The 119092-nt window shown below is 46.3% G+C and overlaps 4 protein-coding genes across 6 annotated transcripts; 2 read left to right on the top strand and 2 right to left on the bottom strand.

Annotated features, from left to right (window-relative positions):
* The first annotated feature begins 9424 nt into the window (after positions 1–9424).
* Positions 9425–19963, top strand: LOC311485656 (annexin A2-A-like). The gene is made up of 13 exons (XM_084541216.1): positions 9425–9463; positions 11667–11728; positions 13128–13221; positions 14427–14521; positions 14666–14779; positions 14870–14960; positions 15517–15596; positions 15779–15838; positions 15926–16019; positions 16758–16853; positions 16933–16991; positions 17311–17433; positions 19694–19963. Exons 2-13 carry the CDS (start codon positions 11678–11680, stop codon positions 19751–19753), a joined length of 1017 nt encoding a protein of 338 aa, XP_084397342.1. The 5' UTR covers positions 9425–9463; positions 11667–11677; the 3' UTR covers positions 19754–19963.
* A 36029-nt stretch (positions 19964–55992) lies between these two features.
* On the bottom strand, positions 55993–57344 carry LOC311486052 (forkhead box protein B1-like). Its single transcript, XM_084541808.1, has one exon. It carries the CDS (start codon positions 57025–57027, stop codon positions 56077–56079), a length of 951 nt encoding a protein of 316 aa, XP_084397934.1. The 5' UTR covers positions 57028–57344; the 3' UTR covers positions 55993–56076.
* A 17753-nt stretch (positions 57345–75097) lies between these two features.
* Positions 75098–90205, bottom strand: katnb1 (katanin p80 (WD repeat containing) subunit B 1). 3 transcript variants are annotated; one of them, XR_014698966.1, is made up of 21 exons: positions 89986–90205; positions 88609–88672; positions 88397–88527; positions 87748–87865; positions 87063–87163; positions 86950–86991; positions 86556–86639; positions 85612–85727; positions 82986–83057; positions 82756–82906; positions 82400–82590; positions 81787–81935; positions 80722–80772; positions 80495–80559; positions 80216–80416; positions 79929–80078; positions 79385–79461; positions 78871–78945; positions 78438–78554; positions 77724–78320; positions 75098–76961 (listed from the first exon to the last, which is right to left on the bottom strand). XR_014698966.1 is itself a non-coding variant. In XM_084540982.1 (20 exons), the coding sequence occupies exons 1-20, from the start codon at positions 90010–90012 to the stop codon at positions 78179–78181; spliced, it is 2124 nt and encodes a 707-aa protein (XP_084397108.1). In that variant the 5' UTR covers positions 90013–90205; the 3' UTR covers positions 77246–78178. The 3 variants fall into 3 exon arrangements, 2 of the variants coding, with proteins under 2 accessions (XP_084397108.1, XP_084397109.1); XM_084540982.1 differs by lacking the exon at positions 75098–76961 and having other exon boundaries at positions 77246–78320; XM_084540983.1 differs by lacking the exon at positions 75098–76961 and having other exon boundaries at positions 77247–78320; positions 88609–88751; positions 89986–90203.
* Positions 90206–93568: 3363 nt separating this feature from the next.
* On the top strand, positions 93569–100632 carry cog8 (component of oligomeric golgi complex 8). Its single transcript, XM_084574955.1, has 5 exons — positions 93569–94176; positions 94400–94607; positions 97098–97919; positions 98005–98173; positions 100104–100632. The coding sequence occupies exons 1-5, from the start codon at positions 93848–93850 to the stop codon at positions 100376–100378; spliced, it is 1803 nt and encodes a 600-aa protein (XP_084431081.1). The 5' UTR covers positions 93569–93847; the 3' UTR covers positions 100379–100632.
* Positions 100633–119092: the final 18460 nt, after the last annotated feature.

The raw sequence follows: 119092 nt of genomic DNA on the forward strand, positions 1-119092 counted from the left end.
CCTATCCCAGCTGTCATCGGGCGAGAGGCGGGGGTACATATTAAGTTAATTGTCCTTTTAAAAACACAAAATGTACCTTAAAGGTTTTTTTTTTTCATTACTCTCATCTACATAGGAGTGAGGAAGATCCTTGTATTATTGTGAGAACCAAAAACAGTGACAGATACTGTCCAGAATAGTGTTGTCCAGGCATCTCCGTGTTCATTTATCAGCTGTTTAGTAACTCAGTTTAAATCCACAGTAAATATGACTGAGTTCTAGTTGAGAACTTACAGGACTCTGAAGAAGATCAAGAAGAAGATCAAGAATGTCCTTTACTCGTTACGTTTCTTTCTTCTTCTTCTGTGATTTTTGATCAGTTTATACCCTACATATTACAGCCCTCTATAGGGACCACACTTTAGATTCTTCTTTCTTTCCACAGTGTTCCTGCTGCTTTAATCACTTCCTGGTTTATCAAATGACAGTCAGACCGAGGTCATAATAACAGAACATGTGTAGATCAATTAAAAATCAGTGGTATTAAAAAATAATTTGTGTCAAACGATTAATTTTGATTGTAATCTAACAGTCCTGCTCTGCTTCTGGTGTTCAGCATTAGTTTCTAATAACTGTGTTTTCATTGTGTAGAACTATTGAACTACCAAGTGTGCCTAATATTTTGACATAGTAGTCAGTGGGCTAGGCTAAATAACAGGAACTTTAGTGTTTAATTCAATCCACTTTATGATCATCCAGCTGAATTAGCTCCTTTGCAGGCGGACCAGCAGCTGTTTGGGTTTGAGAGACAGATGTGTGACATAGATGACCAGGTATTATACACGATTATACACGATTCCCCTATGAAATATTATCAGGAAACATCAACCTCCGTCTCTGTGCAGATGACACCCAGCTTTATTTATCTATCAGCTGGTTAAACTCCTTAAAGACATAAAGGACGACCTGTAACTGTCTCCTTCCAGGCTCAAACAGAAGTCCTTATCTCTAAACTCTCTGATCATCAGTAGGTCTAGGTTACTGGGGGACATCCCATCATGCAGTAGGTCTAGGTTACTGGGGGACGTCCCATCATGCACAGAGCATCCCTGCATTTATTTGAAATGTTTTTAACTTGATCCTGTCTCTCTGAATATCTTCTTACTGGAATAATAATAATAAATAAATAATTCTTGTGTCTGGTTCAGTTTAAACCTTGCTCTGTTTAAACCTGGCTTTGGTTCAGTTTAAACTTGGTTCTGGTTCTGGTTCAGTTAAAACCTGGCTTTGTTTAAACCTGGTTCTGGTTCTGTTTGTTTGTCTGTTCCTCTTGGTTGCAGTACACTGGGACGGATGCATGCTAAAGCTGTTAATGTGGCCCTGATGAGGATTAGCTGCTAACGAGGTTAAGTACAGCGTCAGCGAAACAGAGGATTGGAGCTCAGGATCTGAGTGAGCCAGGTCTCAGAGAAGACGGGTTTCCGTATCACCAGACAGATTCATATCCATCAAACTGCTTCTACTGTATGTTCCCTCTACATCTTGTCTTCCTGCTGCCGTTCTCCGTCCAGCTGATGCTGAAAGTTGATCTCAGTATTTTGTAATTATATAAACTTCCTTCGGTTTCATAAATATATTCACTGTGTTTTATCGTGAAGTTAAACATCTGTCACATGATGAATCCCTCATGTTCAGAACTGGACTCATCCTGCTCTCCTGTGGATGATCTGAGAACTGCAGCATCAATGTTGGAAAACTTGGACATGGAGCAGAGAGCTGGATTCACACTGTCCGTCCTCCTCCTACTGAAACCAAAGAAATCAACAAGTGAAAACTGAACCTTGGTGTGAAACTATAACTTTTCATCAGTCCTTTCTGACAGTTACCACGGAAACACAGAGAGGTCTCTCCTTCAGATCATCACTATGATGGATCGCACTGCTCTGTAAACCTGCTCACCTTTACCAGACGACTTCAGTGGATGAAGGACCAGAACCAGGTTTAATAGTAGTTTAATAGCCATCACCCTCCACTCTGCGCTGAGCCATCAGGAGAAACAGGGGAGCTACGTCAGGATGCTCTTCATCGACTACAGCTCAGCCTTCAACACAATAATACCGGACATTCTGATCCCCAAGTTACCAACCTGGGGCTCCCACCATCCACCTGCTCATGGATTAAGGACTTTCTAGTCAACCGACCACAGCAGGTGAAACTGGGTCACCACCTCTCATCCGCCCGCACTCTCAGCACCGGCTCCCCCCAGGGCTGTGTGCTAAGCCCACTTCTCTACTCGCTCTACACATCTGACTGCAGTCCTGCCCACCCAGAGAACATCATTGTCAAATTCGCTGATGACGCAATGGTGGTGGGGCTGATAACAGGGGGGAACGAGGCGGCCTACAGAGATGAGGTCCTGAAACTTAGTGAGTGGTGTGCATCTAACAACCTGGCACTGAATATCACCAAGACTAAGGAACTCATCCTGGACTTCCGGCTGAACAGAGCCGCCCCTGCCCCCCTGTACATCAACGGCGAACGTGTGGAGCGAGTGGAGTCCTTCAAATTCCTCGGGGTCCACATCTCTGCAGACCTCTCCTGGTCAGTCAACACCTCAGCTCTGGTTAAAAAGGCCCAGCAGCGACTACACTTCCTGAGGGTGCTCGGGAAGCAGCAACTACACACAAGCCTGCTTGTGACCTTCTATCGTGCCACCATCGAGAGCCTGCTGACCTACGCTGTGTCAGTGTGGCACTCCAGCTGCACAGAGGCTGACAGGAAGAGACTGCAGAGGGTGACCAACACCGCACAAAAAATCATCGGCTGCCCTTTGCCTTCCATAACCTCCATCTACAACTCCCGCTGTCTCAGCAGGGCCAGGAACATTCTAAAGGACAATTCTCACCCCGGTTTCCATCTCTTCAACCTGTTGCCTTCTGGCAGGCGTTACAGGTCCATATCTGCCAGAACAAATAGACTCAGGGACAGTTTCTTTCCCAAAGCTGTCACCATACTGAACTCAAACTTGCACTGAACAAACTGACATAATTGCATCTATATTTGCACTGATATCGCCTCTATACTACCTCTACCACACTGCATGCTGCTCACCACTTTGGAATCAAGTATGTTGTTATCTGTTTTTATTTGTCTGTCTGTACTGGAGTGGGTTTCGCATAGGTGTTTTATAGCTATAGTTTTTATTTTATAGTACATTATTTATACATTGCACTGTGTGCACTTTTAAGGAGCTGCTTTAAATCTCATTGTACTGTGTATAATGACAATAAAGGCTTTCTATTCTATTCTATTCTATTCTATTCTATTCTAGTTAGCTTCTTTCTATGAAATTAGTTTCATACTTAGCTTCTTTCTGTGACTTTAGCTTTACAGTTAGCCTCTTTCTGTTACTTTAGCTTCATACTTAGCTTCTTTCTGTGACTTTATCTGTTATGGTTTGAGGTTTTTTGTCTTGTGTTCTTCAGTTTTTCCCTTTACTTTTTCTCCAGCAGTGCAGGTGGTGGCTCGGAGGCGTGGCTGACCCACTTTCTCCTTAGGATCTGCAGAGCTCACCTGAGTTCCATCTCACAATCACCACCCCATAAAAGCCAGTTCACCCTCGACGCCACTGTCGGATGATTCCATTCTCTACTGCTTCAGTTCCCTGATGTCTGCTAGCCTCCGGTCGCCGCCTGCCTTGCTTTGTTACTTTGAGCGACTATTTTGAGTTTGTAGTTTTTTGCCTTGTGTTGAAGAACTGGAATATAAACACTTGTTAAACCTTGCCAACTGATATCTCTGCATTTTGGGTCCACCCTGCATTCCAGCCGCAACAGAATCATCCGACCAAAATGGACCCAGCGGAGAAAGATCGCCTCATGCAAGCGCTCACAACACAGAGCGTTCTGGTGAGTGAACATGACTCCACTCTACGACAAGTGGTGGACCACTTGCAACAGTTAGCCACGGGAGTTACTGAGCTAAGAGGGAGGATGGACGCCATTGCGGATCAACTCGGTGCTCTCCCTCGTGCAGCCCCTCCCCCTCCGCTCACACCGTCACCTGAACCAGGATCAGCTGTGGCACCCATGCCCATGGCCCGTGAACCTTACATCCCCACACCCAACAGGTATTCCGGTCACCCAGGGACATGCTCACAGTTCTTGCATCAGTGTTCATTAGTTTTCCATCAACAACCAGGTTCCTATGCCACTGATCAGGCTAAAATAGCTTTTATCATGAGCCTCCTGTCCGACCAAGCCTCTGCTTGGGCGCTAGCTTTATCTACTCACTCTCCAGAACTTACTCAGTCTTATCAAGCATTCACCCAGGAAATGAGAAAGCTTTTTGACCATCCTGTTAAAGGGAAAGAGGCGGTTAGCCGTATGCTTGACTTGAGGCAGGGATCCCAGTCAGCTTCTCAATTTGCACTTGAGTTTCGCATTTTAGCCGCAGAAAGTGGATGGAATGATACAGCACTACAGGGGATATTTGTTAAAGGGTTATCAGAGGAATTAAAGGATGAGTTGGCCCGCAAAGATGAGTCTGATAGTTTGGAATTGTTGATAAACTTAACCATCAGATTGGACAACAGGATAAGGGAGAGACGTAGGGAAAGATCTCAGGGACAGAGGTTTCGTTCCCACGCCCCCGCTCCAGCCAAACAAATGTTGTCATTCCCCTCCACCACTGGCCCCCCATTCTGCAACACCAGAGCAGACACCAGCTCCCCTGGTTCCCCGATGGTGGAGGAACCCATGCAGTTGGGGAGGGCTAAGTTGTCCCTAGAGGAGAGACGGCGTCGCTTCACGAACAAACTCTGCATCTACTGCGGCCGGGAGGGACATTATCGGGTACAGTGTCCTGAGGCACCAAAAGGACAGGCTCACCAGCAGCTAGGAGGACCCTGGTGAGCCAAATCTCCACAGCTTCCTCCACTAACCGCATCAGATTATCAGGTATGATACACTGGACACAGCAGACTCTTCCCGTACACGTATTAATTGACTCGGGAGCAGATGACAACTTCATAGACATTGGTTTGGTACAAGAACATGATCTCCCAATTTACCAGCTAGACCAACCCAAAAGAGTTCTGGCTATTGATGGCAGACCCATTGATAGCGTCACACACAAAACCCAGCCAATCAAACTAACCTTATCAGGTAACCACCATGAACTTGCAGAACTATATGTCATATCATCCCCCTTAACCCCTGTTGTTCTTGGTCTGCCCTGGCTTCAAACTCACAACCCACACATAGACTGGTCAACAGCTTCCATATATAGTTGGAGTGATCACTGCCACCAACACTGTCTTCTCTCAGCCATCTCCAAACACTCCACCATTGTGCCTACACCACCTGAGAACATAGATTTAACAAACATTCCCTGTGAATATCATGATCTAAAAGAGGCTTTCAGTAAAGACCGAGCTCTCACTCTTCCACCACACCGGCCATATGACTGCGCTATTGATCTGCTCCCTGGTGCATCTCTGCCCACACAAAGACTGTACAACCTATCCAAACCAGAAAAGGAGTCTATGGAAAAATACATCAATGATTCACTTACAGCGGGCCTCATTCGTCCCTCTTCTTCCCCAGTTGGTGCGGGGTTCTTTTTTGTTGATAAAAAAGACAAAACTCTGCGACCTTGTATAGACTACACCAAACTAAACGCCATCACCGTCAAAAACAAGTACCCTCTCCCGCTGATAGACTCGGCCTTCACACCACTCCACGATGCAGTCATTTTCTCTAAACTGGACTTGAGAAACGCTTACCACTTAATCAGGATTAAAGAGGGAGATGAATGGAAAACTGCTTTCAACACGCACTTGGGACACTTTGAATATTTAGTTATGCCTTTTGGTTTAACAAATGCTCCTGCTGTTTTTCAGGCTCTAGTCAATGATGTGCTTAGAGACATGCTGAACAGGTTTGTTTTTGTTTTCCTTGATGACATTTTAATTTTTTCTCGTGGCTATGCAGAACATGTTGACCATGTCAGGCAGGTGTTGAAGAGACTGCTGGAGAATAAGTTGTTTGTAAAGGCAGAAAAATGTGATTTCCATACCGCCTCCATTAGTTTTTTGGGTTATGTGGTCGAGAAGGGGCAGCTCAAACCAGACCCTGAAAAGATCAGAGCAGTGGAACAGTGGCCTGCTCCCACCACTCGGAAACAATTACAAAGATTTCTGGGATTTGCCAACTTTTATAGAAGGTTTATCCGTAACTATAGTCGCCTTGCTGCCCCTCTCACCCAGTTAACTTCATTAAAGAGACCTTTTGTATGGTCACCCGATGCTCAGGCTGCTTTTGATAAGCTAAAAACTAAGTTCACTGCAGCTCCTGTTCTTATTCATCCTGATCCAGGCCTCCAGTTTATTGTGGAGGTTGATGCCTCCGACTCAGGGGTCGGGGCCGTCCTCTCCCAGCGCTCGCCTGCTGACCACAAACTTCACCCTTGTGCCTTCTTCTCCCGACGCCTGACTCCAGCTGAGAGGAACTATGACGTGGGGAACCGAGAGTTACTTGCGGTGGTCCTGGCCCTTCAGGAATGGCGGCACTGGTTGGAGGGGGCGGTCCAGCCATTCATTGTCTGGACAGATCACAAAAACCTGGCCTACCTCCGTTCAGCTCGCCGACTCAACTCACGCCAAGCCAGGTGGGCCCTCTACTTAGGAAGGTTCAACTTCACCCTCACCTACCGCCCAGGCTCACGAAACGTCAAGCCAGATGCCCTCTCTAGGCAGTTCACATCAGGAGAAGAGGAGGCCACAGAAGAAACCATCCTACCGTCATCCTGTGTGGTCGGGGCGGCCAGGTGGGAAATTGAACAGAGGGTCCAAGAGGCCCAGCAGGAGGAAACGGCACCAGACGGGTGTCCCCCCGGACGACTGTATGTTCCCCAGTCTATGAGAACTCCTGTGCTCCAGTGGGGGCATGCATCTAAGGTGGCCTGTCACCCTGGAATACACCGGACTCTTTTCTTGTTGCAGCAGCGCTTCTGGTGGCCAACCATTACCTCAGACACGAGGGAGTTTGTTACTGCCTGTTCCGTCTGTGCCAGGAATAAGCCCTCCCACCGCCCCCCAGCAGGTCTCCTTCAACCCTTACCCATTCCACATCGCCCCTGGTCCCACATTGCTGTGGATTTTGTCACCGGCCTTCCTCCCTCTGAAGGTAACACCACTATTCTGACTATCACTGACCGTTTTTCGAAATCTGTTCACTTTGTCGCACTCTCCAAGCTCCCCTCGGCCTTGGAAACCTCTGATCTCCTGGTTCAACATGTTTTTCGCCTACATGGTATCCCCCAGGACATTGTTTCAGACAGGGGTCCACAGTTCACTTCTCAGGTGTGGAGGGGTTTCTGCCGAGCCTTAGGGGTGACGACCAGCTTAACCTCAGGATATCATCCCCAATCCAATGGCCAGACGGAACGGGCAAATCAGAGCCTGGAATCATCACTGCGGTGTGTGGCAGCACGTCTCCCAACCTCCTGGTCTACATACTTGCCCTGGGTGGAGTACTCCCACAACTCCCTGGTCAGCTCTGCTACGGGTATGTCTCCTTTCATGGTTTCTAACGGTTTTCAACCCCCCCTATTCCCCAGTCAGGAGATGGAGGTTGCTGTTCCTTCAGTCCAATTCCACTACCGCCGAGCTCGTCGGGTCTGGCAGGAGGCCCGTGCGGCTTTAGTACGGACAGCTGCCCGGAACCAGCAGGTCGCCAATCGACACCGCACTCCTGCCCCAGAATACAAAGTGGGTCAGCAGGTCTGGCTGTCCGCTCGGGACCTCCCTCTCCAGACCGAGTCCCGCAAGATGTCTCCAAGATACATCGGCCCCTATATCATTGAACGCATTATTAATCCCAGTGCAGTACGACTGAAACTCCCTGCAGCACTCAAGGTACATCCAGTTTTTCATGTGTCTCTGTTGAAACCAGTGGTTGACAGTCCCCTGAATCCCCCACCGGACCCGCCTCCTCCTCCCCGCCTCATCGATGGCCACCCAGCCTTCACAGTCAACCGCGTTCTGGATGTTCGCAGGCGAGGCCGCGGTTACCAGTTTCTAGTGGATTGGGAGGGGTACGGCCCCGAGGAACGCTCTTGGGTTTCACGTTCCATGCTTTTGGACCCTGTCTTGTTATCTGACTTTTATGCTAGGTTCCCTGACAAGCCTGGTAGGACGCCAGGTGGCGTCCCTTAGTGGGGGGGTACTGTTATGGTTTGAGGTTTTTTGTCTTGTGTTCTTCAGTTTTTCCCTTTACTTTTTCTCCAGCAGTGCAGGTGGTGGCTCGGAGGCGTGGCTGACCCACTTTCTCCTTAGGATCTGCAGAGCTCACCTGAGTTCCATCTCACAATCACCACCCCATAAAAGCCAGTTCACCCTCGACGCCACTGTCGGATGATTCCATTCTCTACTGCTTCAGTTCCCTGATGTCTGCTAGCCTCCGGTCGCCGCCTGCCTTGCTTTGTTACTTTGAGCGACTATTTTGAGTTTGTAGTTTTTTGCCTTGTGTTGAAGAACTGGAATATAAACACTTGTTAAACCTTGCCAACTGATATCTCTGCATTTTGGGTCCACCCTGCATTCCAGCCGCAACATTATCAGTGTACAACCTCCCCTCAGTGAGGTCACTTCCTGGTGATCGTCACCTGAAACGTGGTGACCTTGTTGAGATCCATAAAACGCTTCGACTGTCCCGCTCCACCCTACCACACCTTCACTATCTCCCACTGTCTGGAGAAATATTAGCAGAACTAGTTGAACAGTAATGACTGGGCCTGAGACGACTGGGCAAAGACAAAAATTAGCTGCACTGAACCTGGACATGAAACTGTTCCTGAGCTTCTAAACAGGATAAAACTAATACTGCTAGTGGAGGATCAAAACAATTACATACTACAACCTCCTCCCATGACACTGAGCAACCAACCAGAAGCACAGAGGAAGTATTCATGAGTATTATGAAAGTATTAATACCACAGGTTATGTTTATTGATGACAATAAATCACAGAGAAACTGACTCTGACGTTATGAACTTAGTCTGTCTTCAGAGACATCAGAGTTTCTGCAGATAATTTGTTCCAGTTAAACATTTTTCCTCTTTTACGTTTGAACCAACCGGTTTGTTCCTCATTTAGTTTTAATTTGCGTCCACTGGTTTATTGACCCGACTGATGTGTGTTGCAGGAAAGTGTTATTTATGTGATTAACTGTTGCAGAACTATAATGGAGTCACACCGGGCGACCAATCAGACTCCAGCGTCTCCTCTTCTGACCTTGATCTGAGCCTCCATGAGGAATTCCTGTCCATGTGTTGGGTCTGATGTGTAAAAGTCTGATCCACGGAGTCTCAGATAGCAGAGAGAGTGAGTCAGCTGGTATTTAAACACCACACCCTGTCCTGTTCTGGATCATAACGGAGACTCTGCTGCTGCTGCTGCTGCTGCCTCTCTGCTGATCTGAAGGTAAGAACACATGAATCCAGAGTGTTTAACTCAGACGAAGATATCTGAGTGTTTTTGGTTCTTTAACTACAAGATAAACTAAATGTTCTTGTTTTAAAGTGTGCTGAATGGAGCACACTTTAAAATAAGAGTGTTTCATGATTGCTTCTTACTAATGCTAAGCTACGAACCATTCGTTAAAAACGAGGATTTCTTCATTCAGCAGCTTCCTCTAAGGACCTTCAAAATAAGACTCCCATCTTATTGGAGAGACTGTAGAATAAAACCAGTTTGATCAATAACCTTCATGTCATGTCTGTGTCTGAATGTAATATATTATAAAAGCATCCAAAGGTTATTAAACTCCAAATCATGACACAACTCTCTCACCCAGAAAAAAAGATGCACTGCGATCTGCTAAGCTAGCTGACTTCATCAAGACCAGTTTAGTTGATGTCTTTCTAATTGTTAGCGATAAAACAGTGAGCAATTAAAATATCACATCATTAAACTGATTCTTTTTATCTGCAGAGAAAAGATCAAGTTTTAGCCAAGGCTAGCCACAGCTATCTCACCACCAAGATTTCTGTTCATTGACTTCCACTTTGTGATTTATCTGAGTTTAGCTTAAAAGTTAAAGCTTAGAAGCTTCTTACTATAACTTTAGCCTCACAGTGAGCTTCTTACTCTCAACTATAGATTTATAGCTTATCTTGTAATATGTATTTTGCTTTATAGTTACTTAGATACCACATACGTCGTCCTGCTAAAAGAAAACTAGCTTAGCTTAGCAGAGAAGCAGTAACTGTTATGTTATTTATGTGATTTAATCACACAACTTTAAATCCAAATTTAGGCTACTGGATAATTAAAGATGAATGAATCTCATTAATTGAAATAAATCAGAAGAATCAAGGGACGTGTTGTTTAGTTAATCCCTCGTTGATCTGCTGCTTCTGGGAGATAAATAAAAGATGAAACTGTGAGTCTGCAGCCAGGAACTTTTTAAAAGATCATCTGACAGTTATTCTATCTCTGCTTCGGGTCAGTAGTTTTAGCTCCATCCGTCTGGAGGTGAATGTATTTGGTCAGATCAGATGTTTGCAAACAGAAGAAGCTCTGAGACGCTGGGACTGTTTGTAGCAGCTGTTGCTCAGCAATGAAACCTTCACTTCCTGCTTTTGTAAGAGGGTCAAAGGTGGAGGAAAGTTTCCAGTAATGACTTAACAACACTTCAATAACTGCAGTTATACTCGTCTGTTACACAACAGGCTCCACATTCCTGGAGCTCTGATTCCTTATCTGCCAACACACCCTCAGGAACGTCCCGGTCCATAAATCAAACACACCTCCAGTACCTGATGTTTACAACGCTGGACTCTGGACACTATTGTTCATCTGTGTTTAGAAAGTTTCAGGAGGAAACCAGTCTTTCCACCTCTGTTCTCTGCTCCATCCGGTGGTTTTAAGTGCTGTTAATGGGCATTCAACACCGATCAGCCGTAACATTATGACCACTGACAGGCAAGACAGGTGGGAACATTTCATCATTAGAGTTGATGTTAGAAGCAGGTGAAGGGTCTACACTGTGATGTCTAGCTGACTGGGTTAGAACCTCTCCATGATCCTGGTCTGCAGTGGATCAGAACCAGGGTCACGGACCAAGGATCGTTGAGTCTGACCTGTGTGGTTCTGTTGGTTCTGATAGAAACAAGTCAGACCACTCAGTGGATCTGAGACCAGTGAGGGTGTCCAAGCTGACCCCTGTCCACTGATGAATATGATTCAGAACCAGATAACTGCTTGACAGTCACATAAAACCCAGAACAACGGACCCTCACTGTCAGAAAATAAAATAAATAAAACTGAACTTTACTCTAAAGACTCTGTAGAGAAACTACAGGATCTGGTTTGACAAATTCTTCTTCTTCTTAAATGTGAGTGGTTGCTAGTTTCTGGGTTTAGCTTCATCCAGTCATTAACGGGAATAAAAGTCAGTTCTTCACTGATGGAATAAAAATGGAGCAGATTTCCAACCAGTCTAAGATGAATTAAATGAAAGTCTGTCTGAGGTGATTGTGGAGCTCTGGAGCTCCGTTCACCATCCATCGTTGTTAGGGTCAGTTCAAAGATGGTGACTTGTTCTCAAACATCAGGATTAGTTTCCTATAAAACAAATCAAATAACAGAGTGAAGGTGTAACACGGACGTTTGACTGTTGCAGGTGAATCCATCATGGCGCTGGTGTCTGAGTTTCTGGGTCAACTGACGCTGTCGTATGGAGCGGTGAGTGATTCATGATTTATCTGTGGAACATTAACGAGACCTCATCAGCTGAGCTTTGTCCAGAGGTGCAAAGGAGACAAATACATTTACTCCTTCATATTAAAACAGACGTTTAAAAAGACTCATTAAAAGGTCTGGTTCAGATAAACACTGATTTACTCCACATACCTTTCTTTTTTTAAAAGTCTTTTATCCCTAATGCCATTGGCATTCTTAACAAAACCAAGTGACCAAGCCACATGTAGTGACTTCAACTGCCATCCACTGTCTTACTGTATTTATTATTATGTCAATGTAATGCTGTTTGTCTGTATTTGTCAACTTTGGTATTTTAGTACTGTCCTTTGTGTTGGTGAGCCGAAGCCAAATTTCCACCTCGGTGGACAATAAAGTTTTATTCTATTCTATTCTTTTCTATTCTATTTAAATGACATCTAGAGTCGTGACCCATCAACCATCGAACCTGATTTATTCAAATCTGACGTAGTTTTGATTCGAATTAAACTTTCTGAGAACCTGATAAAGACCTGGTCACCATGCATCTAGGAGGATTAAATAAAGAGGACAAATGACCTCAAATCACCTCCTGTGTCTCTGAATGTCATCTGGTTGTTTATCTTCTACTTATTAAATCTAAATGAATGTGGATCTTCTAAAGTAAACTATGTGAAAGGTTTTTCTAGCTTAGTTAAGTTATATTTTCATATCTGACGGGACCGTTCCTGTTTTACTGCTGTCATAAAGTAGATAAAGGTTTGTTCTCCACCCAGAGTTATATCTCAACTATCAGACAGCTGATAAACTGATGACTCTTCAAAGATTCATCACAAAAAATCTGAAACAACTGGACCTGGTGGGCTTGGCTCTGACTCATGTTATAAATGAATATTAGTTTATTGGAGGAAACACCTGATCTCACCTGACCATCTCTGTGTCTCCACCTGGTCTTAATATAAATGTGTCTCCACATGCGTCCCCAGCCAGCACTTGAGATCTGATCTCAGTTTGTGCGTCTGTAAATCAGCAGCGCCATCATGTGGTCAGTAGAATATTGTAGCAGCTGCTGTCTCTAATGGATCTCTACCTACCGCTGGATCAGAACCATCAACAGCTGCTGGTTGACTTGGAGACATGATCCAGATGTTGGAACCAGATGGAAAGACTCTCACATGTTAAGATCTGATTGATTTATGAGTTGAAGACAAAGACTCAGATTAGACCTGAACCCTGGAAGCTTCATCCTCAGAGGAACCAGGTCACTGCTGAGTCGGTCTGTTTTATGTTCCCAGATTACAGCTATTAACCTATGATTTTACTATCAGTGACTAATTATGGATACAACTAATTCATTAAGAGTCTTTTTCTGTCGTAGCTAACACTTATTCTCCATCCTCGGCAGGAGGAGGAGCCCAAATTTCCCACCGTTGTGCCGGCTCGAGACTTTGACCCGTCCAAGGACGCCGCCAGAATCGAGACAGCCATCAAAACCAAAGGTGAGAGTCCAGGAAAGCCACCGCCCCGACCATGACACCGTGACACCAGGGAGACAGATAGCAGAGATGCAGGCAGATGTTGTTATGTGTTGAGTGGTGAGGCAGGACCTTCTTTAATTGATCTTTGGTCTTTAACGAAATCTTACAGAATCAGAAACAAAAGGTGCTGCAGGGTAGACAGGTAATCCAAAACATCAGGAATCACTAGGAGACATGAGGAAACAACAACAAGCAGGAAACTAAACACAGGAGACACACGACTTGACAAAGAGCAAGAGAAAGACAGATCAGATAAACCTAGGAGCTGATTGGTTAATGAGACACAGGTGGAACTAATGAGGGGAAACCAATCAACCAATCAGAGGACAACAGGGAAGACAGGCAAGACAAGACACACCAGGGAAGAAGCTTTCAAAATAAAAACAGGAAACACAAGAAAAACACAGATGGGACTGGACCGGAAGGACAGACGTACAACGGGACTGGACCGGAAGGACAGACGTACAGCGGGACTGGACCAGAGGGACTGTGTTCTGAGATACTTGTTGAGTTTGGATCAAAGAGGAACTGGATGACCCAGACCACCCCCACATGTTCAGGATGGTTGTTAGTGCCTGAACCTCAGAGGTGTTAGACTTTAAGTTCTTCTGCAGTGGATTCATTTTTCACGTGAAGGTCCTCAGTCGTCCAGTCATTGTCAATCCAAGAAAACCTACAAAGACAAGCGAAGAGATGTCCAACTCTCCACCAGTCCAGAACATCTCATTAACCAGGCGACCTTTCCTTGGTCAGATTTCTTCATCAGCTGCTGCTGCTCAGTGACAAGTCTTCTTCAGCTCGACCTCATCATCATTCAGAAACCAGTTAGTGGATTCACTCAGACTCAGCTCTGCTCTCATCCACCCTCAGCTCAGATTACTTCCTGGATTCTGTTCACGTCCGACCGTGTTATCATTTAAATCTGACCAACGTCCACTGCAGACAGGCTGTAGAACAAGGAGTGATCTCTGCGGGGCATCGCTGCAGGATTTTCCAGCTGACTCTACTTCCTGTGTGTTAGCTGCTGTAAAAGCAGAAAGATTTTCCAGGTTGACTGTACTATGGCTGTGTGTGAGCTGGAGAAGAGTCAGACAGAGTCAGACAGAGAGAGTGTGTTTGAGTCATATGAGTGTGAAAAGAAAAGTTAAACTTGTTTGTTGATGCAGGCGTGGACGAACAGACCATCATCGACATCCTGACCAGACGCAACTACGTGCAGCGCAGAGAGATCGCCTTCGAATACGAACGAATCGGCAAGAAGGTGAAAGACGCACTAGAAATAGAAATGCATGTTAGTTAGGATTTCCCCAAGTTTCCATGACAGCAACTTTACAGTTTAATGAATGATGAAAAGGGCTTCAGTGATCATCTATGTTCTAATCCCACGTCCCTCTGTGTTTTCCAGGATCTTATCAGTGCCCTGAAGGGGGCGCTGTCCGGATCTCTGGAGGCTCTGATGTTGGGTCTGATGAAGAGCACGGCCCAGTACGACGCCTCGGAGCTCAAAGCCTCCATGAAGGTCTGTTTGTTCTCCGCCCGCCTGTAGGTGGCGTCATGGCACGTACGTTTTTGACTTTTATTAAAAATATTAAGGATGATGTTTGTTCAGGGTCTGGGAACTGACGAGGAGACTCTCATCGAGATCGTCTGCTCCAGAAACAACGAAGAACTGATGGAGATCAAGAGGGTCTACAAAGACAGTCAGTGTTTCAGGATTAATAATCAAACCTGATCCATAACGTCAGCAGAAGAAACAGGAGAAGAATAAAATACTTAAAACACCTAGTGGCAACTGGAGGGAACTACAGAAACATTTCTAGTTGCTCAAACATAAGACAAGGTTTTACTGAACTGACAGATTTTATTACAAACAAGAACAACACTAATATTAAAGTATACATCTTAAATGTTCCTGTGATTTAAAGTCCATTGTTTCAGATTTCAACAGTTAAAACGTCTGATCTAATTTTAGATTATTCTGTTATCATGTGACACCATGGCTTCATTAAAATAATAAGTGAGACGTTTTAATTCAGTTACAGCTTCTCTAAGGTTCTCTAAGATTATTATTATTTTATGAATTCAATTTGGACATAAATCAAAGTCATCAGATAAAATATTAAATGTAATTTAATGATTATTTAATTATCACTACATTTATAGTGAAAGCTACTGTTAGCATGTTAAACCTAATGAGACAGCTAGCTAACTTGTGTGGCTAGCATTAGCATTAACATTAGCTTGGTGTCTGTGCAGTGTTTAAGAAGGAGCTGGACAAAGAGGTAGCAGGAGACACGTCAGGAGACTTCGCCAAACTGCTGCTGTCCCTGGTTCAGGTACTACCAGGGCTTTTATTCTGAAAATACTCCCACACTTACTCTTTTAGCCACACCTTGCTTCAAGATGCTAACTTTAACAATTAGTCAGTTATTATTATTATTATTATTATTATTATATCGTCTCTGTTTGTTGTTAAGTTTCATCAACGATTGTTTGTCTGTTGCTGTTTGATGTCCAGACAAAGAGAGACGAGCCGTCCAACGTCATCGACTATGAGAAGATAGACGAGGACGCCAGAGTGAGTGGACCAGTCTATCTATCAATCAATCAATCAATCAACTGTTACCTGAACTCTTCTTACCTGCCTCTGTCTTCAACCTCTCAGTCTTTGTATGAAGCTGGAGTCAAGAGGAAGGGGACTGACGTAGCCACCTGGATCTCCATCATGTCCCAGAGGAGCGTCCCCCACCTTCAGAAAGGTCAGTAATTAGTGATTAATGTCAAATTAAAGTCAAATGTGTTTACATCAAAACATCTTTATTGATGAAGAGGAGCAACACATCTACTGGAAATAGAAAAGTAGAAGAAGAAGAGAGAAGAGAGAAGGAGAAACAGCAGAAAAAGTAAATGGGTAGAGGAAGGAGTAGAAATCACACTAGAACAGGAACACTAGTGGCAGTAGTATGTCCTCCATGTCCTCCTCCGTGTCCTCCTCCTCCATGTCCTCCTCCTCCTCCTCCGTGTCCTCCACCTCCATGTCCTCCTCCGTGTCCTCCACCTCCATGTCCTCCTCCGTGTCCTCCTCCGTGTCCTCCACCTCCATGTCCTCCTCCTTGGCTCAGGCGGCTGTGGCTCAGTAGGTAGAGCGAGTTAACCACGAACCAGAGGGTTAGCGGTTCAATCCCTGGATCCCATGCTGATGTGTGTGTGCAAATGGGCAACGCCATGTCCTCGTCCTCCTCCATGGTCTCTGTCCACATTGATTCCATCTTGGTTCATCTTGTTTTTTCTGTCCCTCCTGGAAACTCCTCACCTGATGATGATTAGTAAAGGTTACCATGGTTACCACCCCCAGAGTCTCACCTGATGATGATTTATTAGATGATTAGTGAAGGTTCTTTGCTCTCCACTCCATGATCTGATGATTATTTTATGCTGTATCTGATGTGACCACACATGACGTCAGCGTTCATTAAAATGTGAAATGTTTGTGTCAGTGTTTGAGAGATATAAGAGCTACAGCCCCTACGACATGAAGGAGAGCATCAAGAAGGAGGTGAAAGGAGATCTGGAGAAGTCCTTCCTGACGCTGGGTACGTCCATCAGCCATGAACCTGTCAATCAAACCACTCAGTGGGGGGGGTCCTTTAAAACCTCTTCTTCTCTTCACAGTGGAGTGTTTTGAGAACAGACAGCTCTACTTCGCCAACAGACTCAACGACGCCATGAAGGTGGGTCCAGTCAAAACCAGTCTGTGGTCTGTCTGTCCTCTGACTGGCTGTCTGTCCTCTGATTATCTGTCTGTCCTCTGATTATCTGTCTGTGGTCTGTCTGTCCTCTGACTGGCTGTCTGTCCTCTGACTGGCTGTCTGTCCTCTGATTATCTGTCTGTGGTCTGTCTGTCCTCTGACTGGCTGTCTGTCCTCTGATTATCTGTCTGTGGTCTGTCTGTCCTCTGACTGGCTGTCTGTGGTCTGTCTGTCCTCTGACTGGCTGTCTGTGGTCTGTCTGTCCTCTGACTGGCTGTCTGTGGTCTTGTGTCCGTCTCAGACTAAAGGGGCGAAGGAGAAGGTCTTGACCAGAGTCATAGTTTCTCGCTGTGAAATCGACCTGATGAAGATCAGGACGGAGTTTAAGCAGCAGCACAAGAGGTCGTTGTACCAGACCATCGCTGTGAGTAAAGTCCCACACTGAGCAGGAACAGTGAACACAGCATGACATTTAACCTAGTTTGTCTTATGAACGGTAGATATTTATGTCATTTATTTAATCATTTTAACAAATCCATGCCACCTCACTGTTCAGAGGAGGAAGAAGACCTTCCAGACAGTAAATAACTCTTGGTGTTGATGGTTCTGATCCAGCGGTAGGTAGAGATCCATTAGAGACAGCAGCTGGTACAATATTCTACTGACCACATGATGGCGCTGCTGATTTACAGACACACAAACTGAGATCAGATCTCAACATTTTAATTAAGACTAATAATTACTGACACTAATTATAACCTACTAATTCATGAATCAGATACAGAAAGCTTTATTAATCCCCGAAGGGCAATTCAGTTTCTACAATCCACCATCTAGACATACAACCATTCACACAGCAATAGTATATAGCAGGAGTAACGCGATGAGGTCTGGGTCCAAATACAATTTATAAATAAAAAGACATCAGAAGCAGAATAGATAATGATAAAAAGAATACAAATAACTGCTTGTCCTGATAGAGAAAAATAAAAATAAGATAAAAATAAAAATAAAAATAAAAATAAAAATAGCAGCCCAGAATAAAAGATAATGTGTGCTTAATAAAAACACAGTAATAAATACAAAATTAAAAATTACCAAAAAAAGTAAAAACGCAATAAATAAATAAATAAATAAATGGAAGATGAATTGCACATATCCGTAGCTCCTAAAGTGCATTGTGCCAAGAACAGATCAGTCAATAATTATTTCCTCAGCTCAGTATTTAGTAGTGTAATTGCTGAAGGAATAAATGATCTTGCGTAACGGTTTGTCTTTCTGGGGGGCTGCAAGTAACGCCGACCTGATGGCATAAGAACAAATTCATCTTCCAGAATATGATGTTGGTTCATCAGACTTTTTGCTTTTTGGAGGACACGTTTCTCCCAAAGAGAATTCAGGTCGCACATTTGAATTCCAATAATTTTGGAGCAGACTTTCACAATATTATTTAAACAGTTTCGGTCCTTCACTGTAATGTTACCAAACCAACAAATGAAAGAAAAGGTAAGAAGGCTCTCAATATATGACAAATACACAGTGCACAGTATAGAACTGGAGACCCCGAAGGAATTAATCCTGCGCAATAAATGGACTCTCTGCTGGGCACGTTTGACCACTGAATCAGAGTTATTTTCAAACTTCAGTTGACAATCAAAAACCGTACCCAGATATTTATAAGAATTTACGATCTCCACATCCTCACCATGGATCCTGCATACTGAGGTATTTGTCCCTTTTTTTCTAAAATCGATGATGAGTTCCTTAGTTTTAAGAACATTAAGGTCGAGAAGGCTGTTGTCACACCACTTTACAAAATCAGGAAGCGCACGTCCGTGGTCTGACTCTGCACCATGGAGGAGTGACATCAGAGCAGTATCATCAGAGAATTTAACGAAAAAGCTGTCCTCTTTAAGAGACCTGCAGCTATCCGTGTATAAAATGAACAGGAGCGGGGAAAGTACACAGCCTTGTGGGGAACCTGTGTTGGAGACTTGGGTTTTTGATGTAACCCCATTTACTAAAACCCTCTGTGTCCTATCAGTCAGAAAGTTTAAGAACAAGGCTAAAAGCTGGTCGGGCAGATTAAAATGAGAAGCAAGCCTCTCAATCAAAATATAAGGCTGCATTTTGTTAAAAGCTGATGAGAAGTCAGCAAATAAAAGCCTGGCATGAGATTTGGGTTTCTCCAGATGCTTATAAATTTTGTCCAAGATAAAAAGCTTAGCGTCATCCACTCCTTTATTCCTCTGATAGGCAAATTGAAGTGGATCAAGTTTGTCCTCGACCAAGCTGAGAACCTCTTCTTTTAGGATTTTCTCAAGGTTTTTTACTACAAGAGAAGTAAGCGCCACCGGTCTGAAATCTTGTAATTCCCTAGGTCTATTTATTTTGGGAATAGGAATAACAGTGGAAGATTTCCAAATTGTTGGGAGCTTGCAGGTATCAACACACAATTGAAAAAGATGGGAAAAAACACCACTGAGTTGTTCAGCACAGTGGTGTAGTGTGTGACCACAGATAAGGTCCGGGCCTGAGGCTTTCAATAACTCAATGAGGATTAAACTGAGTCACATCAACACTTTAGAGCTTTTACTTTACCTACGCCTGTTTCATTGTGTTTTTGTTGTTGTATTGGTGTTAATGTAAATATGAATGTTAATATTAATAATGTGGTTTTATAGGAGCACACTAAAGGAGACTACCAGAAGGCTCTGCTCAGCCTTGTTGGAGGAGACGACTGAAACCAGCTCAACTCCATTTCCCAGAAGGCTGCTGTGTTACACCTGTCAGCTGTTTCCATGTTTCCATAGCAACGTGTCTTTACTGTGATCAGCTTCTAGTTGTGGAATAAAAACTAAGTTTTGACTGTGTGTGTGTTTGAGTGATGACCAGCAGGGGGCAGCAGAGGCTTGATGTAAACAGGAAGTCATTCACAAGAGATATATAGAATATAGTATATACATATTTATATACAATACATGTTAGACAGCTGTAATGACATTAATAATAAAAGTCTAATATAAACCAAAATGAAGCAGATCAACTTTAAATAGAGTTTAAAACTTTAAATTAAATTCAGAGGGTTTTATGACATCACATCAGTGAAACATGATCATTCAAACGTATTTAATAAAATTATAAAATGAAAAAAACATTATTATAGGGGTGTTAATTGGTCATTTGTTGTCATGGTAACAGTTTGAAATCTGGAAATCTTTTTATTTTTCTTCTATTAAAACATATTTTATTTAAAACTAACTGACCTAAAATTCATTAAATAAATAGTCTGATGTTTATACAGTGGCACTAATATATATATAATATCATTATTATATTTTAACATGTCAGAAATAATTCTAACAAGTAGAGATTCTATCTGATCTTTACTCTGATTAAATATAATAAATCCTCAGTTCCAGTCTCACTCTGACCTGTTCAGAGTCAAACAGGAAGTCATCAAGCATCAGTCGTTTCCACAATAAAACAATAAAAACATGGATTTAATTCCGTCTTCTGTGGGACATTAAGGTGTTACAGCGACAAAACACAAAACAAAAAAAAGACAGAATAAGGTAGACGAGTGAAACTATATAAAAGTAAATACGTTAATATATTTACATGTTGCATCAGGTTCAAGGAGCTAACCAAAAGTTGAAAAAAAAAACAGCTAGTGTAAACAGAGGGTTGAGATGATAAGAAGGATGACTATAGATAAAGACATTCATCTATATATATATAGATGAATATATATATATGGAAAAAATTAAGGGACCACTCCCACAAATGTTTCTTCAGTCAGCGTCTCTACATCTATGGCAGCCAGTCCGTTCCAGTGTTTGTTCGATTCCAACACAAGTCTCCTCATTCTACTGACTGAGACACTGATCAGCTGATCACCTCAACCAAATCTTATTTTATGAGGAAGATTATAAAAAACCACTGCTGTGATTAAAGATTGAGATTATCCCACCAATAATGATTTCTAAACTCTTCCTAAGTTAAAATATTAGTGTTGTGTTGTTTAAGAAATGTTTCCTTTGCATTATTCGAGGTTTGAAAACACTGCATCTGTTTTGTTATTGTGACCAGTCGTCATTTTCTGCCAATAAATGATCTAAATGGCAATATTTTAATTTCAGATTTGAGAGAAATGTTGTCAGCACTTTATAGAATGAAACAAAAACGTTCATTTAAATAAATACATAGCAAAACCAGCAAAACTGATCATTTTGCAGTGGTCTCTTATTTTTTTCCAGAGCTGTATATAAATATATATATATATATATACACTAGATATACTGTATATATACTATATATGTAGTGTATATAGTTGTAGTTAATGTCTGGATAATGTGAATCATTAGATATTCAAAGTCTCTGAGATCTGACATTAACGACCAGAAGAGGAAGACGAGGAAGAAAGAGTAGAAGAAGAATGTGAAGAAGAGGAGGGAGGATGAAAAAATAGAAAAAGAGAAAAGATATATTATATTATATTATATTATATTATATTATATTATATTATATTATATTACTGAGGATTGATTCGAGGAGGAGGAGTCTCTGAGGTCCTGGTCCTGGTTGATGAAGGGTCCTGGTCCTGGTCCTGGTTAATGAAGGGTCCTGGTCCTGGTCCTGGTCCTGGTTGATGAAGGGTCCTGGTCCTGGTCCTGGTCCTGGTCCTGGTTGATGAAGGGTCCTGGTCCTGGTCCTGGTTGATGAAGGGTCCTGGTCCTGGTCCTGGTCCTGGTCCTGGTCCTGGTTGATGAAGGGTCTCTCCAGACTGAGAGCGTCTCTCATTGGTTTAAAACTCAGTCTTTTCTCTGGTCACGCTCAGATAATCCCCCCCCCCCCCCCCCCCCCATCCCATCAGCCCCTCTGCTCTCATCCAGATAAATCACCACGACGACCACTCCAGCATGAACCAGACGCTCTGATCGTGCCTCCTCCTCCTCCTCCTCCTCCTCCTCCTCCTCTGCTTTTTGTCTTTGATTGACTCCACCAGTCACTAACAGAGGCTCTGTGTCAGGGGCCCCTGATCCCCGGGGCCCCAGGAGCTCCATTGGTTCATGTTTGAGGATGATGTCTTTGTTAGATCTGAGAGTCTAAGTTAACATTTAGTCTGATCCTGGAGTTACTTGCTGGTATTTATACAAATACTGAACCAGTCAATGTCCCGTGGTCCTTTAATCCATGAAACAGAAACCATCCGGGGGTTTTAGAGTCATGTAAACCACAAGTTTCAGTGATTTCAAATCGTTTCTGTCTAAACGGAGCACGGACATGACTCCGGACAATATTCAGATGGAAGTGTAGACTTTCTGACTCAAGGTATCTGGTCATCTGGAGAAGAACCAGGTTTACTTAGAGCTGAACACAACGACCCATTGAACAGAGAGACCTGGACCACAGAGACCTGGACCGCAGAGACCTGGACCAGTGGTCACCATGGAGACTACTTCCTCACCTCAGGAGAAAGAACATGAAGACTGAGATTAACTTTAGATGACACAAGAAAAGAAAGGGTTAAATATAAAATCTTCTCCTGGTTTTCTATTTATCTCATAACCACTGGTTTCTACTTTACTTCCTGTCCTGGTCCCCGTTTCATAGATTAAAGGACCAACAGTAAATTTACTGTTTTGTTTTAATAGTAATGAAGGTGAATGTTCTCAGAGATGAGCAGCTTTTGGTCTTTTCTGTTTGACTTCATCCTGATTCTTTCACTGGATGAAAAGTGGAGACGGTCTCTGAGAGCGGCTGGAGGAGGAGGTGGGGGTCGTGGTGGGGGCTGAGGTGGGGGCCGTGGTGGGGGCTGAGGTGGGGGCTGAGGTGGGGGCTGTGGTGGGGGCTGAGACGGGGGCCGAGGCGGGGGCCGATGGAGGGTCCCACGGTGGTCCTGCCTCAGGTTTAGTTTTAATGGAGAGTGAGTGGTGATGAGACTGAAGAGACTGAGGACGGTATGTGATCGTATGTGGATGTTAACACGGATCATTTACAGGAAGAAGCAATTACTGAGAAGGTTTGAGATAAAAACGCTTCATGAATAATGCAGAGCAGAAACCGTTTACAGCTGCAGGTCATGAATGTGATCAGAGCGATCTGTAAAGTGAACAATTAAAAGGCTCGTGGCTAATTAAGCGCAGAGATCAAGCGTCTTTCTGTCGTGGCCCTCCAGCTTTTTCTTCACGGGGCCTCGGATCAAAGCGGCGCCCGGAGCCAGGCCCCGCCTCCTCCGGCTAAATCAACGCTCGCTCCAGAGAAACTTAAAAACTGACAGAGGCAGAAACACAACAAATATTTCCTGCTGAACAGGATTCATGAAAGCAGGCGCTTGTTGAATCATCATTACTCTGCTCTCTGGATCGCTCCCAAACCAAATGCTAATGAGCCGCTTTCAAACTTTTATTTATGCCCGCCGCCGCCACCGCCACCACCACCGCCGCCGCTGAGCGAGAGGCACGCGCCCTACGCCGCCGCTTCGTTCTACTGTTCTGGGGGAATATGCAAAGTTTATCAGGCCCGCATCTGGGCTTTCATGTCGGCCTCGGCTGACGGAGACGGAGGAGTCGGGCGGAGGTTGGCCTGCAGGGCTGAGTGACGGCCGTCTGCTCTAATCGGGCCTGACGGGCTCCTGATGCCTCCTTCATTAGAACCAAGGGCCCGACCTCGGCACCGTGCTCCAGCCTTTGATTCGCGCTCCTCTGTGGTTTGTGCTCGTCACGGCAGCGACACCGCTGACAGCTCCTCATCACGCTCCTCATCGCGCTCCTCATCACGCTCCTCATCGCGCTCCTCTTGTCGTCTTTTGTGGGAAGTTTTGCAACAATTAGCATAAATGTTTGATCTGGTGCTGGAGCGACATCCGGCTGAGACGCTGCTGGGAAACACAAACCTTTGTAAAGAGTTCTTTGGTCGGCGTGAACACACAGACATGAAGCACGGCAGCAAACAACACAACATATGTTCCTCTGAGGAACTTGTTTACATTCTACAGCCAATCACGAACTTTCAGGGAACTAGTGCAGCAACTTTCCTTCTCTCACACAACAAAGACAACAACGTGATCACAACCACATCCAGCCCACTAGGAACAGAGCCAGAACAAGAACAAGAACAAGAACCAGCCCACTAGGAACAGAGCCAGAACAAGAACAAGAAAAAGAACAAGAACAAGAACCAGCCCACGAGGAACAGAGCCAAAACCCAGAACAAGAACAAGAACAAGAACAAGAACAAGAACAAGAACAAGAACCAGCCCACTAGGAACAGAGCCAGAACAAGACAAGAACAAGAACAAGAACGAGAACCAGCCCACTAGGAACAGAGCCAGAACCCAGAACCCAGAACCCAGAACAAGAACAAGAACAAGAACAAGAACAAGAACAAGAACAAGAACCAGCCCACTAGGAACAGAGCCAGAACAAGAACAAGAACAAGAAACAGAGCCCAGAAACAGAACCCAGAACCAGAACCAGCCCACTAGGAACAGAGCCAGAACCCAGAGCCCAATATAATCAGAACCCAGAACCCAGAACCAGAACCCAGAACCAGAACCAGCCCACTAGGAACAGAGCCAGAACCCAGAGCCCAATATAATCAGAACCCAGAACCCAGAACCAGAACCAGCCCACTAAGAACAGAGCCAGAACCCAAATCCGTTAGAATCAGAACCCAGAACCAGAACCACACAGAACAAGAACCCAGAACCAGTCTACTAAGAACAGAGCCAGAACCCAGAGTCAGAACAAGAACAAGAACAAGAACAAGAACAAGAACCAGCCCACTAGGAACAGAACCAGAACAAGAACAAGAACAAGAACAAGAACAAGAACAAGAACCAGCCCACTAGGAACAGAACCAGAACAAGAACAAGAACAAGAACAAGAACAAGAACAAGAAACAGAGCCCAGAAACAGAACCCAGAGCCAGAACCCAGAACCAGAACCCAGAACCCAGAACCAGCCCACTTAGAACAGAGCCAGAACCCAGAACCAGAACCCAGAACCAGCCCACTAAGAACAGAGCCAGAACCCAGAACCAGAACCCAGAACCCAGAACCCAGAACCAGCCCACTAAGAACAGAGCCAGAACCAGAGCCCGTTAGGATCAGAGTCTGTCAGCAGCAGATAGAGCTTCATTAACCTCCTCCACTAACGAGCTCCGACACTCTGCACCACTATGAGGGGATTCTGACGGACCACAGGCCATCAACCAGAACCAGAACCAGAACCAGAACCAGAACCATCAGTGATGACAAAGTCTCTCAGTCTTTGTATCTCTCCTCTCCTCTTCTCTCTCTCTCCTCTCCTCTCCTCTCCTCTCCTCTCCTCTCCTCTCCTCTCTCCTCCTCTCCTCCTCTCCCCTCCTCTCCTCTCCTCTCTCCTCCTCTCCTCCTCTCTCCTCCTCTCCTCTCCTCTCCTCTCCTCTCCTCCTGTCTCCTCCTGTCTCCTCCTCTCTCCTCTCCTCTCTCCTCTCCCCTCCTCTCCTCTCTCCTCCTCTCCTCTCCTCCTCCTCTCTCCTCTCTCTCTCCTCTCCCCTCCTCTCCTCTCCTCTCCTCTCATCTCCTCTCCTCTCCTCTCCTCTCTCCTCTCCTCTCCTGCTCCTGTCTCCTCCTGTCTCCTCCTCTCCTCTCCTCTCCTCTCTCCTCTCCTCTCCTGCTCCTGTCTCCTCCTGTCTCCTCCTCCTCTCTGTGACTTACTATCACCTCCTATAATCTGCAGGAGGAGGTGTGTGTGGATGGTGTTTGATGGAAGAAAACAAATCAGGGCAGACATGACACTTTTTTAATTTTCCAGATGAATGTAATGTTTCCCAGAGAGAACGATTGATGACGACCCTGATGAGTCCTCCAGGACAAACTGTCCCAGGCTCTTCATCACCACGGAGACGCTGGTCCACGGAGACGCTGGTCCACGGGATGCTGGTCCATGGGACGCTGGTCCACGGGACACTGGTCCATGAGATGCTGGTCCACGGGATGCTGGTCCATGGGACGCTGGTCCACGGGACACTGGTCCATGAGACGCTGGTCCACGGGATGCTGGTCCATGAGATGCTGGTCCACGGGACGCTGGTCCATGAGATGCTGGTCCATGAGATGCTGGTCCATGGGATGCTGGTCCACGGGACGCTGGTCTACAGAGACAATGGTCCACAGGATGCTGGTCCACGAGATGCGAGTCCACGGGATGCTGGTCCACAGAGACACTGGTCCATGAGACGCTGACACTGGTCCATGAGACGCTGGTCCACAGAGACAATGGTCCACAGGATGCTGGTCCATCAAATGCTGGTCCATGGGATGCTGGTTCACGGGATGTTGGTCCACGAGACGCTGGTCCACAGAGACACTGGTCCATGAGACGCTGGTCCGCGGGACGCTGGTCCATGAGACACTGACACTGGTCCATGAGAAGCTGGTCCACAGAGACAATGGTCCACAGGATGCTGGTCCATGAAATGCTGGTCCACAGGATGCTGGTCTACGAAATGCTGGTTCACGGGATGTTGGTCCACGGGACGCTGGTCCGCGAGATGTTGGTCCATGAGACACTGGTCCAGGAGATGTTGGTCCATAAGACACTGGTCCACGAGATGCTGGTCTACGAGATGCTGAGACAGTAATCTGATTACTTCCAGGTAGGAAGTGATTGTGTGTTTCATTTTAAGTCTTCAGTCGTCTTCATCTTTATCTTTGTCCAACCTGAGGAGAATCACCAGATATTTAACACAATTAGATGTCTCTGGTCATCCAGACTCTGGTTGCTGTGGTAACCCTCATATGAACATGTCCAGGGGGTGGAGCTATCATCATGGTGATGGAGGTGAAGGAGGTCATGGAGGTGAAGGAGGTCATGGAGGTGACGGAGGTGACGGAGGTGATGGAGGTGAATGAGGTGAAGGAGGTGATGGAGGTGACGGAGGTGAAGGAGGTGAATGAGGTGAAGGAGGTGAAGGAGGTCATGGAGGTGAAGGAAGTCATGGAAGTGATGGAAGTGAAGGAGGTGAAGGAGGTGAATGAGGTGAAGGAGGTGATGGAGGTGACGGAGGTGACGGAGGTGAATGAATTGAAGGAGGTGATGGAGGTGATGGAGGTGAAGGAGGTCATGGAGGTGAAGGAACTGATGGAAGTGATGGAAGTGAACGAGGTGAAGGAGGTGATGGAGGTGATGGAGGTGAATGAATTGAAGGAGGTGATGGAGGTGACGGAGGTGACGGAGGTGAAGGAGGTGATGGAAGTGATGGAAGTGATGGAGGTGAAGGAGGTGAATGAGGTGAAGGAGGTGATGGAGGTGACGGAGGTGAAGGAGGTGAAGGAGGTGATGGAGGTGATGGAAGTGATGGAGGTGACGGAGGTGAAGGAGGTGAATGAGGTGAAGGAGGTGATGGAGGTGACGGAGGTGAAGGAGGTGATGGAGGTGATGGAGGTGATGGAAGTGATGGAGGTGAAGGAGGTGATGGAAGTGATGGAGGTGATGGAAGTGATGGAGGTGACGGAGGTGAAGGAGGTGATGGAAGTGATGGAGGTGAAGGAGGTGATGGAGGTGATGGAGGTGATGGAAGTGATGGAGGTGACGGAGGTGATGGAGGTGATGGAAGTGATGGAGGTGACGGAGGTGAAGGAGGTGATGGAAGTGAAGGAGGTGATGGAGGTGACGGAGGTGAAGGAGGTGATGGAGGTGATGGAGGTGATGGAAGTGATGGAGGTGACGGAGGTGAAGGAGGTGATGGAAGTGAAGGAGGTGATGGAGGTGATGGAGGTGAAGGAGGTGAAGGAGGAAGGACCAGGACGCCAAGAGTTCACCCTCCACTTTACGTGTTACATTAAACATTATTATCTAGACTCCTCCCCTAACTCCTCCCCTGGCCCCTCCCTTAACCTTCCATTGGCCCCTCCCCTAACTCCTCCCATGACTCCTCCCCCAGAGGAGGCGTCTTCCAGTAGCTCCACCATTAGCTCCATGATTGGTTCAAACGCTGGTGAACTAAGAACTACGTCCTTTTCGTCTCATGTCATACTCTGTTGGCTCATCATGTCCTGTGTTTGTCTCTTCAGCCTCGTCCATCCTGTCCCCTGGTTTCATTTCTTTTTGTCTTGTCCTTCTTGTCTTCTGGTTTTCATCTAATATTTCATAATGTTGTCCTCATTATGTCCTTTTGTCCATCTTGTCCTGTAGTAATCTTTCTCTTCATGTCTTCCTCTTTTGTCCTCTCTCAGTCTTTTTCACCGCTGTCACATGACATCCTCATCATGTCTTCTAGTTTAGTCTTCATCTCTGCTGTCTCATCAATCCTGTCTTTTCTTGTCTTCTCGTCCATCTTTTCTGTTTTCTTATCCTTCCTTTCTTCTGTCATCCACCTTGTTATCTCAGCTCTGTGTCCTCTCTGTCTTCCTCTGATCGACCTGGACATTGTCCTGCTCTTGTTGGATGTAGTCCAGCTGATGGAAGTTGGTGGGTAGTTTGATGTAGTTGGACGTAGTCCAGCTGTTGGACGTAGTCCTGTAGTTGGATGTAGTCCAGCTGTTGGACGTACTCCTGTAGTTGGACGTAGTCCTGTAGTTGGACGTAGTCCAGCTGTTGGACGTAGTCCTGCAGTTGGACGTAGTCCTGTAGATGGACGTAGTCCAGCTGTTTGACGTAGTCCTGTAGTTGGACGTAGTCCTGTAGATGGACGCAGTCCAGCTACTTGATGTAAACCTGTAGTTGGGCGTAGTCCAACTGTTTGATGTAGTCCAGCTGTTTGACATAGTCCAGCTGTTGGACATAATCCAGCTACTTGACGTAGTCCAGCTGTTTGACGTAGTCCAGCTGTTGGACGTAATCCAGATGTTTAACGTAGTCCAGCTGTTGGACGTAGTCCTGTAGTTGGACGTAGTCCAGCTGTTTGACGTAGTCCAGCTGTTGGACGTAGTCCAGCTACTTGACGTAGACCTGTAGTTGGGCGTAGTCCGGCCGTGCCTTGTCCACAATAAAACACATATTAGCATTAGCGCTGAAGCGAGGGCGTTAGCGCTGAGCGGGGGTGGAGGGACAGGTCCATCCGTCTTCCTGCGGGGGACAAACACAATTACAGCGATGCGATGAGAAGGAGACAGAAACTGGTGACCTCTGTGTCTCAGCTCCATTTAAACGCTGGATGTCTCATTGAATTAGTATCACAGTGTGAAAGACAAAGCTAATGGAAAGGAGCCGGGGACGGCGCTGCTGCTGATTGGGCCTCGTATAATTAGAATAATAACAGAGAGAGGAAATAAATAACAGGATCAGTTAATAGCTGCCTCCGCCTCCGCCTCCTCCGCCGCCGCCGCCTCCTCCGCCACCGGCTTTAAATGTGCCGAGGCCAGCGCTTCTTCCTGTTTGCTCATGGGCCGCTGATCGTCTGGTGTTGACGCTCGCTGCTGATTATTCATCTTGATAAATACATAAGGACGGACTAAATCATGGCGCCGGCTTCCTGCTGATGGATGAGGAGCGCCGCCTCCACGCTAATCTCAGCTTCCACAAATATTCATTTAGTCCTGACAGCACAGAAGATGCTTTTTGTTTTTCACTGCTTTAATTGTTTTTTCCTCTGGAGAAAATTATTATTTGTCACTTTTAGGAAATGATCAGGAAATAAACTGAATGAGCTGTTGGAGCGTTTACTCCTGTGAACAGTTAAAACATCAAAACTAATCTGATGTTTCTCTGGAGGAATAAATGAATAAAGACAAATCTTTAATTTAATCTTATAGTCAGAAACTTTCACCGCCTTAACTCTGAATGAACGTGATTAGAAATGATTCATTATTAAATTACTGACGTATTAATATTTATTTAAAAGTGTCAGCTTTAAACTCACTGACTGACTCTTTGAATCTTTATTATTAGATTGTTAGATGACGTGACCCCGAGTTAAATTATTAGAATATTTCTCTAATATATAAATCTGTGCATGAACTAAAGAAGCAAACTGAGAGAAAAGAGACAGAAACGATTTATAATCTGACCACGTTTTATTTTGAAGGAGTATCTCAAGCATCTTGTTTCAGAATAAAGCGTGCTCTCATCCAGAAGAAGAGGAAACGTCATCTGCCGCCACGTCTCCATGACTCCATCTGATCTGAACCCATCTGAACCAATCAGCCGTATATTCATGATGCTGAAGAGCAGAGGATTCTGGGTAATAACTCCTCTCAGGTTCTGGCCCGTGGGATTAATCGGGACCTCGGCGCCGCTCCTCCACTTCCTCTTAATGATGTTGTTCCCGTTCGCTGAGGAAGCGTCGATCTTGAATTGTTCCGCTCAGTGTCGGCGCCTCCTGAATTAACCCCGTCCCACGGCAGGGACGACCCGACGGATTAAAGAAGCGCTCGTCTCAGGGAAAACAGAGAAGCAGGAGATAAAACCTGACGGAAAAAATGTTTTCTCTGCTGGAAGACATCGATGAACCTCATCACAGACGACACTGAAACTTAAATCACAAATAAAAAGAGGTAAAGTTTCTCCATCGAAGGATCGAGCAGCTCCACCAACAGAAAGGATTTTATGTTGGAGACATTTTGACCTTTGACCTCTGGTCTCTCCTGTCCATCCACCTGGTCTTAATCTAAATGTGTCTCCACATGCGTCCCCAGCCAGCACTTGAGATCTGATCTCAGTTTGTGTGTCTGTAAATCAGCAGCGCCATCATGTGGTCAGTAGAATATTGTAGCAGCTGCTGTCTCTAATGGATCTCTACCTACCGCTGGATCAGAACCATCAACAGCTGCTGGTTGACTTGGAGACATGATCCAGATGTTGGAACCAGATGGAAAGACTCTAGTGTGCAGCCGCCATCTTAACGTTAGCGGTACACTGATCATAGATATGACTCTAGATAGATGCTAGCTGCTAACTATGAAGCTACTCTCCCTACATAGACTAGTTGTGGTTTTGGTTTACTAGCTGTAGCATTAGCATTAACTTGCTAATGAAGCTCAAAACACAAAGTCAACTAGTTTAAAATACTGCAGCGGTTGCTCTCTGAGAACTTAATATCCAGTCGTTGCTAATTCAACTAGTTTAACTAAACATGAACGAATCAACGATAAAAGAATAGAAATAGAAATAGAAAAGACTTTATTGTCTCTTTATGCAGGACACAAAGAAACTGGTGAATCTTCATCATAGTTCAGACTGAGATGATTTGAGGTCAATAAAAAAACGGCCGAGGAGGAGAAGAGAAGAAAGAATGAAAAGCTTTTTATGTCGCAGACACTTTACTAATTAGCTCAGAGTGAATGAACGGGCCCCGGGGACGAACAAAATAACAACATTCTTTATTTTCACCTTTTAATTATCTGGAGACTTTTTAGAGGTGACTGAAAATAAAGCCTCCCCACTTGTCAATCAAAGAGGCCACACCCCTTCTTTCATGAACCAGAACCATAGACTGTATATAAACATGGACAACACGTCTCCACCGGGGATACGGGCGGCGCCTTCTTGTGAGTTTGGATCCAGAGTCTGATCAGTACGGTCTGAGGGCGGAGCCACGTGGAGCCGTGATATTGATGCCCCGCCCACACTTCCTCCAGACTCAGTTAATACTATGCTCTGCTCTACCTGATTATACTGTCACGCCCCTACAGGATCGCTTTACCTGGAGGTCTGTGGTGGAGCCTCTAGAGGACGTTAGGGGAACTGCAGGTTAGCATTAGCATTAGCTTCATGTTTCAGACCTGGAGGTTTATTCCTGTTAAATCCTTTTACTTTTCACTACTTTAATAATCATATTTGTTTTTAAAATGAAGGACTTTGTTTCTTCTTTGTCATATTTGTAGTTTAATGAAGAAGAAGCAGAAGAAGAAGAAGAAGCAGTAGCTCATGTTTAGTTCCCGGTCCTTCTCGTTCCTCCAGTTAATTGCAGCGTCATGTTTATTTCTGTTTTGTACTTTTCTTTAAAACCAGTTGTTGTTGACTCTTGAACAAACTATCACCTGATAAATGTTTGAGGAGCTGGAACCTTCTGCAAATGTTGGTTCCACCATGAAACCTCCTCTTCCTCCTCCCCCTCCTCCTCCTCCTCTCCTCTTCCTGAATGTCTCAGATTAATTTTTGATCTGTCGTCTGACTCTCAGTAGAAACATTCTCCGTAATTCAAAGTGATGGCTTCGAGAGAAAGAATAAAAAAGAATAATGTAGCTCTTCTTCTTCTTCTTCTTCTTTGGTGGGTAGAAACTGTCAAGTGCTGCTCTTCCTCTTTCTTTTTTCCCTCTCTGGCCTTTTGTTCTTGACCCAGGAATCCTAAAGAAGCTCCTTCTTCTTCTTCTGTGGTGCCTGAGTTGGAATAATAATGTTCTGCTGAGGAAGATGAATCGGTACAAGCGCCGGCCCCGGGGCCGTTTCCACCTCTCTCTTTGGGTCAATGCCGTTGTTCCTCAGATCGCGACGCCGCCACTCAACTGGAGCTGCCAGCTGATTAATCCCAATTAGACCAACTGTCACTTTCCTGCAGAGAGGACGGAGGACGGAGACGTTTCCTCCGTCTGAGTCTCTGCAGACGGACCGACGGACGAATAATGAGCCTCAGACATCAGACGTCAACTCTCTGAACATCTCCTGGTGTTTCACTGACGAGGACAGGAAGTCAGAGACGGCCTTTGACAAAGACTCAATTAACAAAGACACAATTAACAAAGACACAATTAATAAAGACACAATTAATAAAGACACAATAAAGACACAATAAAGACACAATTAATAAAGACACAATTAATAAAGACACAATTAATAAAGACACAATAAAGACACAATAAAGACACAATAAAGACACAATTAATAAAGACACAATAAAGACACACAATAAAGACACAATAAAGATACAATTAACAAAGACACAATTAATGAAGACACAATTAATAAAGACACAATTAATAAAGACACAATTAATAAAGACACAATAAAGACACAATTAATAAAGACACAATTAATAAAGACACAATAAAGACACAATAAAGACACAATAAAGACACAATAAAGACACAATTAATAAAGACACAATAAAGACACACAATAAAGACACAATAAAGATACAATTAACAAAGACACAATTAATGAAGACACAATTAATAAAGACACAATTAATAAAGACACAATAAAGATACAATTAACAAAGACACAATTAATGAAGACACAATTAATAAAGACACAATTAATAAAGACACAATAAAGATACAATTAACAAAGACACAATTAATGACGACACAATAAAGATACAATTAACAAAGACACAATTAATGAAGACACAATTAATAAAGACACAATAAAGATACAATTAACAAAGACTCAATTAATGAAGACACAATTAATAAAGACACAATTAATGAAGACACAATAAAGACACAATAAAGACACAATTAATAAAAGACACAATAAAGACACAATAAAGACACAATTAATAAAGACACAATAAAGACACAATTAATAAAGACACAATTAATAAAGACTCAATTAATGAAGACACAAAAAAGACACAATTAATAAAGACACAATAAAGATACAATTAATGAAGACACAATTAATAAAGACACAATTAATAAAGACACAATAAAGACTCAATTAATGAAGACACAATCAATGAAGACACAATTAATACACAATTAATAAAGACACAATAAAGACTCAATTAATGAAGACACAATTAATGAAGACACAATTAATACACAATTAACAAAGACACAATTAATGAAGACACAATAAAGACACACTAAATAAAAGACTCAATAAAGACACAATTAATAAAGACACAATAAAGACACAATAAATAAAAGACACAATTAATAAAAGACACAATTAATAAAAGACACAATTAATAAAGACACAATTAATGAAGACACAATTAATAAAAGACACAATTAATAAAGACACAATTAATAAAAGACACAATTAATAAAGACACAATTAATAAAAGACACAATTAATAAAAGACACAATTAACAAAGACACAATTAATAAAGACACAATTAATAAAAGACACAATTAACAAAGACTCAATTAATGAAGACACAATTACTAAAGACACAATAAAGACACAATTAACAAAGACTCAATTAACAAAGACTCAATTAACAAAGACACAATTAACAAAGACACAATTAACAAAGACTCAATTAATGAAGACACAATTAATAAAGACACAATTAATAAAAGACACAATTACTAAAGACACAATAAAGACACAATTAACAAAGACTCAATTAACAAAGACACAATTAATAAAGACACAATTAATAAAGACACAATTAATAAAGATACAATTAACAAAGACACAATAAAGACACAATTAATGAAGACACAATAAATAAAAGACACAATTAATAAAGATACAATTAACAAAGACACAATAAAGACACAATTAATAAAGACACTATTAATAAAGACACTATTAATAAAGACACTATTAATAAAGACACTATTAATAAAGACGGTCAGAATCCAGAGCGCGGTGCATTCAGGGTCCTCTGAAAAAAACCTGAGTTTCATTAAGCAGTTAATACATTTAGTTAATGAATGAATGAATTAATAACAAACTGCAGTAGAAAGAGGAGCTGCACTTTATTGGGAACACCTGTTTATTCAATCAGCCAATCAGAAGGCAGCAGAGCAGAATAATGGCTGAGAGATTTTCATCTCAACAGTCTGAAGAGATTCCTCCTGGTTGATGAAAGGTCAGAGGTCAAAGGTCATAGACAGTTAACCTCAGATAACCCTTACAACCTGAAGTTAGATGAGCCTGGTCTGAATCAACCTGCTGCTAGAACCAACGTTTTCTTGGAGACCTAGGGTGCATCCGAATAGTCAGTCCATACTAACGTCGGTTAGAACGTACTACTCAACCGTCAATTTACTACGTTATTTATGTATGCGAGCGAGTAGTAGGCTACAATTGGGACGTACTGGGCAGCCATCTTGCCTCTCCTTTGACCCCGGATGTTTACATGTGACGCCGACACATATGACGCACACCGACGGATGCCGCGAAATTTTAAAGCCACCTCGGAGAAGTATTTTTTTCGAAACAACCAACATTTTAAACTCAACATTTATCCTAATATACTGACATTTATAAACTTGGGTTGTCGTAGCTGTAGCTGTCACAACGGTCTCAGCCATTTTGTCTGATTTGATTTTCCCGGCGGCTCGTCTACTTCTACGCTTAGCGGGCTCCCGCTGAATTGTGGGATAGCGTAGTGAGCTACCGTTGTATACTGTGGAGGTAGTAGGCCATCCGGGTATTTTTCGCCAACTAGTCGATGTCTACTAAGAATTCGGACGTACTACTACTGTGACGTACTGCGTCTCGCCTACTGAACAGTACGTTAGTATGGGTATTCGGATGCACCCTAACTCTTCCAAGCTTGATAGCCTGCCAGCTAACAGTAGCTCTTCCTAGCCTCCTAGCCTCCCAGCTAACAGTAGCTCTTCCTAGCTTGATAGCCTGCCAGCTAACAGTAACTCTTCCTAGCTTGATAGCCTCCCAGCTAACAGTAGCTCTTCCTAGCTTGATAGCCTCCCAGCTAACAGAAGCTTTTCCTAGCTTGATAGCCTCCCAGCTAACAGTAGCTCTTCATAGCCTCCCAGCTAACAGTAGCTGATGTAGCCTCCTAGCCTTCCAGCTAACAGTAGCTCTTCCACATCTTCATAACACCATTATTGTGTCCATGTTCCATGTCTCCTGTGTGAACAGTGTGATGTTGAACCCATGTAGGAACATACAGTCAGCTGTTGTTCTGTCTCTCTCTTTGTCTTATGCTAATGAACTGACTGACGGCCCAGAGGTTAGCTCTAATGTTCACCTCAGGCTGTAAACAGACGACACAACCAGTCTTTATATCACAGCTCATTAAATATTCATGCAGCTTCTGCAGCGAGTAAAGTGTCATCAGGCTGTTATAATATTAACCAACGACAGGACGGATACTGAACACTGCCGACTCATGGAGACGAGGAAACATGTTCACGTTCAGAAGGATTAGAGACCATGATTAGATGGAAGCTTCATCCACTCGTTAGGACTTTATCGACTCGATAAGATGTTTAATGCAGAGTCTGAGACGAACACAACATGAGTGAAGTTCTGAAACTGTAGTCTACACAGCAGAAAGAAACCAACACAAAACTATCAAACCGCTTCAGGTCCCATTGTTTAACTGTTATCAGGATTTATTGTTAAAAATGTAAGACAAACACAGCGATAAAAGAGTCTGACAGACGTCATGATCTAACTTCAGTCTGGTGGAACCTCTCTAAACTATGTCTGGAGGTTCTCAGTGGTCAGGTCATGGTATAAATCAAAGAACCAGATGAAACAAACTCATATGTTTTGTTTGTAGAACACGTTTCCTCCAAGTGTTCAGCTCTAAATGTCTGGTGGGGAGTTTAAGTTTTCTTGATTCTTGATTCTTGATTATTAAAGTCCTCCAAACCAACGCTAACACGTTTCTGACAGTGTGACAGGAAATGTGCATAATATGACAATAAAGCAAACAATTAAAAGAAAACTCACAACAGTAACTGAACTGTTAACAACGAGTAAACCTCCAGAAACTGCCTCAGAAAGTAGCTTTAATTACTGCAGCCTCCATAAATACATCCCCTAGAAACCTGAGGTAGCGCCACAGCTGATTCATGAAGAGTCCGTCTGGATCTAATGAACAAATTAGAGACATTTAATGTGTAGAGGAACATGTTGAGGTTCACTCAGGGGCCACGTGAGGAAGAGAAAGAGCTCCGATCAGAAGACGGGAGCATTAGAGAGGAAACAGTGGAGGTGAGTCGGACTCAGTTTGTGCCAGCATGGCGCCAATTAGCACGGAGCGCGCTAACAGGCAGCGTCTGATTAAAGTGCATACTGATGGTATAAATTATCTCCTGCTACAACAGATAGCCAGGCATCTATATGTAAATGTTTAATTAACCCGTGGCTGAATCGCCGCACCGGTCCAGAGCGGGGGTTATTAATCTGACGATGGCGACCATAACGCCGGGACAACGGCCCCAAAACAAGCCGCCTGGACCTGGCGCAGATTCATCAGAGACGGCGGCTCATCTCCTAAAGAGCTGTTTGTTCTCCGTGATGAAGTCAGCGCCGCATCCTCCTCTAAACCCGACTCACCAACATTCATCCTGAGGAGTTCACAAACTTCTAAAGATACTCAGAGAGACGTCACTGGTCACAGTCCACCAGACAGGAACGTCCTTCACTCTTGCTAGACGCTAATTCAGTCAAACTGATTCACTTCAGAGACTCACCAGAACTTTGTTGACAAAATGGCCACGACGACACCAAACCAACGGCCTACCCTGAACATCAGTGGGTCCAGCTCTGGGTTAGGGTTAGGGTCTGTACGACAGTTTGTAGCTCCTCCTAGCTCCTCCAAGCTAACAGTAGCTCTTCCTAGCTTCCATCGTTTGGTTTGTCCAGGCCTTTAAAGCTGGACACGCATACAGATGAATGTGATATTTGTGGAAACAAGAAGTTACAGTTTTAATGAATGTGGTCGTAAATATTTACTTTGGGGCAAAGTGGAGGAATTATAAATGTTTATTCTCAGGAGTCCAAACTAAAATAATCATAAATAAAATGTTCTTTTTTAAAGGTTTCGTTTTGTTTATTCTACTTCCTGCCACCAGAGAGAAAACACAACCATCAGGTTTAATGGGAACTGGAGACGCTGGAGGAATCAAACTCCTTCAGATGGTTTCACGAGTCAACAAAATAAAGACGTCGTCTAATGATGAAGATGAATCCGTCTTCCTCCTCCTCCACTTCATCCCATCCAACGTGATTCTCGATCCTCTTCCTCTGAGAGTGTAGATGAGCAGTTTCTTCTTAATGAGCAACATTTAACCAGATTTATGTAAATTAATTTATAATAAAATCATTTTGGTGTCTTTTTGTGCTCTAGTTCCATCTGAGCTCAATCTTTATCTGAGCTGCAGGAAAAGAGTTTGCTCCTCCAGTAAACAACTTCAATGAGACAAAGTGCTTAAGAAGCTGCTTGGTGTTAATTTATGGAGCTCAGTAGATATTTAATGTAGCATGTTATGGTACTTGGCTTTTATCACTGGTCTTAATTGTTTTTTTGTCCTTTGTTTTCCTTCCAGATCAGTCAGCAGACAGTCAGCAGAGCAGCACTGGAGGGATTCATGTCCTCAGGATCATCACATCACAGTTTCTTTTCTTGTGGCTTTTATTTTGAAAAGTTTGCCGGTTTTATTCAGATTATTGTGTCAGATCAGTGACGATAAACACTACCTGACCAAAAAACAAAGGCTCCACCTGGATTTAACTAATAAACAGGTGTTCACCTCCTGTTGGATAATTACTGCATGGGTGATCATCTTTCAGCTGACAACAAGTTATTTAAACCCAACTGATGCAATGAGTAGCTTCTCATTCCTTCAACAACCATGTCTAAAGACACATCCTGTGGTCGTCTGTTTGAGAAGGGTCAAATCATTGGCATGCATCAAGCAGAGAAAACATCTAAGGAGATTGTAGAAACTACTAAAACTGGGTTAAGAACTGTCCAAGGCATTATTAAAAACTGGAAGGATAGTGGAGAAGCATCAGGGTAAGAAGAGAGGCAGATGAAGTGATGCACCCATCATGCCTAGTGTCTACTGTACAACCTGTGGGGGCAGTGCTATGATCTGGGGTTGCTGCAGTTGCTCAGGTCTAGGTTCAGCAACATTATGAGGTCAGCTGACTACCTGAATATACTGAATGACCAGGTTATTCCATCAATGGATCATATTCCAAGATGACAATGCCAGGATTCATGGGGCTCAGATTGTGAAAGAGTGGTTCAGGGAGCATGAGACATCATGTCCACACATGGATTGGCCACCACAGAGTCCAGACCTGAACCCCATTGAGAATCTCTGGGATGTGCTGGAGAAGGCTTTGTGCAGTGGTCAGACTCTCCCTTCATCAATACAAGATCTTGGTGGAAAATGAATGAAACACTGGATGGAGATAAATCTGGAGACATTGGAGAAGATTATAGAAACAATGATACAGAGAATGAGCTGGAATCAAAGATAAAGGAGGTCCAACAACCGTTTTTTTGGTGGCGACTTGTTTTTTGGCCAGGCACTGCTGCGCTGCCAAAAACAACAGAAGAAGAAGAAGAAGAAGTTGCTGTAACTTCACAGGTACTTTAATATCTGTCCACAGTAGCATGCTAGCTAGCATTAGCCTACAGGGCTAGGATGATGTAGAGTCGTCTCTCTCTTTGGTTGTTGTCAAAGTTCTGATGTTGAGTCTGCAGATCCTGGAACAGCTCACACTAGAAGATAATCTGATGTGAAGACGACTGAATGACTGAAAAGAGAAAACGTGTTGAGACGGGATTCGAACACAACACGACAAGAAGAAAGTCTGGGACTCGTCAGAGAATGTTTCATGGTTCCTTATCAGCCTGGTACCTTTGATTATCTCATCAGTTTAAATAACCATTCCAACATTAACAGCATTAATTACATTTAATCATTTATTCTGAGCCTTTTCATGGCGGTTCCTGGCTCGTGTGTTTCTTACTTCGTGTGTTGTCTTCATGTGTTTTCTGGAGCAGCAACGATCTGAATGTGGAGGTGATCAGGTCGGTGATCAGATGAATGTCAGAGCATTAATTCATTCACATCTCTCCTCATGTAGTCATGCAGCTCCAGTCTGGTCCAGGTCACTGTTGAACAGATTCTCAGTGTTTTTATTTCTCTCTGAAAGCAGAACCACGTCCTCCTGCTGAGCTGTTTGTCAGCCGCTGCTTTAATTAAGATTAATTGTGAGTAAGAGTTTAGTGGCGACGCTGGCAGCTCAAACTGCTGGAGGCTTTTTGTTTCCCCGGCCGTAACCGGAGTCTTTTATTGATGTGTTATTTAATGATGCAGCTTCAGCACGTTTCAATATGTTTGTTCAATAAAAGTAAAATAACATCTCACTGAGGACTGATGCAACTTTTAACCTCAGGAATTAACAGACGCTCATTAAAACTTAAATATCACCTTTTAAAGTTTCCTTCAGTCTCACACCAACAAACTGAGACGTCCACAGAGTCCACGACACAGCCGCAAAGCATTGTGGGAAAATGTGGATGTTCGTAAGAAACCTGTCATCTGTGTATTTATACACTAAGTTTTAAATTCCATAAAAACATGTCTGCATTAAGCAGAGCAGCTCAAACAGTGGCGCTGATAAAATAAAATAAAATACAATAAAACCAGAGTTTAATATAAATGTATTTTTCCTCCCGAAGAAAACTTAACAGCCTCCGTCGTCTCATTTCCCGTTGAGAATAAAGAGGCCGGCGATGGAACATTTCCCATGAGTCCATCTGTCTGTCATGGATGGAGGGGGGCTCTAAGCAGCCCCGTCCCATCTTAATCTGTTCTGCATGCTAAGCAGAGCCCCCCCCCCCCCCTTCAGATTGTTATAAATGCTGTTTATGGTCGTGCTATGACAACTGTGAAGGGCACGGTGGAGGATTTATCGCAGGATTATCTCCTCAACCAATGAATAGACGGGACAGGGTTGTAAATGACCCTGCAGGGTAATAAAAGGAGGCGCTGCTCCACCGGGACAATGAGAGGAGGAGGTGATATTATTATTAATAATAAGAAGACCTCGGACAGATAGACTGCCGCTAATTCAGCCGTGTTGGTTTTTCTTTGTTGTTGGCGTTTTACTTTTTATTGGTTTTAGAAAAAGAGTCGCTTCATCTCGGGCTCCACGCCGTCGTCTCAGGGCTCTGCAGCTGTTCAGGAAGCAAAACGATGGTCATACGTTTCATTAAGGTGATATGATCATTGATATTAATTAATAACTGATTAAATATCAGGAGCAGATATTTAATCAGTTACTTTAAAACACATGAGGAACAGAAAACCCAACATGTTCTGACCAAACATTAACATCAGAGATTTGATCACAAGGGTCCAGGTGTGAACACTGATCTGGTCTCAGTCCTTCGGTGTGAACACACAATGAGTCCTGGGTCACGTTCAGTTATTTCCTCAACACCTCCTGGTGTCTTCATGTCCTTCATCATCAGATGTTTGTTTCTCAGCAGTGACCTGGTTCCTCTGAGGACGAAGCTTCCAGGGTTCAGGTCTAATCTGAGTCTTTGTCTCTAAAATAAATCAGATCTTAACATGTGAGAGTCTTTCCATCTGGTTCCAACATCTGGATCATGTCTCCAAGTCAACCAGCAGCTGTTGATGGTTCTGATCCAGTGGTAGGTAGAGATCCATTAGAGACAGCAGCTGCTGCAATATTCTACTGACCACATGATGGCGCTGCTGATTTACAGACACACAAACTGAGATCAGATCTCAAGTGCTGGCTGGGGACGCATGTGGAGACACATTTAGATTAAGACCAGGTAGATGGACAGGTGAGACCATGGGGGGACCAGGTGAGACCATATGCTGATGTGAGGTGTGAAAGGGGACATGTCTCAGTCGGTGCTATAGATGACTCTATGCAGTTAGCTGGTGATAGGATGAACCCAGTAAACTGAATGAATCAAAGACCGACGAGTAGAAAACAACAGACGTCAGTAGACGACTGATAAATGGGTCACAGAGACTCTGAGACGTCTTCTGCCAAATGTTGAACATTTTAATGAGCCAAGAAAAGATCCCGTGTTTGACTTGGTGTCTTGAGCATATGGTGGCTGGAAGGCGTGGCCCCACAGTCCCCTAATACCACCGTCCCCAGGCCCCCCAGGCTCCCCCAGGCTCCCCCAGGCCCCCCAGGCCCCCGGGGTGTCAGTTTTTAGAGCTCTGCCACTACAAAGACAGCAGGACGGCCTCTCAGTTAAACTGGGTTCAAGTCCACACGTGTAAACACAGAGACGCCTTGAGACAAACTGGATCCTCCACGTCTGAGTCTCCGTTTCTAGACTCATTCATTCTGGTTCTAATCTATTTGTGTATTTATTTATTATCTATTTTAATGTATTTATTAATGTAATGTCCCAGACTGAGTCCACTTGTCTCTGTCTCCATCATGTCCGGTTCACAGTCGTATCAGTGAAGTCTCTCTGTTTAAATACAGGAGGAGGACTGAACCACAGAGGTGACCTCTGACCTCTGACCTCTGACGTCCTGGTCCTGAGCCCTCCATCCACCCTGACCTCCTCCTGGAAGCAGCTTCGTGGACTCAGACTATAATCTCCTCCTCCCACCAATAAATTAATAGAAGAATAAGACGTATTCGGTTTGTCCTCTCTTTCTGGTCGTCTCATCTCTCGTGGACGTCCCAGTCACTGGTTGCCGAGGTAACCCTCAGGACATAAACACATGTCTAGTGTACAGTGTCAGTGTCCCCGTTTCTATGTTGTCCTCTCGTTCATCTTTTTCTGTTGAGACCTTTGTCCTCTCATTCCGTCCTCTCTCCGTCCTTTCTTTCAGACGTCTCTGTCTTCAGTCTTCTTCTCTGCTGCCTCGTCCTCTCATCTTACATGTCCTATTGTCCTGTTGTCCTCATCATGTCCTGTCGTCCATCTTGTCATCCTCTCATGCTGTCTCCTGTCCCTTAGCGCTATCATCATGGAGGATCTGGGGGTAGGAACCAAAGTGGTGGACGGTGTTTCCTTCAGGTCAACGTTTGGGGAACTCTGTGTTTGAGTCACATGTCAATCAACTGGATCAGTGGCTCCCATTGGTCCAGATCAGTCCAGCTTGGCACCGCCCACTTCACGTCTCCAGAGGTTTTATTCATTCATGGTCTCTGGTTGATAAACCACTGATGGTCTCTGACGGTGAAGAACTTCCTTCGATACTGAGATATTTCAGAAGCTGAACATCTCGTGAATCCAGAGATGATCCTGAACCTTGACAGGATCAACTCTGTGATCAACTCTGAGATGATCCTGAACCTTGACGGGATCAACTCTGTGATCAACTCTGAGATGATCCTGAACCTTGACGGGGATCAACTCTGTGATCATCTCTGAGATGATCCTGAACCTTGACGGGATCAACTCTGTGGTGATGGAGAAGCATCTGTTCTAGGAGACGTTGATTCAAGAGAATCAGAGAAACAGATCTCAACCGCTCCTGTAACGTTTCTTTATGTCAGCTTCTCATTCACTGACAGATTAAACAGACAGAGGACCGGGGGGGGGGGGGCCCTCCCCCCACGCCCCAAGAGACTGGAGCCTAATCCCAACAAATGCTTTAACTGCCCATTAAATATTTAATGAGATCAAAGAGAAACAGAACAAGTCAAGAGAATAAAACTGAGACAGTTAAAGAAGAAGATGCTGGGGGACGCTTCAATGAATGTCCTTCCTTAGCCACAATGCTAACTTCAGCCACAATGCTAACCAATGCTAACAGACCTGACTCAGGTAAACACACCTGGAACATCACATGACTCTAATTATTCTCATGGTGATGAATCATTCAGAGAACTGGAGCTGGACATTTGAATTCTTTATTCTTTTGTCAGCGTTTTTATGACACTGATCTGATTCTATTTCTGTCTATTTTTATTTTGTTATTTTCTTTGGTTCCAGTAGAAATCATTTTTTTTATCATATTTGACGTGTTTTTGTGTACTAGCCGTCTGGCAGCAGTTAGATCTTGTTTTTATTCTCTCCTGACTGACGGAGGAGAGAATAAATGGTCCTTCTTAAAAGTTAAACAGCCATAAAAGGCTGCAGGAACTCTGACCTTCACCATCTAACCGAGCAGGAAAAGCCAATGATGTGTACAAGGCTCTGCTCGGCCCCGGCAGATTATGATAAAATATGTCTCAGCGTCAACAAGCGATAACTGTACGTCTCCCCGTGACAGATACGGACGCCATTTTAATAACCGCCCTAAAATGTTTTATTGGGGAAATAAAAGCACACAGGAAGCACTGGTGTCCCCTTCAAAGTAAGACGGACAGATTTAGAGACAATGTCCACGTGTTGTCCTGTTGACGCTGTTGGTTCTCAGCTCCTCTAACTGTCCTGCTGCAGATCGTTGTCATTCTGCTTTACTGATCCATCTCTAGCGTCTCTAACACATCCAGAAAATGATTTATTTATTTATTTATTTATTTATATAGCGTCAATAACAATACAAATCGTCTCAAGACGCTTTACAAAAACCCGGCCTGAAACCCCCAGAGCAGCCTGAAGGCAACGGTGGCAAGGAAAAACTCCCTTTTAACAGGAAGAAACCTCGAGCAGAACCCAGCTCATATGGGGGGACCCATCTGCCTAAGGCCAGCCGGGTACAGACAGAAGAAAGAGAGAAGAGAACAGCAAGATAAACATCCATCTGTCATAGATACACATATCTGACTAAAGCGTACATGTGGAATATGTGGACACACACAGCAGTAAACATTCTATATAGTAATTGCACAGAATTGCATGACTAGTAGTAGATAGGAAATTAGAGGACAAGAGCTCTGTGCCAGAGAAAAGAAAGTGGAGGATGCGCGAGAGGAGAGAGAAGAAAGAAGGAGGACATGTGTTTGGTGCATCGTCCCCCAGCAGCCTAGGCCTATAGCAGCATAACTAAGGGATGGTTTAGTCCAGCCCTAACTATAAGCCTGATCAAAAAGAAAAGTCTTAAGCCTGACCTTAAAAATAGAGAGAGTGTCTGCCTCCTGAACCCAAAGATTTGGTTTTAATCTGAGTCAGGACACACTCTGTCCACTTCATTAGGTACACTAGTACTAAACCGTAGCTTCCTGAGGGTTCTGGTGTCAAATACAAACGATTTAGTGAAGGACTGTTTTAATAGAATGTGTTCACTAGTGTACCTAATTTACTGGCCGCAGAGTGGATGTCATTACATTTAAGAGCTTTCTCTACATTTAAGGTAGATGTATTTTTAAAACAGAGCATTTACATACACTGAAACTGTCCACTTCATTAGGTACACTGGTGAATGCGTTCTAATCTAAATACATTCAGGAAGGTGGTAACTCAGCCAGAATCTCATTTATCTGGACTGAATATTATTAGTTTATCAGTTTTTAAAAACATTCCTACAAATAATTGTTGAGTTAAGTTGAGTGTATCCTCAGTGAGCCTGAATTGTCTAATAACCCTCGACAGCTTTTACACTCATGCTTGAAATTAGTTTGGAAGTCCTCGAGGGTGAAAAGCTGCCTGAGAGAAAAGACCTGTGGCTGCAAACGGCCTCGTCCTCCAGAAAAGCCAAGAAGAAGAATTAGTGGGACACAGAGGACTTTGAGTGTGTGTGGTCCCAGAGGACGACGACATGGAGGGGAAGCTGTCAGCCGGCTGGACGGCAAGGAGGAGGAGGAGGAGGAGGAGGAGGAGGAGGCCGAGGCTTTCTTCAGCGCTGACGCTCTCTTTGAGACTCGGGGCAGCCGTGAAATAAAAGCCGAGGACGCTGAAAGAAAGAAAGAGACGGCTCCGGTAGTTTATTTTGTCCAAACAAAACTGGAGTCCTACTTGTGGAAGAAAGTGATTGAACCGAGCTTTGTGTTGGGATGAATGGCTGAGAGCAAATACGGCTGGAAGTGTACTGTTAGTTTTACACATTTTAACTGTGGAACTGTGAAAATAAAAGGTTTACTGCAGACAAAGAGACCAGTGAGATCATTTCCCTACAATTAATATTTACTCTGTGACACCCTGAACAGACCAGCGTCTCTTTAAAGAACATGGAACCGTTAAAAAGCTCCATTAAATTATCTCTGTACTAAGCTTAACACTAACCCACCAAAATCAAACATGAACAGTTTTATCTGCTAAATTAAACTTAGGTTGTAGCTACATTTAAGCTGTTTTATTGACTAAATCTAAATTAAACTGCTAGCTAAAATCAAGCTACGCTAACTGTTAACTAGGTCTAACCCAAACCAGACTGATCAGTCTGCTGAAGTTTAGCTCATTAGCTAAAACCAAGTATTTTAGCAGCAGAAATTCACTTCTACCTGTCTCTAACAAAAACATTTAGCTGCTGAACTGAGTCATTGACTGAACTGAACTGAGCAGCTTTAGCTTTAAATAAGATGCACTAGCTAACCTAAACTTTATTTATAAAATCACTTGCTAACAAGTAGCCTATGCCAGTTAACCAGCTGAGTGTGTTAGCTAACCTGAACCAAGCTGTTCAGATTTCAGCAGAGAAACTTGACTTTTACAAGCTGTTGAGTTCTTAAACAAATAAACAAATTATCAGTGAAATACTGCCTCACAAACCATATGCTAGTTAGCAATAGCATTGTGCTCCAACAGACCTAGCCATGTTGCACATTATCCTGGTCACTGCGATGGGACCCTCATGTTGTCATGTCCACTTTATTCTGTAATTGAGAAGATGAGCGGTAGTTTGACAGGTCTGAGCTATTTTAGCCTAGCTTAGCACAAACACTGGTAACACGTGGTAACTGAGCATCTGAGCCTTCAAAGTACTCAATTACATATTGTTAGCTAACCAGCTAACCAGCTAGCCTGTAGTCAGGTGGGTTATGTTCTGACTTTAGAGATGCTGTGTGCAGATTATTTATTTAATAACTCAACTTTTATACAGTTTGGTTGAGTTGGATTTAAGAATAGATTCTTTAGCAGCTTGGTGTTAGCCTCTTTCTTTCATCCTGCCGCTGCTTCACGTACCTTCCTTCCCAGAGTCGACACTTTGTCATGCAAATGTTCTCTCATAACAACTCATTCAGGAACCTAGTTTAGGGTTTACACGGCGCAGCAGGTTCTCCTGCAGGAAACCAACATGTTAACAGGTTTACACTTAAACTGAATTACACTGAATGTTTGACAGGGACTAAAAATAATGATAGTCCTGAAAGTTATCAGGAAAGATTCTACTTTTGAAAGAGATGTTTAGCACCAATCAGAGCTGAAAAGGAGAAATATGCTCAATATCTTTACTGTATAATATAATAAAAATATTAAATATACCATGTGTAGATGAATGGTCATTTAGCCAATGTTTTAATTATTTTAAATTGAGTTTCAGTGACAAAGAAACATGAAGCATATTTACTAAAAGACATTTGTTAGTGAAGCCAAAAATAACCTAAAAATAATAACAACAACAACAGCTTCAGTCAGTCCGTCATTATAGATATATTATAATTATATTAATATTATTGTCTGATTCCAGTGAATGTTATAGTAAGTATATTTAAATGAGACGACATTGTTGAATAATTTATTGGTCTGTTATTTTCTAACATGTACCATGATGATGCTGCCTCCATCCTGCTTCACCTTTCTAGTGAGAAGATAATTATAGTGTCAACATGTCAACAGGGAACCTCGGCTGCGCTCCATCACTCTGCACAATCTGAGCAACAAACACAGCAATAAAGCACAAAATGACTCCAGTGATTCATCCAGAACTATTGAAACAGGTTTGCTTCAATTACACGGTAAAAAAGACTCATTAAAAATCTACAAATACACAATCTGAATGCAAACTCAGACAAATGAAAGAGTCTCCTGAGTGCGTTAAGAGGAATCAGTTCTCAATTAGCACTTGAGAGAAGCACAATGGGCCGGCTCCTCTCTCCTTTCTCTCGTCGCTCTGCCTTTCAGCCTCCAGAGGAGTCCTCACAGCTGCCCCCACTCCTCCCCTCAAGTCTTTCAAGCCCACCAGGAGAAAAGAAGCTGAATTGGGTCTAATCTTCTCCCTGTGCATGTGAATACCAATGTGTGCGGCCTCCGATCGTCCTGTCCGCCTGGTAAAAAGGCTTCAGGTGCAGAACGGCGGCTCATAAAAAGCAGAGAAAAGGGAAAGACAAAGAAAGGAAAGAGGTCGCCAGGCTCAACGAACCCTAAGGTCTGAAACCACACCAAGAAATATATGAAGTTAATGATCATTTTCCACAATAGGAGGATATATGGTTCCAGCTGATACGAATAAATTCTGATTTAAACTGAACCTTTAGCTACTCTGGACTAAACCTTAACAGTTTTAAACAGTTAATGATTTTACAGCTACCTGGCATCAAGCTGGTGTAGCTCCTAAATGAAGACTAAGGAAGTGGAAGCGTTCAGCAGCTACACCAGCTAAACTCATCTGTAGTTAATGTGAACCAGCTCACCTGATGCAGACTAGCGTTCTGGACATCACGGAGGTGAAATGTCCTCTACTGTGGGACACTGAGGTCGTCCAGCCGCTGACTTTTATCAACAGACAGACCTACTCAGAAGTTGTGTCTGTTTCTTGAACACATAATGAAACAGAAGTGTAAAACCAAGGAGTTAGCATTCCCCTAGCTCCCAGTCTCAGCGATGCTAACCCCGTCTGTGATGGCTTCCCCGTGGCGCTGTCAGGCAGATCACCAAGAACACAATCTGTCGCCGTGCCGAGGAGCTGCCAGCGTCTGAATAAATCATCCGTCTCAGCTAGAGGTGAATCAGTTTGATTCATGTGTGACCCAGATAACAAGGCTTCCCCCTGAGTGACGCTGTAAATGATGCAGAGACAGAAACAAACCTGGACCGGCTCTGACGCTTTTTATTTATTTACCCCCTAAAATAAGAAAACAAGAATCTGAGCAAGACGTTTAATGGAAAATAGAAGCAAACACTCCCTGGCCACTTCATTAGGTACACTAGTGAATAAATAATGTTGAGCTGATGTAGAACCAGAAAGGAGCTTGGTTCTGTTAAATAAACATTAAAGTGTTTCTGTTATTTAGCCTAGCCCACTGACTACTGTGTCAGAATATTAGGAACACAGTCAGTTCAATACATTACACATTATACACAATCAAGACACAATTCTACCGGTCCAATCAGATCGTGTGGGCGGGGCTTAATGTGGCGGTGGACAGAAGAGTAAAAGTAAACGTCAGGTGATTAGTTTAAATGTCTCTGATTGGTTGGAGGACTATCTAGATGATAGAGAGGTATTTTCTTCTCTGGATCAGAATAAAATCCAGAGAGTTTTGTAACGTTAACCCCTGACCCCTGACCCCTGACCTCTAGACCCTGACCCCTAACCCTGGCTAAAACATATCATTAGTTAACTAGTCTGTGTCAGGTGAACTGGTTCAGTTTAGCAATGCAGATGCTAATAAAAGTCAGCTTTCAATTTATTAGCCTTCAGAGCTAACAGCTCTATTTAGCACTTAGCTTAGCTTTTGCTCAGGCTTGCTCACAGTTGCCTTCAGCAGTTAGTTAGTTAGTTAGCTAGTTAGCTAGTAGGATAGCAGGTTTAGCGACAGTTTGTTTTTATTTAGCTGGATTCAGAGCTAACAGTTAAATTTAACATCTAAGATACAGGTTAGCAGCTGAGTGTAGCAGCAGAGGCTAATGTGGTCAGAGAGGTTCTGATCCAAACTATCTTGGGTCGAAGTGTGTCTCTGTTAATGGATGAGTCCTCTGGACCCGGTCGCTGTTTATTGGTTGTTTATTATGATGCTGATTAACTGTGTTGGCCCAGCGGCAGGTCCCTCCCCCACATGTCTGACAATTAGTAATGTGAGGAGGAGGAGGAGGAGGAGGAGGAGGAGGGAGGTTAAGCAGCGCCGGCTGGGAACAGGAGTATGGAGGAGGGGGTGGGGGTGGGGGGGGCTTTTATTGCTGATGAATTAGTGTCGTTTTCTTTTCACACGCCCACTAACTAACCTCCTCCTGCTTCCTCCGCCCTGGCCTCTCTGCCCTCTAAATGGTTTGTGGCAGCCAACTCCACCTCCACCCCCACCCACCCCCCACCTCCCATAACCCACCTGTGTGTGTCAGTGATGGGGGGAGTGGCAGAGGCGTGGGGTGTCGCTCCCTGCAGCCATCAGGTAGTTGGATGCGCCATAAACCGTCAGTGAACTGTTGAACTCCTGAACGCATCCTGGACCAGAAACAGAGACCAGATCAGTGTTCACACCTGGACCTGTTTAACCTGGACTCTAGAGACCAGATCAGTGTTCACACCTGGACCTGTTTAACCTGGACTCTAGAGACCAGATCAGTGTTCACACCTGGACCTGTTTAACCTGGACTCTAGAGACCAGATCAGTGTTCACACCTGGACCTGTTTAACCTGGACTCTAGAGACCAGACCAGTGTTCACACCTGGACCTGTTCAACCTGGACACTAGAGACCAGATCAGTGTTCACTCCTGGACCTGTTTAACATGGACACTAGAGACCAGATCAGTGTTCACACCTGGACCTGTTCAACCTGGACACTAGAGACCAGATCAGTGTTCACACCTGGACCTGTTTAACCTGGACTCTAGAGACCAGACCAGTGTTCACACCTGGACCTGTTTAACATGGACACTAGAGACCAGATCAGTGTTCACACCTGGACCTGTTCAACCTGGACACTAGAGACCAGATCAGTGTTCACACCTGGACCTGTTTAACCTGGACTCTAGAGACCAGATCAGTGTTCACTCCTGGACCTGTTTAACATGGACACTAGAGACCAGATCAGTGTTCACACCTGGACCTGTTCAACCTGGACACTAGAGACCAGATCAGTGTTCACACCTGGACCTGTTTAACCTGGACTCTAGAGACCAGACCAGTGTTCACACCTGGACCTGTTTAACCTGGACTCTAGAGACCAGACCAGTGTTCACACCTGGACCTGTTCAACCTGGACACTAGAGACCAGATCAGTGTTCACACCTGGACCTGTTTAACCTGGACTCTAGAGACCAGACCAGTGTTCACACCTGGACCTGTTTAACCTGGACTCTAGAGACCAGATCAGTGTTCAGACCTGGACCTGTTTAACCTGGACTCTAGAGACCTGATCAGTGTTCACACCTGGACCTGTTTGACCTGGACTCTAGAGACCAGATCAGTTTTCACACCTGGACCTGTTTGACCTGGACACTAGAGACCAGATCAGTGTTCACACCTGGACCTGTTTAACCTGGACTCTAGAGACCAGATCAGTGTTCACACCTGTACCTGTTTGACCTGGACTCTAGAGGCCAGATCAGTTTTCACACCTGGACCTGTTTGACCTGGACACTAGAGACCAGATCAGTGTTCACACCTGGACCTGTTTAACCTGGACTCTAGAGACCAGATCAGTGTTCACACCTGTACCTGTTCAACCTGGACTCTAAAGACCAGATCAGTGTTCACACCTGGACCTGTTCAACCTGGACTCCCAGTGAGGATCTTATTGTTTGCCCTCAGTCACATGGTACACATCCACAAGCATCTTTTTTAAGATCCTGAAACATCAGATATTTGTGAGATGAACTGGTTACTGGTTATTGATGAATCCCACAGTCAGTGAACGTCTCACTCTTCATGTCCACACCTGACCTCAGGTAACAGTCGTCTGTGGAGAACAGATGACCTCCGGCTGCTCTGATGGCTTTAATTTACGGCCCATCCAGGAATCTTATCTGCAGCGTGGAGCGTAAACCAACACCTCACTTCAAAGGTCCCGACAGGCCGAGGTGCCAGAAACCAGCCCGGCCGCGTAAAGAGGTGAGATGAGCAGATGGATGAAAGAGGAAAGAAACATTTAGACCTGATAGAAATGCTCCTGAGGAGGTCTGGAGGAGTCTGAACAGGAAAACGTCGACGGCCCCTGAGGAGACAGGTCTTAATTAATCAAGTCTTAATTAATCAAGTCAATTAAGGATGAACTGTGTGGGTTTCAGACAGGTCAACTGACCGGGGCTGCAGGTATGAGACAGAATGAAAACACTCTAGTCTGTCTAGTTATAGACAGGGACTGTTCATACAGAACTAGGACACACTTGGTGGGTCTTTTTCTGGGGGTCCTGGGACCTTTTTGTTGGTCCTGTCCCAGGACCCAGAGGCCCAGTACGCCACCAAGAAGATCACGTACCTGGAGATGGAGCTGAACTATGTAGGTCTCAATGATCAGACTGATGGAGTAAAGGGTTTGAGTTTGATGTAAAACAACAGCTGTTAATTGTTGTTCCCTGTCTCTGAGGAGGAGGAGGAGGTGGAGAAGGAGGAGGAGGAAGAGGAGGAGGAGGAGGAGGTGGAGGAGGTGTTGTCTAAATCTAAATGTTGTTTCTCTGAGTTTCATCATGTGATGAATTCATTCATGGCTCTAAATATAAATAAGAGGAGATGTTTGGCTGGAGGAGGAGGAGGAGGAGGAGGGGGGAGGAGGAGGAGGAGGAGGAGGAAGAGGAGGAGGAAGAGGAAGAGGAGGAAGAGGAGGAGGAGGAGGAGGAGGAGGAGGAGGAGGAGGGGGGAGGAGGAGGAGGAAGAGGAGGAGGAGGAGGAGGAGGATGGGGGTGCTGTGCACCACCACCACCACCATCATCATCATCATCCTCATCATGCTCTTCTTCTATGTCCTGATGTCTCCACAGGACAGTCTTCGTTAATTAGCGTCTCCTCTCTGTGATTAATTACGTCTCCACGGCGACGGGGCAGCGACCCAACATCATCCTGACATCATCCAGGAGAAGCTCCAGACTCACTGGACTGAAACCAAAACAGCTGCTTATTAAAAGGTTTCAGACAACCATGTGACCAAGTCTCTACTGGCCACGCCCCTTTTGTCACTAGGAGTGGTACAGACAGGTATCCCAGAATGCATTTCAGCTCCAGGATGACCAACATGTCCAGAGTGAAGTTAGCTACTTGGGGTCTAAACAGGTCACATGATCACTGGTTTCACTTTGTTTATTTTATAATCGAGTCTGTCACCATGACAATGGAATCACCAACCAATCAGAGAACAGAGAAATCAATCAGCTGATTCCCTTATTTAACCTCTGACCTCCACCAGGAAGAAGGTGGTGTTAGCATTAGCATCTAGAATTAGCTGAAGTTGACATGAATGAAATAAATGATCAAGTTTAGTTTGACAGAATAAACGAGGATCAGCTGATTGTGTTTATACTCATCATGATCACATTCACTTTAAACCTGAGTCACATCTAAAGTTCATCAAGACAATTAAAACACCTGAACGTGATCTGGATCCAGTTTATAAAACACTGGATGAACATGGACATTAAAAAGAGGCACACACACACACACACACGAACACACACACACACACACACACGCACACACACACACACACACACACACCTACACACACACACACACACACACACACACCTCGAGGACAAATAAAGTTTTCTGAATCTGACTCTAAATGAATATGTATAATTATATATATATATATATAATTATATATATATATAATTAATTATATATATAATTATATATATATATAATTATATATATATATAAATATATATATAATTATATATATAATTATATATATATAATTATATATATATATATAATTATATGGATACATATATAATTATATATATATATATATAATTATATATGTATACATATATAATTATATATATATAATTATATATGTATACATATATAATTATATATATATAATTATATGTGTATATATATAATTATATATGTCAACAGTGTCCTGAGTCTAATCCATCAGTGTTTCCATCTTTATTCTGTCGTGTTCGTGTGACGTCTGTTTTATTTCATTTATTTAATCTTGTGTTGCTGTGGATAAATAAAAGATTCATTTCTCTCTTTCTGTTAATTTGTTGAATCTGAATGAAGCTGATTAAAGACTCAACGTTTATTTATTATATCTACCAGAATAAATCTATCACATGATGAGAAATAAAGACTAAACGAGCAGACGTTGGATCAGTTTGAGCATTAAAACCACAAATCAGCTTCTATTAAACCTGTTGTCCTCAGATCCTCTGGTCCAGTGATGTGTCCCTGCTGGACGAGCTTTAACTAATGAGAGACTGATGAGGACGAGGAAAGAGACCTGAGGACATCCTGAGGACATCCTGAGGACAACCTGAGGACAACCTGGGGACAACCTGAGTACAACCTGAGGACAACCTGAGGACATCCTGGGGATAACCTGAGGACACCTGAGGACATCCTGAGGACAACCTGAGGACATCCTTTGGATAACCTGAGGACACCTGAGGACACCTGAGGACATCCTGAGGACATGTTGACTGAAATAAACATTAATCAACATTTTATTTGTGTCGTCTTGTTGTAACAGAAATACTTTGTCTTCAGATTTAAAACCTGAACCTAAAGTTTTAGTCTGATTCAAGAGCAAACAGTCAGCGTCTGGTAACTTCACCTCCTCCTCCTCCTCCTCCTCCTCCTCGTCCTCCTCCTCCTCCTCCTGTTTCACGCTGAGAGCTCAGTAAATATCCGACTGAAGGACGTTTAGTTCTCTTGTGTTTGAGTCTTTCTGCAGCAGGAATCTGTTTAACTGTCATTTGTTTAACTCGTGTGTGGTCACAAAGATCAGGAGGAGGAGGAGGAGGAGGAGGAGCAGGAGGAGGAGGTGGGGGACATTTTTACAGCAACAGTCTCCGTCTCACAGCAACACTCAAAGACGTCCACATCCACGGAGCTCATTGTGTTTGACACCAGAGAAATGTTGAGAAGACGAGAAGATAATCCTCACGGCCGCTGACTCACTCATCCATTCACTCATTCACTCATCCATTCACTCACTCACTCATTCACTCACTCATTCACTCACTCATTCACTCACTCATTCATCCATTCACTCATTCACTCATTCACTCATTCACTCACTCATTCATTCATCCATTCATTCATTCATTCATCCATTCATTCACTCATTCACTGCTCTCTACAGACCAGACGTCTGAAAACAACTTCCACTGAGAATAAAATAAAAACACTGAAACAGACTTTTATTGTGAAATCACAGGAAACTAGTGAGAGACAAATAAATGGATTTAAATAAAAGATAAAGTGTAAACAGAGACAAGACTGAACCAGATTAAATGAACCAGATTAAATGAACCAGATTAAATTACAGGAGCTGTTTCCTGCTCTAAACTATAAACTGTATAAACCAGATTCTTTTTTTTCCTCCGATGCTTCGATGTAGAAACCGTCGCAGCGTCGACTTCATCTTCAGTTCAGAGACGTTTGATCGGACGCTGCTGAGAGGAAGAAGATGAGTCTGGAAAATAATGAATCCATGAATCTGGACGTGAAAATAAAACTAAAGTCAGATTAATGAGATGAGCTGGAAACAGACGTAGATCAGAATAATACCAGAACATGTCAGCTGGTTAAATGTTTAAATGTTTAAATGAAACGAGTCGACCAATGAAATCAGTCTAATAAAGATTTGTTTTGTAGAAATGATCCTGGACGTCCCGTGTCTCTGCTGCAGGCCTCACATCAGATCAGCTGGTTCCTTTATTTCCATTATTTTCATTCAGATGATAAAAACCTGGAGCCGACTTTAAATCTTTTCCACCACGAGAAGATTTCTGTGTCGATGTTTATTCACTTCTAGATTTATAAATATATTCATGTGCAGAGAGAGTCCAGCTTCACACATTTAACTACAATAATTAGAATATTACAATATTTGTGTTGAGTCTAAAACTTATTCCAGGAAACAAAGACTTTAGATTTAATCCAAATAAACATTCATTTATTAGTTTCAGTTGTTTCTGTGCGACGACGTTCATTAAATTAATGATGAATATAAAATAACACAGATTAAAGCTGAACATGTTAAATATGACAACAGATAAATAAGAACAAACTGATTTAATTAAAGAGACAAACTAAATTCATTTATCACGTTTAAAGAAATAAATCCTGATTTAGTTTAAATGATTTTAAATCAACAATTGTTTCTGATTTTAAAGGAAAACTGTGGAAATATTTTAGAGTAAAAAAGAAAATGTTTGAGGAAGTGAACGGGTTCAGAGACGAGTCAGATACAAAGCGGATTTATTTCACATGTAGGTTAGAGAGGAGCAGACGAGGAGGAGCAGACGAGGAGGAGCAGACGAGGAGCAGGGAATAACAAACCCACTGTTCATGCTGTCAAATAAAAAACTGTAAAAACATTCAAACACTGATGGAGGAGCATGCAGCGGCGGCAGCGGCAGCAGCAACAAACACTGACAAAGAACCAACGTCCCAAAGTGCATCAGAGCAACAAGAGAAGATCCACGTTATTACAAAATAAAGAAATATTTGGTTCAAGGTTCCTCTGAAATCCTCAGAGTCACAGAGGTCAGAGGTCAGAGGTCAGTCCCGTCAGTGCACAGCCACCGCGGACTGCAGAGCTGCGGAGGCTGTGGAGGGCAGCGCCTCCCCGGGCGCGGCGGGGCTGCTCTGGCCGGTGGCGGTCTGCGGGGAGGTCGGGCTCAGAGACTGGGGAGAGTTCGCGAGGAAAGCCGGGATGTGCGCGGGCAGCCCCGGGAGTCCCGGCACCGAGGCGGGCGTGGGTTTGATGGGCACCGGGATGGCGGGCAGAGTCTGTCCCCCGTGACACAGAGACTTGAGAGGCATGCCGTAGGCCGAGTAGTCACCTGGGGCCATGGAGATGGGGGCCGCGGTGTCCATCATCCCGGAGCCGTACATGTGCGGCCAGGCCTGGGTCAGCTGGCTGTGCAGGGGGTACCCGGGGGCGGAGAAGGCCGCCAGCCCCCCCGGCATCTTGTACTCTCGGGCGATGATGTTCTCGATGGCGAACGGGTGCTTGAAGCCGGACGGCTGCGACACGGGGCTCAGGTTGTATCCGGCCGGGATCTGCGGGAGGTGCGCGGCGGCGTGCAGCGCGCTGAGCCGCAGCTTGGCCTGCTGCTGCTGCAGGTAGTGCGCGGCGTCCTGCGGCTTGCTGGCGGCCAGCGGGTCCGAGGCCGCCATGCTGCCCACCTTGAAGCGCTTCCTGCGCCGCAGAAAACTCCCGTTCTCGAACATGTCCCCGCAGCTGGGGTGCAGAGCCCAGAAGCTGCCCTTCCCGGGCTGGTCCGGTCTGCGCGGGATCTTGATGAAGCAGTCGTTGAAGGAGAGGTTGTGCCGCAGGGAGTTCTGCCAGCGCTGCGTGTTCTCCCGGTAGTACGGGAACCGGTCCATGATGAACTTGTAGATCTCGCTGAGCGGGAGCATCTTCTCCGGGCAGCTCTGGATGGCCATGGCCGTCAGGGAGATGTACGAGTAAGGAGGCTTCTGGTCGCTGTAGGTGTTCCTGCCCGGACGAGGCATTCTAAGGCTCCTCTGGACCAGGCCGGACCGGACCGAACCGGACCGGACCAGACCGAGATCAGTTCAGTAGAAAAGACTCTGCTCACTTGTTCCCAACTTTCTCCAGACAGCTCCAAGTCCTCACTGCGCCTTTACGCACAGACAGCGCTGGTCCTGGAGCCTGGCGCACATGGTGCCGCGTCTTTACGCGCAAACTCTCAAGTTGAGGGAAAGTTGGAGCAGCAGCAGCGGCTCCTTCCTCCTCTCCTTCCTCCTCTCCTTCCTCCTCTCCTCCCGCCTCTCTGCTGCGGCTCCCCGGCAGGTGAAGCGCTGCTGAGCGGCGCTAAGCGGCGGTTGCTGCGCCCATGTCCCTCCTCAGAGGAGTCCCGTGTGAGGACTGGACGCGGTGACAGGAGCAGAAAAGAGTCCCGGAGAGGAGGCTCATTAATGGAGCACTTCTCCTCCATCACATGATCCCAGCCAGGAGGAGGAGGAGGAGGAGGAGGAGGAGGAGGAGGAGTTGACTGAGGTTTTCTTGACTCTTCTTTCCATGGACGCAGTGAGACAACAGGACTCAGACTCATCTGAAGCTGAGGCGGAAAAAAGAGAAGAGAAGCGGAGGAGGTAAGAAGGAGAGAAGACCAGACTTTAATTCATTATTAGTTTGATTCTCTGACATAATGAAATAAAATAATACAAACACCTTCAAACCAAATCATTCTCTTCTCATTTAGGTTGAAACGTTAACAAACGGAGCTGAACATCCAGCTTTTAACTGAATTGAATTTAACTGAATTGAATTTAATTTAATTTAATTTAATTTAATTTGTTCAGCTCCTGTTTTTGATTTTGGAGATATTTTTATTTTTGATATAAATTAACAGATTTATTCAGATTTAAAGAACAAAGATGAAAATGAATCAGGATCAGATGAGACGAGCCGACGGTCATTAGAACAATATGAGAACGATCCATGGCGACGTTAAGAACTAGAAGAACTATTAGAATAATTAGAATAATAACAATAATAATAATAATAATAATAATTTAAACAGCAGTCAGCTGTTCCTCTTTCTATAATCAGGTTTTATTTATTTGTTACAGACCAAATAAATTAAATGAATTCAATTAAACTAATTTAATTGAATTATTCGTTTATTTCAAATAAAATAAAATAATTAATGATCAATAAACAAAATGTTTTAACAATGTTTGTCTCATTTCATTTCACTGATCTACAGCTTTAATCCCAGAGAGTGTGTTAATGTGTGTGTGTGTGTGTGTGTGTGTGTGTGTGTGTGTGTGTGTGTCAGACACTTTCACATGTCTGACCTTTGACCTTTGAGCTGGTGATTGACAGACACACTCACTTTTTACAGCCGTTTATTTAATTATTTATTTAATTAATTAATTAATTAATTAAATAAATTGATTCTTTTATTGTTTCGTTGTTTTTAATTTAATGTTTCTGTAACTTATTCATTGATGTATTAAATTTATTCTTTTATTGTTTATTAAAATAAAGATCTTTGCTGTTTGCTCAGTTTCTTTAGATTTAACAGAAACATGTTGGAGTTCTTATTTTATTTGTTGACACTTTATTAGAAATTAAAATCTGTCGATTTGATGTTTGATCGTTTTAACTGGACGACTTCATTAATGAGAATAAATGAGTTAATGAAAGGATGTATTGATGGTTTGTGTTAATAAAGTTAGACTGAAGTGAGTCAGAGCTTTTATCACATGTTCTTCATCTTCCTCTTCATCTTCCTCTTGATCAAACTAATAAATGTGTTTCTTCAATAAAAGCTTCATTTTAATCAATAATCTGTTTCACTTCATCAACATCTTCAGGAATAAAATTTAAAGTTCATTCTTCAGCTGAGACCAGTTATTTTAGTTTCATGAACTTTTATCTGCTCCACCTGGATTTAACTAATCAACAGGTATTCACCTCCTGTTGGATAATTACTGCATGGGTGATTATCTTTCAGCTGACAATAAGTTATTTAAGCCCAACTGATGCAATGAGTAGCTTGTCATTCCTTCAACAACCATGTCTAAAGACACATCCTGTGGTCGTCTGTTTGAGAAGGGTCAAATCATTGGCATGCATCAAGCAGAGAAAACATCTAAGGAGATTGTAGAAACTACTAAAACTGGGTTAAGAACTGTCCAACGCATTATTAAAAACTGGAAGGATAGTGGAGAAGCATCAGGGTAAGAAGAGAGGCAGATGAAGTGATGCACCCATCATGCCTAGTGTCTACTGTACAAGCCTGTGGTAGCAGTGCTATGATCTGGGGTTGCTGCAGTTGCTCAGGTCTAGGTTCAGCAACATTATGAGGTCAGCTGACGACCTGAATATACTGAATGACCAGGTTATTCCATCAATGGATCATATTCCAAGATGACAATGCCAGGATTCATGGGGCTCAGATTGTGAAAGAGTGGTTCAGGGAGCATGAGACATCATGTTCACACATGGATTGGCCACCACAGAGTCCAGACCTGAACCCCATTGAGAATCTCTGGGATGTGCTGGAGAAGGCTTTGTGCAGTGGTCAGACTCTCCATCATCAATACAAGATCTTGGTGGAACATGAATGAAACACTGGATGGAAATAAATCTGGAGACATTGGAGAAGATTATAGAAACAATGATACAGAGAATGAGCTGGAATCAGAGATAAAGGAGGTCCATCCAGATACACTACCTGGCCAAAAAAAAAATCATCAGTCACTTCCTGGTTGATCACATGACCCTTCATCAGAGTTGTTCCTTCGACATCAGAGGTTTTCAAATAAATAACTAGAACCAGGAGGAGGATGGTTTTAACTAAATAAATATCTCTGGTGTGTAGCTTAGCATGTAGCTATAAATATCTGTGTTAGACGTCTTTATGTTTGTTCTCCTACATCACATTGGTTCTCCAGATGTAGCCAGATTCATGGCTCAGAACCGAGGTGAAAATACCTCTAGTTCTGGGTTAGCTTAGCTTCTGTAGCTTAGCTTCTGTAGCTTAGCTTGATGTTGCTAACCAGCCCCCCCCCCCCACTTAAATTGTTATTTTAATGATTTAACCTTAGTTTATCTGTTTATTAGTTAAATCGGTTTTAATTTTGATCTGTTTCTCATTTCTTCATTAAATCTTTGTTCCAGATTAAACGAGAAGATTTTCAGAAGCTGTTTTATTTCAAACTCAGAGTTCTTCCTTCAGTCGTCTTCATGTTCTTCGTGTTCTTCATGTTCTTCATGTTCTCCTGCACCAACTGAATCATCACAACAGATCTGAGGGTCAAAGGTCACCTGAGACGTCCAGGATGTGGTTGAGACTGTGAGGTCGCGGGTTTGATTCCCGGCTGTGTCTCTGGGCTGGTCTCTTACGCTCCAGCGTCTCTCTGTGATCTCTTCAATTAAATCGCTGATTAAGCAAAGTGGAGCTGATTAGTGAAGGAGGAGCAGGCGTCAGGAGAGATGCTAATTAGAGCAGCTATTAGTGTCTGAAGAGCAGCCAATGAGGCGTCGGCGCTCGTTAACAGGAAGGCTGACGGATTATTACTCCACCAGGACCGACACCTCCTCAGTTCAGTTACAACACCGCCCCCGCCCCCCCCACCGGGGGGGGCGGGGGCGGTGATGGTTCCTCCACCAGGTGGGGGGGGGGGCGGGGGCGGTGATGGTTCCTCCACCGGGGGGGGCGGTGATGGGGGCGCTGCACAGACTCTGTGGTTTCGTCTGGACGTGACTCTGACGTTTTATTCTCTGAAGAACATGGAGAACATGGAGAACATGGAGAACATTGTTGTCTTCTCTGTTAGTTCAGACTTCAAGTTTTAATCCATCGGTTCAACTTCGTTAAACAGTGAAACTAAAACCTGTGGAGTCTCGTCCACCTGATAAAGGTCATGTGATGTTTACAGGATAAAGCTGTGACGGCGCAGAGGTCACATCAAACCGACCTGGTTCTTCTTGAAACCTGAACCAGAGAACGTCTAATAAGGGGAGAAGTTCCACTCTCAGTGAACTTCCGGCTTCTGAACTGTTCGTTACACTGGGACTTCATAGAGAGTGGCGAGGTTCTCCGTAGACGGAACGCAGCAGCTTCATCATCGCTTCCTGTTTCTCTGATCAGAAACTATTTATTTTAATAATTATTTTATTTCTTGTTTGTGATCATCTCATTTATTATTAATCTGAAGAACGTTTAGGATTTAATTCAGAACAAAAGAAAAATAAAAAGCAACTGAAATGTTCCAACAATGAAACAAAACAATAAGATGTTAAATATGAAATAAAACTAAACTAACGGGAGAAAATAAAAGTTATTAAAGTATTTATTATAAACTGTTAATTCATTAATTAATAAACTGTTAATTAATTAATTAATAAACTGTTCATTAATTAATTAATAAACTGTTCATTAACATTAAATCATCTCCAGGATTTTCTTTCTGTTAAAGCTTCAGAGTCTTCATCCTCTAGACCTCAATGATCTGATGACTTCATCAACTCCTCACCTCTCCTCCTCCTCCACCCGTCTCCTCCTCCTCCTCTCCTCCTCCTCTCCTCCTCTTCCTCCTCCCCCACCCGTCTCCTCCTCCTCCTCCTCCTCCTCTCCTCCTCTCCTCCTCCTCTCCTCCTCCTTCCTTCTACCCCTCCCCCTCCTCTCCTCTCCTCTCCTCCACCTCTCCTCCTCCTCCACCTCTCCTCTCCTCCACCTCTCCTCCTCCTCTCCTCTCCTCCTCCTCTCCTCCTCTCCTCTCCTCCTCCTCTCCTCTCCTCCTCCTCTCCTCCTCTCCTCCTCCTCCCCCACCCGTCTCCTCCTCTCCTCCACCTCTCCTCTCCTCCTCCTCTCCTCCTCCTTCCTTCTACCCCTCCCCCTCCTCTCCTCTCCTCTCCTCCACCTCTCCTCCTCCTCCACCTCTCCTCCTCCTCTCCTCTCCTCCTCCTCTCCTCCTCTCCTCTCCTCCTCCTCTCCTCCTCCTCTCCTCTCCTCCTCCTCTCCTCCTCTCCTCCTCCTCCCCCACCCGTCTCCTCCTCTCCTCCACCTCTCCTCTCCTCCTCCTCTCCTCCTCTCCTCCTCCACCCGTCTCTTCCTCTCCTCCTCCTCTCCTCTCCTCCTCCACCCGTCTCCTCCTCCTCACCGTCCCAGCGTTCATCCGGGGCCTCATTACTCCGTCACCGTGGCGCCCAGGCGTCCGTTTGGACGTGGTCTAATTCAGCGTGGTGTAACTTAATTAAATGTGTCCTGACTGGGATTTATGGGACATCAGCAGCTCCTCGGTGGGACCAATGGGAGCGCTGCTTATTTATCCCCCGTCCTCCTGATGCTGCACTTCTGCAGCTCAATTAGATGCAGGAGCGATGAGGAGGTTTTCCTCCCACTGTAATGACGGCGGCGCTGAATTAGCAGCGTCTCAGAACCCATTAGCTCCAAAATGAACTTTTAAAAATGAGTCCGACCGTCCTCAGAGATCAGGACATCTGGCTGCTTCATCACGAGAACACGAGAACACGAGAACACGAGAACACGAGAACACGAGAACGAGACGGAGCTCAGGTGGGTTCACCTGAGGAAACCTGGTCATCAGGTCAGAGGTCACATGATCACAGACGACAACGTCAGGAACTGATGAAGAGGAGCATCACGTCTGCTGGAAATACAACACAAGGAGTATGTCCTCCTCCATGACCTCCTCCTCCATGACCTCCTCCTCCATGACCTCCTCCATGTCCTCCTCCTCCATGACCTCCTCCATGTCCTCCTCCTCCATGACCTCCTCCTCCATGACCTCCTCCATGACCTCCTCCTCCATGACCTCCTCCTCCATGTCCTCCTCCTCCATGACCTCCTCCTCCATGACCTCCTCCATGTCCTCCTCCTCCATGTCCTCCTCCATGACCTCCTCCTCCATGACCTCCTCCTCCATGACCTCCTCCATGTCCTCCTCCTCCATGTCCTCCTCCATGTCCTCCTCCTCCATGACCTCCTCCTCCATGACCTCCTCCATGTCCTCCTCCTCCATGTCCTCCTCCATGTCCTCCTCTTCCATGTCCTCCTCCTCCATGTCCTCCTCCTCCATGTCCTCTTCCATGTCCTCCTCCATGTCCTCTTCCATGTCCTCTTCCATGTCCTCCTCCATGTCCTCTTCCATGTCCTCTTCCATGTCCTCCTCCATGTCCTCCTCCTCCATGTCCTCCTCCTCCATGTCCTCCTCCTCCTCCATGTCCTTGTCCTCCTCCATGGTCTCTGTCCACATTGATTCCATCTTGGTTCATCTCGTTTTTTCTGTCCCTCCTGGAAACTCCTCACCTGATGATGATTAGTAAAGGTTACCATGGTTACCACCACCAGAACATGGTGGTTATGTTCAATACTAGACTCTGGTTCTGATTCTAGTTGTGGTCCAGAGTTTCTAGGACAAGTTACAGGTCCTGATCCCAGTCCTGGTCCTGGTCCAGGTCCAGGTCCTATTCCAGGTCCTGGTCCAGGTCCAGGTCCAGGTCCAGGTCTTTAATGCTGGTGTTTGTGCTGAGCGTTGGTCTGGTCCATGAATATTTAATTAATAATTAGTGGTGCAGCCTTTTTGTTTCTCCTCATTACTGTCAGGACTGATGCAACATAAACTTCATTAAAAATGAACGTGAGCTTCTTTAATTACGCCGTCGCCCAGAATGAGCCAAGTCAGTGATGTGCAAATGAGAACATTATTTCAGGAACATGCTGGAAGTAGTTATGTTAATTCTCTGGGTTCACAGTGGCAGACCTCTCCACTCACAGCTGCATATTCATTAACTGCTCCAGAGCATCAGCTCCTTCATTTATTCAGATTTATAGAGCAACACTTTAAAAAGAACCAATTTAATTATCAGCTCCTTGGAGGAGCCGCCGCAAAAATCAGCTTTAACATTAGTTAGAGGAGACGCTCCTCCTCCTCCACTTCCTCCTCTCCTTTCTTGCTCCTCTTCCCCCTTTCCTCCTCTTCCTCCTCCTCCTCCAGTCCAAACCTACAGATTTCTCTTTTTGAAGTAATTTCTTCTCCTCCTCCTCCTCCTCCTCCTCCTTCCTCCTGGTATCCGGTGCCAGGGCTACAGGTCTGAATGAGTGATGGAGGATCTGTGCATCGGACAGAGCTCCACTCTGATTTAAATAGAGGAGACTAAAGCTGCTGGTTTAAAAGTGTTTCTGACTTTAAACGACTAATAAAACTTTAACAAACTTTAAACTACGTTCTTGTGGATGTTTGTTCCTCAGACTGAATCCTGCTGTTGATCCAGCGTCCTCGTCTCCAGAGCTTTTCCTCTGAGAAACACATCATATATCAACAGGAGGAAACAGATTGAGAATCAGTGAATTAAACCCACACATCACCTGCAGCAAATCCCGGCCGGCCGCCGCTCTTCCAGGGAGTTAGCGAGTCGTCTGGAAGAGAAATGAAATAACAGTTTTGTTTAAGGTCAAGCTCTGCCGTGGCGGTTTGGGCTCAGACCTAAACGCTGGCGGCTGATTGCTTCACTCTCCAGACGATGTCAATTTTTGTCCGAGGAGCGTTTGGCATTAAGGCGGCGGCGTGTCGAGGGCCCTCGTTGGCGCCGGCAGACGAGTCCTGAAGCCCCGCTCTATTATCGGCCGAGCCCACAGGAAGGAGCAGCTCACACAGTAACAGCACATTACACTCTGAGTGTTGCTCCTCCAATCCCTCCTCCATGTCTGCTCCTCCATGTCTGCTCCTCCATGGCTGCTCCTCCACCATGTCTGCTCCTCCATCGCTGCTCCTCCACCATGTCTGCTCCTCCATGTCTGCTCCTCCATCGCTGCTCCTCCATGTCTGCTCCTCCTCCATGTCTGCTCCTCCTCCATGTCTGCTCCTCCATCGCTGCTCCTCCATGGCTGCTCCTCCATCGCTGCTCCTCCATGTCTGCTCCTCCACCATGTCTGCTCCTCCACCATGGCTGCTCCTCCATCGCTGCTCCTCCATGTCTGCTCCTCCTCCATGTCTGCTCCTCCATGTCTGCTCCTCCATCGCTGCTCCTCCATGTCTGCTCCTCCTCCATGTCTGCTCCTCCTCCATGTCTGCTCCTCCATCGCTGCTCCTCCATGTCTGCTCCTCCTCCATGTCTGCTCCTCCACCATGTCTGCTCCTCCATGTCTGCTCCTCCATCGCTGCTCCTCCATGTCTGCTCCTCCTCCATGTCTGCTCCTCCTCCATGTCTGCTCCTCCATCGCTGCTCCTCCATGTCTGCTCCTCCTCCATGTCTGCTCCTCCATGTCTGCTCCTCCTCCATGTCTGCTCCTCCATGTCTGCTCCTCCTCCATGTCTGCTCCTCCTCCATGTCTGCTCCTCCACCATGGCTGCTCCTCCATGTCTGCTCCTCCTCCATGTCTGCTCCTCCATGTCTGCTCCTCCACCATGTCTGCTCCTCCATGTCTGCTCCTCCTCCATGTCTGCTCCTCCATCGCTGCTCCTCCATGTCTGCTCCTCCATGTCTGCTCCTCCATCGCTGCTCCTCCATCGCTGCTCCTCCATGTCTGCTCCTCCTCCATGTCTGCTCCTCCATGTCTGCTCCTCCACCATGTCTGCTCCTCCATGTCTGCTCCTCCATGTCTGCTCCTCCATCGCTGCTCCTCCATGTCTGCTCCTCCATGTCTGCTCCTCCACCATGGCTGCTCCTCCATGTCTGCTCCTCCTCCATGTCTGCTCCTCCATGTCTGCTCCTCCTCCATCGCTGCTCCTCCATGTCTGCTCCTCCATCGCTGCTCCTCCATGTCTGCTCCTCCATGTCTGCTCCTCCATGTCTGCTCCTCCACCATGTCTGCTCTTCCATGTCTGCTCCTCCTCCATGTCTGCTCCTCCATCGCTGCTCCTCCATGTCTGCTCCTCCATGTCTGCTCCTCCACCATGGCTGCTCCTCCATGTCTGCTCCTCCACCATGTCTGCTCCTCCATGTCTGCTCCTCCTCCATGTCTGCTCCTCCATCGCTGCTCCACCATGGCTGCTCCTCCATGTCTGCTCCTCCACCATGTCTGCTCCTCCTCCATGTCTGCTCCTCCATGTCTGCTCCTCCATCGCTGCTCCTCCATCGCTGCTCCTCCATGTCTGCTCCTCCATGTCTGCTCCTCCATGTCTGCTCCTCCATCGCTGCTCCTCCATGTCTGCTCCTCCACCATGTCTGCTCCTCCATCGCTGCTCCTCCATCGCTGCTCCTCCATGTCTGCTCCTCCACCATGTCTGCTCCTCCATGTCTGCTCCTCCACCATGTCTGCTCCTCCATGTCTGCTCCTCCTCCATGTCTGCTCCTCCATGTCTGCTCCTCCACCATGTCTGCTCCTCCATGTCTGCTCCTCCTCCATGTCTGCTCCTCCATCGCTGCTCCTCCATGTCTGCTCCTCCATGTCTGCTCCTCCATCGCTGCTCCTCCATCGCTGCTCCTCCATGTCTGCTCCTCCTCCATGTCTGCTCCTCCATGTCTGCTCCTCCACCATGTCTGCTCCTCCATGTCTGCTCCTCCATGTCTGCTCCTCCATCGCTGCTCCTCCATGTCTGCTCCTCCATGTCTGCTCCTCCATGTCTGCTCCTCCACCATGGCTGCTCCTCCATGTCTGCTCCTCCTCCATGTCTGCTCCTCCATGTCTGCTCCTCCTCCATCGCTGCTCCTCCATCGCTGCTCCTCCATGTCTGCTCCACCATGGCTGCTCCTCCATGTCTGCTCCTCCATGTCTGCTCCTCCATGTCTGCTCCTCCATCGCTGCTCCTCCATCGCTGCTCCTCCATGTCTGCTCCTCCTCCATGTCTGCTCCTCCATGTCTGCTCCTCCACCATGTCTGCTCCTCCATGTCTGCTCCTCCATGTCTGCTCCTCCATCGCTGCTCCTCCATGTCTGCTCCACCATGGCTGCTCCTCCATGTCTGCTCCTCCATGTCTGCTCCTCCATGTCTGCTCCTCCTCCATGTCTGCTCCTCCATGTCTGCTCCTCCTCCATCGCTGCTCCTCCATCGCTGCTCCTCCATGTCTGCTCCACCATGGCTGCTCCTCCATGTCTGCTCCTCCATGTCTGCTCCTCCATCGCTGCTCCTCCATCGCTGCTCCTCCATCGCTGCTCCTCCATCGCTGCTCCTCCATCGCTGCTCCTCCATCGCTGCTCCTCCATGTCCAGCTGTTTACTCCACCTCTCTGTTTATAACGTTAGAGACCACGGTTGGACCTCAACACCTGATGTCATTTGATTCTGTCTCCATGGAAACGGTTCATCTCTGATCACAGTTATTGATGAGGATGGACATGGAGGACACGTCTTCAGCATCGTCCTGCAGCAGGATAGCCCTATCACGAGGGACGTCCCCCAGCCTAGCCCATTAGCATGAAGGGACGTCCACCAGCAGCCTAGCCCTATAGCATTAAGGGACGTCCACCAGCCTAGCCCTATAGCATTAAGGGACGTCCATCAGCAGCCCAGCCCTATAGCATTAAGGGACGTCCACCAGCAGCCTAGCCCTATAGCATTAAGGGACGTCCACCAGCAGCCTAGCCCTATAGCATTAAGGGACGTCCCCCAGCCTAGCCCTATAGCATTAAGGGACGTCCACCAGCAGCCTAGCCCTATAGCATTAAGGGACGTCCACCAGCAGCCTAGCCCTATAGCATTAAGGGACGTCCCCCAGCCTAGCCCTATAGCATTAAGGGACGTCCCCCAGCCTAGCCCTATAGCATTAAGGGACGTCCACCAGCAGCCTAGCCCTATAGCATTAAGGGACGTCCCCCAGCCTAGCCCTATAGCATTAAGGGACGTCCCCCAGCCTAGCCCTATAGCATTAAGGGACGTCCACCAGCAGCCCAGCCCTATAGCATTAAGGGACGTCCACCAGCAGCCTAGCCCTATAGCATTAAGGGACGTCCACCAGCAGCCTAGCCCTATAGCATTAAGGGACATCCCCCAGCAGCCTAGCCCTATAGCATTAAGGGACATCCACCAGCCTTGCCCTATAGCATGATGGGACGTCCCCCAGCCTAGCCCTATAGCATTAAGGGATGTCCACCAGCAGCCTAGCCCTATAGCATTAAGGGACGTCCACCAGCAGCCTAGCCCTATAGCATTAAGGGACATCCCCCAGCAGCCTAGCCCTATAGCATTAAGGGACATCCACCAGCCTTGCCCTATAGCATGATGGGACGTCCCCCAGCCTAGCCCTATAGCATTAAGGGACGTCCACCAGCAGCCTAGCCCTATAGCATTAAGGGACGTCCACCAGCAGCCTAGCCCTATAGCATTAAGGGACATCCCCCAGCAGCCTAGCCCTATAGCATTAAGGGACATCCACCAGCCTTGCCCTATAGCATGATGGGACGTCCCCCAGCCTAGCCCTATAGCATTAAGGGATGTCCCCCAGCAGCCTAGACCTATAGCATTAAGGGACGTCCACCAGCAGCCCAGCCCTATCGTGACGGGACGTCCCCCCAGTCTAGTTCATCCTTTCCAGTTTGTCTTTTATGTCTTCAAAGAGTTTAACCAGCTGATAGCTAAATGTAGCTAGGTGTTGTCGACGGAGGTTGAGGTTTCCTAAGGGCAACGTGTATAATGTGAAGAGTATTGGTCCGAGCACAGAACCCTGAGGAACTCCATAGGTAACTTTAGTAAGTAGAAGAATCATTGTTGACATCTCACCCTCCAGGGTTAGGGTTAGACTAATGGTGTCTGGTCCTGATTTACCCACAATCCACTGCAGTTTAGACATCTTTATTCTCTCATGTTCATTACACACAGGAATGATTTCTATTATATCCACTTCAGTCTGTGGTGTTTATTTATACGTGTTTGTATTTACAGACTTATTTTTTACCGTCCACTAGTTGAGTCTCAGCGTAGTTTCAAGCATAGTGCTGCACATTTGACAGAATCTACTATAAAGCTGATTTTGTATTTTATTATTTAATGTTTAGTTCTTGATCTTCAGTGTTTGTCTTTAAATCATTTGCTAAAACTCTGATTTCTTTATCTTGTTGTAAACCAGATTCAGATTCAGGTTCGTGTCCCAGTCCGAGTAGAAACAGCAGAAGTCTTCAGCAGCAGGTGTCCGGTTACTTTTGACTGTCTGTGTCTTTTATTTGTGTCTTCACGTCGTCCTCCTTAGAGGACGGGGGCGGCGGCTCTGACTTTGTCTCTGTGCAGATATTTGCAGCAGAACTTTATGTTGGGACAATAAATAAAGATTCAATCATGAGGAGATTAGTCTAGATTCTGTTGTGAGATTAACTCTGATGTGAAGCAGCTTCTTCACGTCAGCGCTAATTAAATCAAATCCTCCTCAAACACATCAGCGCCCCCTCCCTCTCACATCTGGGAGGTGTCCGGTGAAAACTGTTTTTCCAGAGCTTAGCCAGAGCCCGAGACTTCAATGAAGACAATCTGAGCCTCTAATCCGTCCATCAGTCCAGAGACACGTCTCATTAAAACTAAAGATAATAAAACGTGCTGCAGCAGCGCACAAACTCAAAACATTCATGTTACTGCCGTCTCCGAGTGTCCCACAGTGTCCCACAGTGTCCCACAGCGTCCCAACAAGTGTCTCAGAGTGTCTCAGAGTGTCTCAAATGGTCTTTGAGTGTCTCAACATGTCCCAGAGCATTTCAAAGTGTCCCACAATGTCTCAACAAGCGTCCCAGAGCTCCTCAAAGTGTCCAGGACCATCTCACTCAATCAGACTTTATTTGTACTTTTCACACAAAGAAAATGTAGAAAATGTGCTTAATGCCCCCCCCCCCCATTAAAACACAGCTCACAGAACTTCTCAAAGTGTCCCAGAGTGTCTCAGAGTGTCTCAGTGTCTCTCAAACTGTCCCAGAGTGTCTCAGAGCGTCTCAGAGTGTCTCAAAGCATCCCAGAGTATCCCAGAGCACCCCAGGGCGTCTCAAAGTGTCTCAAAGCATCCCAGAGCGTCCCAGAATGTCTCAGGGCGTCTCAAAGCATCCCAGAGTATCCCAGAGGGTCCCAGAGCACCCCAGAGCGTCCCAGAGGGTCTCAAAGCGTCTCAGAGTGTCTCAGGGTGTCTCAACGTATCTCAAAGCATCCCAGAGCATCTCAGAGTGTCCCAAAGCGTCCCAGAGTGTCTCAGGGCGTCTCAAAGTGTCTCAAAGCGTCCCAGAGGGTCTCAAAGCGTCTCAGAGTGTCTCAACGTATCTCAAAGCATCCCAGAGCATCTCAGAGTGTCTCAAAGCGTCCCAGAGTGTCTCAGGGTATCTCAAACTGTCCCAGAGTGTCTCAGAGCGTCTCAGAGTGTCTCAAAGCATCCCAGAGTATCCCAGAGCACCCCAGGGCGTCTCAAAGTGTCTCAAAGCATCCCAGAGCGTCCCAGAATGTCTCAGGGCGTCTCAAAGCATCCCAGAGTATCCCAGAGGGTCCCAGAGCACCCCAGAGCGTCCCAGAGGGTCTCAAAGCGTCTCAGAGTGTCTCAGGGTGTCTCAACGTATCTCAAAGCATCCCAGAGCATCTCAGAGTGTCCCAAAGCGTCCCAGAGTGTCTCAGGGCGTCTCAAAGTGTCTCAAAGCGTCCCAGAGGGTCTCAAAGCGTCTCAGAGTGTCTCAACGTATCTCAAAGCATCCCAGAGCATCTCAGAGTGTCTCAAAGCGTCCCAGAGTGTCTCAGGGTATCTCAAAGTGTCTCAAAGCGTCCCAGAGCGTCCCAGAGTGTCTCATAGGGTCTCAGATCATCCCAGAGTGTCCCAGAGAAACCCCAGAGCGTCCCAGTGTCTCAAAGCATCTCAGAGTGTCTCAGGGCATCTCAAAGTGTCTCAAAGCGTCCCAGAGCATCCCAGAGTGTCTCATAACGTCTCAGAGCATCTCAGAGTGTCCAAGAGCATCTTAGAGCATCCCAGAGTGTCTCAAAGTGTCTCAAAGCGTCTCAGAGTGTCCCAGAGCATCTCAGAGTGTCTCAAAGTGTCTCACCTAGAGCGTCCCAGAGTGTCCCAGAGTGTCTCAAAGCGTCTCAGAGCATCCCAGGGTGCCTCAAAGTATCTTAAAAGCGTCTCGGAGTGTCCCAAAGCACCTCAGAGCATCCCAGAGCATCCCAGAGCATCTCAGAGCGTCCCAGAGCGTCCCAGTGTCTCAGAGTGTCTTAAAGCATCTCGGAGTGTCCCAGAGTGTCTCAGAGCGTCCCAGAGTGTCTCAGCTTGCAGAGCAGCAGTGTGGTTTTATTTATTGTGACTTGGCTGAATGAAGGTAGAATCTTGAGCAGGTTGAGATTAAATGGATCTGAACCAGTTCAATGACTCCATCAGTGTCGGCTCTGCTCCCCTCGGTTTAAATGTCAGTGGATCCAAATATTTAATCTTTGTTGATTCATTTGATCTGTTTTAAATGAAGCTTGTCTCCAGGTTTTATTCCTCTCATCAACGTCTAAATATAGAAGCAGAACCATGAACAGCTGATTAAAGTCTCTGGGTGTGACAGACGTCAGCATCACTGACTGACCAGCGTCGTCCTCTGTTTATTATATCCAGTCTTATTTTAAAGGAAACATCTGCTCGTTGATCATATGATTTAACGTTAAACGTTGTGGCGGCGGCGGCGGTGGCGGTGGCGGTGGCGTTCCTGTCACTCTGTCAAACAAACAGCAGCAGAAATAAAGAGACTTTTATCATCGTTATCCAGGAATAAATCTACAGCCGCCTCCAGCGTCTGATGTATTTTTGCAGGTGTGAAGTGAAATAAGTGCGAGCGGATGCAGAATCAAGATGAATGCTGAGGCAGGCCGGGGGGAGGCCACTCCATCTTAACACGGCCGTCCTGTGTCTTATGATATCTTATCATTAGTTTCCCTGACAGTGATGGAGCGGCCAGTGCGACCCCCCCAGCGCCGCGAGCCGTGTATAAAAGTAACCTTCTTTCCATAATAATGGCCATTCGTCACTTCTTTAACTGTCAGAGGACGAGGGACGCAAACAAAGTGGGATTTAACGGGGGGGGGGGGGGGGGCATCATTCAAATGGTCCTGAACTGGAGACGATCTGCCAACATTACTGCTCTGATGTGTTCAGGGACTGTGGGACTACAGCGCAGCGGTGGAACCATATCGACCCCGTGGTTATTAAATAGAAGCAGGAGGAAGTCCTCTGTTATCCTGCAGTGACAGGTCCCTGAAGACGGATTACAGCGGCAGGACGGTCAGGCTCCTGCCAGACGAGGATGAGGGCCCAGGGTTCCTACCAGTTTAGGGTTCTGATTCTGGTTCTGGTCAGGTTCTTAGTCTAGGATGGTCAGGGACTAGGTGACGCATTGTGTCAATGGAAGGTCTCACAGTGATAGAAACAGGAATGTGTGTTTCTTACAAGTCATTAAAGAACCAGTCCATCTCTCTGTGTCTGGTCTGGTCTGGTCTGGGTCTGGTCTGGTCTGTGTCTGGACTGGTCTGGTCTGGTCTGGTCTGTGTCTGGTCTGTCTCTGGACTGGGTCTGGTCTGGTCTGGTCTGGGTCTGGACTGGGTCTGCTCTGGTCTGGTCTGGGTCTGGACTGGGTCTGTGTCTGGTCTGTCTCTGGTCTGTATCTGGTCTGTGTCTGGTCTGTCTCTGGACTGGGTCTGGTCTGGTCTGTCTCTGGACTGGGTCTGGTCTGGTCTGGTCTGGGTCTGGACTGGGTCTGTGTCTGGTCTGTCTCTGGTCTGGGTCTGGGTCTGTGTCTGTGTCTGGTCTATCTCTGGTCTGGTCTGGGTCTGGTCTGTCTCTGGACTGGGTCTGGTCTGGTCTGGGTCTGGACTGGGTCTGCTCTGGTCTGGTCTGGGTCTGGACTGGGTCTGTCTCTGGACTGGGTCTGGTCTGGTCTGGTCTGGGTCTGGACTGGGTCTGCTCTGGTCTGGTCTGTGTCTGGTCTGTCTCTGGACTGGGTCTGGTCTGCTCTGGGTCTGGACTGGGTCTGCTCTGGTCTGGTCTGGTCTGGTCTGGTCTGTGTCTGGTCTGTCTCTGGACTGGGTCTGGTCTGGTCTGGGTCTGGACTGGGTCTGCTCTGGTCTGGACTGGGTCTGTGTCTGGTCTGGTCTGGTCTGGTCTGGGTCTGGTCTATCTCTGGTCTGGTCTGGTCTGGGTCTGGACTGGGTCTGTGTCTGGTCTGTGTCTGGTCTGTCTCTGGTCTGGGTCTGCTCTGGTCTGGTCTGGTCTGGTCTGTCTCTGGACTGGGTCTGGTCTGGTCTGGGTCTGGACTGGGTCTGGACTGGGTCTGTGTCTGGTCTGGTCTGGGTCTGGACTCACAGTCTGTGTCTGGTCTGTCTCTGGTCTGGGTCTGGGTCTGTGTCTGTGTCTGGTCTGATTCAGGAGAGGAAGTCTCTGTAGCTCTTCCTAGCCTCCAAGCTAACAGTAGCTCTTCCTAGCTTTCAAGCTAACAGTAGCAATTCCTAGCCTCCAGGCTAACAGTAGCTATTCCTAGCCTCCAGGCTAACAGTAGCTATTCCTAGCCTCCAAGCTAACAGTAGCTATTCCTAGCCTCACAGCTAACAGTAGCTATTCCTAGCCTCCAATCTAACAGTAGCTATTCTTAGCCTCACAGCTAACAGTAGCTCTTCCTGGCCTCCAGGCTAACAGTAGCTATTCTTAGCCTCACAGCTAACAGTAGCTCTTCCTGGCCTCCAGGCTAACAGTAGCTATTCCTAGCCTCCAAGCTAACAGTAGCTCTTCCTGGCCTCCAGGCTAACAGTAGCTATTCCTAGCCTCCAAGCTAACAGTGGCTCTTCCTGGCCTCCAGGCTAACAGTAGCTATTCCTAGCCTCACAGCTAACAGTAGCTCTTCCTGGCCTCCAAGTTAACAGTAGCTATTCCTAGCCTCACAGCTAACAGTAGCTATTCCTAGCCTCCAGGCTAACAGTAGCTCTTCCTGGCATCCAAGCTAACAGTAGCTATTCCTAGCCTCCAGGCTAACAGTAGCTCTTCCTGGCCTCCAAGCTAACAGTAGCTCTTCCTGGCCTCCAAGTTAACAGTAGCTATTCCTAGCCTCCAAGCTAACAGTAGCTCTTCCTGGCCTCCAAGTTAACAGTAGCTATTCCTAGCCTCACAGCTAACAGTAGCTATTCCTAGCCTCCAGGCTAACAGTAGCTATTCCTAGCCTCACAGCTAACAGTAGCTCTTCCTAGCCTCCAGGCTAACAGTAGCTATTCCTAGCCTCCAGGCTAACAGTAGCTATTCCTAGCCTCCAAGCTAACAGTAGCTCTTCCTAGCCTCACAGCTAACAGTAGCTCTAGGAAACATCAGGAGGAAACATTGAAGCGTCAGTGTCCCAGCGATCAGTCAACATCCGTCTCCGTCTGATTTGTCCTGGTACTGATTGACTTTGTCTTCTCTGAGGACTCAAACTCAGTCTCTGCTTCCACTCTGGTAACTTCTGAGTTAATGAATGAATTTTCTCTCCACACTGAGCTCTGACAGGAGATTCATGTGTTCACCACTCTCATTAGTCTCTGAGACCATTAAACTAGAGGGAGGACGCCGTGATGGATGCGTCTCTGAGAGGACGTCTGAGGAAATGGACGTCCAGATGAGACAAAAGACCAGAAAAGAAAGTTCATGTGTTCATTATTAGATAATAATTGATGTGTCTCCTCCTCCTCCTCCTCCTCCTTCTCCTCCTCCTGGATTCAGATGTTATCATCATGGTTCTACTGAGGGACTGTGGACGGTCCTCACAGAGACAGAGACATGAGTGTGTGTGTCTCATCCTTCCATCCATCATGTTTTTATGTTTCAAGGTCACACATTTAATTACGTCTCAGCTCTTATTTTAAAAACTGTAATTAATTCCTTTAACGGGAGACACACACATTTGTCTTTCCATCTCAGTGAGGACCGTCCCTCATGTAACTGACTGAGAACCAGCTGACGATGATGATGATGATGATGATGATGTTCATCTTCATCAGACTCTGATTAATAAACTCATCATCTGGTTTTATATCATAACAGCTTTTTATATATATATAAATACAGAATAAAACAGAGCTAAAATAGAACATAGCATAGCATAGCATAGCATAGCATAGCATGATTAGCTAGCCTGACTAATGCTGTAGACGATGTATTCCTGACTCCAGATCTGATCTCAGTGTGTGTGTCTGTAAATCAGCAGCGCCATCATGTGGTCACAGCTGCTGTCTCTAATGGATCTCTACCTACCGCTGGATCAGAACCATCAACAGCTGCTGGTTGACTTGGAGACATGATCCAGATGTTGGAACCAGATGGAAAGACTCTCACACAATAAATTCCTTTAAACGTGATAATGTGTTTTACATTTTATAACATAAATACTGGTTAATAATTAGCTGTAGCGGCTAGCTAACCTGCTGTTAGCCCAGAGACTGAAATCTGACCATGAGACATCTTCTTCTTCAATATTGATCTTAAATTAAATTATTAAAGGATCTGCTTAACTCAGCCTTTAGTTAAATATCAGAGTCGTACGTTACGTTATGGGTCAAACAGCTGATCGGACATGAGGCCCAGAGGATCCTGGTTCTGTATCAGATGATTAAATCACTGTGTGCTGTTCTGTTCTAAGCGTTCTAGTGTTTTGTGGTGTTTGCTTTGTGAGGCTGGATGTTTGACTTCAGATTACTGAGAGCTAATTAAGTCTAATGCTGCTAATTAGAGCCGCCATGTTTGCTCTGGTAGATCAGAGAGAGTTTGATTAAAGGACTAATCCACCAAAACCACCCAGACAGACAGACAGACCACAGCGCGCTCCTCTTCCTCTGAGGAAATATTAAAGCTGAAACATTCAGCTTTAATATTTCTGTCACGAGAAGAAACGAGCTGCTTCACAGAGGAGACGAAGACGAGTCTGGTCCTGATTGACGTCTGTAGACACATAGAGACGTAGAGCTGAGGTCTGTCTGCACCTCCTGCTCCAGGTCGATCAATCTAAAGCTTTACTGTCATTTATTCATCCATTCATAATGCGTCAGTAATGTATTTAAATATTAAAGCATTATTTACCCAACAATAACAATAACTGATTATTAACTATTCATTGCTATTAATGACGTTAGCTAGCTGGTGTGTTAGCGGCGCTCAGCTTTAATGAAGACACTAATCTCAACCTCCAGAAACACATGACGCAGTGAATCAGCTGTTACATCATGTGACACGTTGCATCGACAGCATCTAAATCTCCAAATTAAACCTGCAAACAAATAATTACTGGAGTCAACGGGAACAATTAATAGATCCAGGCCTCTGACGACTGAATCTGCATTTTCAATGAGCTCATTATCAAGAGAGAGGAGGATGAGGAGGAGAGGAGGAGGAGGAGGAGGAGGAGCTGCACACTTCCAGCCCCTCATTAATCAGCTGTTTAACCTCCTCACATCAACACACACATAAATACTCCACATTAAAGCCTCAGCTGTTGAGCAGCCTCATGTCATCTGTCAGAGTCTGATGTTCACATTTAGTTTAAATCATTGTTCATGAACGTAGGTTTAGTTGACAGCGTTCAGGGAACAGCTCTGGAAGAGGTCGAGTATCAGCTCAGTAACAGCAGCAGCTTCTTACAGCGGAGCCTGAGCTCTTTATTAATGCACCTGGTCACAGGTGTGTTTGATCTGAGCGCGCTCAGAGGGCAGTAAAGAGTCTCAACATCAACTCTGATAAACTGGTCAAAGCACATGAAGCTAAACACTTCCTGTAGGAGTCCAGTACTTCCTGTAGGAGTCCAGTACTTCCTGTTTACACCGGCGTCTTTCATTCCTCATCTCTCCTCCTCTCTGTTTGTTTACTGGGGCTCAGTGTGAAGGCTCAGTGGGGTCAGAGGTCACAGGAACAGATCTGTTCATTAGCGATCAGCCGCTCACGTCGCTCAGACACCACATCCATCACAGAAACAGAGCAGCCCAGAGGACGTCCGTCTGCAGGGGAGACGTGAGCTCATGGTTCAGGAGCTGGAGGTCAAACTGATCCACGTGATGAAAAATAAAAGATCTTCTGGAATTAAATGAAAAATGAACTGATTAACCAAAACAACTATTCAGTTTAATTCAGAACCTCCAGGAGTCAGAGACCTCACCCTCATGTTAGAATCATCTGTGGACACTTTCTGAACCGGGTTAGGGTTAGGGGGTTAGGGGGTTAGGGTTAGGGGGTTAGGGGGTTAGGGTTAGGGGGTTAGGGGTTAGGGGGTTAGGGGGTTAGGGTTAGGGGGTTAGGGGGTTAGGGGTTAGGGGGTTAGGGGGTTAGGGTTAGGGGGTTAGGGGGTTAGGGTTAAACCTCAGAGAAGATGATGATGATTAAATCTAATAAACACAGAGACTAACACTGTCTGTGTTTAATGACGTCAGACTCCAGTGATGAACCTTCATCAGACACAGAGAAGCAGAACTCAGAGGAAGGGTTCTGTGCTTTGTGCTTTGCTTCCATCTAGTGTTGATCTGACTCATCACAGGGAAATGAAACCAGTTTTATTTCTGTAGCATCAATGAAACCAATGAAACCAATGAAGAGCATCAGTTATTCAGAAACCAACGTCCTCCAGCTACGGATGTATTTACAGAAGTAAAGTTTATCTGGAGTTTCTCTGATAGGAACGGACTCTGCTCCAGCTCAGGTCTGCCTGGCCAATCAGATTGTGGGGGCGGGGCTTAATGGACAGAAGAGTCATAGGCATCATGTGAGCAGTTTAAATGTCTCTGAGCTCGCTATAGCTAGGAGCTGAGAGTGACGACTCTGATCTCATTTAATCCTTCAAACCTGTTGACATGTGTCTGATGACTCCTGTCCTCCTGTCCTTCTGTCCTCCTGTCCTTCTGTCCTCCTGTCCTTCTGTCCTCCTGTCTGGGACTGAATGAGCAGCTTTACAGTTTATTTCCAACACGTCTTTATTAAATAAACAGGAGTGGACATTTCTAACAGGAGAGTGAAACGTAGAAAAGAGTCCAACATGTCCTCTCAGTCTTTATGTCAACACACAGAGTCGTCCTCCTCCTCCTCCTCCTCTCACATGTCTCTGATGATTGTCTCCAGGAGTCTAACTGAGGAATGATTGATCAGCTGACTGGTCTCAGGTACAGGTGGAAGATCAGCATCCTTCCTCTGGGACGCGTCAACACACAAAGTGCTTCAAGTCAGCGTCCGCAGTCAGCTGATGGCCTGGTCAGCTGATGGCCTGGTCAGCTGATGGCCTGGTCAGCTGATGATGGCGTTCCTCAGAGCGAGTCGTCGAGTGGCGCCATGAGCAGCTGCAGCTCTTTGAAGGCGCTGCCGTGGCGACCGACCTGCGTGGCCTTGTTCTTCACGACGTTACTGAGGTTTTTCAGCTGTTTACAGCACGACCTGCACTTCTGGTGTCTGCAAGCACACGGACACCTTCATCATCATCATCATCATCATCATCATCATCTGTGGTCAACATGTAGGACAGGTGAAGGACAGGTGAAGGACAGGTGTAGGACAGGTGAAACTCACCTCTCCTCTCGTGTGATGTCCACTCCCACAGAGGGCGTGGCCTTGAGCGTGTCACAGATGAGCATCCAGAAGTGTTTCATGATGAGCTTCAGAGACGTACAGCCGGTCTGCATGTAGCTGAAACACCAGAGGTCAGGGGTCAGGGCTCTGCTCTGATTGGCCGGTCGGTCTCATGTGACCCTAGCTCTGCTCTGATTGGCCGGTCGGTCTCATGTGACCCTAGCTCTGCTCTGATTGGCCGGTCGGTCTCATGTGACCCTAGCTCTGCTCTGATTGGCCGGTCGGTCTCATGTGACCCTAGCTCTGCTCTGATTGGCCGGTCGGTCTCATGTGACCCTAGCTCTGCTCTGATTGGTCGGTCGGTCTCATGTGACCCTAGCTCTGCTCTGATTGGCCGGTCGGTCTCATGTGACCCTAGCTCTGTTGGACTCACCTCTCATATTTACTCTGCAGCAGTTTGTCGATCTGAGGAAGGACGCTGGTACACAGGTCCAACTTCCACAGAGAGCTGCAACGAGACGAGAGACACGTCAACAACAAACATGTAGTTGCTCTGTTAAACAGTTCTTGATGTCTAGACACTGACCTCCTTATTAAACTAAGACTGAATTTAAATGATGCAGCTCTTAATGAATACATGTACAGATCAGCCACAACATTATGACCACTGACAGGCCAGGCACCCCCACCTAGACCAGACCAGACACCCCCACCTAGACCAGACCAGGCACCCCCAGGCACCCCCACCTAGACCAGACCAGGCCCCCCCACCCCATAGCAATGACACTCCTTGAAGCCAGCAGCCATCCCCAGCAGGATGATCCACAGAGGCCCCTCCCCTCAAAGCTCCACCCACTAAGGGAGACCTGCACATTAGGAAGGTGGTCATAATGTTGTGGCTGACCAGTGTATATCTACGTATATAACTCTGTACATGTGTGACTCACGGTTGGAGGTTGATGATGTTGAGGATGTCCACCACTATGGACAGGTCACTCATGGAGACAGCAGCGTCCAGAGCGCTCTGAAGACAACAGACATTTATTAATCATCACAGTCTGAGAACAGCTGATCATCAGCTGTTAGAATCTGGAGACATTTAAACATCATGACTTACACAGGAACAGAACAGGTGTAGAATATTTAATAATTTAATATCAAATAAATGTTTGTGTCGTCTAAGACCTCAGAGCCTTTTATATCAGGATCATGACACAGGACAGGTGGACATCAGGTGTGTGGGGACAGGTGTGGGGACAGGTGGACAGGTGGACAGGTGGACATCAGGTGTGTGGGGACAGGGGGACAGGTGGACAGGTGGACAGGTGGACATCAGGTGTGTGGGGACAGGGGGACAGGTGGACAGGTGGACATCAGGTGTGTGGGGACAGGTGGACAGGTGGACATCAGGTGTGTGGGGACAGGTGGACAGGTGGACATCAGGTGTGTGGGGACAGGTGTGGGGACAGGTGGACAGGTGGACAGCCTCACCTTGATGTCCTCTCTGGCCCACACGGCTCGGACCGTCTCCAGGTTCTTGTGTCGGCTGCTCAGCATCACACACATGGTGTCGTGTCCCTTCTTGATCTGGGACAGAGCCTCCTCGTCGCTCAGAGCTCCAGGTCTGTGATTGGGTGAAGACTGAACCACACACACACACACACACACACACACACACACACACACACACACACAGAGACACACTCACTTCACTCCAGAATCGTCTCTGATTGGCTGAAAGCTGACCAATAGATAAGTACAGGTACATAAACACTCACAGGCAGGAAGTCGGCCACGTTCAGTCCGATGGGCTCGTTCCTGCTGCTCAGGATGAGTTTAGGCTGGGGTCTGGACTTGGCTGTGGGGGGGGGAGGCTGAGGGGGAGGCTGGCTGGAGGGGGGAGGGTCTGGACGCTTGGCACAGGAGACCACTGTAGGCTCCACCCTCTGGACAGGAGTGGAGGAGGCCAGGGGAGGAGCCTTTAAAGGAACCACATGGTCATGGTCGGTCACATGACGCTAAGCTGCCTCTGACCTGACGGTGCTGCGTTCACTGACCTGCTGCTTGTCAGGAAAAGGAGACGTCAAGTCCTTCAGCTGACGGCCAATGGCCAGGATGGTCTCTGAGAGGAAGGAGGAGAACAGGAGCGTCAGTGAGGAGTCAGACGAAACAGGAAATGAAACCTTTCAAAATAAAAGTCTCTGCAGACAGAAGAGCTGCAGCTCACTGCTCCTACAGTCTGAGGTCTGACTACCATGAAACATGAAGTCTGTGCAGGACTCACCGTCCTCTGGAGGAGCAGGGAACGGCTCCGAGACCTTGGGAGGAGTTCGAGCTGGAAGAGACGAGAGACGAGAGACGAGAGACGAGGCTGCAGCTGATTGTACATGTTTGGATTTATAAGATCTTGACTGTAGATATGACAGAAACAAACATGCTGAGTCAGTAGGACCAGTAGGACCGGTAGGACCAGTAGGACCGGTAGGACCAGTGGGACCAGTGGGACCAGTGGGACCGGTTGGACCGGTTGGACCGGTACGACTGGTTGGACCAGTAGGACCGGTAGGACCAGTGGGACTGGTTGGACCGGTAGGACTGGTTGGACCGGTAGGACCAGTAGAACCAGTAGGACTGGGTGGACCAGTGGGACCAGTAGGACTGGTAGGACTGGTAGGACCAGTGGGACCGGTAGGACCAGTAGGACCGGTAGGACCAGTAGGACTGGGTGGACCAGTGGGACCAGTAGGACTGGTAGGACCAGTAGGACCAGCAGGACCGGTAGGACCAGTGGGACTGGTAGGACCAGTAGGACCAGTAGGACCGGTAGGACCAGTGGGACCAGTAGGACCGGTAGAACTGGTTGGACCGGTAGGACCGGTAGGACCAGTGGGACCAGTAGGACTGGTAGGACTGGGTGGACCAGTGGGACCACTAGGACCAGTGGGACCAGTAGGACTGGTAGGACTGGGTGGACCAGTGGGACCAGTAGGACCGGTAGGACTGGTAGGACTGGTAGGACCAGTAGGACTGGTTGGACCGGTAGGACCAGTAGGACTGGTAGGACTGGTAGGACTGGTTGGACCAGTAGGACCAGTGGGACCAGTAGGACTGGTAGGACCGGAAGGACCAGTAGGACTGGTTGGACCAGTGGGACTGGTTGGACCAGTGGGACCAGTAGGACTAGTAGGACCAGTAGGACTGGTTGGACCAGTGGGACCAGTAGGACTAGTGGGACCAGTAGGACCAGTAGGACTGGTAGGACTGGTAGGACCAGTAGGACAGGACTGGTAGGACCGGTACGACTGGTTCTGATCTGACCACATGACTCCACCTCCACCTGTCCACCTACAGATGGCGTTCTTGGGCTGGAAGATCTCCTTGTAGTCTTCAGGGTTGTGGATCTCTGCTGACGACAGCTTCTCGTCTGCCTCGTCCTCGCTGGGGCTCCGCCTCTCCCCCTCGGGGCTCCGCCTATCAGCATCTGACCGCTGCTTCACCCTGATGACATCATGACATGTGACTTTGAAGTGGACTTTTACAACGGTCATTGAAAGCATCACTGAACAGCATGACTTTCTTCAGTAACACAGATTGTTTCTCTGCATAAATAAACCGTTTGTTCTTGAGTTGATTCATATCTTGGCTGTTCAGTGAAGCTAATGATCAATATCCTCCTCCTCCTCCTCCTCCTCCTCAGTCCTGTCTAACAGATTGGTTCTCTCTGTGGTTTGATCCAGCGTTGGAGCTGGAACACAGCAGGTTTAGCTCAGACTGGTTCTACAGCCTGAAGGGTCAGGGTGTCCTGACCCGTCACATGACATTTAACTGTCCTGTTCATTTCTAATCATTTATCTTTTATTGAAATACTGACATGATGGAAATCCTCGATGAATGAATGAATGAATCTGACCAGTCTACAGGTGTTGTTGGTGTGTTGGTGTGTTGTTGTGTTGTTGTGGTACCTCTGTGAGCTGCAGGTGGTTGTGGGTCTGTCGTAGTTGCGGCGCAGAGCGGCTGCTTTAGGATCCTTGGGCTCTGTGAGCGGCTGGTTGTCCTGGATGATTCCCTGGATCACAGAGCCGCCGCTCTTCTTCACCCTCTTCAGATCAACCACGAAGGACGACACACTGGACAGCTGGTGAGACACGCCGATCTGACGGGAAGACAACGTTTCAATGTCCAAATACTGTCCCTGGCCACTTCATTAGGTACACTACTGAAACCAGTGCTGTTCTAAATCTACCCGCGTTCCTCTTTTTGACATTAGTGTCCCTAATGAAGTGGACGTTATATGTGTGCTATACAGGGCGCTACACACCAGCTGCTGGTTGCAGGTGGACAGGTCCGAAACTTTCCCCCAACCGACCGGGACCACGTCGAAGCAGCGGTCGGGCTCCCAGCCGAAGACCCTCAGAGAGTCTGTGGCCCCGCTGAACAGACAGGAGCCATCTGGGCTGAACAACACGCACCTGAACACACCACAGGGTCAGAGGTCAGAGGTCAGAGGTCATGTACCAGAAACACAATGTCTGTAGAGATAAAACTCACCTAACTGGAGTGGTGTCGCCCTCCAATGAACCAATCATGGTAAACTTCTCCAGATCCCACAGTTTGATTGACCTGCAGGAAACATGGAGGAAACATGGAGGAAACGAGGAGGAAACATGGAGGAAACATGGAGGAAACGAGGAGGAAACATGGAGGAAACGTGGAGGAAACATGGAGGAAACGTGGAGGAAACAAGGAGTAAACATGGAGCAAACAAGGAGGAAACAAGGAGGAAACAAGGAGGAAACATGGAGGAAACAAGGAGTAAACATGGAGGAAACAAGGAGTAAACAAGGAGGAAACAAGGAGGAAACATGGAGGAAACATGGAGGAAACATGGAGGAAACAAGGAGGATACATGGAGGAAACATGGAGGATACATGGAGGAAACATGGAGGAAACATGGAGGAAACAAGGAGGAAACATGGAGGATACATGGAGGAAACATGGAGGATACATGGAGGATACATGGAGGAAACATGGATGAAACAAGGAGGAAACAAGGAGGAAACGTGGAGGAAACAAGGAGTAAACATGGAGCAAACAAGGAGGAAACAAGGAGGAAACAAGGAGGAAACAAGGAGGAAACATGGAGGAAACAAGGAGGAAACAAGGAGGAAACAAGGAGGAAACATGGAGGAAACATGGAGGAAACATGGAGGAAACAAGGAGGATACATGGAGGATACATGGAGGAAACATGGAGGATACATGGAGGAAACGAGGAGGAAACATGGAGGAAACATGGAGGAAACAAGGAGGAAACATGGAGGAAACATGGAGGAAACGAGGAGGAAACATGGAGGAAACATGGAGGAAACGAGGAGGAAACGTGGAGGAAACGTGGAGGAAACGTGGAGGAAACGTGGAGGAAACAAGGAGTAAACATGGAGCAAACAAGGAGGAAACAAGGAGGAAACAAGGAGGAAACATGGAGGAAACAAGGAGTAAACATGGAGGAAACAAGGAGGAAACATGGAGGAAACATGGAGGAAACAAGGAGTAAACAAGGAGGAAACATGGAGGAAACATGGAGGAAACAAGGAGGAAACATGGAGGAAACAAGGAGGAAACATGGAGGAAACATGGAGGAAACATGGAGGAAACATGGAGGATACATGGAGGAAACATGGAGGATACATGGAGGAAACATGGAGGAAACATGGAGGAAACATGGAGGAAACATGGAGGAAACGAGGAGGAAACGAGGAGGAAACATGGATGAAACATGGAGGATACATGGAGGATACATGGAGGAAACATGGAGGATACATGGAGGAAACAAGGAGGAAACATGGATGAAACAAGGAGGAAACAAGGAGGAAACGTGGAGGAAACAAGGAGTAAACATGGAGCAAACAAGGAGGAAACAAGGAGGAAACAAGGAGGAAACAAGGAGTAAACATGGAGGAAACATGGAGGAAACATGGAGGAAACAAGGAGGAAACAAGGAGGAAACATGGAGGAAACATGGAGGAAACATGGAGGAAACAAGAGGGATACATGGAGGAAACATGGAGGATACATGGAGGAAACATGGAGGATACATGGAGGAAACATGGAGGAAACATGGAGGAAACAAGGAGGAAACATGGAGGAAACATGGAGGAAACATGGAGGAAACATGGAGGATACATGGAGGAAACATGGAGGATACATGGAGGAAACATGGAGGAAACATGGAGGAAACATGGAGGAAACATGGAGGAAACGAGGAGGAAACGAGGAGGAAACATGGATGAAACATGGAGGATACATGGAGGATACATGGAGGAAACATGGAGGATACATGGAGGAAACAAGGAGGAAACATGGATGAAACAAGGAGGAAACAAGGAGGAAACGTGGAGGAAACAAGAAGTAAACATGGAGCAAACAAGGAGGAAACAAGGAGGAAACAAGGAGGAAACAAGGAGTAAACATGGAGGAAACATGGAGGAAACATGGAGGAAACAAGGAGGAAACAAGGAGGAAACATGGAGGAAACATGGAGGAAACATGGAGGAAACAAGAGGGATACATGGAGGAAACATGGAGGATACATGGAGGAAACATGGAGGATACATGGAGGAAACATGGAGGAAACATGGAGGAAACAAGGAGGAAACATGGATGAAACATGGAGGATACATGGAGGAAACATGGAGGATACATGGATGAAACATGGAGGAAACAAGGAGGAAACATGGAGGTAACAAGGAGGAAACACGGAGGAAACAAGAGGGAAACAAGGAGGAAACAAGAGGGAAACAAGGAGGAAACATGGAGGAAACACGGAGGAAACACGGAGGAATCATGGAGGAAACATGGAGGAAACATGGAGGAAACAAGGAGGAAACAAGGAGAAAAAAAAAGGAGGAAACATGGAGGAAACAAGGAGGAAACATGGAGGAAACAAGGAGGAAACATGGAGGTAACAAGGAGGAAACACGGAGGAAACAAGAGGGAAACAAGGAGGAAACAAGAGGGAAACAAGGAGGAAACATGGAGGAAACAAGGAGGAAACAAGAGGGAAACAAGGAGGAAACATGGAGGAAACAAGGAGGAAACAAGGAGAAAAAAAAGGAGGAAACATGGAGGAAACAAGGAGGAAACACGGAGGAAACACTTGATATATTTGAACGTACTTGTCGGAGCTGCCGGACGCCAGCAGGTACTCGTTGGGGTGGAACTGGACAATGTTGACGGCTGCAGTGTGAGATTTGAACTCAGTGATGGTTTTCCCCTGAGTCAGGTCCCACAGCTGAGACAAGAGACAAGAGGACACAGCTGAGACAAGAGACAAGAGGACACAGCTGAGACTCTGTAGTTTGTTTCTAGAAGCTCATCAGCTTGTTCTCTACATGACTCATGGAAACATGTCAAGAGTCTGTGTAATAAATCTGAGATGCTGATAATACACCTCCTCTATATTCTGTCCAGCTTTGAGCAGACCATGATGTTTAAGGTCATCATGTTATGAAGTTAGGGTTATTGAAAGGTCGTCTGGTGTGAACAGAGCCAGCAGCACATGAGAGGATGGTATCATGATGGATTTGTAAGAAATAAAAATAAACCTTTAAACTCAAATTGATCTTCATTTAAAGGTCTGACATTGATTTCTCAAAAGTCTTAGCTGACGAGCTACGACAACAAACAAATAAATAATAATCCTCAGTAACGAAGCCTGATTAATAAAGAACAGCTGAAAATGAGCCGAGCTTCATGAAACATCTGTAAAGTTATTTTAAAGTGTCAGAGCTGGGTTTTGTTTTGAAACATCCCGTATTCATCTTTTAAGTCTGTCTCCTCCGTCTCCTTCGTCCTCTGGTGACAAGTCTCAGATCCAGATCAGGACAGAAGCTCCAGCTCTGAGAGCAGAGTCAGGATTTAAAAAGACAAAGAGACATGAACGATGAGAAGACGGAGGAGACACCACAGACCTCTGGAACCAACGAGGACGGTAGTTTGGATCAAATCTCTCTCAGAAGTGAAACTGAATCAGGACATGAGTCCAGGTGATAACCAGCCACAGTGACTCTGTGTTTCTGTGGTTGTTACTGAGACGATCAGAGTGTGGATCAGTTCGTACTTTGACAGTGCAGTCGTCACTCGCTGACGCTAACCACTTCCCATCAGGACTGAAGGCGAGACTCCTGACCGCCTGAGTGTGACCCTGCAACAGGAAAGGATGGATGGATGGATGGATGGATGGATGGACGGATGGACGGATGGACGGACGGATAGATGGATGGATGGATGGATGGATGGATGGACGGATGGATAGATGGATGGATGGATGGATGGATGGATGGATGGATGGACGGATGGATAGATGGATGGATGGATGGATGGATGGATGGACGGATGGATGGATGGATGGATGGATGGATGGATGGATGGATGGACAGATAGATAGACATGAGTCACTGACACATCCAGGGCTGATTCGTCTTTAATCTGCTGGTAATAAGAACCCGTCTCACCTTGTATCTGAACACGTACCCCTTCCTCCTCACGTCCCACAGCTGAAAACACAAAGACAGGTCCATGGATGAAGAAGATCAGAACAAACCAAGCATCCAACACAGATCACTACCTTAATGTTGGTGTCCATGGAGCTGGAGGCCAGGAAGTCTCCAAACGGGTGGAAGCCCAGACTGGTGATGTTGGCTTTATGTCCCATCAGAGTCCTTAAAACTGAGGACACAGAGACAGAGGACTGACCCGTCACAGAGAGACAGACTGACGGATGATTTAAAGACAGATGTGGAGGTTTAACAGCTCCTGATGCTCTGCCCCCTCCAGGTCATGGTCTGAATTACACCCTCAGACATTAAAAGTAACGTGAGGACGTTTTTAGACGTGAATCTAAACCAGAGGAGGACTAACCGTGAGCCCCGGCTCTCCTCAGCATCACCTGTACAGGTACCAGACAGGATCCACGACGCTGAGCTCAGAGCTCTGGGTTGGAACTAACCTGGTGTCAGACCTGGGTCTGGACCGGTTTCAGACTGATCTTGGATCTTATTTGGACTACTGGTTCTGGTTTAGATAAAAATGTAGATCTTTGGAATTACAGAGAATAAAAACAACACAGAAAGAAGAAAGAAACAAGTTGGAGTATGTTTCAGCTTTAGCCTTGTACCGGCCCGGTGTTCAGAGAATGTGGGACGGCTCCCCCCTGTTGGACCTGATGATGCAGCAGCATCTAAAAGGTGAGGTGAGACCAGGACCAGAGGGAAGAGGACAAGCTTTTATCCACACAGAACCAACGGTCTTACTCTTAGCGGCCTCCAGGTCCCAGACCCGTATGGATCCAGACTGAGAGCCGGCGACGACCTGCTCCTCCGACATGTTGAACTGGACACACTCCACTGGGCTCTTGTGACCAGTTAAACTCTGAGGACAGACGTTATAAACAGTTATGAGCAGGCTCCTTCAGAAGGCCACAGGTCTGCAGCTGACTGTCAGGCTGCTGTAAGTGGTCACGACTTGAATGCTCGTGTAAAGTGACTCTTTCTCTTTTAAAGGGTTTTATTCATGTTGTCAGGAACAATACTGACATCATTTCATCACTACTTTACTTGACAGAGAACTTTCTAATGAACTTCCTCCAGCTCTTGGGTTCTATGAGGGTGGAACCTTTTCATACATTAGTCCCAAACCTCATCAGGATCTCTGTCCATCTGGTGTATGTTGTTACCGAGCTGTGTTCATTATTACTTGGACTATTTTTCCTTTAATTTTTAATCTTATTTATTCATTAATTTATGTTTCCACACATCAAGAACATGCTATTTATTGCTATCTGCCTGTGACGTCATCGATCTGTGACGTCATCGATCTGTCAGACACAGACATGAACATAACGTTTGTAATCAGACTCTGGATCATGTTTTATATTCTTCTTCTAAACCCAGAGAGTCTCACCATGATGCAGTTGGCCTTGCTGACGGCCCAGATGTTGACCCTGCAGTCCTCTCCTCCCGTGGCCAGCAGCCGGCCGGAGCTTTTCCCCAGAGCCGAGCAGGAGACGCTGCTGGAATGAGCCTCGAACTCCTCTGAACAAGCACGGGACACGCTCAGGTCAGGAGGACTGTCCTCCACCACAGAGACACTCGTGTGAAATGTTTTGTACTCACGCAGTCGCCATGAGATCTTGGTGCTGCTGGCGGACGCCATGGTGGTCGCCGTGGAGACTGGCGGCTGTGTTTGAACAGATGGACCGATGCTGAGGTTAATTCATGACATCAGCTTCTCATTTACTGCTCTGAGCGTCCTCCACCTGCAGAGAGGACACCGTCAACGAGACATGTCAATAGTTTTGTTTCTCTTACTTTATTCTATTTTGATCGGACCCGTATTTTTGCTCGGTCTTGTTCTGCTGCGGGAACAACGACACCGACACCTCAGGGATCAATAAAGAGCTCATTAATCTGCTTTTTATCCAAACTGACTCTAAAGTGAGACCAGGTCTCTAATGATCCCGTAGCAGAATCAGAACGTATCCGTCATCTGCTGCAGTCACAAGCTGAATGCAGGACTTTTAATTTACTGCTGTAGAAGGATTTTATTTCGCATGTTCGGTGTTTTCCAGATAAATTATAGAAACTTTCTTTGTTTCCTGAAAGTCACCGCAGGTTCATCCCAAAGTTTCCGGTTGTCTCCAGAGTGTGGATCCTTTTCAACCTGATTAACTATTAGATTACATTAACTATATAACTATATAGTTAACTGAGGTCATTTTATCATTAACTGTACCTCGTATGTTCGGGAGGGGCTGATGACGACTATCTACCCCCCTCCACCTCAGGACCAGGAGCCGTTAGACTCAATAACTCTGTTTATACATTTATACATTTATACATTTATATATTCATACTCACTTTCTACTTTAAATGTCACTGTTGTTCGATGTATTCTATATCCTCTTGGTTGTTGCGTTACGCTGTGTGTTATTATTATTATTATTATTCTCAGACTGGACCTCTGTTCTCAGCTCTGTTCACTTTTATGTTCCAATAAAAACCTAAAACATAATTATCAACAAACTGAGCAGAAACCCTTTTAGGATCCAGGACACCAGATTAATGTTAACGCGTTAATGCAGCCCGTCTACTCACTACACGCTTTATTTTATTTTAACTCATATGAAGTGGAGCTACTAGAACTGAACCAGTAAAATAACCAGTTAATTCTTCTGCTAACTGAAGCTAACTGAAGCTAACTGAAGCTAACTGAAGCTAATCTAAACTGACGTTTATTAATCTCATTAAACTAATTAATGAAGCGTCACTCAGTTCAACAGATTATCAAACAAACTAAAAGCCTCAGATGAAGCCGTCGAGGCGCTGACGTTAGTTTATTAAGTTATATTACCTCTAACTAGCTGGTTAGCAGCTGCTGGACTAGTTAAAGCCGTTAGCCGCTAACGGTAGCTAGCTAACTAGTGAAGGCAGTTAGCGATAACTACCGACAACCGTTACGGGACAGACACACACAGGTGTCGGTCAGTTTACCTGCGTGGCTCGGTCTCTGGGAACCATGTGAAGCAGCGCGGACGTTAAACCGGCAACAGATTATCCGTCTGCGGCGGATGACAACTTGTTGACGGTCTGGTTGCTCCTCGGCTGCAGCTTAGCAACTGGGCGACAGACCTCACTTCCGCTTACGTCACCGACTGCTTTTAGTAGACACAACAAACACACACAGACACACACAGACACAACAAACACACACAAACACACACAGACACAACAAACACACACAAACACACACAAACACACACAGACACAACAAACACACACAGACACAACAAACACACACAAACACAACAAACACACACAGACACAACAAACACACACAAACACACACAAACACACACAGACACAACAAACACACACAAACACACACAGACACAACAAACACACACAGACACACACAGACACAACAAACACAACAAACACACACAAACACACACAGACACACACAAACACACACAGACACAACAAACACAACAAACACACACAAACACAACAGACACACACAAACACACACAGACACAACAAACACAACAAACACACACAAACACACACAGACACACACAAACACAACAAACACACACAAACACACACAAACACACACAGACACAACAAACACACACAAACACACACAGACACACACAAACACAACAAACACACACAAACACACACAAACACAACAAACACACACAGACACAACAAACACACACAAACACACACAGACACACACAGACACAACAAACACAACAAACACACACAAACACACACAGACACACACAAACACAACAAACACACACAAACACACACAAACACACACAAACACAACAAACACACACAAACACACACAGACACACACAAACACAACAAACACACACAAACACACACAAACACAACAAACACACACAGACACAACAAACACACACAAACACACACAAACACACACAGACACACACAGACACAACAAACACACACATACACACACAGACACAACAAACACACACAGACACACACAGACACAACAAACACAACAAACACACACAAACACACACAAACACACACAGACACACACAGACACAACAAACACAACAAACACACACAAACACACACAGACACAACAAACACACACAGACACACACAGACACAACAAACACAACAAACACACACAAACACACACAGACACACACAAACACAACAGACACACACAAACACACACAGACACAACAAACACAACAAACACACACAAACACACACAAACACACACAAACACACACAAACACAACAAACACACACAAACACACACAGACACACACAGACACAACAAACACACACATACACACACAGACACACACAGACACACACATACACAACAAACACAACAAACACACACAAACACACACAGACACAACAAACACACACATACACAACAAACACAACAAACACACACAAACACACAGACACACACAGACACAACAAACACACACATACACACACAGACACACACAAACACACACAAACACACACATACACAACAAACACAACAAACACACACAAATACACACAGACACACACAAACACAACAGACACACAAAGACACACACAGACACACACAAACACACACAGACACACACAAACACAACAGACACACACAAACACACACAGACACAACAAACACACACAAACACACACAAACACACACAGACACACACAAACACAACAGACACACACAGACACACACAGACACAACAAACACAACAAACACACACAAACACACACAGACACACACAAACACAACAGACACACACAAACACACACAGACACAACAAACACACACAAACACAACAAACACACACAGACACACACAGACACAACAAACACACACAAACACACACAGACACACACAGACACAACAAACACACACAAACACACACAGACACAAACACACACAAACACAACAAACACACACAAACACACACAGACACACACAGACACACACAAACACACACAGACACAAACACACACAAACACAACAAACACACACAAACACACACAGACACACACAAACACACACAAACACACACAAACACACACAGACACACACAAACACACACAAACACAACAGACACACACAAACACACACAGACACAACAAACACAACAAACACACACAAACACACACAGACACACACAAACACACACAAACACACACAGACACACACAAACACACACAAACACAACAAACTCACACAAACACACAAACACACACAAACACACACAAACACACACAAACACAACAAACACACACAAACACACACAGACACACACAAACACACACAGACACAACAAACACAACAAACACACACAAACACACACAGACACAACAAACACACACAGACACACACAGACACAACAAACACACACAGACACACACAAACACACACAAACACAACAAACACACACAGACACACACAGACACAAGAAACACACACAAACACACACAGACACACACAGACACAACAAACACACACAAACACACACAGACACAACAAACACACACAAACACACACAGACACACACAAACACACAACAAACACACACAGACACAACAAACACACACAAACACAACAAACACACACAAACACACACAGACACACACAGACACAACAAACACACACAAACACACACAAACACACACAGACACACACAGACACACACAAACACAACAAACACACACAAACACACAGAAACACACACAAACACACACAGACACACACAAACACACACAAACACACACAAACACAACAAACACAACAAACACACACAGACACACACAGACACAACAAACACACACAAACACACACAGACACACACAGACACAACAAACACACACAAACACAACAAACACACAAACACACACAGACACACACAGACACAACAAACACACACAAACACAACAAACACACACAAACACACACAAACACAACAAAGTACATAATGTTTTATATATACTGATATATTTATTCAGTTTCTGGTTGTGATGCTGTGAACGGGACTTTAATTTATAATGAATGAAACCTTTGTCCCTGTGGCTCAGTGGAGAGGTGTTCAGCACTGATACCTCACTGAAACCTTTGTCCCTGTGGCTCAGTGGAGACATGTTCAGCACTGATGCCTCACTGAAACCTTTGTCCCTGTGGCTCAGTGGAGAGGTGTTCAGCACTGATGCCTCACTGAAACCTTTGTCCCTGTGGCTCAGTGGAGAGGTGTTCAGCACTGATGCCTCACTGAAACCTTTGTCCCTGTGGATCAGCGGAGACATGTTCAGCACTGATGCCCCTCAGCCAGAAGGTTCTGGGTTCTGTGACTGCTCAGAGTTCATCAGAGCAACAGCCCCGGGGGAAGAAACTGTTCTTGTGACGGCTGGTTTTATCTTGGTGCAATAAAACATAAACATTATAAAATATACAAACTGTAAAAGTAATGTTTAAGAAGTCTGGTTTAATTAGTTAAAGAAAGGATGAACAGAGAATGTATTTCATGTTCCAGTCCGGTCCGGTAGGTGGCGGTAATTCACCCTGAAGAAGAAGAAGAAGAAGAAGAAGAAGAAGAAGAAGAAGACGACTGGCGGAACCAGGAAGTGTTTGTCAACAGAACCACAGTCAACGAACAGAACCCGCCCCGGTTTGTTTGACTTCAGAAACAGAATACATTCCCCGTTAAGTTAGTTCTTGAACCGTGACAGAGTAAACCGGGCTGTTCGGCGGGCTGTTCGGCGAGCTGTTCGGCGGGCTGTTCGGCGGCAGCAGCGGGAGGAGGAGTGCTTCTCTGCGGCCCAGCTGTCCAACATGGCGGCGGTTGACGTGGAGGATGAGAGTATTTTGGCGTCGATATTTAAGGACAGCTTCCCGGACAGCTGGAGGGACAACCCGGACTTCGCGGCCTACCTCTCCGAGCTGAGCTCCTTCGGAGTGGAGAAGCTGAGCCGGGAGCCGGAGCGGCTGGCGGAGGAGCGGGCTCAGATCCTGCAGCAGACCCGGGAGCTGGCCTTCTCCAACTACCAGACCTTCATCCGCACCGCGGACTGCACCGAGCACATCTACCGGGACTTCGGCCGCGTAGAGAGCAGCGTGTCCCGGCTGCTGGACAAGCTGCCCGGCTTCGGAGAGAAATGCAGGTGCTCCAGTCACAGGATTTAAATACAGAATAAATCTATTTATAGTCTTAAAACACAGCCGCAGATAGTTATTGTGTTTATAATTTGTTATTCGTTTAATCTGCTGATTGTTCTCTGATTAATTTATTGGTTTATTAAACACCTGGAGTCCTGAGAACAGACACAAGTTCAGTGTGAGGCCAGATGAATAGAAGCAGACATTTAGTTTTGACTCTGTGTTCAGGGGCTTCATGAAGGAGGCCGAGGACATCGGGGCGAGCCGCCGCATGAACAGCCTGACGCTGAACCGCCACACCGAGATCCTGGAGATCCTGGAGATCCCTCAGCTCATGGACACCTGCGTCCGCAACGGCTACTACGAGGAGGCCCTGGAGCTGGCGGCGTACGTCAAGAGGCTGGAGAAGAAGCACTCCACGCTGCCGGTCATCCAGGTGAGTCCAGGTGACTGGACGTCTCCATGGAAACGGAGAGTCGCTCGTAGAGGACACGTCCACTGTCCTGTCAGAGTCAGAGAAGTCTCTCTGAAGTCTCACATTAAGCCCCGCCCTCACAATCTGATTGGTCCAGTAGATCTTTGCTGGAGGAGAATCAGCTGGTTCTGACTTCCAGAGATCAGCTGATCAGAGACCAACTGATCAGAGACCAGCTGATCAGAGACCAACTCATAGATCAGCTGATCAGAGACCAGATCAGAGACCAGATCAGAGACCAGCTGATCAGAGACCAGATCAGAGACCAGCTGATCAGAGACCAGATCAGAGACCAGATCAGAGACCAACTGATCAGAGACCAACTGATCAGAGACCAACTGATCAGAGACCAGCTGATCAGAGACCAGCTGATCAGAGACCAGATCAGAGACCAGATCAGAGACCAGCTGATCAGAGACCAGATCAGAGACCAGCTGATCAGAGACCAACTCATAGATCAGCTGATCAGAGACCAGATCAGAGACCAGCTGATCAGAGACCAACTGATCAGAGACCAGCTGATCAGAGACCAACTCATAGATCAGCTGATCAGAGACCAACTCATAGATCAGCTGATCAGAGACCAGATCAGAGACCAGATCAGAGGCCAGCTGATCAGAGACCAGATCAGAGACCAGCTGATCAGAGACCAACTCATAGATCAGCTGATCAGAGACCAACTGATCAGAGACCAGCTGATCAGAGACCAACTCATAGATCAGCTGATCAGAGACCAACTGATCAGAGACCAGCTGATCAGAGACCAGATCAGAGATCAGCTGATCAGAGACCAGATCAGAGATCAGCTGATCAGAGACCAACTGATCAGAGACCAGCTGATCAGAGACCAACTCATAGATCAGCTGATCAGAGACCAACTCATAGATCAGCTGATCAGAGACCAGATCAGAGACCAGATCAGAGACCAGATCAGAGACCAGATCAGAGACCAGCTGATCAGAGACCAACTCATAGATCAGCTGATCAGAGACCAGATCAGAGATCAGCTGATCAGAGACCAGATCAGAGATCAGCTGATCAGAGACCAACTGATCAGAGACCAGCTGATCAGAGACCAACTCATAGATCAGCTGATCAGAGACCAACTCATAGATCAGCTGATCAGAGACCAGATCAGAGACCAGATCAGAGACCAGCTGATCAGAGACCAGATCAGAGACCAGCTGATCAGAGACCAACTCAGAGATCAGCTGATCAGAGACCAGATCAGAGACCAACTCAGAGATCAGCTGATCAGAGACCAACTGATCAGAGACCAACTGATCAGAGACCAGATCAGAGACCAGATCAGAGACCAGCTGATCAGAGACCAACTCAGAGACCAGCTCAGAGACCAACTGATCAGAGACCAGCTCAGAGACCAACTGATCAGAGACCAGCTCAGAGACCAACTGATCAGAGACCAACTCAGAGACCAGATCAGAGACCAACTGATCAGAGACCAGATCAGAGATCAGATCAGAGACCAGCTGATCAGAGACCAGATCAGAGACCAACTGATCAGAGACCAGCTGATCAGAGACCAGCTCAGAGACCAACTGATCAGAGACCAGATCAGAGACCAACTCAGAGACCAACTGATCAGAGACCAGATCAGAGACCAGATCAGAGACCAGCTGATCAGAGACCAGATCAGAGACCAACTGATCAGAGACCAGCTGATCAGAGACCAGATCAGAGACCAACTGATCAGAGACCAGCTGATCAGAGACCAGCTCAGAGACCAGCTCAGAGACCAACTGATCAGAGACCAGATCAGAGAACAACTCAGAGACCAACTCAGAGACCAACTCAGAGACCAGCTGATCAGAGACCAACTCAGAGACCAACTCAGAGACCAGCTGATCAGAGACCAACTGATCAGAGACCAGCTCAGAGATCAGCTGATCAGAGACCAGATCAGAGACCAACTGATCAGAGACCAACTCAGAGACCAGATCAGAGACCAACTCAGAGACCAACTCAGAGACCAACTCAGAGACCAGATCAGAGACCAGATCAGAGACCAACTCAGAGACCAGATCAGAGACCAGATCAGAGACCAGATCAGAGACCAGATCAGAGACCAACTGATCAGAGACCAACTGATCAGAGACCAGCTGATCAGAGACCAACTCAGAGACCAGATCAGAGACCAACTCAGAGACCAGCTCAGAGACCAGATCAGAGACCAACTCAGAGACCAGCTGATCAGAGACCAGATCAGAGACCAACTCAGAGACCAACTCAGAGACCAACTCAGAGACCAGCTGATCAGAGACCAGATCAGAGACCAGATCAGAGACCAACTCAGAGACCAGATCAGAGACCAGCTGATCAGAGACCAACTCAGAGACCAACTCAGAGACCAGATCAGAGACCAGATCAGAGACCAACTCAGCTCCTCAAATGCTACTGAAATGATTGACCTTTGACCTCTTCTGTCCTCAGGGTATCGTGCGTGAGGTGCGTCAGTCGACTCAGCTGATGCTCAACCAGCTGTTGCAGCAGCTGCGCAGTAACTCCCAGCTTCCCGTGTGCCTGCGCGTCATTGGCTACCTGCGGCGGATGGACGTGTTCACGGAGGCGGAGCTTCGGGTGAAGTTCCTGCAGGCCCGCGGTACCTGGCTGCACTCCATCCTCGCTGCCGTCCCCGAGGACGACCCCTACTTCCACATCACCAAGACCATCGAGGCCTGCAGGGTCCACCTGTTCGACATCATCACCCAGTACAGAGCCATCTTCTCTGACGAAGACCCGCTGGTCCCCCCCGCCGGCGGGCAGGCGGTAAACGAGGGCGCCATCTTCCACGGCTGGGTGGTGCAGAAGGTGTCGGAGTTCCTGGAGATGTTAGATCAGGACCTGCAGCGAGGCGTGGGGGGGCGCCTGGACTCCCTGCTGGGACAGTGCATGTACTTCGGCCTGTCCTTCAGCAGGGTGGGGGCCGACTTCCGGGGACAGCTGGCGCCCATGTTCCAGCGAGTGGCGAGGGACACGTTCCGCCAGGCGGTGCAGGAAGCGGTGGACAAGTTCCAGGAGGACATGAACCTGTACACACTCATCTCCCTGCCCTCCATGCTGGGGGGCACCATCCCCCCCGTGGCCCCCAGCGCCCAGCCTGGAACCCTGCAGCCCCCCATGTCCCTGCTGGACTTCCAGCCGCTGGCCTGCTTCCTCAACAACATCCTGACGGCCTTCAACGACCTGCGACTCTGCTGCCCCATCGGCCTGGCGCAGGACATCTGCAGAGCTTTAGAGGACGGCCTGAAGATGGTACGACCGGACCCTGTGTCTCTTAGAGGACATCTGTCTCTCTTCTGGTGAGGACGCTGACTCCAGTGTCTTTGTCTCTCGGCAGGTGACCCGTCAGGTCCTGGTGTTCCACCGGGCCGAGGAGTCGGCGTTCAGCGGCAAAGAGAAGGAGCTCTTCCTTCAGTTCTGTTGCTCCTACGCTGAAGACCTGCTGCCGTTCCTCAACCGCTGCCTCCAGGTCCTGTTCCCTCCGGCTCAGCTCGCCCTCATCCTGGGTGAGAACATCTGGAACATCTGGAACATCTGGAACATCTGGTCTCCAGGCTGTTGTCTGCTTTGGTCATTTCTGGTGAATCTTAGGAAGTCTAATGGGACAGGGACGAGTTATCTTTATTCCAGAGATGAAGTCAGTCCTGACCGTCAGACTTTCAGTTTCAGAGAATCAGAAAAACTTTATGAACCTCTGAGGTCTAAAGTATAACTGGCTGTTTTTTAGGGCTGAACGTTATCGTATCTACATCTAGATATGAACATTCAAGATATTAATATCGAAAAAGCAACGATATAAACGATGTAGACCAATGACAAACATATGAGGGAGACTGAGACTGAGACGCACACACACACACACACACACACACACACATTACACACACTACACACACACACACACACACATTACACACACCACACACACACACACACACTACACACACACACACACTACACACACAGCGGGGAAATTAAAAAGACAGAAAGTAAAGTGAGCGTGGAAGATAATGCGGCCGGTGGCCGTGCAGAATAGAGGGGGACAATTTTTTGGGACTCAGTCCGTGATAGGGACGGGACAGAGCAGATAATCAACGGAGCGGGACGGAGCCGGAGATTAAATTAAGAAGTGACGCTGCAATGCGGTGAGTGCGCCCAACTTTAGACAACAACATACGGAGCGGGACGGGATCTGGGAGTCTTTCTCTCGTGATTTTGCGGGACAGGATTTTTGATGGGGGGCAGTCACGTGATCGGGATATGACGGGAGTATTTTTGTAGGATGGGAGAGACAATTGATTCCCGTGTCACTAGTGCAGAATCTGATTTGGTGCCAAAACATAAATCATCTTCCATTAGTTGGATTTAAAATGATGATGTAAACCAGAGCGAGGTGTCGTGATGGTCGCTTGGCGAAAATTGTGACGAAGCAAGAAGCACAAGAAACATGTTTCACCACAAGAAACATGTTTCACCACATGAAACATGTTTCACCACATGAAACAACACCATCGTGTGCTGCTCTAAGAGTGTATTGTGAGAGACACCGGGGACGTCTCAGTCATCCCAAAAGAAGCCCAATCAAAGTCTGATTGCTGATGCGTTCAGTAGCGTTACACCGTATGAGTCCACGTCCACCAGACATAAACACATGACAGACGCTATAACATACCACATGGTACCTGTGTGCACAGTCTAGAAAGAGGCTTTTAAAAAAAATAAAAAATGGTATCGATATCGAGATATCTGGTATAATTATCCAGATATGACATGTTGTCCATATCGTTCAGCCCTACTGTTTTTCACGACTTTAGTTTTACCTTTATCTATTTCATCTTAAAACCAGTTGACCTCTCTTTGTTGGGTGTCACGACCTCACATGTGGGATTTTACAGTTATTTTTTCATTCTGACAAACTGTATTAACACACTGGACCTAAAACTACACAACATAAAACATAAAGTCAGAGTAGGAAAACTCTTTTCACTGTGAAAACCACAAACATATTTAATCAACTTCAAGTGTAAACTGTAAATATCAAAAGCTTATGTAAAAAAATAGCAAACAAAGTTATTTAAACTGTTTACATTGAAACACATCAGACATTTTTTGTTCAACTATTTACAGAACCATCAGTAACTATTATTATTTTTTGCTTTCGAGCATCTGAAGCCGACTAACACCAAACATGACAGTGATCAGGAGAAAGCGCGGCGTAAATCATTTGTAATGAGTCCAGCTGTACTTGGTCTATCAACACATATATACACTATAGTTTGATGGAGGACTTTCTGACCCCTAGAGGTACACTGGGCTGGTCGAGGAGCGAGACCAATATATACAATGAAATAGAAATAAAATCCTCCTGATCAACATCAGGGCCCTCAGATCCTGTGACCTTCAGTCTGAGGATGTCCTCTGTCCTCTGTCCTCCAGGTGTCCCTGCGTCTCAGCTGCACAGGTACGCTGGTCTGGGCTGCATCGACGTCGCCGCCGTTCTGGAGCCTCTGGACTTCATTCTTCCTCAGAGGGAAACGCCGGCGGCGCCAGAGGTCGACATCACGGCCGGGCTGGACGACCTGATGTTAGAGACACAACCACACAAACCAGAGACGGACCCAGACTCAGCACCGAGCCGGTCCGGTCTCAGAGACTCTGAGTCTGGAGATGAAGTGATGAAGACGACAGAGGACGAGTTCTCTTTGGACTGAAAGAAGACGACAGTGCTGAAGTTCTGTTGAAACGACTAAATGATGAATTAAAACCTTTCTACATCTGTGTTCATTCAGTGTGTGTGTCTGTAAATCAGCAGCGCCATCATGTGGTCACAGCTGCTGTCTCTAATGGATCTCTACCTACCGCTGGATCAGAACCATCAACAGCTGCTGGTTGACTTGGAGACATGATCCAGACTCACAGATGATAAACAGGGACAGCTCTAACTATGCTTCTATAGACATATATATGTCTATAGTGTGTATAGTTATGATGATATATAGAAGTAACAGTACATGTATAAAACTACAGAAGATATAAATACTTCTGATCAGCTGATCAGATGATCTCATCTCTGATTGGTTGATCTGATGAAGAGCATGTCAGCGTAGTTTGAGTTTGATCCAGCAGGAGGCAGCGACGCTCCAAGATCAGCTGGAGAGACGATGACACACACTGACACACACACACTGACACACACACACTGACACACACACACTGACACACACAGACACACTAACACACACACACACACACTAACACACACTGAAACACACTGACACACACTGGAACTAACAAACACACACACACTAACACACACTGACACACACTGACACACACTGACACCCACACACTAACACACACTGAAACACACTGATACACACTAACACACACACTAACACACACAGGACTTTGGCAGAATTAATAAACTGAATCAACCAATCAATCAGCAGGGACACATTAGGCCACACCCACCTGAGCTTGGGAGAGGAGGTAAATGATCAGGATGTAAGAGGTTGACCTCTGACCTCTGACCTCTCAGATAGTTTTATGTCTAAAAATGGCCGACAGGTCAGAGATGAATTAATGTCTGCGTCGTCATGGAGACCTTTGCTCCACATCGTGCTGCTCCTCCATCTTATCTCCGCTCTGATAGGTTATCTGACACCGGGCACCTGTCCAGGTGGGTCAGGGGGGCGTGGCTACATACCTGCATATCTTTAGGTGTTGAGGGTTGTACAGGTGTTCCTAATAATGTGCTCACTGAGTACAGGACAGATTCACACCTGCTCCTAAATAAATCGTTTATTTATCAGATAGTTCTCAGCTCATTATCTGGACGCCCTCAGATTATAACACCTAGTGTGTAGTTGGTGTGTAGCATCATGCTGCTGTTGGTGCTGTGGTCCTTGTTACCATGGAAACATAAAAAAAAAGTTTCTGATGAACTGAAGTCAGAAAGGAGAGAAGCTGAGTGTGGCTACGACAGCGTAGCGTAAGGAGAACGAACAGTAAGCAGCGCTGGGGTCAGAGGTCACGTGGTTGGTCTGAGACCAGCTTCATTAACCTCCAGCGTCCAGCGCTCTGAGCCAGCGCTCGGAGCCAAGTCACCCAGAGAGGGAGCTGACGCATCGGCCAGATGTTTCACAACCGCTGCTTCGGTACCGACGACTGACGCAACATCTGCTCAGAGAGGGAGGGAGGACGGGAGGGAGGGAGGGAGGGAGGACGAGTGATGGACGGCCTGATCTGGACGGAGCCCCCCTCCCCCTGTGACACCCCCCCCCACACACACACACACACATAGGGGGGTCAGATGACAAGAAACTGATTTACAGCTCACAGGCCACTTCATTAGGTACGCCAGTTCAACAGCTCTAGTCTAAACCCTGGCCACTTCATTAGGTACGCCAGTTCAACGGTTCTAGTCTAAACCCTGGCCACTTCATTAGGTACGCTAGTTAAACGGTTGTAGTCTAAACCCTGGCCACTTCATTAGGTACGCTAGTTCAACGGCTCGAGTCTAAACCCTGGCCACTTCATTAGGTACGCTAGTTCAACGGCTCGAGTCTAAACCCTGGCCACTTCATTAGGTACGCTAGTTAAACGGGTGTAGTCTAAACCAGGGCCACTTCATTAGGTACGTTAGTTCAACGGTTCTAGTCTAAACCCTGGCCACTTCATTAGGTACGCTAGTTAAACGGGTGTAGTCTAAACCCTGGCCACTTCATTAGGTACGCTAGTTCAACGGTTCTAGTCTAAACCCTGGCCACTTCATTAGGTACGCTAGTTAAACGGGTGTAGTCTAAACCCTGGCCACTTCATTAGGTACGCTAGTTCAACGGTTCGAGTCTAAACCCTGGCCACTTCATTAGGTACGCTAGTTAAACGGGTGTAGTCTAAACCAGGGCCACTTCATTAGGTACGCTAGTTCAACAGCTCTAGTCTAAACCCTGGCCACTTCATTAGGTACGCTAGTTCAACGGTTCTAGTCTAAACCCTGGCCACTTCATTAGGTACGCTAGTTCAACGGTTCTAGTCTAAACCCTGGCCACTTCATTGGGTACGCTAGTTCAACGGTTCTAGTCTAAACCCTGGCCACTTCATTGGGTACGCTAGTTAAACGGTTCTAGTCTAAACCCTGGCCACTTCATTGGGTACGCTAGTTCAACGGTTCTAGTCTAAACCCTGGCCACTTCATTAGGTGCGCTAGTTAAACGGTTGTAGTCTAAACCCTGGCCACTTCATTAGGTACGCTAGTTCAACGGCTCGAGTCTAAACCCTGGCCACTTCATTAGGTACGCTAGTTCAACGGTTGTAGTCTAAACCCTGGCCACTTCATTGGGTACGCTAGTTCAACGGCTCTAGTCTAAACCCTGGCCACTTCATTAGGTACGCTAGTTAAACGGTTCTAGTCTAAACCAGGTCCAGGTCTAACAACACGTTCAGATCTGTTCATTTCATTTCAAACTGAAAGAGAAACTCTGATTCGTTCCATTAATTAATAATTTATTCAACATTCTGACTGATTTAACTTTTCTCATTGATCACCTTTAACCGTTTACTCAGTTCCAGATAATGATGTGTCGTTTTCCTGCAGTTCTTCAGGACGTGTTGATGTGTTGTTGTGGCTCATGTTCCTCTCTGTGACTGACAACAGATCTTGAACATTCCTGTCGTGTGACGTTGAGCGTTCACACCTCTGAGCTGTAATCAGATCATCAGTCACGATGAGTGTGAACCTGCAGCCGAGGCCAGGAATGCTCTGGCTGTAAATCTGTCCCTCAGCCAGAAAACACAAACAGGTACAGACTAGAACCCGTCCCACAGGTGAGTCCTCGTCCTGCAGGTGTGAAGACAAATATCTTAACACTAATAAATCATTAGCACATTCATCTGGAGACACCGCTCTAATTACTGCAAACACAAGCAAACAGAGGACGGCTCTGTGCTGCAGGCCTGGGGAGGGACGAGTTGGACGCGTTGGACACCTGAACATGGAACAATAAATAAACACTAGAGACAAGAGACGCTTGTTCAGGTGCCCAAAGGTTCATTAGCATTAGCATTAGCATTAGCTCGTAGAGGTGGCTCATTTTCAATGCATTGTTCCAGCACCAGGTCGTCTCTGGTTCTCTCTCTAGTGGTTCTGGTTCTGTTTTGCTCTGTTGGTTCTAATCTGCTGAACAAGTCAGTCACAGAGATCAGCTGATCAGCTCAGAGAACCAGAACTAGAACCAGAACTAGAACAAGAACAAGAACCATGATGATCTAGAATGAAATTTACACGTCTGTAGAGCTGTTATACTACAGTACAGTACTACTACAGTACTATAGTAGTATAGTGTGTACTGTAGTAGAGCTGGTATACTACAGTAGTACTACAGTAGTACTACAGTACTATAGTAGTATAGTGTGTACTGTAGTAGAGCTGCTATACTACAGTAGTACTACAGTACTGTAGTAGAGCTGGTATACTACTGTAGTACTACTGTAGTATAGTAGAGCTGGCATACTACAGTAATACTACAGTACTATAGTAGTATAGTGTGTACTGTAGAGCTGGTATACTACAGCAGTACCATAGTACTACAGTACTACAGTAGTACTACAGTACTTTAGTAGAGCTGGTATACTACAGTAGTACTACAGTACTGTAGTAGTATAGTGTGTACTGTAGAGCTGGTATACTACAGTAGTACTACAGTAGTACTACAGTACTATAGTAGTATAGTGTGTACTGTAGAGCTGGTATACTACAGTAGTACTACAGTAGTACTACAGTACTGTAGTAGAGCTGGTATACTACAGTAGTACTGCAGTAGTACTACAGTACTGTAGTAGAGCTGGTGGTCCCGGCAGCAGCAGCAGTGGGGGTCTGCTGGCCCCTCGCTCCACATATTGAACAACCCTGCAGGGATTTGAACCCTCGACCCTGACAGCGCGTGTTAATCTGAGTCTCGTTCACCACTCAGAGGGGGTCGCTGCCCCCCCCCCCCCACCACACACACACACCCCGACCCCCCCACCACATCCTCAGCCAATCACAGAGCTCAACCAACTGGGTGAAGGGTGGCGGTGGGAACACTGTCCTCACTGCTGTTGCTCAACCAGCTGGACCAGACCTCCTCCTCTTCCTCCTCCTCCTCTTCCTCTTCTTCTTCTTCTACTTCCCCCCTCCTCCTCCTCTTCCTCCTCCTCCTCTTCCTCTCCTTCTTCTACTACTTCTTCCTCTTTCTTCTTTCTCCTCCTTTGTCCTCCAACTCCTCTGCGTCTTCTTCTTTTTCTTCCTCCACCTGCTTCCTCCTCCTCTACTTCCTCTCCTTCCTCATCCTCCTCCTCCTCCTCCTCCCTCCTCCTCCTCCCTCCTCTCCTTCCTCCCTCCTCCTCCTTCCTCTTTCTTCCTCCTCCCTCCTCATCCTCCTCCTTCCTGCTTCTTCTTCTCCTTTCTCTCCTTCCTCTCCTCCATCGTCCTCCTCCTCTTCCTCCTCTTGATGTGTGTTTTTGGCGCTGCTCCTCACCTCCTCCTTGCTCCCCTGAGGAGGAGTTTCATAAGCAGTGTTGATCTTCCATGGACTGAGTGACCAGATGTAGATCAGAGATAAATGAAGTGAGAGAGCTGGAGGTCAGATCAGGTTCTTGGATCTTCTCACATCAAACGTCTCCAGAATGAAACCGACTCATGCTCCAGGTATCAGCTGATCTGACGGGGTACGTCTGTTTTATTTCACCTTTTCTGGACTTGTATGTCACATGTCCATGATGCTGACCAATAGGAGCACAGAGACAGTAACCACGGTGACGACAGACATCCCCTCTTTCATTATCACTAAAGAGATACAACATGGATGCTCCACGCTCTGAGCATGCTCCTTAGTGTCCTGACTTCCTGTTGGCTGGAACAATGTCTTACTGAGGCTGTAATAACTCGTTGTGAGGAGGAGGAGGAGGAGGAGGAGGAGGAGGGAGGAGGCACAGCGACCATCTTGTTTCTACTGTCTCTGGTTTTACCTGGTTGGACACCTGCATGTAATCTGAAGTATCTGCCGACTCAGCAGACCACTGCACAAAGCCTTCTCCAGGACATCCCAAAGATTCTCAATGGGGTTCAGGTCTGGACTCTGTGGTGGCCAATCCATGTGTGGACATGATGTCTCATGCTCCCTGAACCACTCTTTCACAATCTGAGCCCCATGAATCCTGGCATCGTCATCTTGGAATATGATCCATTGATGGAATAACCTGGTCATTCAGTATATTCAGGTAGTCAGCTGACCTCATAATGTTGCTGAACCTAGACCTGAGCAACTGCAGCAACCCCAGATCATAGCACTGCCCCCACAGGTTGTACAGTAGACACTAGGCATGATGGGTGCATCACTTCATCTGCCTCTCTTCTTACCCTGATGCTTCTCCACTATCCTTCCAGTTTTTAATAATGCCTTGGACAGTTCTTAACCCAGTTTTAGTAGTTTCTACAATCTCCTTAGATGTTTTCTCTGCTTGATGCATGCCAATGATTTGACCCTTCTCAAACAGACGACCACAGGATGTGTCTTTAGACATGGTTGTTGAAGAAATGAGAAGCTACTCATTGCATCAGTTGGGCTTAAATAACTTGTTGTCAGCTGAAAGATAATCACCCATGCAGTAATTATCCAACAGGAGGTGAATACCTGTTTATTAGTTAAATCCAGGTGGAGACAGTGTATGTAGATCTGTCTTTCTCTTCTGCTCTTTCGTCTGTTCCCTAAACCTGGATTTTACTTGTTCAGCTTCTCACTAAGCCAAGTTATTTCTTCTTGGTTTATTGGATTACTCTGCGTCACTCTGCAGCTCTTCTTGTTACCTCAATCATCTTCATTAAACTAAAATTATTATTTCCTCTGGTCTCTGGTTTATTTATGGTCCCTCCTTTCCTTCCTCCACTCATCGTGACCATGAAACCCTCCATTCAGACCAGGACTGAAGGAAGCTGTGGAGACTCTACAGAACCGTTCTCTGTGTTCCTTTATTTTATCATGAAAAAATTAAAATACTTTACAGCAAAGTGTTGAGTCCAATTAATTGTTGGAGGTAGATGATGGAGGTAGATGGAGGTAGATGATGGAGGTAGATGGAGGTAGATGGAGGTATCTGTGCTGAAAGCGAAGCTGCCGTCTCTGTTTGGTTCAAACTCTGGATGCTGTTCATTCTTTTCTCTCCATGGTTTTCTGTTAATGTAAGCCAGCTCAGTTTGGTGTGTGTGTGTGTGTGTGTGTGTGTGTGTGTGTGTGTGTGTGTGTGTGTGTTATCGGTTTGATTCACGAGTTTCCTCGCTGACCGCAGAGCTCCCATGATGCTCTGAAGCTCTAAATTCTGCCTGACAGCCTTTCCCACCTCTTACACGAATAAACTTCTGCTCCCTATGAATATCTTGGCAGAGGGAGCAGAGCTGAACGCCAGCTCTGAACACGAGCTCTGAACACGAGCTCTGAACGCCAGCTCCAGCTTGACTTCAGCTCGGTGCTGATAAGACGTGGATCTCCTGGAGTCCAGGGTCCGGGTTCTCTCTGCAGAACCTCAGCACGAAGAACAACCAGTCAAACGTGTGATTGAGACAGACATGGCCTAGGGTCAGTTTATTAGGAACAGATGACCTCTGAGACTCCATACTGATTCATCCCTTCATCCCATTCATGCTCCTCTGTGAGATGGGATGAAGAGGAACCCCCCCCCCCCCCCCCCCCCACCACCCCCACCACCCCCACCACCATGAATGGATGGATGATGGATGGATGTTGGTGGATTTGTTAGTTACTGGTTGCGTTTGTCCACCGTTTCCTTGTGTCCTCAGGTTTCTGGAGTCTATCCTCCAGGATGATGAGAGTAAAGAGGTTCTCAACCAGTCTGACCTCTGACCTCTGACCTCTGACCCACAAGGAGGAGGCTCTGAGGAGGGGAGGTCATATTTAGTCTTTTCAGATCAGCTCAGATCTGGATCCTCTTCCTCTGGGTCTGATCTTGGCTCTGATTAATGGAGCTCGTCACATGTCTGTGGTTTAATGAAGAGCTTCTCTGCTCATTGGGTTTTAATTTACTGTCTTTCCACAACAACATGTAATAAGTCATGTGTAATAAGTCATGTGTAATAAGTGTCAGCTGCCTGGTGACTGGCTGCAGGGACGTCTCTGTGATCAGGTGTGGTGATGAAAGCGCTGACGGTGGCAGATTAAACATGGATGAAAAGCTGCAGAGGTGTGAGCTGATAAAGGCCGGTCTCACCTCTCAGGGAGGAGATCAGCTGATAAGTCCGTCTGGACGCTGGAAGTCATTTACCTGCTGTTTGCTTTGAGTAATTGGCTGCAGCTCGTTGATAAGCAGCGTCACGTCCAGAGACCAGAGGTTAGGGTTAGATGGGTTGTATGGGTTAGAAGGGTTAGATGGTAAGAAGGGGTTAGAAGGGGTTAGAAGGATTAGATGGTTAGATGTGTTAGATGGTTAGATGTGTTAGAAGGGGTTAGAAGGATTAGAAGGGTTAGATGGGTTAGATGGGTTAGAAGGGTTAGAAGGGTTAGATGGGTTAGATGGGGTTAGATGGGTTAGAAGGATTGGATGGATTAGATGGTTAGATGGGTTAGATGGGTTAGATGGGTTAGAAGGGTTAGATGGTTAGATGGGTTAGATGGGTTAGATGGTTAGATGGGTTAGAAGGGGTTAGAAGGATTAGAAGGGTTAGATGGTTAGATGGGGTTAGAAGGGTTAGAAGGGTTAGATGGTTAGATGGTTAGATGGGTTAGAAGGGGTTAGAAGGATTAGAAGGGTTAGATGGTTAGATGGGTTAGATGGTTAGATGGGTTACAAGGGGTTAGAAGGATTAGAAGGGTTAGAAGGGTTAGATGGTTAGATGGGTTAGATGGGGTTAGAAGGGTTAGAGTTAGAAGGGTTAGAATCGTTAGAAGGGTTAAAAGGGTTAGATGGGTAAGATGGTTAGATGGGTTAGATGGGGTTAGAAGGGTTAGATGGTTAGATGGGTTAGGGTTAGGGTTCGATGGTGTCAGCTTTGATTTCAGTCTTTAAATCAACACGTTGTGTCACAGGGAATAAAACTGATGAAGAGTTCAGGATCCTCTGGTGTTTATCATGCTACACATCACCTCCTCCTCCTCCTCCTCCTCCTCGTCCTCCTCCTCCCACCAGACACCACTGTAGACAGAAGGTGGCAGGTACCGGGGCGGCCATCTTGTTGTGGTTGGTTCTCACATGTTCTTACGTCACCTGTTTTATTGAGGACGCATCAGGAGGTAACTTGTCTGCTGTTGGTGCAGCCAGGTATCCCAGAATGCATTGCAGTTGCAGTCTGAACGTCAGAATTAAACATGTAAGTTCTAAAGTATCAACGTAGAGTCAGACGCTCTGAGGTCAGTTTATGATTTAGTGTCACAGTCGTGTCTCTGGACCTGAAGAGACTCTGTCCACACTAAACATGAAGAGGATTTAAAACACATTCAGCCACAGTCAAGACTCCGTATCTCCAGAGGATGAACCCTTCTCATGTCCTCTCCATGCAGCTCTGATTGACCTTTGACCTGCTCTGATTTCCAGCGCTGCCATTGGCCGAGTCTGGCTCCACCCGAGCGTCTAAAGTGATGATGAATGAAATGTTCCGTCTGGTGCAAAGTGAGCGGCTGCAGTTTAACGGTGACAAAGGTCAGACGCCGTGGTGTGATGACAGCGTGGCGGCGGGTGTCGTATCGCCGGCCTGCAGATAAGAGCCAGAGCTGAAGGGCTGCAGATCGGCCTCAGATCAGTCTTATCTTCCAACCATCAGATCCTGTTTAATTTGTGAGCTGTGCTGATGAAAGGGAGGGCGCGTTGAGCAACACTGCCCCGGCTTTCAAACCGCTGCCAGACCTGCTGCCAGAGAGTTTCATAACCAGACCTGGCTCAAAAAAACATCAGCTGCAGAACTCTGGGACCTTGAATGCATCATGGTGCTGTCCATGTCCAAGCGGACGCACAGCTGATCACACGTTTACATCGTTACTGATCTACCTGCAGATCTGCAGCCTCTGATCCGTCGCCACCCAAAACATTTCACCTTTAACCTTTGATCATCAGCTCCTAATGACTCCTAATGACTCCACCAACATCCCAATAACATCGACCAATCACTGACTAGAAGGGGCGGAGTCTCATCACAGCTGCAGCAGGTGAGCTTCCTGATGAGAAAACTTTAAACAATGAAAACAGGAAACAGATTAAATTCAACTAATTAAGAATCAGTATATATATATGTTCTTCTCTGTCTTTAAGAAGACGGTCGTTGATCAAAAGCTGCTAAACTCATCATCATCATCTTCATCATCATCTTCATCACTGCAGGATCACATGATTACTAACGACAAGCGTCGGTTTCTTCTTCCTGACGCTGAAACACTGATTCAGGACCAGGTCCAGAGCCAAACATCAGATCCTTTAGATCCAGATTCACCGGATCCAGGTGGAGCAGACCCAGGGTTCGAATTACAAAGTGGCTTTCGGGGGAGCCCTATATATATATATATATATATATATATATGGGAGTATTTGGTTGCTATTCGCGGAGAATTTAGTAACGTCAATGATTCTGATAAGCTCAGGCCGCATTCGCCTCGCGGCCGCTCAATTTGTCATCCGCTGCGTAAATCATTCAGCCGGCCGACCGGGAAACTTTTCCCGGCCACTTCGCCCCTGCGTCAGACGCTGTCAGAGTTAGGGCAAACAGTTCTGTCCACGGTTCTGAATCAACCGCGTTTAGGCTTACCAACTCAGTGAGAAGTTCAAGTGGTGACGTAAACGTAGTGATTTGAGTGCAGCGCCGCCACGCATGGATGGTCACAACAGGAGACACAGCATTGCATTTATTAGTGGAGACAGATGTTCGGAAATAGTAATGTAATGAGCGAATAAACACACAACATTAACACATTTTACTATTATTATTTATTTCAGGAACCTTAATGTACAGAAAATGGACAGTGTTTTAGAGCTCCCCCTAAATGTCTCAAAGTAGGCTTTCAGGGGAGCCCAGGTCCTTTTCAGGGGAGCCGAGCTCCCCTTAGCTCCCCCGTAATTCGAACCCTGAGCAGACCTCACCTGTGAAAGCAGCAGCCAATCAGAGCGCAGCATTTTCACCGCTCTGTTTTTCTGAGGCGACTCTACTTGGACGTCATCCACCCCCAGTCTCAGACAGACCCCCCCCACCCACCACCACCCCCGTCCTCAGGAGACTCCTCTGGATGTGGAGCAGGACAGACGGACGAGTGCAGAGGAGTGAGGAGGACACGTGAACGCCACGCTCCCAGTGTTGCTCAAAGGTCCCTGGGCAGTCATTTAACCCCCCCCCCCCCTCCTCCCCCACAGACAGACCAACTGATCTGCTGTACAGAGGTCAGACAGCTGCAACACTACGAGCTTCAACTTTCTCTCTTTCTGTTGAATGTCTGTTGTTTCTGTGGCTCAACAGACAAGATCACTAAAACCAGTATTATTAATTATTATTAATAAATAATTATTATTGATTATTATTATTAATTGTCATTAATTATTACAGATTATTAATTGTTGTTAATGATCTGTTTTGAGTCAGAGAGGAGGCAGACTGTAGACGTCTATGATTTTCTCCTGATCTCAGATGAGCAGCCTTTTAGTGTGAATCAGAGAAACTTGGTTCAACTTTGAGAGCAGACGAATCTGGACCGGACCTGGATCAGTACCGAGGCTCAGACCAGATTATCTGCTAGTGTGAGCTGCTCACAGATCTGAAGACATCCTTGCTCCTAGGCTAACGTTCGCTAGCATGCTACTGTCTGCTGCTCACCTCCAGTTGTGAATGAAGAGCAGACGTCTGAACATTATCGTTAAAACTTTATTATCATGTGTTCTGATCCAGCTCAAAGAATCATGTGACCAGGTTCAGTCCAAGCACCTGGATGTGTTCTGGCCCCGCCCCTTTTATCCGGGACACATCAGTACGTAAATCTGGAGGTTTCATACATGATGTTGATAGATGCCTTTTATTTTGTTTCACTGTAGAGTTCTTCTTCTTCTTCTTCTGTTGTTTAGATTGTAGCTGCATTAGCGCCACCTACTGGACTGGAGCTTTGTTTCTCTGTGTTGTTTACATCCTCTGACCTTTGGGATCAGGTGGTGCGTTCAGGTGCTCTCTGCTCTGTCAGGATAACATCCTGTAGTGTGTGCATGTTTGAGATGAAGCAGAATAACTCAGCTATGGGTGAAAACAGCTGTTTCATGCATTCATTCAAAATGAAAATGAAAATGAACATTGAGTCTGATCAGCAGGTTACAACAACTGTTTGTGTTGTCGGTTGCCTAGCAACAGCATCACAGCTGGAACAGTCGAAGCAGAGTTCAGCGACTCGACTGTTGTTTTGCAGCAGTTTGAGTTTTATTTCACCACAGAGAGCGGGATATCCCACAGTTCCTTGCTGCATCATCATCATCATCATCATCATCATCTGCCTGAAGAGACGAAGCTGCACCAAGGATTTACGAGCATGAAAATAAAGCTGCTCTGACGGTTTGAGCTCATCCTCCACCCGTGAATCATGTGACTTCACCAGGAACGTGTCAGGCCTCCGTACCTGCAGCTAGCGTTAGCCGCTACGCTAACCTCCCTCCTGCCAGGCCGCAGCCGCTGAGTTATGGTTGAGTTTAATGTGACACAGCAGCAGAGAGGCTCGACGAACTGAAGCAATTACCTCCAGACCCATAACTCACCGAGCCACAGTCACGCTGCAGAGCCCTGACACTGACAACTGAACTACTACTGGACAGATTTCCACCAAGCTCTCTGCAGATGTTCCTGCTCCCAGGAGGATGGACCCGGTTACAGAAGTCCTCCTGACTTTAAATACTCAGCGTGGAGCTTTATTTACAGAAATGACTTCTTCTGAAATCATTGGAAGCAGATGACGCGGTAAACGTCCCTCCAGAGTTTTATTTAAGCCACTCTGCTGCACTTAATGCATCAACAGGAACAGTAACTGAAACTCTGTCGGAGGCCCCTGAAGGGCCCAGAGCCACAGTTTGTTATCGGCATCGTTCAGGTCAGACTCGTTGGTCCTAATTTGAGCAGGAGACACGTTGGCCCACAACGATCCCCCTTAGCGATGCTAACGTCCCTCCTGAGTTAATGATTGCACAGACGGGGCCTGCGAGGGGCGGGGGAGGTCAAAGGTCAGCAGCTCAGTGTGAAACGTGACAGTTCGTCTGCGAGGTCGGACCGATCAGTCTGAGGAACGGTTTCACCTTCGGCCCACTTCAGAGCCCGGCAGCAGGTCAGTGAGTGCACGGGTGAGTGTTTGCACATGCTCAGTGGGGGCGTCCCAGCATGCCTCAAGTACAATGTAAATAAAGGAACGTGCAATCGCTGCAGGGGACGAGTTACCATCCACAGATTGGATCTGAACACACATATCATCAGACAGAAAGCTGAGCGTGTGTCCACATCTCCACATTCAGACAGAAACAGGAAGGACATCAGGTTTCACCTCGTAGACTCCTCATGTCTTCAGCTTCTTCTCATTCACTGTCAGGAAGCGTCTGATCGTCCTGAACTCATCCAAACACGATGAAGAGTCATGAAGAAGTACCTTCCTCTGCCAGGCGCTGGTTTCACTGCCTGGATGTTAAATACTGGCCATAGAAACCAAATGGATAGCCTCTCCTCCTTCCTCCATGGTGGCTTCAACAAATAGCTATCAAAACGTTAACGTTGTGCAGCTAGCATCAGATGAACATGAACCGCTAGCTTAGCTTAAACGGAGCGTCTCTCTGACCGTCCAATCAGAGGACGGTAAAACGCTGACGCTACCGTAGGACACAGACTTCCTGTTTCATAGATTAAAGGACCAAAGGTAAATTCACTGGTTTAACATTTTACAACAGGAAGTAATGAGCTGCTACGACTGGTCAGCGTTAGCGGTGAATGACTCAGATTAACACATCAGGGTCGAGGGTTCAAATCCCCGCGGTGTTGTTCAATATGTGGAGCGAGGGGCCAACAGACCCCCACTGCTGCTGCTGCCAGGGACTAACTGTTGTAGCTTGTTGCTCTGTCAGTGGTAGCAGTAGCGTAGCAATACAGTCAAGATGTGTGCATGAGTCAATCTGGAACATTCTCAGACTGTTCTCCAGAACAAATCTAGAACCTGAGACTAGAGTTCTGGTGAACTGACCTAATCCTTAGTCCTGGAGGGGACGTTCCTCTGGACAGTCAAACATTACCTCTGTCTGGACCTCCTTCTATGTGAGAAAGACTCAAACAGCTGATTAGCAACATGAGCTACAAGTTAGCTACGTCAGAAATGATCCTGAGGTTCGTCAGTGAACTCAGTGACTCTTAAAAACATTGTAGTGTAACAGATGAAGTCTTCCTGTCTGCTTTCATGGCTGGGCGTAAAGAGCAGTTTATTCTTATCAAGTCGTTAAATGAAGTGTTTTATGACTCAGGCTCTGTGATAAAAGGCTCTGGTGATTCTCTCATCTGATTGGTCTCTGACCAGACTGTACCTGCTGCCAGGTGAGACACAAGTAGGCCAGTGTCTCTTTATCGCTGTGTAAAGACGGAGGAGACACGATGCCTCGGCCCGGCCGGTCCTGTCCACCTGACTGCCTTTGTGTCTGTATCCAGGTCACTGCGCTGCTATCTGTGGGTTTAATGTTTAGACTGCACCAATAGAACAGGACCTACTCCAGCCTCTGTTTGCTCTGATTAATTATTCTCTGAAGACTCACGCTTCCAGCCAAGTCAAACCTCTGCTGGACTCTCAGGGTGAAGAGGGACATGTTCAGGACCAGAGCTATTTCAGTCTAAAGAGGAGCTCCTCAAGGCTCAGTCCTCGGTCGCCTCTTATTTAATATTTATAAGATTTCAAACAAATCAAAACCATTGGACACTAGTGTCTCACCACAAATGAACAGAAACATGTGTGCTGTATGTAATCACAGTCAATCTGGACATCCTTGTCCCCAGAAATGTTTTCTTTGTCCTCCTCCTCCCTCCATCAAACATGGGGGTGCTAATGTCCTGGTTTGGGCCTGTTCTGCTGCATCTGGACCAGGACGGCTTGTCCTCATTGATGGACCAATGAATTCTGAATTCTACCAGTGAACTCTAAAAGAAAATGTCAGGACATCTGTCCATGAGCTGAATGTGAAGAGAAACTGGGTCATGCAGCAAGACAACGAGCCCAAGAACACAAGTGGTTCTACAAGAGAACGGTTAAAGAAGAACAAGATGAATGTTTAGGAACGGCCAAGTCAAAGTCCTGACCTTAATCCAATAGAAATGTTGTGGAAGGACCTGAAGCAAGCAGTTGATGTGAGGAAACCCACCAACATCTCAGAACTGAAGTGGTTCTGTTCTGAGGAATGGGCTAAAATTCCTCCAAGCTGCTGTAGACCACTGATCAGCTGTTACCAGAAACATTTAGTGACAAGGAGGTCACAGCAGATACTGGACACAAGGAGGACATGATATGTAATATTGGCTCACTTTAGTCTAATAGTTCTGTTCCAGGTGTTTGGTCGGGTTCTTCAGGACGTTTTAAAGGAGGCTAACTCTGTCCAGGTGATCTGTTATAATTCTTCTTCCTTCTTTTTAACGATGTTCTCAGCCTCAGCCTTCATGTCATGTTGGACTCATTTCTTTCAGTTTTATCTGTTCTCTATGTTCTCGTCCTGATTCTTCCGTCCCGTAGTACTGGTTTGTGTCTCAGGTCAAAGGCCACGGAGACACGTGTCTCTCTGACACTAAATAAATCCTCATTTCCACATTTACAGACAGAACTCAAACACTTCACTGCGATTAGCTAATCCCCCCCAGAGGGGCGAGGAGGAAGGAAGCGTAGCTGGACGTGAATCGATGAGCGTAATAAATTAGATTTACAGTGAGATTAGGTTCGGAGCGCAGGGACTCCCACTGGAGGGAGTTATTAATGCGTCCTTTCAAAAGAAAACAGGCTCTGATTTAATTTGTCCCGGCTCGCTCTCAGAGCAACAATGATGTCGGCTTTAAAAATATGAAATCAGAAAAACTAAATGTGACCAGTTGAATATTGGACTCGGGGGGATAAACTTCACACAGACACACCCCGGTCCTTCTATCTTTGTGAGGACCCCTGCTGACGTATTCCCAGACCTCCAACCTGAACCTGAACACTTGGTTCTAACCTGACCACCAGTATGTCCTCACTGAGCGCGCTCAGGGACAGGTTCCAGCTCATGTTTCCTCCTGTAGTGATGAGAAACGTCCCACGTCCAGATCTGAACACAACCAACACCGTCCCACGTCCAGATCTGAACACAACCAACACCGTCCTACGTCCAGATCTGAACACAACCAACACCGTCCTACGTCCAGAACACAACCAACACCGTCCTATGTCCACATCTGAACACAACCAACACCGTCCCACGTCCAGATCTGAACACAACCAACACCGTCCTACGTCCACAACACAACCAACACCGTCCCACGTCCAGATCTGAACACAACCAACACTGTCCCACGTCCAGAACACAACCAACACCGTCCCACGTCCAGATCTGACCAAACCCTTCATGTCTCTGATGGACAGCAGACGCCTTGGTCCCATCAAACACATCAGTGGAGGCGGTAGGCAGGTCTGTCTGTATGTGGCATTATGGTATGTGTCCATGTGTCCATGTGTCCATACAGAGAAACACAAAGGCTTCATATAAATACAAAACCAACAAAGACACAAACTAGAGACACAAAACATTCACACAGAACCTAAAAAAGATCACGAAGAGCCTCAAAAAGACTCTATTGGGGACACCGTGTCTCTCTTGGGTCTTCGGGAGACACCGTGTCTCTGTCAGGTCTCTAGGGGTGTCTCTCTCAGCTCTTTTGGGGACACTGTGTCTCTGTCAGGTCTTTGGGGGTGTCTCTCTCAGCTCTTTCGGGGACACCGTGTCTCTGTCAGGTCTTTAAGGGTGTCTCTCTCAACTCTTTGTGGGACACCGTGTCTCTCTCAGCTCTTTGGGGGACACCGTGTCTCTCTCAGCTCTTTGGGGGTGTCTCTCTCAGCTCTTTGGGGGACACCGTGTCTCTGTCAGGTCTTTACATCCAGATGTCCGTCCTCCAGGACCTACATCCTAAGGCCGTGGAGGTGAGAGGACGTGACCTGGAGACATTCCCGTCCCTGTAGCTCACTGACGTGGAGCTCGTCCTCTGAGCGTTTATCTTGTTTATGAGTTGTGAAACCTGGAATAAATCAGCGGCGTGGAGAGCGGCGCTGCCAAGCTCTCGCTGACGTTATCAGCCTCCACCATCAATCAGGAGCAGAGGAGGCGTCGCTCCTGCTCCGCTCCGCTCGCCTAATTCATCGTGACAAGCCAAGCCCCAACCTGTCAATCACAGAGTCCTGATTGTTCGCAGATATCTGGAGGTCTGACAGCTTTCTGAGAGCTGAGGCTTCGTCATACATCATCGGTATAAACAGCTTCACCTTCGGCCTCCTCCTCCTCCTCACAAACACATCCTTTGGCCCTCAGGAGGAGAGACTGGATCAGGACGTCCACCCAGAACCAGAGTTCAGCCTCAGACCTCCTTCAGACTGGAGGAGGTGGGGATTAAAGCTAAGCTAAGCTAAGCTAGCTGTGAGATCTGCACCAAATGAAACATCCACCTCATCATCCCTGTACACATTGTGTAAACTGATTTCATTTAAATGCATATGTACGTACGCTAGGCTCTGGTGAGATGCTAACTGCATTTCGTTGCCTTCTACTTTGCAATGACAATAAAGTTGAATCTAATGATCAGTTTTAGTCTTGGTAACTGTTCATCTTCTAACTGTGTTGATGTTTGTTGAAGGGTAGCTAACGATGGAGGGCTGCTAATGGTGGTAGCTAACAATGAAAGGTAGCTAACGGTGAAGGGCTGCTAATGGTGGAGGGTAGCTAACGGTGAAGGGCTGCTAACTATGGTAGCTAACAGTGAAGGGTAGCTAAGGATGGAGGGTAGCTAACAGTGGAGGGTAGCTAACGGTGGAGGGTAGCTAACAGTGGAGGGTAGCTAACAGTGGAGGGTAGCTAACGGTGGAGAGTAGCTAACAGTGGAGGGTAACTAATGCTGGAGGGTAGCTAACAGTGGAGGGTAGCTAAAGGTGAAGGGTAGCTAACAGTGGAGGGTAGCTAACGGTGGAGGGTAGCTAACAGTGGAGGGTAGCTAATGCTGGAGGGTAGCTAACAGTGGAGGGTAGCTAACAGTGGAGGGTAGCTAACGGTGGAGGGTAGCTAACGATGGAGGGTAGCTAACAATGGAGGGTAGCTAACAGTGGAGGGTAGCTAATGGTGAAGGGTAGCTAACAGTGGAGGGTAGCTAACGGTGAAGGGTAGCTAACAGTGGAGGGTAGCTAATGGTGAAGGGTAGCTAACGGTGAAGGGTAGCTAACAGTGGAGGGTAGCTAACAGTGGAGGGTAGCTAACGATGGAGGGTAGCTAACAGTGGAGGGCAGCTAATGGTGAAGGGTAGCTAACAGTGGAGGGTAGCTAACGGTGAAGGGTAGCTAACAGTGGAGGGTAGCTAACAGTGGAGGGTAGCTAACAGTGGAGGGTAGCTAACGATGGAGGGTAGCTAACAGTGGAGGGTAGCTAACAGTGGAGGGTAGCTAACGATGGAGGGTAGCTAACGGTGGAGGGTAGCTAACGATGGAGGGTAGCTAACAGTGGAGGGTAGCTAACGATTGAGGGTAGCTAACAATGGAGGGTAGCTAACGGTGGAGGGTAGCTAACGATGGAGGGTAGCTAACAGTGGAGGGTAGCTAACGATTGAGGGTAGCTAACAATGGAGGGTAGCTAACAGTGGAGGGTAGCTAACGATGGAGGGTAGCTAACAGTGGAGGGTAGCTAACGATGGAGGGTAGCTAACGATGGAGGGTAGCTAACAGTGGAGGGTAACTAATGCTGGAGTGTAGCTAACGATGGAGGGTAGCTAACGATGGAGGGTAGCTAACAGTGGAGGGTAGCTAACGATGGAGGGTAGCTAACAGTGGAGGGTAACTAATGCTGGAGTGTAGCTAACGATGGAGGGTAGCTAACGATGGAGGGTAGCTAACAGTGGAGGGTAGCTAACAGTGGAGGGTAGCTAACGATGGAGGGTAGCTAACGATGGAGGGTAGCTAACAGTGGAGGGTAGCTAACGGTGAAGGGTAGCTAACAGTGGAGTGTAGCTAACGATGGAGGGTAGCTAACGATGGAGGGTAGCTAACAGTGGAGGGTAGCTAACGATGGAGGGTAGCTAACAGTGGAGGGTAGCTAACAGTGGAGGGTAGCTAACGATGGAGGGTAGCTAACAGTGGAGGGTAGCTAACAGTGGAGGGTAGCTAACAGTGGAGGGTAGCTAACGATGGAGGGTA

This window comes from Chelon labrosus (assembly GCF_963514085.1).
Source record: "Chelon labrosus genome assembly, chromosome: 3".
In the NCBI taxonomy this organism is placed as follows: domain Eukaryota; kingdom Metazoa; phylum Chordata; class Actinopteri; order Mugiliformes; family Mugilidae; genus Chelon; species Chelon labrosus.

Coding starts and splice junctions, on each gene's coding strand:
- LOC311486052 (XM_084541808.1), bottom strand. CDS start 57,027: ATGCCTCGTCCGGGCAGGAACACCTACAGCGACCAGAAGCCTCCTTAC.
- cog8 (XM_084574955.1), top strand. CDS start 93,848: ATGGCGGCGGTTGACGTGGAGGATGAGAGTATTTTGGCGTCGATATTT. Junction 94,608..97,097: donor CCACGCTGCCGGTCATCCAG/GTGAGTCCAGGT, acceptor TTCTGTCCTCAG/GGTATCGTGCGTGAGGTGCG. Junction 97,920..98,004: donor TAGAGGACGGCCTGAAGATG/GTACGACCGGAC, acceptor GTCTCTCGGCAG/GTGACCCGTCAGGTCCTGGT.
- LOC311485656 (XM_084541216.1), top strand. CDS start 11,678: ATGGCGCTGGTGTCTGAGTTTCTGGGTCAACTGACGCTGTCGTATGGA. Junction 15,839..15,925: donor AGATAGACGAGGACGCCAGA/GTGAGTGGACCA, acceptor TCAACCTCTCAG/TCTTTGTATGAAGCTGGAGT. Junction 17,434..19,693: donor CGTTGTACCAGACCATCGCT/GTGAGTAAAGTC, acceptor GTGGTTTTATAG/GAGCACACTAAAGGAGACTA.
- katnb1 (XM_084540982.1), bottom strand. CDS start 90,012: ATGGTTCCCAGAGACCGAGCCACGCAG. Junction 86,640..86,949: donor GGTACGTGTTCAGATACAAG/GTGAGACGGGTT, acceptor TTCCTGTTGCAG/GGTCACACTCAGGCGGTCAG. Junction 78,555..78,870: donor CTGCAGAGTAAATATGAGAG/GTGAGTCCAACA, acceptor CTGGTGTTTCAG/CTACATGCAGACCGGCTGTA.